A 144,179-nucleotide genomic window follows, 5' to 3' on the forward strand; every position below is an offset into this window, starting at 1 on the left:
TCATTGTTCTTTTCTAGAAAAGGTTCAGGTGGATATCTGTTTGCAGTCTGGAAGAGTTTTATTATAGAGTGAAGGTTGCTCTGTCTGAGCCTTGAACTCTTCCAACAGAGCGCAGCTCTATCAGCAGAGTTCAGAAAGGTTTCAGAGCCGTCAGAAGGCTTTTCTGTGGCCTCTAACTACATTTGCTAAGTAATGAAGGTCACATTTTGTGTCCTCTCTGTGAAAAGGCATTGAGTTTTATCTCTGAATTGCAAATATGAACGACTGTGGAATTGAGGTCACTCTGAGTGTCAATAACCATATGCTGCATTTTTAAAATGAATATGTGATTTTCTTTCTTTAATTTTCTTTTTGGTAGTTTGGTTCATTTAGCAGGCTTTTATTATATATTCTGGATTTGGCAGATGTGAACAATATATAATATAACTGCTTGGTATTATCAACAGACTCCTCTATGTTAGCTATGGTAATGGCCATGTAACAATTAATAGTTATTATTTTATAGAATTATAAAGCAGTGATTTACACAGTCCAGCTACTGAAAGGGTTCATTTTCCACAGTCTCTCCTCTGGTTCTTCATCTTCCATTCTGGGTTTATGTTTATACATTTTTATGTTTTCATCCAAGGCAACTTAGAAGTAAGCATATAACAATGCAGTTTTTAAAGTTAACAATAAGCAACTCAGAAGGAAGAGCAATAGTCAGGCTCTGTCAGAGGTGACACAGTAGAGATAGTGTTTGGTTCACTTGGAGGTTTCATTAAGCAATTGTATGAAGAACACGATCTTAAAGGGGACCTATAATTCAGAACTCATCTTTTGCATGTTGTTTTACTTCCATTTGGTCTCCACTGCTTCTAAAACCAGGAAATAATAAAAATAAAAAAAAAACATCCAGCAATAAACAGATTTTTTCTTTTGGAGTCCAGAAAATTGGCCATTTCAAAACCTCCTAAATTTAACATTACAAATCAGTTGACATTGCCCTCGCATAGCAACCCTAGCCAAGCCGAGCCTGTTACCAAGCAACTCCAGCAAAGCCCAGACAATCTCTTAGCAACCCATGCTGAGCTTTAGCATGTTTGGTCAGCTGGTTTTACCACTGTATGCACCGTACAATGGCTGTTGAAAAAGACAAGTGTTTTGTTGTTGACTTACCATCCAGAAATATCTTGCTGCTTTCTTGTTGATTCTACAATTCTTGGACCGAATCATTTACATTCATTGCCAATGCGGAAGGATTACCTGAATGTTTGCTCTGTAGAGAGAAGTTGTCAATTAACAAAACGAGTACCGTACTTTCCGGACTATAGAGCGCACCTTACTATAAGCCGCCCCTACAAATGTTTTTTTTTTTTTTTTTTTTTTTTTTAAAAAGGGAAACATACATAAGCCGCACCGGGTTATAAGCCGCATGGTTCAAAGCGTGGGTGAAAAGTAACGGCTTATAGTCCGAAAAATAAGGTAAAGTGGAAAGACGTTTCCAGGGAAGGCGCTACATTTGCTGCCGCGTCAAGATTAAAGTTGCATCTTACAAGCCCGATGTTGAGAAACTGTCCAGTGATGTCCGTAAACAGACGCCACATTAAACACGTAAGAACACAATCCTGCCATAAGCACTTGTATTTAGTAACAAAGTTGTTGTTTTTATAAATTGATTAGTGATTTTTGTCAGTATATATTTAGAATGACACTTAGAGATGTTATTGTGTTTTGTTGCTCAGGTCTGAGGATGGTTGCGTGTCAAAAGAGAAGAGGATGATGCTATGTCTTACCATTACACTGACTTGCTTGGCATTTGCACAGAATAAAACTTAAACTGTATTAATTTAATTTTATATACTTTACCTTTTCAAAAGGCTGCTGCTTTACTTTTATAACTGCAGGTTGTTGACCAGATAAGGGGCATGTTAAGCACATTCTGTTTTGTTTTTTCAGTCACACACTTTACAGTGATTATTTACAAAGAGCGATCGTCGTTATGCAAACTGCATCTGGGAGCAGATTTTCTGAGTTCCAAAAAGAAACAAAAATGACCCTTTCCCTGTTGATCATCATAATAAAAATGACATCAAAAATCTGATTTCTTTATTGCATTTCTTTAATTTTATCAATGCAGCAAAACATAAAACATTAATATTGTAGTGGAAGGTAAACTTAAAGCACCATCGTACAACAGAGTCACGTGATGCGTCATTCCGACCAGGACGCACAGCAGAGGAAATAAACATTTAATCATGAATGCTGATTTTATATACACTTAGTCATTTTCATAATAGGCCAAAATAGCTAATATAAACACTTAAAGCCTGTTTTGCCTTCATTATAAACCTTATATAAGGCTTTAAAGTTTTTGCTGCTCCAGACAAATTTGTTTTTTTGGTTTTATGGCTCTTTCAACATTTTGGGTTGCCGACCCCTGACCTATCCTAACCTGTTCAAGGAAGTATCATAATAGGTCACCTTTAAATATTTAACATTCAGAGATTTATTATATTTAAGCAATACTAATAGTTGCTTAAACTGCCATCAATCTGCAGTCCATCACAAGGCAAAAAACAGGATGAAGAAAACATGCACACAGACACCAACTCTGCTAGAAGACATGCATGACACCACACATAGAACATGCAAACTTCTCACAGAAAGACACCAGGCCGACGTGTGAATCTTGTTAACTTGCTGCAAGGCAATTTCACTCCAACTGCGCTACATGCCGTCCCAATACTGAAAATGAATAATTAAATTAATAATGTGTTGAACTAGTTAAAATGGAAGTAAAAAAACATTCACACTATTACCAATGATATTTCTGGTAAAGAGTTGTCTTGAAATTTAGCTTCTGTTGCTGTAACATACACAGGACATACAAACACACACACACACGAGTCAAATAGCTTTTTTGTCAAACTTAAATGCCTCGCGTCATCAAATAAATGTTATTGAAAGTCAAAGATAAACTGAGTAAATACAAAATAAATAATGTTTTCAAATAAAGTTATTTGAAAATGACATTTATTGGTTGTGCAAGCCGTTTTATTTTCACATATTTTCTATGCTCTCTGTTTCATGTTTATTTTTCATGGCACAGTGTTTGTTAGGCTATTTTTCCCATTTAAATCTCTGGAATGCTTCATTGGAGCAAGTGCCTGTAATTCGATTCTTTCACATTTTAACCAACTTCTTCACATTAATGAAAAAAAAATACATACATTTGAATCTTTAAATTTAAACAAGTCCTTTGATTTGAAGCATTTAATTGTGGCAAAACAGCACAAACATAAATAGTGTAGCACTTCAGCTCATTGTATAGTACGGGTGACGTCCGTCAATCCGTCCCTCCTTCGGTCCCTCCTTCGGTCCCTCCATCCATCCATCCATCCATCCATCCATCCATCCATCCATCCATCCATTTTCTTATACCCTTGTCTGCAGTGAGGTCAGGAGGGTGCTGGTGATAGTCCGAAACAATTTAAAGAAAATTTGTGAGTTTAGAAAAAATACATCCACATTATTAATGAAGTGAAAGGCTTAGTTAATCTTAGTGTAATATACAAAATGCCTGTTTTGGCAGCTTAATGTATCGATCTACCAATTACAAAGCAAAGCCCAGAAGGAAAGGAAGAAACTGAATACTCAGCAGTATGGTGTGTTTTGAGTCTATCAGTTAAATTAACAGGCTTTTCACACAGCAGATAACATCAGCCAGGCTAGCGGTCGCTGAAACATTGGAGCCTGATGACTCTAAAGATGTTCATTCCATTACAGCAAATACACAGACCCAGTCATATATCTCTCTATGATGATCCAATTAAAGTAATGTTGTCCCGTGTAATGCTCTGCTACCACTGTACAAGAAAACAACACAATAAAACCAAAATAATGTCGTGTCTGAGAAACAAATCTTTTTACTTGGCTCTGAACCTGCATCACCTCAGCCAACCGTTTATCGACTGCCGGCTCATATGCAGCTTCAAGGCCAATTTAAACACAAAACCTGGCAGTCAAAAGTAAACACCAGCTTGTTCTATTTGCAAAGCAAATACTTCATGAATAATCAAACATTGGGCAGGTGTGCTTTTTGCTCAGGAAAAACCAACAGTTGGACTTTCAGAGTTAGTAAATCGTCTCCAAATAAGGATTGTCCTCACTATTTAAATGATTTAACTCTAGTATGTTTACATCACTTCTGTGTTTATAAAAATGAGTCGTTAAGAAGCAATCTGTACTCAGATTTGTATCTTCATTGGCTCTATTCAAATTTCTAAGAACAAATAGGCGATGGGTTAAAGAAGGTGGAGGGGCGAGTAAATGTGAACATTTGTCATGTGTTTATCCAAAACTGTAATAAACAAATTACCAGCTAAATCTTTTCTCTAAAACACAATTTGAAAAATATAAACAAATGAAGAGACCTGCAAATTTCATATTTGTGTATTTTTATTAATTTATTTAAATCTTCTTCCAGCAGGTTTATTTTTTAAGTTATAATTAATGAGTTAAATTGCAAGGTGTACATTTTTAAGTTACTATATTGGTTCATTTTTCCCCTGTGTACCTTTGTCAAGTTTTTATTACTTTTGAGGACCACTAAATCAGCCCAGTTACAACCAGTAATTTGAGAACCTTGGATCTAAATCATTTTATTGGAGCTCTGGCTAGATTCAGGTTCAGGTTTACTTGACTCCAAAGGGAAAATAAATGTTACAGCATAAAAAAAGAAGAAAACAGGCATAAAAACCAAAAGAAATGTAAACTAAGGGACAATACAGTGTTACAAAACAACATGAACAAGATGCTCAGAGTCTGTGTCTTGACAGAAGGTGAAACTTTACTCCAGTCTCAGATGTTATTCTAGAAATGACACGTAGTCACTATGGAGATGTTCCAGTAAACATCTCCATAGTGTGATGCTATGACACCACCAGCTTTCAGATGATGGCTTGAACGGTGTTTAGTGAGTTATTGAAAGTCTGAAATATTGTCTTATAACCTAGTTCTGCAGTTGCTCAAAACCTTATATCAAATCTTTCAGCTGTGCTGGTTGGTCTTCATGATGTTTATTTTTTATTAATTAATTTCCTAATAAAACTCTGTTGGCTTAATACAGCAGCTGGATTTATACTGAGGTTAAATTACATATTACTCTGTTCACTTATTAGGGGACATGTAGAGGCAAGTAGTTGCACAGAAATGTGGTTATGTGTATAAGAGTGAAAAGAGCTGAATGCAACGCATGGATTGATGATGAATGGTTGGATGACATTTCTTGCATAATGAATTTATATAATAATATTGTGCTGTTTACAGTCTCCTCATTGATGCACGCTCAATACAGTTCTGCTGATGCAACACCAACCCAATCGCCGTCTCTCTATAGCTGCTCAGATTTTCCTTCTTTTTTCGCTAATGGCTATCTGCTGTGATTTGTTCCCCTTCTCTCAGAGCGCCACCTCCACTTCCCCTGAAAATCTTCTGTCACTTATTTTGTAATCCAGCCCAGGAGCATTCTTGGTCTGGCTCCATATGGCAGGGAGCTGAGGCAGCAGCTGGCCCTTTTATCATCACACAGAACCTGGCCAGATTACACACTAACACACTTCAGAGAATTAGAACTAAAACGAAGCACGCAAAAGCGAAAAAGCATTATCACCTACACTCCTGCAAAACGCCGGCCAGATTACACAATGCACCACAAACATCAGGGCAGAATTTACATGGAGGATGACACAAAGCGGAGCACAAACACAGGAATCGTGTGGATGCACACAGCCGGATTTCTGGCACTCTGGAATGTGTGCACATTTCAACCCAAAAAAAGGACAGACTTCATGCATGTTCAGACTCTGCCTGTATGATTTTCTCTACTTCTGTCACTTTCCCTGTGCATCAAAGGTTTCGTTTTTGCATTTTGTCGACGACGCTGCCACTTCAGAAGTAGAGAGCCTGTGCTTGCCCCATCTGTCATTTTCAGCCACTCCACATTTTGTTCAAAGAAAGTGATGAAGTGCTCCTCGTTTCTTGGATGGAAGTTACTTTCTATGACCCCTCGCAGGCTTTGAGATGCAAGGCACGTTGAAAACTTGCAGCTGTTTAGTCATCATGTGACTCACAAATGCGTGTCTCTTTGCTTATGCCATCTGAAGATGAATGAAAACCTGCCAACCTTATTTAAGATTCTCACCAACCCTGAAAGACTTCAGAAAGTTTATGATATTCCAGGGCTTTAATGCCTTAAAACACATATTTTTGTCTGTTTTTGGGATTAAGGACGTCAGACACTGACACTCTTCTGTCATGAATAAAACGCCACAATGAGAAGATACATCTACAAAACAGAACATTGATCTGACATGTTTTATCTCAGATATAACAGAGCTAGCTGTGTCTTTTTTAAAAAGAAAAACATGCTGTGTTTCACAAGATAAATAGAGCTATCTATCATGCATCTAAATATGTAGTTTCTAAGAGGTGTTAAAATTGAGATTTTTGTGTTTGTTCTGGGCGAAAATAGCAGTGCGTACTACAGTCTAATGATAGGTGAGACAAAATGACTTTATTAATGCACTTTAGAAAGCCACAGAAAAAAAAGAATTGTTCCAAAACTGTATTATAAAAATCAATCTGGGCTTATACATAATATTTGAATCTAATGATGGTCCCAAAATATGCAACTGTTTCCATACAGAAACGGTTTGATTGGTAAAAGGTTGTCTGTGTAAGAAAACCCAGCTCATTCTGAGCGACAGTGGAAATGAAAACTCCCCTTTTTACGCTTGTTTTTCTACTAGTTTAGGATTCTGCAAGGTCAAGTTGGAACTTCAAGTGTCCCTCTTCACATCAACGCTCTTCAGTTCTTTCTAGTTTCCACTGCGGTGTGGTGCAGAAGTGCAGCTCTTACTGTTTTCATGGAAACAGTGCCACCTGTGATTTCCAGGTATTTCCAAAGCTCACTGCAAGTACTCATTTTTTTCTGGACAACTTTATTAATTTATTTTTTACTCCTCTGTTAGAAATCTTATAAGGGATGAAATAATGTTCTTTCTACTTTCAGATTATGGTTCTCCTGTTTTGTAAGAAAATTCTATCACTCTGCAATACTTTGGTAAAGAGAAACCTTTTCACAGGCCACCAATTATTATTTAACCAGCTAAGCAGGACGTTTTTCTAAATAATGGAAGTTTTCTGCTGGTTTCTTGGCTTTCTATGTTTTTTTTTTAGCTGTTTATCACCTAAAACATCTTTTGTGCACTAATTTGCTCTTATTTCTGGTTGCATGCAAATTGCTTGGGTTGCTGCCAACATCTGATGTGAATTGTACATCAGTCGCTCCATCAGAACTATTTTAACCTAGAAAAACTTTGATGTGCTCAATCAAGCAACCCATTATACATATAACCTTCCTCAATGGTAGCATAAAATATTTAATCCACTGCTGAATTTGCAATCAATCCCTTTGTGACGGCTGTGCTCCACTCCTGACACATTGGCTGCTCTGTGTAACAGATGGGGCCAAAGCTGAATCATCCAACCGTCTAATTTATTATCAATTACTTGATTTCTGCCTTGTTGTGGTCAGATACATTGATACAGTGAGGACTGACAGTGAAAGCTCCATTGTGCACATAATCGATACATCTCAGCTAGAGGCTAAATTGGCACAAGCTGGAGCTAAGGATATATGGCACCATCAAAAGGGCAGCTCATTAATCAGGTCCAGTAATCTACTCTATTATCCATTGGTTGGCTGCTGACTGGCCAGAGACAAATCCTTATCTGCACTTTGTAATGACCATGAGAGAGGGACACTGGCCACTGTGAGTCACTTTTATACCAATGACATGAATCTGTGCTCCAAGTATGAGAAAAGTTACCCAGCATGAGCTCAATACAATGTTTTGTTTCCTCAAACTGGCATTATTTTTAGAGATTGTGATGATATATCTGACTACATTGGCTTTCATGGAAAAGATTCAGCATTCCCCATGAATTCTGCACTAATTTTTCAATTACAGAAGGAGAAAATAATTTTATAGATAAGACCTTAAGGATCATCCACAGTTAGTTATCGGAGTCAGATCAGATGTAGTCTGAAAAACCATCAGTGTTTTTCTGGACATGTACAAACGACAAGTCAAACTAGTCTGCATTTCTTGGTTTTTCTCATTTTATTAATTTCAAAACTCCATTTGTCATCTTCAGATTACAATGTCTTAGCTGTAAAGTTAGAGTAGCAGACATCTGTACATTTGCACAGTTAATATTAATAGTTCAATAGTAAAACTGTTTAGATCACCATAAGTTACTAATATTTGTTAAAGAATTTAGGATTGGTCACATTATCACATCTATTAGAAGAAAATAAGCTAAATCAAATCTTTTTGAATTTTTAAAATACAAATAGCAGACATCCCAGGAATCAATAAAAGTTAATACACTAGGGTTCTTTACTGTCATTGTGTTGCCCTCCCACTACAAATGTGTACAAAACTTTGTCAATATTTATTTGCAATTGCTGTGTTTCAATTTAAAAAGAAACATAATTTAAGTCACACATGAATAAGTTTTTTCACATAATAAGCCAATAAGAAACATGCTTCTCCATCATCCCCCAACTGCTTCTTCTTTTTCGTGATTTGTGTCAGTGGCAAAATCTGGTTGTTGACCTTATGACTCGTGATGCAAATTTTTTTTTTTTACAGTTTTGCAAAATAAATCAATTTCAATATGGTAAAAAAAAACCCCACCTCATCCATGTGGCAAAACCTTTCATCAAAAAATTAGAGTTTTTTTTTTTAACTGCCACGTTGCCATTAATTTTGAAATATCAAATTATGCAATTATATGGTCAGAAGAAACGCAGCTAAAAAGAGAAGCCATCTGCTTTTCTTTAACAGGGTTCACAGGTGTTAGATGTTTAAGGTTGGAGTTCTGTTAATGGATCATTTATTAAAGATGAAGCATTTACATTAATGAGGAGTCTGACTGAGACACGGCTGGAGAACCTTTTTCAGTCAGACTGAAAAAGATGCTGTTTAGGGTCTGGTAGAGACTCAGGGTGTCTGGAGTCACGACTGCATCCATTCTTTAGGACTTTTATCTGACTTGCTGCACAATTTTATGCAAATAAATATAAAAGTATAAAATCCTGTAAATAAAGGTGTTTTTTTTGTTTTCTTTTTAAATGCAGTTACAGAAATCTGTTTTCACAGATCACTTTTATAAAGACCATGTCTTTATAAAAACATAAAGACATGGTCACCATATGGTTTTATATTTATATCTAGGTCAGTTATCATTCTTTATAAAAAAGACTTTAAAGGTTTTAGTGTTTCATTGCCGAAACACTGAATGGATACATTTATTGCAGAGTTTCTCCATTTTCTCGTGAAAGATGCAGGAATAAAATTTAAGCAGCATTTGCGGAATATTCTTTGTCAATCAATATGGAAATGATCGCTTTGCTCATCCTTCATGAAGAAAATGACACATGGGAAATAAGGAAGGGGAGAAATAAGGGGAAAAAAGAAAAAGGAGAGGTAAAATTGCATAAATTCATTTTCTACCTGTTCCCTGTGCCTGAGTCTTTCATATTCCTGCTTAATGTGGTTTTGGGGAGACAAGGATCTAAAGTTGGTAAATACAAAAGAGACTTTCCAATTATAAACCCTATGCCATCTGTGGTGAGGGCCAATTATTTTGCACGCATTATTTGAAAGAATTTCCTCTGCCCCAAGGTTCCCATCATTTCAGTCCTCCAGCCATCTACTGCTGCCTGTGAGAACTCTAATGTTTCTTCAAAGATTTATTTGATATTCAAACATTCAACATTCTGCTTTTTGAATTTCTGCCCAGATCACCTGCCATTTTGAAAGATTTCTTTAAAGATGCCCTCATCTGACATCATCACTATTGTTTTAAGTATAAAACTAACCACCAGTTCAGTGGAGATTCTACTTGCTAAATATTTTTTAAGAGAAGTTTTAAGAAACTGTCCAAGGCCATTAATAATCCAACTGATAAATACAGTAGCAGTCATGCTCATGGACGTTCCTCTCCCAGTTTAAAACATGAAGTTGACTTTGACTCTCATTTGACATCCGTACATCCACTTACAGTAAACATGCAACATAATTATGTTGACTTCTTCAGTTTTCAGAATCAGTCTCAGCACTGAACCTGCTTTATCAGCACTGACCTGATCCTGTCCCTGGACAATAGTGAATGTGCTGTTTTATTTTAGCTTGACCTTTGTGCCCTTCAGGGTTTGGTTGGTCCTTCAGTGGCTCACTGCCTATTTATCTAGTAGATCTTTATCAGTGGAATTTGGTGATTTTTCCTCCTATACTGCTTTAAATAGTCATGCAGTTCCTCAAGGATTAATCTTGGGTCCAGTTTATTCATGCTTTACATGCTTCCCTTGGGTAATCTGTTCTGTAAACACAGTTTCATGTTGCTGTTATGCAGATCACACTCAGATAAACATACCTTGTATACCCAAAACCAATCTAATGTTCCCTTCATTCTCAATTGTGTTAAATTAGTAAAATGCTCGATGGTCAATATCTGTCTTCAGTTTGAGATGATTACTTTTGGCCCTCCAATTCTTGGAAGCTAGAAAAAGTTAATTCTGACTCAGTGTCAGACAGATTACAGTCAGGATGTCATTTAAACATGAATGTTTGCTTTTAACTGTTGGAGTTTGGCAACAAGTACACTGGATTTCTTCTTATAATAGAAAGAGGTTCTAAAGTTCATCCTCAAGGATTCTTTTGTTCTTGTTCTAGACATTTTGGAAGGTAGATAAGAAAACGATAATGCTTTAAAGATGTACTTGAGCAACACCGGTTTAGAAATGTTCCAACCTTACTTTACCCATGATAGGTTGAGCCGGTTCTTCAAAATGGATGCACAACTCCTACAGAGTTTCAGCATTTCCACCTCGTTTTCTAAACATGCCTCTTCTTCTGTCTGTGTGTGAGAGTGCAACCCTTATTGCTGTCTGCTTCATCCGCCCTGTGAGGGTTTATATCACACACATGCACCTGTCACTTCGAAGCCTCACTGCTGCATTTCCCAGCTGTTCCGTCAAACCTGTTGACAGCTGGAGCGCAAACGTAGCCAAACACCCACGCTGTGAGAGGAAGAAAGTTGCCTTGAAACTTTCAAACCTGGATTGAAGAATGCCCTGTTGGACCATCTCTGTTGTCACAACTCATAGCTGTCTTTGGTGATGCTCTGACAAGCTATTGTTTTACTTTTCAAGAGTTTACAAGAGTTGGGATGATCGGAATTTCAACGCTGCAAATGTCATCGTTGTCTGTATGTCACCACTTCTTTCTCCATGTCACTACCTGCGTTTCTGTTAACCATAAAAATGCACAAATCGAAATTCTGAAAATAAATTTTATTAAATTAAGCAGATATTCAAAGACACCAATTAAAAAAAACTTGTGTTTTTCAATAAAAAGTTTAAGTTGTTTGTTGACGTTGTTGAAATGGATGCATTTTGCAAAACTTAAAAGGAAACACTTTTTTTGCACTGAACGAATCACCTGATCAACAGCCGGATGTTACTGTTGGTGAAAATGATGAAGAAGATGTGAGGAGGAGGAGGATGGTTTGTTTTGGGGGTTTGGACAATGTGCGGCCGACTCCACCGCCTCTTCTGTCTCCCACCTGTCTTGGCTTTGATTAGAAAAAAACTCCAAGCACCAAGGACACACAGCTTCTCTTCTCCCTGGGCTGCCAGGCTCAGAGCCGTTCAGCCATTCCTCCTGGGCAGCAACATCTCAAGAACCAAGAAAGGTAAAGTACTTCTCTCTGTGATTAATAGGTTTGATCACTTACCAAACCTATTAATCCACTGTTCTTCCTTCAGGTCTCGTTTACCTCGAAGAAGAAAAACTTTATGTGTTATTGTGACAGAGTGGGTTTACTAAGTTTTGCTTAGGACTTAATTTTCTGGTTTATTATTGTGACTGTTTGGTTTCTGAATGACCAAATTTGCCTTTGTAACTCCTGGATTTAGTCTCTGATTGATGAGCTTCACAAGTTTAAATGTATTTTTTCCCATCATGTCAGACCTGTGGTTCATTCATTCTGTCTTTCATGCTTGTTAATGGTTTACCCTGCATTTAGACCCCTCCACCATTAACCTCTGCCTGACACATGACTTTTATACAACATAGAAATTTTGACATGAACGTGTAACTTTTTTATTTTAATGAGCTTAAAACTCCAAAAGTCAGCTTGAATTTCAGATTGTTTGACTGCTGTCAAAGCATTTGGCCTCATTGATGTTGTATTATTTGACTAGAATGAATAAAAGATCATTGCTCCAGCTAAAAAGACTTTATTCTCTTTGATTCAGAACATTGTGTATGTCTATTAAGCTACAAGGACAAAGTACTGGTTGGAGGACTAGATGGAGAAAGCACTGAGTGATCTTTTCCTTCATGTTTTTATTCCACCAGTTTGTTCCAACTTTCTATGACATTTAGACTTTAAAATAGGGGAATCTTGTTGGCCTCGTCTTTGGATTAAAAGCTTCCTCGAGACTTGTATTTGCATATTTTAATAGTGTGAAAAATGTAATGTGCTTGAGACCAGAATTCTTATTCAGTGCCTTAAAACATATATAAAACATTTATATAAAACAATATTTTGGCAGGATTATACAAATGGCCCTGGAGATGCAACTAATCTGTGAAGACAGACTTCTCCATGATAGACTTCTAACCCAGCTGCCTGGGTGTGTTTCGTTAGTAGGTGTATTCTGTTTAGTATTTAGTTCAGACTGCATTGTCCTAATGACATATAAAGATGAGGAAAAATATTTCAGCCCTGACAGAATTAACCAATTGTGGAAAGAAATATATTCTTAGAGTGTTTTCACACCTGGAAGTCTGGAAGACTTGATTCGACTTGGGACAAGAATTGTAACATTTGTTAAAAAAATAATAATAATCACATCTTTCTGTACACCTTACTTTGTATTCAAGTTTGTATAACTGAATTTGATAGAAAAAAAATTCTGTTCAACCATGTTCAAAAGTTAGGAAATACATCATGGAATTTTGAATGAATTTAAATGAACGCTACTTGTTTTACCAAGAAGGGAAGTCAAGCTACCTGCTCACAATTAGATATTACTAAATACTACTGTAGTGGTGAATATAGTTAAGGTTGGGTGAATTATTTTGTGCATCAGAATAAGATAAACTATAAATATCTACAATTCCTATAAATGTATCCAGATCATGTTGTTAAAATTCATTGCAGTATGTTATATAATCATTTCTTCCTGGAAAAGATTGATTTAAATAATTAAAAGCCTCCATAATGTGACATTTATACCTTTGAAGAGTGCAGAAAACTTCTGATTAAAGCTATAAAATGTCAAAGGCAAGATAAGAATATTAATGAGTATTTTAGCTGTGTCACCTTTTGGTCGTTGGAGGTCATCTGAATGAAACCGTTTGAAAATGCCTTCATCTTTCAATCCCAGGTAAATGCACGGCTCTCAAGCAGATAAATAGGCAGCGCCATCTGCCAAACTCATTAAGGCTGCACTGTTTATTTAGATGCTGATGAAAGTATTACGGCAGCAGACGGGAGATGATAAATTAGGAAATGGGTGGAAAAGTGGATGGCTGTGCTCTGTTTATATAGCAGAGAGACGGAGGGTTTGGTGAGGATCTTTAGAGCGCAACAAAATACAGACAAACACGTTCGGCTCGCTGGGTGTGATCGTCGGCGCTGAGAGCGGATGATGAGGCATCGGAAAGAGACAAACTGCGAAGACAGAGATGGACAAACACAGGCAGAGAGATAAAAATCCACAAACAGAGAAAGATCAAAGTATTAGAGTGGTGGGAATGGAAATACAGCATGTTTATAAGTCGGAAAATTGGAAAAGGGTTGGTGGAAAGTGAATTAGCATTTAGAGCAAAACAGCAGTGAGTAACAGAACTGCAGAAAAACAAGCTGGATTAGATTATTCTGTCAAATAAGGAAGAATGAACTAATTTACATGAAACTAAAAGGTTCAGACCCTTTTAGAGGTTAGTTATCCAGCTGGTTTGAGATACAGCTTGAAAGTTGCATTGATGCTCTTATCCAATGTTTCTTTTTCCTTTAGTTTAAATCTGAGTGGTTGTGTTTGTACTTTTATGTGCATTGTTCTCCGCTTGTTGCATTGTTGAAAAGATGCAGCCTCTTGGTCACGAAATCAAATTTGAATAAAAGATTTCAGGGATTTTATTCTGGATAAACAAATAAGAGAAAGATAAAGAATCATATTCAGTTTTACTGGCTAGTTAATCATTTTTATGCATTTGCTTCTTAATGTTTAGACAGATTTACTGGTCTCTAGAGCTGAGAAATATTACTATTTGCTCCAAAGCACTTTAAAAATTTCCGACTATGTCATAAATTACAGGGAAAACGTAAATAACTTTGTGTTCTCTCATTCAGCCTTACATCAGCAGCAACACGCACCGCTTTTTATCACCTTAGGAACATAAGATGAGACGAGAGGTTCTCATCTATGCAGTTGTACCTTAAAGCATTGGTTACTTCAATGTTCTTCTCTCTGGGTTGGAAAACAGGTTTTATAAGTCTGCAGTTGGCAGAAACTGCATCTGGTCGCATTCTAACCCAAACAGAGAAATATGAACACATTAGTTCAGCACTGAGATTTCTTCTCTGGTTTCCTTGTCAGGCTGGAGCAGATTGGAAGGTGTTGCTGCTCACCAACAAGTGGCTCAGCTCTTTCATATCTCTGACCTTCTGCACCTGTATGTCCTCCCCTGTGCTCTCCAATCTCAGGCCACTGGTTTTTTAAAGATCCCTAAAGCTAGAAAAATACTCTACTAGTGCACATGCTTTTTCTTTTCTCCACTTTTGTGCAACAATATATTAGGCCGGCTCTCTGACGGCTTTTAAAGCTAATTAAAGACCCACTTGTTTACTATAACTTACGTGTCTTAAGTCTGCTGTATGTTTATTTAGTTTTATTTTAACTGTTTTATTTCATCTTCCAGTGACTGGAATAAATAAATAAACTGAAAAATAGCTTAAAAAACATTTTACATGCTCTTGTCATTGTCTCAATTAATTGGCTTTTCTATTTAGATGGTATTTGCCAAGTGTTTAATCAACAAAGCATCAAGTAACTGGACTTATAAATATGTGAAGGACAATTTTGTGAAGAATGAAACATTATTTTATGTTTTTGTTCTCCCTTTGATGAAATGGGGTAACCAATCTCTAGCTCTTCCTAGTTTATAATCAGGTCTTCAAAATGGACTAAATATGGAGCAAAACTGAACCAATAAGTAGCACTAGTTTATTTATAGGATTAAAAGTAAAAAAAAAAAGAAAGGAAAAAATATTCTTCCCTGACTGAGACTTGCGATGGTTTTTGCCCTGCAGAACCTCCAGGCTAAAACAGGAGATTTGTTGAATGAAACCTAAAACCAAACAGCTTCTACAACAGTTTTATTGTGATATTTATTAACATAAAGAAGAAACAGAATTACCTGCAAAAAAGCCAGGGGTTTAAGATCTCATGTGGATTTTTTTTTCATCCTTGTGTTGTTTCTAAAGCGTTTTTTTAGTTGCAGATTTTCAAGCATGGAGGTGATGACACATGGGCCTTGGGAGACATTTAGTAAGAAAATATATCAGCTGTTGAAAAAAGAAGACGATGACTTCAACATGCAAGGAAAATGAATCAAGCTAACAATGCCAACCATTTTGGGGTGGAACACACTGCTCTGAGGGACTTAAGAACCAGCATCTTTTGGCATTTCTGCCCAGATCAAGTCTACTGATCAAATAAAAAGAAAAGGAATTGTGCCAAGAGTATAAATAACGACCTTGGTACAGACTACATGCAGACAAGCTGCTTTTTATTTTACTCTCCTACGTAAGCGGCTTGGGAAGAATGGAGATTACCTCATATGACCATCAGGTAGCGATTGGGATTTTTTTCTTCTTTAAGCGCTGCAGCCAAAGCTGTCAGGGTAAATAAATAAACACCAGGAGTGTTAATGTGATGTAGGAGATGTAATTACCGTGGGACCAGAGATGACACATTAACAGATGGCACTGGTTCAGAAACAGCTCGGGGAATATAACAACCTAATCTCTTTTCACTGCCAGTAATGCCACGAGTCTGAGGGAATTCTCCCAGCGAATAATTATTTTAACAGAAATCCGGAGTGGGCTCCGCTATTGGCAGTTCAGTACGCTCCCAGAACAGCAAAATGTTGGCTTTGGACGGTGCACGCACCATCGAATAGAGTGGCATGGATTTCATAAACACGTTCAGCTGGAACGCTGCTCTTCAGTCTTCTAGTCTCACAGTTTGTGTTTTGATTTTTTTTTTTTTTTTACCCAGGGCTGTTCAGGTGTTGAACTACAGCTGGTCCTGAAAATGATTCTAAAAATGGGCTTCCACGCCCAGATCCACCGGCTCATTTTCTGTTCTGAACTCGCATTTGTCTTGTTTTCTGTTCAGACTGCTGCACCTCGACTCTGAAATGAGTTTCTTTTGTTACGACTCGTCTCCAGAGTTCTGGCTCATTTAAACACAAGCTGAAGACATTCAAACATGCTTTCCTTAAGCTCTTTTTAAAAAGATATATATATATATATATATATATATATATATATTGTATCTGTATTTAGTTTCTTTTTTTTTGTTTGTTTTATCATGTTTGAAATGTTATAGAAACATCCTGTCATGGAATAGTTGAAAGGAGAACCCAAATGCAGAGAGGAAATAGGAGGCAAGCAAGTGAAAATAAACAGTTTTACTTTAAAAAAAAAGTAAATTCAATAACTTAAAAACTGGAAAGGTGGAAGTAATGGGATGAAGCATTCATTTTGCGCAGCTTGATTACTGGAGTAAAAGTAAATACTCCAGTAAATAATAGCAGCGATACAACTTCTAATTTTTAATAAATGTCTCCTGTAGATTTTCACTTTTTATATTTCAAGAGCGAAAATTTAATTTCCATTCTTAGGTTTTAAAATAAACCAAACCATAAGACGTTTAGAAAGAGGATGGATACGATTTATTCTGTAGAATGTTATTTGTGGAAATTGATGTAAAATAATTACAATTTCCAACCAAATGAGAATTTTTTTTTTTCACATTTTTATCAAATTCAAAACTAACCATGTTATTGTTATCATATCCTGTTTTATGTTCCCAAAATAATACTGGTTGACCTGAGATTGGGTTTAGGGCAAACTGTCATGACTTGAATTATTGTCATATACTATACTTCCCATTCCCTTAGAAATTTATAATACACTATTTAAAGTTGCCCAGTTTTCCAGTAGTTTATTCTCTATGTTTCCAACAATATGTAATTCTACCTTTTTGTATCTCTTGTTTGGTTTTCTGCTAACAGCTTCAAAACATTTGAATCACTTTGTTTCTCTATAAGGGTTATGTAAGTGTGAACAGAGCATTGACTCATCCATCATATTGTTCTGTAATTTTTTTAAGTGGTCTCAACTGATTGTACTTCAGGTTTTCTGAAGGTTTCTCAAAGTTTTCCCCTTATTCAATACAAAATCACTAAAACTTGAGCTTCTACCTTGATTTTAAATGAATTCCATGGTTCAACATTAGGCTCATTATTTTACCCTGTTATTTTGATATCAACTATATGCTTTTTGAAGTTTTGAAGGATTTTGGTTCTTTGTTTTTCTCATGTTTTGTTTTGTGCCAGACCATTTCGAAGAACTTTCAGGAATTTAATTTATATTTGCTAAATCATTGAAACATACAAAAGGTAGCGGTTCAATAGACTATAGTACTTTGATACCATAAAATTGAATCCTGACAAATATTTAAGGTGAAAACCTGAACCTGAAAGATGAAGCATCTCCAATGAACTATCAAGTGTTTTCAAAGTTTCCTTTAAAGAAGGTATTCAGATACTGTTCTTAAACAAGCCCACAAATCTATTCATGAACACGTCCTAAAAAAAGAGACACAAGAAAGTCAGTCTGCTTGGAAGAAAAATATGGAAAAGTTTAAGTTGGTTAAAATCTTTGCACAGTGCTGTAGCTTTACACTTCCCGATATATTTAAAGCATGTGGAAGTTTTTATTTCTTCCTGTGTTAGATGAATTTCCCCCCTTGAACTCTCCTGAGTTTAGCCCTCATGATTGATTGCTGTGCTGTACAGACACAGCCACAAAAGCTGAGCATTTATATGGGAAGCATCTTATGAGAACAGTAAAGTGGAACCATAAAACAATTCTGCCTCCGTTCCATCGCTCTACCCCAGGTCCCAGTCATGCCTTATATTATTCTTCTCAGTCTTGCAATGTGCGGCGGTAATTTCTCTGGTGAATTACCACTTCTTGACCTTTCATGGCATTAAGAAAGGGCACTTTCACACATAAACTGTGTGTGGAGACTTCCTCCAGCCTCTTTAACGGCAAACCAAGGAAAGCAAACACAGCGAGGATGTTTCTTCAGTGTAGTTTTTATTGGAAATAATTGTGATTAACACATTATTTTGACATGGGTGTTCTTACTATCAGTCTACCAACAGCAAAGAATAGTAATATAAGGCTCATTTTTTCACATTTATAGTGCTCATGGCTCAAATAGTGATCTGAAAGCACTAAGCAGAATGAAAGGGACACCTATTTTTTTCCAAATGAAGGCTCATGATGACTAGCAGAAAATGTAAATGTTTTGAGCACCATGCTTAGCTCTAATACACTGAACTTACCGAACTGTAAAAATGTCCAAAACCCCATTCAGTACAGGAATATCATCAATTCATGGTGTAGCTCATACAGGTCTATGTACAATGCTTTGCTCATGCACTGAAAAAAAGAATGTAGCTCCAATTTAAAGTAAATTGTTAATTTGTTACATGCAATAGAATTATGTTTTTAAAATGAATTTATTTGAGTTTATTTAACTAACATGACAATTTGATAGATGTAATATGTTTACTTGGACAAACTTAATTTTGAGACTTGAGTCTGACTGTTGTTTAAAACAATGTTTTTACAGCAACGTCCACTTGTAAAATGCCCAATCTTTGGGTGTTTGTATCTTTTTTGCTCTCTCTTGTGTTTCTATTTAGATTATTTTGTTAATTTGTGTCTCATTTTTCCAGGTTTCTTAGTTCACTCGTGTGAATTTGGATTTCTTTCTCTTGGATCTGCCTTTGTCTTCTGGTTAACGATTCATTTTGTGTCATAGTTCAGCTCCCTTTGTTAATGAGCTTCCCTTTGTTCCTCTTGCCTTATTAACAGTAGTTTTCAGTGTTCAGAATTGTTAGATTTTTTTCCCCCTGATCATTTGTCTTATTTTAAATTTCAATATTTAAGTTCTTTCATTTCATTCACTGCTGGATTCTTCCATTAAACATTCTTTTTTTCCCCCTTGGGCTTTACTAAATTCATCTTCAGTTTTATGATTTGGCTGTGAAATAAACTAAAGATTCTGATAAAGTCGGTAAAAAACCAAAGCATGGTAAAAACATTTCTCAAAATTTAATGAGCGCTAATGGAAACCACAAGCTCGTTGCTAACCGGATTACAAGGTAACTGACAGTAGATGGTTGAATCTTTCCTGGCAAGTTCACTTACGGAAAGACTAAGTACATATTTGATGTTTGCTCTTTGATGCAGTTACCCTCCAGGCACCAAATCAAACACTTCACAGCCATCGGATCCATGCTCTCTATCCCTCATTTACATTCATTTTACCGTTCCGCAGACATATGTTCAATTTCCTGTTTGTCATTTTTTTCTCTTTTCACTGACTGATGTGTCTTCATTGTTCAGTTGCAACTGATTTGGCCTCTTCAACCTCTGACACACGATGAACAAACCCTCATTTCTGAACCAGTGAAGCATCACACTAATCCCCTCTAAAGCCTTGAATCTGGTAGTCTTGCATATTAAAGCAGGAGGAAGGAGGGAGGGGAATATTCTGACCATTTAAAATGTAGAGTGTTGGAGCCTTTATCTCTTTTATCTTACGTAGCAACAAAAGAGCATCCCATTCCTCTCTCATTCTCTCCGTTCATAGGAGGCTAAGCTTACAAAGTCTGTTTCTGTGTGAATTGTGGAATGATGTGTTTCAGGGACTGAGGCTTCAAAATCTTTCCCTCTTATGTCAAAGCGTCAATCTGCAAGACACTTGCGGGGGTAGGGAAAAAAAATCAGAAAGGTAATTTGGAGAGCATCAAAGCTCAAGGAAATGCTAGTATCATTATCCTCTGATAGCAGAGCGCTGATTGACTCCTTCTTGCTGAAAGCCATTAGCAGAGCTGATTCAGAGAGGACTGGGCCATGACTTTACTGATAAGCAATTACCGAGGTGTCATTCTGTCCCGACGAAGTGAGCCGTGAAATCTGCTCCTCCAGGTCACATAAACACAAAGTTTTAATCAACGCTCACCAAGGAAGAGCAACAAAAATACAGCAAGATGCTTGGAAAACGGAATGTCACGGGAAATGTTTGTATTATATCCAGTTTTTTGGTTCAGCTGGACCAATTTTTAAATGTGTCCCTGTTTTCTAATTCCAAAAGACACAAATATAATGTTTTTAAGTATGTTCATACCCCTTAAATATTTTCACTATTGCTGACTTTAGAACCAGAAACTACAATGTATGTTTTAGAGGCATTAATCCATCCATCCATAGTCTGCTATTGACCGATTACTTTGATTCAGGTGTTGAATCATAGTTCCCCTGACTTTCAGGCCTGCTACCCAAGGTTAAGTTAAATTTTGACTAAAGTTTTCAGCATTTTAGCAATCTATGCACTCACCATTGTCAGAAGAAACCCCAGCAAGAGGCAGAAAATAATTTCTTTGTGTTCAGAGTAAGGTCTATGGCACACTAGTGATTTTGATCCTGTAGGAAATATGGAAATGTGTAAACACCATGATAAGTGAGAAATAGGTTGGTTTGATCCATTAAAGCCTGAAGCTCTGTGTGTCTGAATGCATTAATGTGTCACTGCAGGGTGTGATTATGCATTTCACTGACAGTTTGTTCCTTTTATTGATTGTTGTCACATCGGCCATGTGAAGCAGACAGCTTCTCTGTTTGAATGTTTAATTTATTCTTCAATCGTTTCCTCAGAAAACACATGCATAGACTGAGAACACAGCTTCTCATGTGATCCTCAAATTTATCCTGCAAGGCTCTTTATTAAAACTGCCACAAGTTTGAGAGAATCACATCTTACTGGAAAATGGCTCTGGTATATTTTCAAAATAAAAGCAGCGCCACACAAAGCAAATTTATACAATGACACCAATCCAGGAAATAATGGAATGTTTTTTTCCCCCAAAGCTTGCAATGACGAATTGATTAGCCTAACCAACATCACTCTCAGTATAGAATAACATGTCTTGATGGAATCTTGAAGACCGAAACATATTTTTTATAATTCAGACTTTTTTTTTCTTTGCAGTTTGATCAAATTAAAACTATTTACCTGCAAAACTATGATAACTGCACATTTCTTTTCAGTTTATCCTTGCCAACCAGACAAAAGTAGAAGCTGTCTGTCCTTCTTTAGAGCAACCAATGCTGTTAGACCTGATGGATTCATATTAGAACTAGTCTTTCACTTCCACCTGTAACCAGATAATTTTGGGGGCGGTGGAAAAATAGTAAAAAAGATTTAATAAGGATGATGTTTAAGCTGATAAGCTCTTTACAGCATCTGCATTTCATTTTGCACAATATTCAAATCGGTGAAGCATCAGCTCATGAACTGAAGCAGCCAAAACGTTGCTGTAACTGCAATGCGGTATACTCATAAGGTTGATGTAAACCATGTAAGCTCTTGACTTTTGGCAATGAAATTGACATTCAGGGTAATGTGATTTTACACTTTTGGGTAAACTAAACTTTTTTTAGCTTTATATCATGTTATGTTACTATTCTTATCAAGACATACCTGGAGTGTTGCTTTGGGCGTCAGATAGAGCATGAACTAGTTAAAGAGACAGAGACCAATTTACAGGCGTCAAATAGCAAAACCTAATTTCTTTTGAGTCATCTTTGACACATACAAATTTTTTTGCAACAACTGAAGGCAGGGGCGCCGCCAGGAATCTTGGACCCCATGACAAAAATTTTAATTGGGGCCCCCCCTTCGCAGCTAATCTTACAATTTCAGTCTATCTGACCTATCAAAAGCGTCACAATTTTAAAGGCTTTTAAAATTGTGACGCTTTCTTTGGTTCAATACCGATACTAGCACAATATTTACGGCTTGTGAATTTTACATGAAACAGTCTGCATACAGTATGCAAGTAGGTTGCTTAAATTTTTTCTGTTAGTTTTAGATTACTGAAAGGTCTCTCCCCACGAGCAACAGTCATAGGCAACGTGCAAAATATACATGAAGCAGTCTAAACTTTTCAAAAAATGCTATATAGTTGCATTTTATTCAATTTGCAGTACATAGCTTTAATGAAAAATATGTTTTCTCCATATTTGTTAAAGCTGACACCATGTCATGCCAGTTTGTTATGAAACAGATAATCTGGGAAAACAATCAATCTCCTCCACTTCCTCCCTGAACTACTATTACTGGCCAAAGTAATGCAATGTTCTGGCCAAAAACAACCAATCAAAACCAGGAGAAGAGTCTTAGTGCTGTCAATCAACCTCATTCACTCACTACTAAATGTGCTGATGGTGGAAAAACAACTTATCGTTATCGCTAGCTGCAGCACAGCCCAGAGGAGGGGAGGGAGGATGAGCTGCCACATGTGATTATGATTGATGGCGCTAAAACCCTCCTGCCTCTGATTGGTTGTTTCTAGATAGTACTGGGAGAAAGCAGATTAAATAATTTTTTCACAGATTATCTCTATACCATACTGTCACAGCATAATGACAGTTTTAACAAATATGTAAAAAATATATATATATTTTTTTATAAAAGTTACATAGCCTACTGCAGCTTTAATTTCACTTAAGAGAGGGCAGGTCAGGAGGGACGTAGGTTAGAGCTGCTGCTGACTGACTCATCTGTTAAGTGTGGTAAAAGGTACAGGGGCAAGTTAAATATATGAATATCTTGGTAATTTTTTTTCTTCGTTCATTAAATGCTAGTGAAATGGAGGCAAACAGTAGTCTGTAGCTAAGCTAACTATGCTAAATGGTTGATAATCTCACACAGTCTACCCACCTCTCTTGGAGAAAAACTGGGTTACAAATTGACACTCTTGCCTTTTTCTCTCTCTTATCTCTCTACTTTTTTTTTTGATAACCTGACATTATAATTTTTCTTGGCAGCATAGTAACCGCCACAGTTATTCTTGTCTTCCACTGACTGCTGCTGAACACCGTCACCGTCAAGCGCTCCAAGCAGGAACGAACCATTTCACGCAGATCCAGGGGGTTCAGGACAAACACACAGTGTTGTATAAAGTACTGAAATCTCAGAGTCAAGTAAAAGTATAAGTACCTCTCCAAAATATGACTTTGGTAAAAGTCGAAGTCACTGACTGAAATGTTACTTGAGTTAAAGTCTTAAAGTATCTGAAACTTCTTGTACTTAAGTATGGAAATTACTGTAAAAATGGATGTACTCAAGTAATGTAATGAAAAGTACAAGTAAAAAGTGAAACAAGGCAAATGCAGTTTGAATGACATTTTTTATATTTTGGTAAACTTGTCAAATACACTTAAAATAATGTACACAACCAAGTGCAGGCAAAATTAAACCTGCTAATAGATATACCTGCAGGCATCATTTAGTTAAGAAAATTAGGTGCTTTACCTATAGCACAAGGTTAACTTAACCTGCTTTACAACTGAACCAGCTTCTTAGAATACCCTCCAGGACAGAAAATACAAAGTTTTTGTAAGCCTCAAGTTTTCCCTTCAAGTAAGGTCAGTGCTGAAAATGAGAAAAATAAATAGTACAGAAAATGCGGCCAACATGAAGAAAAAGAGCTGTTACGATTACTCTACTTCACAAATCAGTGAATCAGTCAATGCTACAGTCAGTAGGTGGTGCACACAACTGGTCATTATGCAAAAGAAAAAAAGAATTGGGAGGGAAATGCAGCTTATTGGCATCTGTAAACCTGGTTTTGAACTTGCATGCCTTTCCTATATTCGTTAAATTTAGTCTAAATTGCTATCGCTATGGCTTCTGTCCCCCTTGAACAGAGGAGTCTAGGTAGCCTGCTACAGTCAACATTAAGCCTAAGCTAAATACACCACGTGTGGAACTGAAACAATGCCAAACAAAGTTCATTTATGGTCAAGATTTCACAATACAGTAGTGCCTAGTGACCAAGCTATAGTTACTGAAACAGGAGGATTATAACCATTTCATAAGACGTTACCTCGATGTGTTTCTTCAAGTTGGACGGGGAGTTTTTGTAAGATAGAATTTCCACATCTTCGGGCAGGAATAACATAAACTGCATGCGGTACGACGAATCTTTAACACCCACGAAAGAGTGTATTGTGTTTAAATAAGGCCATGGGCTCTCATCACCAGCTGGTGGTTCCCCTGGAGCCGTGTCCGACGTAGTTGCAGTCGTTGTGGTCTCCGTCTCCTCCTCCATGTGGCTGCTGCTGATTGCAAGACTTGCTTTGTGTTTAATGGGAGAAGCGAAACAGGTGTATCCTATTGGAGGTGATGAACAAGCCCAGGCAAGCAGGCTACGGACTTTGTTCGGTAGCCTACTTGCTACTTGCTAATCAGTAGGTGGGGTCAAAACACTTGCGTTTCTCTCTCTCGCTTTTTTGTAACGAGTAACTAAACCACACATTGAAAATGTATCGGAGTAAAAGTACGCAATTAAGTTCGGAAATATAGTGAAGTAAAAGTGAAAGTCATCAAAAATTTTCATACTCCAGGAAAGTATGAAGTACTCCAAAATATACTTAAGTAAAGTAGTGAAGTATTTTTACTTCGTTACTTTACAACACTGCAAACACAGATGTGTGCTTTTTGGTCTGGGAGTGGCAACATTTGATTTTTACTGCTAAAAACTATTTTAGAAAACAGAATATGATTAATTTTGTAATTGACAGGGCCACAATTTTTTTTTATTTCTTGAAAGAAAGAAAAATTGTGGAGGGCCCCCTGTCGGTCAGGGGCCCTTGGAATTGTTTATCGTTGAAATAGATACATCCAGCAATATTGTTGTGAAAGAAGTTGAGCCACTGAGGGCGAGGCGAAACAAGGAGAGGAAGGTGCCATTCAAAATTTGGTTTGAAAAAAACAAACATTGTTTTGATGACAATGCTGAAAACCAACACGATTCACTGGTCTCTGAAAAAGATACCATCGCTACAACTCAGGAGACAGTGGAGAAGAAACAGAGCTCTAAGTGCAAATGTGTCAAGAAGACACCGGTGATGTGGGAGAATTTTCCTGCTTCGCACATCTGCGTGACTCTTAAGCCATCCACTCAAAGTGTTGAAAGGCAGGATAGTTTTGTTCCTGAAAAAACAAGGAGGCAGATTCCTCAGAAAAGAAGACTTTTATCAAGCAAACTGTGATTGCTACTAGTCAGCTGGTCACCGAAAAAAGAACTGATCACTAAAACACAGGAGACAGTGGATGAAAAAGGGAAGAAATGGCCACTTGAGGTGAAGAGGAAGAAGAAGAAGCAGCTACCACTACAAGTCTGGCTGGAGCTACACGCCTCCATTGATCAAAAATATTTCTGTTGAAATGACTGAAAGGCAAGACACTTCACTGGTCACCATAACAGAAGCCATCCCTAAAATACATGAGACAGTGGCTTAGTCAGAGAAGAAATAATCAATTCAGGATGTCAAGAAGACCTCAGAAGAAGATTTCCCTCCGACATCAGTTTGTATGATTTCACAATCATCCACTGAAAATGTCGATGGAAAACGTGATAGTTCTCTTCTGATCTGGCAGACTCGTTTTCTGGCAGAGAAGATAGGAAAACTATCTTCTCTAGTCCTCAACTGGTCACTGAAAGTGAAGCCTTGTCTAAAACACCAGAGACAGAGGATGAGCCGGGGGAGAAATCTGTTGTTAAGTGTGGTCAAAGGTACAGGTAAAAAATGTTGGTAGATTTTTTTTCCTTCGTTCTTTAAATGCTAGTGAAATGGAGGGAAACCGTTTGTAGCTAAGCTACCATGCTAAATGGTTGACAATCTCACACAGTCAACCCACATCTCTTGGAGAAAAACTGGGCTACAAATTGACACTCTTGTTTTTTCTCTTTCTCTCCTTTTGAAAACCTAACTTCATTATTTTTCCTGGCAGCATAGTAACTGCCACAGTCGTTCTTGTCTTCTACTGACTGCTGCTGAACACCGTAACCGCTAAGCAGGAAGGAACCATTTCAAGCAGATTCAAGGGGGGGTTCAGTGTAAATTTGAACGTGTGTTTTTTTGGTCTGGGAGTGGTAACATTTATTTTTTACTGATAAAAACAATTAAAAAAATACAATATAATTAATTTTGTAATTGACAAGGCCCCCATTTTTTCTATTTCTATGAAGAAAAAACCCCAAAAAAACTATTTTGTGGAGGGTCCCCCTGACCGACAGGGGGTGAGGACAAGTTTGGATTTGCCCTAACTTTTACCCCTTTACGGCGCCCCTGACTGAAGGTAACACTTGATTGTGCTATTAAATGGCACTATGTGCCCGGTAAAGACATAGTACTGCCCCGTCAAACTGTTTTACTTCCATATTTGACAGTTATCTTTGCAGGGTCACAATTTGCAGAGACCAACAACCTAATAATCATGTTTTTGTACTGTGGAAGGAAGTTTCCACGCTGAGATTTGAACCCAGGGCAATTCTTGTTGCAAGGCAACAGTGCTACCAACTGTGCCATATGCCGACTTAATAATTATAAACTTGATCACATACTATTAATAATAATAATTATAAAATTTACCCATTTACTAATTCATTTGTTTGTTAAAACCGAAACAAAGTTTTTGACTTAAGTCATGAGCACTTTCAGTGTTTTATTTTGAAAGTCTGATCCGGGTCTGACGTCACTCATAATATTGACGTAGCTTTTAGAGCAGCCGCTCCTCCGTCAGTCGGAGTGAAAGTTGTCTCCGGCTGGAGCGGAGCTCCGTCAGGATTCCGGCAGCTTGTTTAGTTCTTCCTCCCCGGACAGAGAGAGCGAAATGCGGCGGAAGGAGAAGAGGCTGCTGCAGGTCACCGGGCTGCTGCTCGCCGCGGCTCTTTTCTTCCCCAACGTCGGCCTATGGTCTTTGTACCGGGACCGCGTGCTGGACAGCGGCTCCGCGGGCTCAGCGGACGGACCGAGCCGGATCTCAGCGCTGCTTCAGGTAAGGCGGCGGTTTTCTGTTAAAATGACCATAATAACAAACTGGCTGAGAAAATCCACACATGTGCGACTGAAAGCAAATAGAAACCACAGCTGAGTTTTTTAACCGAGCACCTTTACGCTGATAGACTAGAGCTAAGAAATGCAGAATTAGGACCTTGGAAAGTTCTCGGTACAGTTTCAGCACGTTGGAGAGCGCAAGGAGTTTCACAGAAAACCAGCATGTCCAGACACGAATATTCAGCAGGATTTGCTTCTGTAAATTGAGAAATAATAAAAGCACAACTTCAGTCATCATTCATTTTAAGCAGGATTCCCAGATCCAGACGGGATTAGATCAGGTTCCCTCCAGGGTTCGAGCTTGAACATTTCTAACTAGCATTTCTAATCAGTCAGTTAGCATTTCCAACTGATTGATTGATTGTCAATTAGTCAGATCTATTTACCATTTTGCATACATTCAAATGTAACAAAAATCACTTTTACAGAAGGTAAAGCAAAGGAACAAGCATACTAACAATGAGGAATCAACAAATAGAGAAAAAAAATAAACAAATAAAAAAACTGAACTTGATACATAACACAATTTTAGTAGATAAATAGAATGAAATGCCATATATAATACAAAAAGATAAGAACCATTTAGAAACATTTAGATGCTAGAATTCTCTGAAAAAATGAACTTTCACCAAAGGAATGAAATACAACCAGACGAAGGCAAGCTTACTTAAAATCAGACAAATGTTTTTTGAAACCAGAGTAGAAAGATGTTTATGCTTTTAAAATCATCAACACTCTCAGCTGTCTTCAGAAAAGCTTTCTCCAATCAATAGTGCCTCCTTTCTCTCAGGACCGAAGTCTGTAGAGTAAAAGCAGATCTGAAAAAGAGGTTCGACTAAAACTAATATGTCAATATTAAATAAATGCATCATAAATCAATTCTAAAACATCCAGGTGGAGATGTGCTATTAATTATAACCAGCTCAGCAGATCACAGGCTATGAAAACTACATTAACTATAGCAGTCAGATGTCATCTGCAGCATCTTCTTGTGCAAAACTGACTGTCAGCATGTAATACCAGACATGCACTCTAAGAACAAACCAGACATACTGTTAGAAAAAGTCTAAACAGAGCAAAATAAACCAACAGTTTTGATGATTTCAATCTTTGTTTTAAGTAAAAATAAAACTTGAGAACGTCTGTTTAGAGCTCAGCTTCTTCTTTGTTACGATAAACCATAAAATTACGTCAAGTCTTCATTTGTCTTTTCCTTTGTGTTTTGTTTGCTTAAGATGAGAAAAGGGCAAAGAGAGAAATGTTTTGTCAGACTGATGAAGGAGGGTGTGATTGTGGGACAAAAGTGACAGGCTGTTTGGATGATGTTGGGAAGATTTGCCTTCCGTCTGAGCTGCTTCTCTGCCTCCTGTTGCTTCACTGAAGCAGATAAAAGTCTATACCGTAATCCCATTCTGGTTCTCCCACATACAGTCTAGTTAGAGACATTTTAGCTGGTTTTCTCTTCAGCTGCTGCTGAAACAGGTTTGAATAAAACACAAACAGGATGAGCTCTCTCACTGACGTGTTAGATAAAGCAGAATTTAAAAAGACTCACAGACACTAAGAAAGAAAAAATCTTAAAATAGGACTTTTATTCAGGTTTGTTCTGATTGTTGCAGAGTATAGATTGCAGTAGTTTGAATTAGCGAGAACAAACGATCTTTTCAGCTTTGACTAACGGTTTATAAACTATTTTCTCCATTCACATCACAAAGAACACGATCATAATCATCCACTCATCTTTGGCCTCCTGTTGATTTTAAAGTCCAATAATCAAGTTAGAGGCAGAAGTTTGAATTGAATGTTGATGTTAGCTAATCGATTATATACTTACCTAAACATTTAATCTAGTTATGATGAAAGTTCTAGAAGGGATTATATATTGGCACCTTTAAGCAGGATGGAAATTTTCCGTGCTTATATCTACGTTTGGAGTTGAGAGTTTCAGATCTCGGAACTACAACTGTCAAGCATGGTGGTGGCAGCATAGTGCTGAGGTGCTGTTGTATATGCACAAAGTGAGGGGAAGGTTGAAGGAGGGAGATACATTTTAACCTCTTTCATTTCAACTCAGATCAAAAACTTTGGACACAGAAAACGGTCCAAAGCAACATTCTGACACATTTTGCAATCAATTACATTTTAATATCAATTCAGTTCTTTAATTAATCATAAGGGAAATAGATAATTATTTCCCTTATGAATTAATATAATAAATTAATAATAAGGGAAATAATTATCCCTTGCCATGGCTCTCTGAAAGTCCAGGAAACGACCCAAATCAAATGAACTTTAATTTGAACATTTAAAGATGAATGTGCTGGCCACTTTATTAGGTACACAGTGTTATGTTGGACTCTCCCTTTGCCCTCAGAACCACTTTTATTGCTTATGGCATAAATTCAAAAAATATGTTGAAAACATTTGCAGTAGCAGATATTCTGCATAAACTGGTTTAAAAAGTTGTAGTGGCTTTTCTATCATATGTAACCAGTCTCCCTTTTTTCTCTGACCTTTGACACCAACAAGGCATTTCAGGCAACACACCTGCTCCTCACCTGGTTTTCTTTATCTCTGGAAACCAGGGAGGGATGGTTGTGTTTGAAAATCCCGACAGACCAACAGTGTTTGAAACACTCACACCATGTTGGTCCTTCTGACACCAACAACCCTGTCATGTTCAAAGTCACTTATATCCTCTTTTTCTCTCCATTCTGAGGTCACGACCTCTAGACGCCTGAATGTACTCAGTTGCTGCCATGTGATTGGTAAGATGTACAATTTGTGCTAACAAGCAATTAAATTGGTGTACTGTAAGATATGTGAATATTTGAGCCTAATTATGCAATTATAAAAATTCACACTAAATTAAAATGTTTGTATTTTGTGTCATTTCAGCCTGGAAAAGCAATGGTTAAAAAAAAAAAAAAAAATAGCAAAAGTCCCAAACAAATACGACATGATGCCCATGAAGGAAACTTCTGACAGGAATCTCTTATTTTTAACATATTATATGTGGCAGTTTTTTGGCATGTCCATCTCTTACTTCACACATAACGTTTCAGGTAGTATTTCACATTTCTGCACATGAAAACTGCTTAGCAGTGGGGTTTAATAATAAATATGTCCTAAATGAAAATTATAGGGCATTTGTGCATTTTATTTGTGTTTTTATTGGATGCGGCGCTGCTCTAGATTATTACATCTCCCTAACCTTTTATAAGCAGTAAACCTTGATATCATTCAGTGTTGATATTCTCCAGTACCAGAAGAGATCCTGCTTGTTTTAGCCAGAGGCGTGTTTATTGCATTTGTTTGCGCAGACTTTCAGTCAAGGCAACTCAGTGGATACTTGTTTATGGACATGTGGCTGTCAGAGGAGACAATCTAAATCACAAAACAATGTCACACAATAATTATTTTAGGCTGTCTAATGGATTTAGTAACGGGTTGTAACTTTGCGGTGTTCCCACTGATGATGGGAAAGAGAATTTTTCTGTGAAAGTTTCTCCAAATCTGAGCTTTCTTGTTTCAGATAAGAGGCATCAAAACCTCCCGCGTGCTTTGTGTTTTTTGCATGTTTTCTAAAACTCATAGGTTTTAATCCATCACTTTCTGGGAGAGAGGTTGAAGTTTTCACAAGTTGCAGTCTCTGTTGGGTCCTCTGTCCACTCTGCAGCTCAGCAGGATTCTGCATAATGGCTCGTTTTTGGAAATAATGGCCCTTACAGTGGAGTTACTGCACTGCTTTTCTCTGCAGGGTTTTCTGCAGCCTGGAGCTAGGAAGAGAACGGGAATCTTTGTGAGGTTTACACACATTTTGACGGGTTTGTGCAGCTGTGAGCTGGGTTTAGAGGTTCTGATCTGTAGCCAGCCAGAAAATACTAAAAAAGTTCTCACTGTCGCTCTGAGTCTGGTAAAGATGGGAAGTGTTTTGCAACATGTTAGCTGTTTTGTCAACTTGAAGTGACTCTGTCTGCATATTCAGGGCTGAGAACTTGTGAAAACAGCCCACAGAAATGTTAGGCAATGCTCGGCCTCAAAGCAAAAGATTTAAAAACATCATATGTCATCTTTCAGAATTTGCATTCAGCTTTGATGTGAGTGTGTTTGGACAAAACAAACTGGATAACTTAACTTATGATCATAATCTTTAAAGGATCTGCCCTGCTGCTCATAAATCACAGGGAAAGAAAAAGTAGCCAAATGTTATTGATTGTGATGTTTTATAAGCTTGGTGTTCCAACTTTAGAATTTTCATTTCTAAATGTCCCTCAGAGGTTACATTCCATATTTATGCTTTTTGAAGCTATCAACAACATTCTGGGCTAAATTTGACTGGATATTTGGCATTTCTCCTTGGGAGAATTGTTGGAGATCCTTGAAATCGGATTGTTTCCTGAAATGGACACAACTTTTAAGTACTGGCCACAAATTTACTTAAAGTCAGCCTGACTTTTAAATGCTAAAACTAAATCCAACTTCCATCAGTCCTCTTTTTCATTATTAGATCCATTTCATGCTGGGTACAAGTGACACTGATAAGAAAGAATTCCCTTAACCTGATGCTGCCACCACCATCTTTGACAGTCTCATCTCAAGTCATCCATGCTGATATTTTGTCATTGTCATCAAACAGAGTTTAGTAAGAGTCTTGTGAATAACCAGGTTCTAGACCCCAGTTGCAGTAAATCACGAAAATTGACTAGAAAGTTATTGCCATTGGTGTTGACAAGTAAAAAATATTCTAGAACATTCAGTACCAATGGTAAAAAATACATATTTTTTACTTGCAGTTGAACTAAGAAACTATATCTTTGGCATTCTTTATATTTAAAAACTTTTTCAGCATAAATTACATTAAATGTAACATTTCTTGTTTATGCAATTTATAATTTACATCGAATATACTTGCTGCAGATTTTCTGGTATATAAATTTGAAATAAATACTAAATCATTTGGAGTAAATGTCATACAAACTATGTTGTTTATGAATGTCATTCTTAGGATGAGGACTACATTTAAAGTTGGAGTCGCAGCTGCTGCTCACACTCAGCTAGGATATTGATTCATTCCCTGGACTGAGGTAGAAATGGGTATTTTTGTGCACACAAGTTTTTGCATTCCTGGACAAAGCAAAAGGATGCTCTCAGCTCCCAGCAAAATTGACTTGTCTGTGAAGTGTCGGAAAGTGGAGGAAGACAGGAGCAGAAGGTGAGATAAAAACAGGAAAAGCAAGTAATTGTCTCCCTGGGGTTCTGTGATCTAACGAAAAACAGAAAAGAAGAAGAAGACGGAGGGGGAAAAAAAAATCTCCTCTGAGTCCAGCCTTCTGAAGGCTTTCACTTTTAGCATGGAAAAAAGAGAACAGACAGGTGGTGTTGACCCACGGTGGTCGAACTCTTTGGTCCGCAGAGAACAAATGCTCAGATCTGTTTTTTATCAAATGCACGGTTTTGCTCTTTTCCCCCTGCCAAACAAGACTTGGTAAAATGTAGACATCTCTCTTTCTTTCTTTAGCTTGTGTCGTTTTCTTACTTTAGATCCATCCAGCCAGGCATCAAATCCTTCTGCTGCTCTAACACCTAAGGCAATGTTTCTCACTCCTGGACCTTGGTGCCCACAGTCCTTCATGTTTGAGATGGATTCTTCTCCAGCACACCTGATTCAAATGATTGCTCTACCTCCAGCTTGCTACCATGTGCTGCAGAAGGCAGAAGTGTGGCAGGCAGAAAGGAAACATGTAAAACATGTAAGAGATGGAAGCCCAGAGGACTGTGGCAGAGAAACACCCATCTAAAGTGTTCAGAGGCTAAAGTAGATACTTTGACATTGATGAGATCCGGGTCTGCCCTGGGCCGTCCTCCCAGAGAGATGCTGGTCAGATGTTCAAACCACCACAGCTGATTCCTTTGGATGTGGAGAAGCAGAACTTCTACTCCAAACTACTGATGATGGAGCGCTTCAACTCTTAAGGCAGAGCTCATTCTGGTTCTGTTTGTCGTGATCTATGATTCTTGACCAAATATCAAGGTTGGAAAGTAAATAGTTATAGAAGTGCTTGATTTGGGGCCATGTTCACCACACACTGGAGTGAAGCTCTCATTTTTGCAGATGAACTTCTGATTTATCTAATTGTTACTTCTATACGAATGATACTATACTTGAGAAGGAGAATCTTAGAGGAAACATTCCACCTGTTTCCATGTTACAACCATGACGTTAGAGTTGCTTTGGTTGAGGCTTTGCAACGACAAAACATTCAATTTGATCAAATTTACCAATGTTCACAATAAAAATACAGGTCACAAATGATAAAATACAACATGTGGATAGCAATAGATCCTCAAGTTACTTTCTAGAACTTTTTTAAACTAACAGTTTAATTACAGAACTTTCAGATTACTTTCAAGAACCTACAGGGTTCATTCTAGAAGATATACATTACAGTACAGAACTTTCTGGAGCTCAATGATTACTTCCTGGGAGCTTGTGGGAAGATTTACATTATTTAGCAGAGTCTATATCTTTTTCAAAAGTTGGAGGTTATTTTCCAAGACTTATTTCATAGAACCAACTGGCCACATTTCACAACTTATATTTTTTTTCATGAACCGTACACTTACTTTCTGGACCTTACATATTTTCATTTCTACAGTTACAATACAAATGAAACAACACATTCCAGTTCATAAGTAACCTATCAGTTAAGGAGAAGTATGGCCTGTATAATGTTTTGCTCACATTATACTATAACAATTCTACTGGTGTACATTGTTATAGTACAATGTATAATGTACTAGGACAAGACAGATATAAAGGCAGCCAGAAAAGTGATAGCATTTACATAAATTATTTAATTTAACCATAGCAAAAGAAAAAAAAAACTTTCAACATTTTTCCCTCCTTTTTAAAGTTGGTCAGGTGGTGCAGCAAAAAGTTTAAAAAGGACAAATTTGACCTGTGAGGGTCGCTGCCATTTGTCACCGATCACATCGTCTTCTCGTATTTCCCTGTCTCTGTTAAGCTGGAACACGTCAAAAGAAGAAAGGGAAAAAAAGTTAACGTATCAAAGCAAAATGTGGCAAGTCTTTGCTGAAAAGGTGCTGTTGGAGATGTTAACGTGGCATTTCCACTCATTGTACAGGGAGTTCTTTTTATTTCTGGGCACTGAAGACCTTTACAAATCTGTTCCTGTGCGACAGGTTAGGGCTGGCTCAGGGATGGAGCCTCTTTTGGGAAGCCTCATGTATTACAGTAATTTGAAATTAATATTAGAAGTGACAAAGAAGAGGTTCTTCTTACGTATATTTTTTAAAGGTTTTGTTGGCTCTAGTGGCCTTTATTTGAAAGTAGTTTGACAGAAAAATCAGAGAGGGGGAAGACATGCGGCAAATGTCACCAGGCCGAGAATCAAACCTACAACCATCGCTACAAGGACTAAGGCCTCAACGTGGGTCATTCTTTGCCCCTGCGCCACCACAGCACCCCAAATATAGTCTTCCCATACCGGGAGTCGAACCAGGGCCGCCTGGGTGAAAACCAGGAATCCTAACCGCTAGACCATATGGGATTTATGTATTAGTAACTGTATTTTTAAGGTTAATAATAAACCTGTTGAGTCAGAATTTTTTTCTAAATTAAAGTTAAATGTTCCTATATGTTTATTCTACAATTGTTATTTGCTTGTAAATGTAACTTATAATAGAGGTTAATTTGTTTCTCATTTTATCCTAGGAGAGTAAAGTTGCTGTGAAGTTGACATTTGGATGGGGCCTCTTCCAGCAACCAATAAAGTGAAAATTTTGACCTTTTAAGTTACTGGTGGATAATCTTTATGGGTGAATACATATTCAAAATGTACTTTTAAAATTTCTTGGAGCTTTAAAATTGATATTTTTGTATCTTGCAGTTTTAAGACATTAACTAACATACAGGAGTTTTTCTCAGGAAAAACTTTGGAATGCAGCAGTTCTGCAGCTTCATTGTATATTAAGAAAAACAACTTTATGTTGGCAGGAAAATGTATTTTCCATATAAAGGCCTCAATTTTGGAATAAATCCTGGATCCTTCACTGACTGAGGTGGAAATACATTTTAAAACAGAAAATATTCCATTTTACCTTCCATAATAAGACATAAGACTGATTTTAGAAAGCAAAGGTGTAAACAAAGATGAGTTTATAATTAATTTATGAAGCTGTAAAGAAAGGAATTGAGCTAAATAAGTCCAAAAACTTTGCTAAAAAGTATACATTTAATCCCTTAAGTGTCCCCATGAAAACACTTGCATTATGCAATAAGGCCATGAGAGCACTGGCATCATCATGACAGTTAAAGGGTCTTCAAAATGAAAAAAAAGGAAAGTTGAAAGAGTTGGTCTTTACGTTTAAAAAATATAAAATATTTGAATTAAAAAGTGAAGATAAAGTTTCCTCCATACAGAAGTCTTATTCTGAGTTTGAACTTTTACAGATTTATTTTCACTTTTTTTGTGTTATTGTTTTGTCCACTTTACTATGGTTCTTATTATTCAAGTTGAATCTTTTTGGAATTTCGGATTTGCTCATACGTTTTTCATTTTCTTCTCACCCTTTCAAATTCCTTTGTTTTACAGATTTAAACATTTGACCCTCTTATGCCAACGGGGTAGAGCATCAAATGACACATTTCAATGTATTATTTAAATATTGAAAAGTTGAAGTTCTAGCTCTTTGCACACAGTATTTGTTGTTCTCACCGTACTGCAGAGGCTTGCTCCATTAAATTGGTCTTTTTATGCTGGCATTGAGAAAACTTGGCAATATATGTGCCCATAATTTAATAACCCTTAAAACTTTCAGCCTTAAGCTTCACCTTAAATCTAAACTGAACAGAGCAGAATTCAGCGGAACTGGAAAAAAAGTAAAACAAAGTGAATACACGGGTCTATGTGGTAGGAAAGAAATGGATGTTCCAGCAGAAAGCTGGGTTAATGCGGTGTCCGGCTTCATTTCTTGCATATTAGTGTTGAGTTATTAAGACAGCTTTTCTGGGAGTTATATTCCCTTGGCTGTTTGTTCTCTGCAAGGTCCTCTACAACTGCTGGCTACTCACTTATGTGACTGTATGTGTGAGAGGGGGGTTGTGGAGGGGGTACGTTGGGCCAGATGGGGAAAAAAAGACTCTGTTTTAATCACCAGCATCTTTTCTCTCATGCTGTTTTTCACAGCCTCGGCCCACTCGCGCAAAGCATAGAGACTTGTGCAAAAAACAGTATAAAAATAAGAGTTACTCTGAAGCTTTCAGAATCAGCTATAGTCTTTTATTCTCTGTGTTCTGTTGCTCAAGGTCTGGTTGGAGTGGAAAGCCTCAGTGGAATAAAACATCCACAGCGGCTGAAATTTTAATTAGAAGCAAATGTGTTGGCGTAGCATCACTTCCATTCATTTGGAAAATACACAGATGGACTCACACTCTACTTGACCCACCGAAAGCAGCAAAAAAAAAAAAGTTGATCTAAAATAGATTCCTATCTGTATTCGTGTTCTGGCAATGGAACAATAAAGAAGTTTATTAAGTAAGTTTATTTTGTTTCCTGGATGAGGATAAGGACCAACAAGTCTGAAGTCATCGTCGCCCCCGTCAGAAAGGAAGTTTTCAGCTTTGGGTTTTTAGAGATCTACTGCTGATATAATTGGGAGATTGATAGAATCTGCTCTAAAAGCTGAAAAGCGGTAAGTTATACAGATAAGGCTTCCCAGGGAAGTGTTTTTAATATAACACCTCCCTGGTGTTAATATAATTGTTTGCCTCCTTCAATCGTCCCACCGTTACGTTCATTACAAGACAGATGTCCTGAATGTTGACATTTACCATGTTAACCAAATCCTCTATAGTCAATCTGGATTCATTGTTTTTTTGTTTTTTTTTTTGCTTGTTTTCTAAATACTGCACCATCTGATCTAAAGATAAATCTGCCGGGATGTCCACTGGAAGATTTCTCACTGTCCTTCATGTTTTCCACTTGTATATAATCTCTCTCTGTAAGATGATGTACTTTAAGGTGCATTCATCCTAGCCTTACTAAGTCCACTTTGACCTAACTGTAGTTCGTTTTCCTTGACTGTATTGTTTGCTTCAGTTGGTGTTAAATTTTGGTATGCCTAAAAACCCAGGTCATGGTTCGGTCAAAGTCAACTCTGCTGCAATTCAAATAGATATTTTAATGCCAAGCAGATCAGAAACCCCTCCAAAAGCAAGAAAAGACAAGATTGGTAAATACAACCAAAACAAATGTGCAATTAGCGCTAGCTGGAGGAATGACCTTTGCCAAAGACAAAAGAGAAAATGTACAACCATTAAATTCTCATGCATTTTTGTTTGCGTTTCAGAAAGAAGAAAGTTGAAGTAAGTGTCTTCTTCAGAAGTTTCCATGTTGTTTCCTTCAGTGGTTCTTGGTGCAGCATCACCACAAGTGAAGGAAGGAAAAAGGTTTTTCAAAGGGTTTGGTTCATTTGACACACTGCAGTGTAAACCAAACCGCACCAGCTTAACATGTAATAAATGTTGAGATTTAGGATAGAATGTGTTGCTTCTTTAAACTCTATGCTGAAGGTTTTCAGACCTTCACCAGGAGCAAACCAGGGGAAATATCCTGCTTTTATGGTAGCACCTGGCTGCTGCTGTCGCTCTTAAACATATGGAAGCAGTAACAATATACTTTCTGTTCCAGCTGTCATGAAAGCTTTCTGTTGCTCTGGACTGTTTGTCTCTTCTGGCCTAGAAAAACCTCCATGATGAGATGGAGAGTTCTCCTGGGAAGACCTGTTAATGCCAAGGCTGACGAAGGTAATAGCAGCAGCAGGAAGGGAAGATGAAAGTCTACTTTATCTATTGATATAAATCCTTTCCTGCATTTAACCTGAGAGTCAAGAGTACCCAGAGAAAACCCATGCATACACAGGGAGAACATGCAAACTCCATGCAGAAAGACCCCAGGCCGGGAATTGAACCCAGGACCTTCTTGCTGCAAGGCAACAGTGCTACCAACTGCACCACTGTGCAGCCCACCTTTCCTGCATTTGAGTTGTAATCATGATTTTTTTTTTTTTTTTTAACAAAGGCAGTCCCTGCTGTAGTACTGTTCTTTAAAGAAGTGTGAAACTGATTTCTTTGGCTTCTGGATGAAAGTTATATGAATAATAATAATAAAAAACATTAGGAATTAAATGGGAAGAGAACTAAAGTTAGGACAGACTATGATGCCTCAGACCAAACGGAAACAAGAATGACTTTTTCCATCAACTGCTAATGGAGCTACTTGCAAAAAAAAAAAAGATCATTTTGAAAATCTTAGTCAATAAAAGATTGTTGTCAGCAAGTACGCAATGCACCAAGCATCTGAAAAGCTAATTTCTTTTGCTATAATGGCCTCATTATTGCAGTTCAGAAGAGATATCAGAGGACTCATCCAGTTTCAAAAGCACAAATTTGAAGAAGAGAACTGATTCATCTGAATTAGAAAAATCTGTGTCAGCTTTACACAAATCGGCCAACAGCAGCTTCACACCTTGAGGCCAGTCTGCAAAAAGAAAACAAGAAATTTAACAACCAAAATGTTTCATTGGGTCCCAAAATGTCCCTAGTTTGTTAGAAATGTGGCGCAGGCCAGACATAAAGAAGGGAAAGTTTATTCTCAAATGTCACAGACTATCAACTATGCAGAATAAAAATTAATCAATGCAAGAAAAGCTGCTCATTTTGATTGTTTTGTTGAAATATTAACTTCCACTGGTTCCAGTGACAAGAATTTTCGAAAATGTCCTTGGCTGTGAACACAATCTGTCTTTTCAATTATTTCGAAGACATAAAACTGAATAAAGGTTCAGATGGGTCTACTCCGAAGTTTATCTTGCACTTAATGAATTTGTGCATTTCATTTTCTTGTGACAGTTTGTATTTCTCAAATTGAGAAACATGGGATAGGTAGTCAGCTTTAAAAGTTTTTAACTTGAGACATCTCTTCTCCAGTCCAGGCAGGCATTGATCTCCTTGATGGTTTTTCTTCTTTCTTTTCATTAAATGAATACATTGGTCCATGCGTTCCTTTCTGTCTCTCTCAGCACATTTCTCATACTCCTCTACTTTTACCCTGAGATGCTTCTAAAAGATTTCAAAATATTTATGAAACAAAAACAAGCTTAAGGTGTTGATTTGATCTCTACATTTGTTGAATATTGTTAGAATTGTGCTTTGAAAACATTTTTTAAGACTGGCATTGGTGAGTCAATGCGGCACCATAGGGAGGTTGCATAATGGCGGCATCATAGACAGGTGGTCTAACATGTTTGGCTGCAAGTTGTGGTGACATTTAATTTTTTCTCACTTGCTTTTTGGATTTTATCTCATATAAAATTATGATTATAATGTACGCAACTTAATAGGTTTTGATTTTGTTACTTAAACACTTACAAAATACTGCAATTTCTCTAACGGTGTTGATTTTGTAAACAATAGAGGCCAGGCATGGAGTTGATCAGTGTGTTGCAGCTTTGTTACACCACCATGCTTGGAGATACACAGCTCAATACCCAATGATTAGGGGATGTTGGAAGAAGTTGCTCTCTCAGGAAGTTTTGATCACTCTCTTCATTCAAGGAGTTTCTCTTGACCAGAATTGGTAAATCGGCCTCTCTTGGATGAGACACAAGCAATCAGAGAGAGGATTCTTTCAGAGAAAATAACTTTGTGCTTGTTCTCCGCTATCCACTGTTTGACTGCCCTTGATGTTTTTCTTAAACAGAACTGGCTTTTCTAAAATTCTTTGTCTCTCTGTGTGTAGAGAGGCACTCACACCCAACGCTGTGCAAGCTCTGAGTCTGTGGAATCACAATTATGTAGCGGATGGGCTCTGGATGAGGCAGTTCTGGAGCCTGCTGGGCTCTCTTTGACTGGAGTTGACCTTTCACCCCAAAGATTACAGTGATTCTGAAAACTGCTCTGTAAGCAACACTCCATTTGAAAGACTGTTTTGATAGAAAGCAATAATGCTTGTATGCTTTTCTTTGAAGGTAAACAACAAAGCAGTGAATAAAGCCTGGCTTGAGCCTTTTCAGAAGGACTATTTCATAGTTAATCACATGACTATAAAGATATTCTACTTGTGCAAGAATAGGGTTTTTTTGGCTATGAATAACTATAAATAATTGGATAGTTATTATTTTTTGAACATATTTTAGGCTCTAGTAGTAAAGTGGAGAGAATGTAGGGTGAAGAGTTGATACCAACACATATGTTTATTATTTAAGTAGAATAAATCATCAAACGTTTTACCTTTAGGTGTTTTTTTTTTTCTTTGAATGATTTTGTTTAAACTGAGGACAGAATACAGTTAACATATATTGGTATCACCAAACTATTTTCCTTAATAACATTTTTACATGTTAAACAGAAACAACAGGGAATCAAAACAAATTGTATGCACTGATTTCTAAATAAACCAAACAAAATATGATCTGAGAGCAAATTAAAACAAAACCTTTTTTTACTGTAAAGTTGAGAAACTACGATGCAATCATGCCATCCCCAACGAGATGCTGCCCTGAATGAGAGTAGGCTGTTAAAATAAAGCAGTTTTCCTTGGGGATCAATAAAGTATATTCTGGTTCCTATTTTTTTTTTTATTTCTTTGTCTTTGAGCATTTTGTGATGAATGAATCTACAATTGATCAATTTGCACAATCATCAAAAAGCATCTCTCAGTTAATATATAATTTCTCTTGAGTATAAAATGTTAACCTAAAATGTGGAACGCACCACTGACTAAATGATTTATTGTTCTATGGAGTGTCTCCCTCCTTGGCTGATTGGTCTTTCTCCTGGAGCCATTGTGAGGCAGAACAGAAGCAAACAGAGAAAAATTGCAGAACAGCTGCTGCAGACACTTTACACGGTCCCACGGCTCGCCAGCGCCGTTTGTTTGACTGTGCAGCGCTATCAGCCAGCAGCCCGGTTAACAGTATTCCACACAGTCAGCCGTGTTTCTTGTATTAACAACGTTCCTCTAATTGCGTCCTCCCATGGAGCTAATTAATTTACCATTGTGCTGTGATCCTATAACATCTCGAGCCACCGAAAGTCATTTCTAAAGCAGGCGGGAGAGAATTTCATAAACGGCTGCTTGTGCATTTTAATGCACGGCGGAGAATAAAGGCTCGTGGTGATGAGTGTGTGTTCACCATAGAGATGAGAGTGAATGTCATTTTGCTGTGTGTCAAACAAATAAAGAGCAAGATTTCTTTGCCTTTCCTTTGTGTAAACCCACAGCTGTCAGTAGCATAAAAAATAATGGAGGGTTCTGGATGGCAGCTAGAACAGAAAGCTGATGAGGATTTAAAGGGTGTCTGCAGATGTGCCTGCTTTGTTTAAAGAACTTTTCAATATCTGAAAAAGATAATGTAACCTGAAATAAAAAATTTATTTCAGTCTATATCTTGGTGATTTTTTTTTCTTGTTTCTGCTCCTGTAGGGGTTCAGCCAGAAGGTGGTTCAGGTAGGAGCTGACGGTGTGCGGCGAGTCGACTGGCACGACTATGAAGCGATAAGGAGAGACGCGGCTCGGATCGGTAGGGCCAAACTCATTGCTGAATCTGTTCAGGCCACACAGACATTCACTGCTTTTCTATTTTTCCCCGACTTCTTTCCTTAATTTCCTCCAAGTGGATTTTCTACCACATAACCAGCATGAATCAATATGGCTTGTAGCGCCCTGAGTTCATAATTAAACACACTTAATCTTCAACAATAAGCATTGATTTTGCCCCTGGCGTTGAGTTAGAAACAAGTGAAAGGATTTAATTGGCTTTTGTGTAGTTTTGGGAGAAACTTTGGATGGAAAATTACCTGGATTTTGAAGAAAAAGGTCTAAGACTAAAATATTGCACAGTGCTTCCTTTAAATAAGTCAGTACTCAGGAATTTGTTTGACAAAAGGCAGATGTAGAAAAACTAGCCAATTCTGCTAGGGGAAAATCTTTCATGTTTTTGATGTTTTTTAAGAAAAAAATGTAATCAGCAGGCTCCTACAGAGATATGAAAGTAGCTGAGGAGAAAATTTGAACATTTTGATGTTATGTTAAAACAATGGAACATCTAAAACTCAAGAGATGCAGACATTGAACAAACAATTCAAGTATCTTATTCTGTAATTCCTGCCAAGTTCAAGAATAATTCACGACTCAGTATTCAGCTCCAAATTATTCACAGAAAATTTGCCTATCCAGTTTTGTTATGTTCAAAAGAAAAGGCAAATAGCTTGGTTGTTTTGCAAATGCTGACATTTCTACAACAACCAATCCAGGAACATCTTTCATTTTTCTTCGCACTGATTGGCTGTAGCTCCAAAAAAGGACATATGAAAGACTCAGAATGTTGCCTTCTGTGGGTAGGAATATTTGGAGTTCATAACTGTTCAAATAGGTAGTTGTTATATTTCTATCTCAACTATTTGAGGTATCAATTAAGATATTTGCAGGCTGTTGTGACGCTAATCCTCTTGATTACAGAGGATCCACTGTATACACATTCACAAAAAAAGAAAGAAAATAGTTCTAAAATATTTTCATCATAAATGGCTGTTATTTTGACTACAAATTGCTGTTAAAAATTAAACAATGACTAAATGTAACTTTTTTCAGAATTCTGTTTAACTAAGAGACACAGGTTGGAACCAGAGGTGGATAATAACTTGTACTTGAGTAACTTCAAAAAAAAGAAAAAAGTTTTTAGTGTAGTGTTACTTATATTGTGTTACCAAATGATTCATATGTCAGAGTTAATTTGCTCACATTAAGCGTGAATTTCTTTGCTTTATGTCTGGCACTGATGATAATTGAACTGATAATGACTCAGACAATTTCAAAGGAAACAAAAAAAGATCACAAAATGATGGAAAAAATCTTACTTCTTAAAATTAAATTGTAAACCAATTAGACTTCTAATAAAGAAAATGTAAAGGGGATATAAAATAAATATTTTGTATAAGAGCAACATACTGAAAAGAAAACATAAAATCCTGAGGAAAATGGTTATTTTAACGCACTATGAGGGTCAAAAGGGGCAAAAGAAAAAAAAAGCTGGAATTTTGAGGTTCATTTAACATATTTACAACAAAAAACCTGCAATTTTGCACGACAAAAAGCATAATTAAAATGTTGTTTTCTTTACTCCTCCTCCATGTCCACCTATTTTCTTTTATCTACAATGATCCTAGTACTGTCATTGTACAGTACTAGTCATTGTACTAGTCATTACTGTCATTGTACTGTCAGTACAATGACAGTAATGGAAATTTATAAAACTTTAAAGCAAAAACGTGTCCTGCAGGTAACGGTGAACAGGGGAAGCCGTTCCCTCTGACAGAAACTGACCGGGTCGACCAGGCCTACCGGGAAAACGGCTTCAACATTTATGTCAGCAACCGGATCTCTCTGAACCGCTCCCTGCCTGACATCCGCCACGAAAAGTGAGTGCCTTACCAATAAAAACGTGAAGAGTATGAGTGGGTGTGCATCAAAGTAACAGAATCACTGAAATACCTCCTGTTGTTTGTTTTTTGTTCCCATTCTAATTATGTTTTTTACAGAGGAATATTTCTAACAGGTTCACCTTCGTAATGACAGCCGCTCATCTGGAGGTCGTTTGGTAATGTGTTTATGCATAGATAAACTAAAAATGTTTCCATCACAAAGACAAAATTATCTAGACTCTTGTGTGAAGGTTCTGTCTTTGAATGCTGCTGTAGGACAATTTTCAGTTTTTCTTGTGAGACCTTTCCTCTGACAGTTCACCTCACATCATCTTTCATTTGAAAGCAACTATAGCTGCTTCCATGCCACTGGTTTTCCCAAAAGGATGTTTTCTTTTTTAATTTGTGTTCATGAAAGCAGAGGTTCCTTGACCTGAGCTCCCCTGCAATAATCTGTTAGTGCTGACAGATACATTAGAAAAAGAAAATCAATGCTGCAACTCAAACAGATCAAGGTGTAGATGAATGATGTGTTTTTGTTGCTAATGAAAATGCAATCTGTTACAATAGTTGTTATTATTACTGCTGCAGCATTGAAAGCAAATGCTGAACACAACTTGAAAGTATTTTTGTTCCAAATTGGCCTTCTGGTCCAGGCAGGAGATGCAACAGGTTACAGATTTTCAAGATCACATCCAGAGACAAAACCTAAGCTTTCAATTCGTGGACTGGATGATGTGGCCTAAAGTTCATCTACAGTATATCGTAATACACAATGTTAATTCATGCGGGTATAAAAAGTGAGGCAGCCTCTAACCTGTCTTCCAACAGCAGGACTAAAGCAACCAAATTTGCTTTTGTTGCTCCACATACTCCAGCAGTAGATGCTGTAGTTTCTAAGTTAAGTTAAGTAAGCAGCAGGTTGGATGCTCAATTATAAACTGGCAAATATATATGCAAAAAAAAAAAAAAAACAGAAACCCTTTTTTAAAGGGGACATATTTTTCCAGATTCACATTAGCACATCTTTGTACTTCCATCTGTGTGCTCTACTGCTTCTAAAATTAGCCGAAATGCTTAAAAAATAAGACACATGAAGTACATGTTTTTTCGTGTTTGGAAACTGAGCCTGTTTTAAAAACCTCAGTAATGTAACATCAACTTGAAACCCCAGCAAAGCCCATCCCATCTTCTAGCAACCCAAGCTGAGCTCCAGCATGCTGGTTTTACCATTGTACAATGGCTGCTGGAAAAGACAAATGTTCTGTTGTCAACTTACTATCCTGAAACTTGCTGCATTCTTGTTGGCTGCGCAGGAGGCTCCACTTCTGCTTTTCGAAGATGTTCGGTTGTATAATTTTGCATCTGTTTGCAGCCATTTCCACATATGAGTGTAAACATGGAGATGGAGGAGTGGCCAGCAGCAGCTTATTAGAATCTAAAGCGACAAGATGCCCTAAAGCAGCTCCTTCTGAAAGAAGCTGCAGACATTCAGAACTGTGCAGTATAAAATCTCATTTTTTGAGAATGATTTTAGGCAAAAAAAGCATAATAAACATTTTTTGCATATCCCATATATGTATCTTAACCTGTTCAAGGAAGCATCACAGATCACCTTTAAGACAAATATAAATCTCTCTAATCAGTAGTCAAACCACATGGGGAAATTGCTTGAGTGTCAAATACTTCTAAAGTGTCAAATATAAGTAAATATAAATATTACTATTAGTATCACGGCATTTATAACATGTGAAATTACTAGTAATTTAAATATGACCAAAATATAAAATAAATTCAATAAATAAATTAAAATAAACAAGTATGTGCATGAAATGTTAAGTTTAATGTCTTTCAGAGTTGGACATTGCATAGCCTGATGGCTACAGGCATAAATGAAAGTATCACTTTTTAGGTTTAAAGTAAATGGTGTAGATTGTGCAAGGGAGCTTAGATAAATACCATGTATCGTCGTGACAACTGTTTCAAATAAACTCTTGCGATCTGCCAAAAAATAGCACTGCATATTTAGAATAATAGCTGTATTACACAGCTGAGCAAATTACATATGACCAAATTATTCTATCTTTGACAGTGATTTTACGGTCCATCCTCTTTTTGTCAGGTTTTCAGGTAAACTGTGGCATCCATTAAACCTGAACTGTTTTGATGGAGAGGAGCAGACTTTGTGCTAAAATGTCTGTTCTTCATCGCCTCTCCTTGATTTAGAGCTGTTTTCCTTTATAAACAAGTCGTCTGTCTATTAATCAAACACCTCCGACATGGAAAACTCTGTAACACTTGAACGGTGTCGCCACCCCCCCTCAGCTCACCTGGCAAACAATCTGTGCGCTTCATAAATTTCCGCATGTTCAGAAGGGGAAGAGTGATGTGTTTAGATGCATGAAGAGAAGGTGAGCTTCCAGCAAATTATGTTTGAATTGGCAGTGGTTGCCATGGAAATGTATGCCCAAATGATCTTTATTTTATGCACTGGAGGTTACATAAACTGCAATTCATCAGATGTATTTGGATTTGTTGTTTGCTCAGTAACAGTGTTGGCTCAAGTGTGAACCAGGCATTTCTACTAATGTTTGGTTCACACAGGAAGATATTTTGCCGATTTTTGACCTGATCTTTTCCTTCTGACGCTCCGATTACTGTGATGTCTCTAGAGATTATCTTAGAAGATGTTCATTCTGTGTGGGGTTTATAAGAGCGATCTAGTCTAGAAAGAATGCTACGACCTCTAAGTCTTGGCCTGGTATTCCAGCCTGTGAGGACAAACGATTCAACAGTCTGTTGAATGTTGAAGCTAATCAGAAAGCGAGAAGGCGGAAACACAGAGGGGAATCCAAAACCGAAAAGATAAAACTGCCACAGTGCACCAGAATGTCTGGTGGACATCAAAGATATATTTTTGTTTTTTTTCTTTGTTAAAAATCTCCACTGTTTCTTCCTCGTCTGCCATGTTTGTTTACTCTGAAGTCATGTTTGATATCTAGAGGTTTTGAGAGATGTCCCATCTAACATCTAAATGTTCTCGAGTGAAATCTGTTTTGAAAGTGATGTGTCTGTAGTTTGACTGCACACAAATAATCCAGTAATATGTATGAATTTTTATCATTGTTTGGTCTCTCAGGTTTTGAACTGACAAATCTGAAATCTTGCCATGTGAACCAGACATTGACCTGATCTGTCCAAACAAGCCTGAATTGGTAACTGTTTTTTTTTTTCATTTTCTGTTTTGAGCTTTAACATTTATCATCCTAAGTAAGACTAAGATTGAGCTTTGGGGTTTTCTGTCAGTTCTCTCAGCATTGTGAAGTTTGCTCTTGCATGAATTTGCTAGGAGAAGATTTGGCATCTTAAATGTTTTCCTGTTGGTAATAATCTCTCTCTCTAAAGAATGGAGGTTTAAAAATAGCAATGACCTTTTAGCAAATTGATGGGAAACAAAATTTGCTTGTTCGTTGCTGATATTTGTCTGCCTTGGTATTGTGTTAAACACTTGAATGCTCCAGAGAAACAATAAAAGCTAATGCATAGATAATCTCTAAATTGTCTTCAGTTTCGTTGCAGAGCCACAATCTGGTCTATTCCCCTCTTTATTCACTCGCAGCCTATAAAAACTGACACCCTGCAGTATTGTTAGTAACTATGCTGGCCAGATGTTAGTCATTTTCTCCATGAGCACCTCTCTTTGTTTTTAGTTGTGCTTTTCAAATGAACATCTATAGCTTCCTTTGCTGACCTGCCTGTTTTCAGCCTGCGTTTGCTCCTTCCTGTCACTACCTGCTTCGTCAACTGATAAGGACCGCATTGTTTATAATTACTTGAACAAACATGAATTCTCACTGACAACCATGCAAAATGTTCCTTTTTCCGTATCAGACGTAGCAACCACAGTCCTGTTTTATCGCGGCTCTCATGGCATTATAAAAAACGAACACGTTTTAAATAAAAACATCTGCTGTCGCCTTCCACCTTTCACACATCCGTATCTCACCTGGCTTGCCCTGCGGGTGCCGTCTGCTTCGCTGCGATTAGCTCATTGTTGGTGACTCAGAGGCAATCAGACACAAACCTGCACCTGGCACATCTGAGTTCTGCAAACTGGTGATTTTTACTGGAAGCACTCTCTAACCGTTACCTCCGTCTGCCCGTGGAATTGGACGAGGTTTGTTAAGTAAACCACCCAGTCAGCTGTCCATCACTGCAGCTCTTGGTGTTTGTATGTGAATGAACATTCTGGCTGATATTCAACACCTGTATTTATCGACTGACACAGCTCACTAGACACTTTCTCCGGTGGGACATAACTCACCTCCTGTGATTAACACCTCTGCAGGGGTTGAGCCACCTGCTGGGGTAATTTATGAGGAGATCGCTGTCTCTCATCGTTTGGAGCACATGTTGGGGCTGATAACCTCTGTACATGCTGCTAGTAATGAAATTAAAGCTGTCTGTGTCATAATACGTTTGCAGCATCACTAAGATCTTTTTGTGCAGCACTCAGAAGGCCTTTGGTTTGCTAATTGTTGTCGTCTCTGTTTAATTAGTGCATGTGTTTAATTTTTTACAGACTGTTTACATTTTAGAACTGCTGTTAATAAACTCCAAACATAAAGCTCAAAGCCCCCTAAAAGTCACCAAAATCTAACCTAGAAATATTTCGAATTGACTATCATGAACAACTGAGGCATTTTTCTAAGTTGTTGGTTATTGTCAGATATTTGATTGACTTTCTGATCTATAATGAAAGAAGATCCCAAGTCACACATGCATTTGTTCTTAATGTGATGTGAGACTAAAACTGGTCACTATTCTAGACCTGGGCAGCTGTTATGGATAATTTTGACTAGGCATGCCAAAATGTATTTCCCCTTAGAAGAAAGAAAATGATAAATGATGATGAGGTGATAAGGTCTTGCTAGTATGCATACCCACGTAAGTGTTCATCTGTTGTAATATTTCAACTGTTTATTTCAACAATGGCCTAATTATTTTCTCTTTCTTTAGTCACCATTTGAAAGTGTAATTTATCAAAACATCTGGTGATATATTACCTCTGTCATTACCATGTGTATTTGTAAAACCATGACAATAACTAGAGAAATATAAAAAACTTATTCTGTAAGAAACAAAAGAAAAAGAATCTGGGTCCTTTTTGAATGGGTTATTTTTAATAGGAGACATTGTTTCTCTAACTTATTGTCCTATTCTAGACATGCCATTCACTTGCAAAGCAAATAAATGATAATATCCGTTTCTGAACTGTTTCTTTACCAGTTATGTCCAAACAGAATCATTGCAGGCATATATATGGTGCATGTGTTCTGCACAAATAAACATGTTCAGTTATTCGCTCTGTTAGCTGCGGATAGAAACACAGGATAGAATTCTCAGTTATTGCTAGCGGTCTTAAAATATTTTTTGCATATTTAAATGAATGTTATGTGGAATAAATCCATATTTTTAAAAAATAAATTATTTTGGTGATCGACTGGTTTCCTTGCAAGAACTATTTTCTCTGAAATGGGTTGCATAAAGTTTTCTTAGAAGATTGCATCTGGATCCCAGCCTGGTGAGTAGAGCTGCTGTGAACAAGCCAAGCACACCCATTTAAACTCTGAATAATACATCACCTTTGTGACCCCAGATCTGACGGAGAGCCGGCTGAGCAGCAAAATAACCTTTGCTGGATGTCTGTAGAAAAAGAAAAAAAACACTAAAATGCGTATTTTTATTTTGTTTGTGTCTGCAGTTGCAAACAGACGCTGTATGCAGAGAAGCTGCCCAACACCAGCATCATCATCCCGTTTCATAACGAGGGCTGGTCGTCTCTGCTGAGGACCGTTCACAGCGTCATCAACCGTTCTCCTCCAGAGCTGATCGCAGAAATCATCCTGGTTGATGACTTCAGTGACAAAGGTACATTCTCAAGTGTATTTTATTATGATTTTGTAGGCTATGCACTATCTAATGAATTATTGTGAAGTGAAAGATGCAACTTTTTAGAAATGGGCTGCAGGATTTGCAGTTGGTTGCTGTTGCCTTGGACCAGGAAGGTCTTGCATGTTGAGTTTACATGTTGTCCTTGTTTGTTATTGGGTTCTTTTTACAACCAAAAAAAACAAACTGTTATGTCAGTTGGTCTCTCTAAGTTGCCCATAGTAGTGATTGTGTGTGTGTGTGTGTGTGTGTGCGTGTGTGTGTGTGTGTGTGTTCATGGGTTTTTGTCCTGTGTGTCTCTGCTTTTTCTCTGTTTTCCCTCCTCACACTCATTGACTGAGGGAGCTAGGCACCCGGCCCCTGTGAGACCTTGCAAGGATGGACTATGGATGAATTGATAGTTCTCACAATTATGTTCAAATGAAAATCTGAAAAGGCTATTAGATAGATAGATAGATAGCATTTATTGTCATTGAACAGAATTCAATGAAATTTCCATTGCAGCTCCCGTGCAAAAGGTCAAATATATACAGTATAAATAAGCAAACACACAATAATAATAATACCAATATATACAGTTGTGTTCGAAATAATAGCAGTGCCTTTAGAAAAATGAGTAAATGTCAAAATTCTTCAAAGAAATTGTACTTTAATGAACACAGATACATTGGGGACACAGTACATTCTATTCCAAAGCAAAACAATTGCGCAAAGTCATCAAAACTTAAATGATAATAATAATATTTCAAATAAAGTAAGAAATGGCATGTTCAAAAGAATAGCAGTGTTGCCATCTTTCCTTGGAAACTCAAAAATGTACTGTACAAACAAAGAAATTCTTGATAAGTGAACCTAGCTGAGTATCCTAAACTAATATTTTGTTGCAAAACCACGGTTTCCGATGACTGCTACACATCTGTGGTGCATGGAGTCAACCAACTTCTGGCATCGTTCCACAGGTATTGCAGCCCAGGATAATTGCACTGTATTCCACAATTCCTCAGCGTTTCTTGGTTTTGCCTCATGCACTGCACTTTTTATGTCAGCCCACAAGTTTTCGATGGGATTAAGGTCCGGGGATTGTGCTGGCCACTCCATCAGTTGAATCTTGTTCATCTGGAACCATGCTTTTGCTCGCTTGCTGGTGTGTTTGGGGTCATTATCCTGTTGAAAGGTCCACCTCAAAGGCATTTCCTCCTCAGCATATGGCAGCATGACCTCTTCCAGGATCCTGATGTACTGGAACTGATCCATGATCCCTTGTATGCGGTGAATCGGACCAACACCATAGTATGAAAAACATCCCCATATCATGATGCTTGCACCACCATGCTTAATGGTCTTCAGTGAGTACTGTGGCTTGAATTCTGTGTTTGCAGGGCGTCTGACATACTGCCTGTGACCCTTAGACCCAAAAAGAACAATCTTGCTTTCATCTGTCCACAAGATATTATGCCATTTCTTTTCAGGCCAGTCAATGTGCTCTTTGGCAAATTGTAAACGCTTCTGCACATGTCTTTTTCTCAGCAGTGGGACTTTGCGGGGGCTTCTTGCTGGAAGGTTAACCTCAGTAAGACGTCTTCTGATTGTCACAGTACTCACTGTCAACTGAAGGTCTTGCTTGATCCTCTTGGATCCCATCATTGGCTGAGTCTTCGCCAGTTTGGCTATTCTTCTGTCCATTCGAGGGGTTGTCTTTCTTTTTCTTCCTCGTTTTTCAGTTTTTTGCTCCCATTTCAGGGCATTTGAGATCATTTTAGCTGAACAGCCAATGATTTTCTGCACCTCTTTGTATGTTTTCCCTTCTTTAATCAATTTTTTTATTAGGAAACGCTCATCTTCAGAACAGTGTCTGGAACGACCCATTTTCATTGTTTTTTCAGGAGAAATGCACAGCCAGCATGCCAGTTGTCTTGATCCTTAAATACGGATCACCTGTTAACACCCTTTTTTCCCAGAATACCCTCCCTAATTGATGCCCTCTCTAATTGGACTCACCACTGCTATTTTTTTGAACACACCCTTTTCAGTTAATCATTCAATTTCACAGAATCCACAGTATGCATGGCTGTCCTGTTGGGTTTGTTGGTTTTCTATACCTTTATTTTACCCCCCAGAAACTTATCTGGGGTATAGAGTTTGAAATGTTAATAAAACCAGTGATTTTCTTGCTGCTGTTGAGGCACTGCTATTATTTCGAACACAACTGTACAACTAAATTAACTAAAGGCACTCAACCACACCAAAGAAGTAGCAGCAGGTCCAATTATGGCAAAGTACAGATAATGTGACAGTGCAAAGTGCAGAACAGTGTGGCTGTGTGGGGGTGGGGGATATGTATGTGTGACTGCGAGGTTATGATATGTGTGGGGGGGGGGGGGGGGCGGCAGGGAGTAATGGCTCTGACGGCTGTGGGGAAGAAACTGTTTCTCAGTCTATTTGTTGTAGTCCGTATATTCCTGTACCGCTTGCCTGATGGCAGCGGCACAAACAGTCTGTGGCCTGGGTGGCTGGAATCCATCGCTATGGATCCAGCTCTCTTCTTGACCCGGTCTGTGTAAATGGAGTCCAGGTCTGGGAGGGGGCATCCCACAATGCCTTGTGCTGTTCTCACCACCCGTGTCAGTTGTTTCCTCTCCAGTGCTGTGCAGCTACCATACCACACAGTCATGTTGAGGCAGAGGATGCTCTCAATCATTGCCCTGTAAAAGTTCACGAGCAGCTGTGAGGAAAGTCCAGCCCGTCTCAGTTTCCTGAGGAAGAAGAGCCTTTGTTGTGCTTTCTTCACCAGGTGGGAGGTGTTTGTGTTCCAGGAGAGGTCAGACGTGATGTGGAGGCCCAGGAACTTGATGTTGTCCACACGTTCCACCACTTCTCCATTTATGAGAAGGGGAGTGTGAGCCGTCCTCCTGGACCTTCTGTAATCCACAATGACCTCCTTGGTCTTCCCTGTGTTCAGCACCAAGTTGTTGGCTGAACACCACTGAGTGAGCTGCAGAATCTCCTCTCTGTAGTGGGTCTCGTTGTTGTCTGAAATGAGACCCACTACTGTTGTGTCGTCCGCGTACTTCACGACTGTGTTGGTGGGGTGGATGGCCACGCAGTCGTGTGTAAACAGGGTGAAGAGAGCTGGGCTGAGCACACAGCCCTGCGGCGTGCCTGTGTTGAGGACCAGTGGGGACGATGTTGATCCACTTATTCTCACCACCTGAGGCCTGTTGGTGAGGAAGTCTCTGATCCAGTGGCACAGTGAAGCGGGCAGCCCCACCTCGAGTAGCTTCAGCACCAGCTTGTCTGGGATGACGGTGTTAAATGCTGAGCTGAAGTCTACAAATAGCATCCTGACGTAGGTGTTGGGATGCTGCAGATGGGTAAGGGCTGTGTGCAGAGTGATGGAGACAGCATCCTCTGTTGACCGGTTCGCTCTGTAGGCGAACTGAAGGCTGTCCAGGTTTGCGGGGATGAAGTCTCTGATGTACCTCAGAAGAATCCTCTCAAAGCACTTCATGATCACCGGGGTCAGAGCGACGGGCCGGTAATCGTTCAGGCTGGTGATGGACCTCTTCTTCGGTACAGGGATGATGGTGGAAGACTTGAGGCACTCAGGAACCATGGCGAGCTGCAGGGACAGATTGAAAATGTCCAGAAACACTCCTGCCAGCTGGTCGGCGCAGGTTTTCAGCGTCTGGCCTGACACCTTGTCCGGTCCTGGAGCTTTGTGGGTGTTGATCCTCCTCAGGGTGGACGTCACCTGATGCTTCTGCAGGACTAGAGGCTGGTGCTGCTCTTCCAGTTGGGGTAGATGTACGGCTTCTCTGCTGCCCGCCGTGTCAAAGCGGGCAAAGAAACTGTTTAAGGTGTCAGGCAGGGTGGGGTCGCGGCTGGTCAACTGAGTGCTGTGTTTGTAGTCCGTCATGGTTCTAATGCCTCTCCACATCTATGCATCTGTATGAATCTTTTGAGAAAATACTTTGTAGCACCACCTTTTATAGCAATTACAATGGCAAGCTTTTTGTGGTGTGTTTCTCTCAGGCTTGCATATCTAGAGACTGAAATGTTTGCCCCGTCTTCTTTTGAAGTCAGATTGACTCCATATTGAGTCCAAAGTCCAACTTTGGACTCATAACTTTTTAAGTCTTGCCACAGATCCCCAGTTTTTAGGATTTAGGCTTGTACCTTGAATAATTCTAAGATATGGAAAGAGAACCTCAGACATTAGTCTCAAGACTTTCAGAACCTCTAATAGTTTTATTTTCAGCTAGATTACGTTACATTAATCAGGTCTTAGCATGTATGAACCTCAAAAGTGAAAAATTTGCTATATCAATGTAATTCTTACAAATGTATGCTAAAATATTTTGAATCTGTTCAATTACTTTACATAGACAAGTTTCTGTCAGGTTTTTGTTTTCACATTTGTTACTTCTAAGCATGGAATTCCACTCAGTTGTTTTCTTGGTCATGTTTTATTTATTATTTGATTGTCATATCTTTTCAGATCATTGACCAATATGTTGATGATGTTATCCTTTTTTATTACTTTTAATGAAATATGTGAATGTTTCGGTTTTACGGAATTTGAATAGTGTAAAATCTTATTTCCTGGACAATTTTCTTCAATTTATGCAGGAGGAAACCAAAGTTCTATTTTGTGCTCTGAATGTCTTGGTGCAGCAGAATGTTTGACAACTAGACTTTCTTTCTGCATACATTAAACCCACCGTTAAAATTTGGAGTTACTTTTGATGGTGATTTATCACAGTTGTCATTGCTACCTGTAATTTGATCTGCCCTTATGTCAGTACAACCTTCCTAGATCATCCACAGCTTGTTTAAAATGCAGCCGCTAGAGTTCTAAGTGCTCCCAAGATATACCATTACTGATTGTTACGGATTCGACTTCTGTCTCATACAGATTATGATATATACGGCTGTCCTGTGATGCACCTCCATACATTTATAATCTGTTCAGTCATATGTCTTTACCAAGTCCCTGAGTTTGGCAGATCAGGGCTTATCTGTCCCTCAATCAAGGCTAAAATTTAAAAGTGGCAGAGCCTCCATCGGTTGTAGCTGCCGTCGAGAAAATACAATTGAAGTTTTGGTTGTACCTTGACAAAATGTGAAAAATTCAAAAGGTGAGTAGTTTTGCAAAGACCAATAGTAAATTTGCCCTTTAAACTGACTCAGTGTTGAAATATTGTGCCTTTACAGAATAAACCAATATGTCCGATTAACACCTCCTTGAATTAAAGGCAGATTTTCTCAGTTATTATTCCTTACAGCACTAAATGAAGTGTTTTACACCTTGTTAATTACCGCTTACCGCCACCGTCTCTTACTGAAGGACATGTTTAGTGCCCGTCCTGTCGACTGTAATGAAATGTTCCACTGCCTAAGGCTCATTTAGAGGTTAACAAACATCAAGGGCTTTGAGACAAAACCATCCCACTGCCAAGTGAAGCAGAAACAAAATGCTGGCAAACGTATGCTGCAATTGAATCTGTTTATGACTTTTCATGAATACTTTGGTTCATTTTGGCATGATAGCATCATACACCTGGGGCAGATTTGTTGGCTTTACATCAATTTTTCACCACATTCCGAAGGTGCTCTGGTGGATTAAGACTTAGTGACTATGGAGGCTGTTGCACAACAGTGAACTCATTGTTCTGCTGAGGAAACCAGTCTGAGATAAATTGTGCTCTGTGGCATGATGCATCTTCCTGCTAGAAGTGGGAATCAAAAGAAAGTTACACATAACAGGATGGATATTGTCAGCCAATGTGGTACAAACAAACAACCATGGTAACCACTGATAACATGAAATTGTAAATTTAGAATTCTGTATTAATGGCTTAGGTCATTAAACGTTTTTAAAAAATCTTCATGCTTCCATGCATCAGTTGGAATGAGTCTTGTTCAGATCAGATTATCAGTGATGAACACATAAGAAAGTTTCAGTTTATTTTAGTGCTGCCCTACTACTCTAGTTTCTGTTACTCTACAGTGTTCAGTTGTGATGGAGAGTGAAGTTTCTTCCCTTTCAGAATCAACTGACTACTGCTTTATATATTCCAGCTATTTAAACATTGGGGATGTCTGTTTGGATTCAAGGTTTCCCTGTTGCTGGGTTGACAGCAACCTTCATGTCTCATGGCATGATTGAACCTTTCAGCCTTCTGCTGAAAGACGAGTTTCAGTGAATCTGAAAGTGAAGAATACATCTTTATTTTTTAAAGCATGTCTGCCTTGTGGCAGATTTTGATCCAGAACCTATACTCTTCTCTCCATATCCCACAAGCATCATGAGATTGTTTTTTATCTTTTTCATACTTCTTGTTACCACACTTCTTTTCTATCTGCCTATCAGTATGTGTTGCTATCTTTCAATCAAACATGATTGCAAATTAAATGTTAAAACATGAACAGCATCACATCTAATGCACATAAAGAATAGAGAAATATCATCTCAAATATAAGTTTGGGTGAGAATTTAATAAACTTTTTATCACAGGAGTGATGGACCTATTAGTTATTTTTTTATTTTAATTATTTGAACTGCTAATTTTCAGTGGAATAATACATAATTCAACATAAATCAATCCTTTAAATATGAATTGTTAATTTTTCTTTATCCACAAAGGGGCATAATTATACACTAAGGCTCATTTATGTCTGAGTCTTGGGTTTCATTTGTGTTTCTTCTTTTATTACCCCCTTGTTTTATATTTACTTTCTTAGCTCTTGACATATGGTTCATTACTTGGTGTTAGTTGATTTATTCATTACTTCTCTCTCTGGGCTTTTGTATTTTACTCGCTTTGTTAGCTTTTTTCTTTTTTTCTTTGAGTTTTAACTTTTCTGTTTATCATTCACCTTTCCTCAGTCTGTCTTTTTATTTTTATTTTTTATCCCTTCCACAGCTGTTTACCATTACCTAATTCCCCTCTGCTTGCACACTACCTCAGCTGTTCCCATTTGGCTCTGATTAGACCTTTAGGTGGCTTTGATATTTCCATTTCCCCAATGCTTCATTACCATAGCAACAGAACAAAGAGCAAGGCAGAGCAGCTGATTAGAACTACAAAAACGTGTCACTGTGGTTCTAACTATGGCAGAACTACAACATGGTGGAACTGTCAGTTACTACAGAGGAGGAATGAACTGGCCTTTAGAATTACTTGTGATTTGGGCATTTTATAACTGATTTTATCCAACCATTGTTACACATGGGATTAGTGTGGCCATTTAAAACGAAGCTTACTGAAAATTTCAAAATAAAAGCCTTGACAATTTTTATATGAGATTATTGCTCTTTTGAGCATTATAGAAACGATTTAACCCAATCACTGTTACTCACGGGATTAGTTTGGACATTTAAAATGAAGCTTACTTAAAATTTCAAAATAAAAGCCTTAATACTCCCCTCTGGTTAGTTAATAATATTAGCCTGTATTATCTTTCTCTCTTAGGTTAGTGCGCTGCCATGCATAGCAAGGCAGTACATTAACATTAGCACAAACATTAGCATTTCACTGCCCCCTCCAGTGCACCGCTGTAGGCAATGCAATAATGTTACCTTGCATTATATTTTTCTCTCAGGTCAGGGCACTGTCTTGCGCAGTGAAAATGCATTAGCATTAGCCTTTTCCCTAAAATAAGCTTTTAGCTATTTTTCTTACATATTAGCCATGTTTACGACACTGAATGTAGGAAGTCAATCTAAGACAACATTCTAATGATACCCCACATGCTACTGGCAGCATTTAGTCTTACATTAGTAAGATGTACCATTCAGTATTCAGTATTTTAACATACTGAATGGTGCAAGTCCAGGTCCATCAACATGATTGTTACTCTTCACATGCTATTGATTACATTGCAGCTCTCTTTAGCATTGATGCTATATTTTAGCGTCAGAACGCTGGGTTCAAACCAACGGGCACACATTGGCAGGCCCCGGTTAAATTTCTTCAGGAATTTTCTAGTTGTTCCTCTTATTATTATCCTCTTCTTTCATCAGCTGTCCTCAGTTTTGTCTGCACATGGGTCCAATCGTATTTGCAACATGACATAATATGTCCATACAAACCAACTATAGTTTAGCAAAATGTCTAAACTATCGTTGAATTGATAAGGCAATTCTAGAAGTTTAATATTGGAACACTGTTGATTGAAAGTGAAATTGAAGAATTTTGAGGTACTCCTGCATGCCATTATAGTGTCAACAGCATACATAACAGTTGACACGGAGATGTTAGGTTTAAAAGTCTTACTTTAAGTCTGTCATCTTTCGGTATTGTTGAGGAGGACCCAAATAGCTGCAGGACAATAACAGACACATAGTGGAGTGTGGACTGATGGATTTAAAAACCTAAGAAAAAACTCATGTGAAACACAGAAGAACAACAGTAGAATCCAGGAAGGAACAATGAAAACCAGTAGGGGAAGAGTGTAGAATGACAGGGAATGCAAGTGAGCAAATCATGGGATTTATAATATTCATGTCGCTCCCACAGTGACATGAATACCTATGGAAGAGCAGAGCACAGAAAAATGAACTGAATATGATAAATAGTTTTGTAGAATATACAAAACACAAATTAAAATCAAATCTCAAAAAGGACAGAGTTCTCCAAGTATGCTTGTTATTGTGGCCAAACAGCTCACTCTTCATTTTTGTTTATGTTAACACCTGACTGGGCTACGTACTGCTTTAGATTCCTTAGCATTAAAAAGGATTACAAAATGGTAACGTTTTTCACACCATTGGTTTAAGGGGGAGCAAATATTTCTTATTGGCTTCTGATTCTCAGTTCATGTTTTGCTCTTTCCATTCTCACCCTTTTGCCACATCTGACCAGCAGTCACCTCAAATATAGAGCCAACACTTCAACTGTGATGCTGAGTGACAGACAGCTTGCATGTTATGTGATCAGAGCTGAAAACACTTTTTATGTTTTCCTGGTTTAGCTTGGTTTTCCTACCTTGTGGTTGTGGCTTTTGTTTTTTGCATTACTTTAACTTTTGCTTTCATCACACTTTATGCTGTAAAAATGTTTTTGGACAAATCAAATTGTCTGAAAAGATGCTGAGGTGGAAGAATACATTTCTGGCTTCATAGCAGTAGAGCAATTCCTCATCTTCTTCATCTTCTCTCTACTGTGTGGAAGAAAAAGTTTATCCGCGCAGTTTAGCATTTGCTTTTGAGTATGAGTGATGAATTATGCTGGTGGAGCCCAAGTCATTTCATGGATTTATGACTAGACAGGATAGCAAAAGTTGCTATAACTTCACATATATGGGTGGGAAGAAAAACTGAAAAATGATTTCATTGTGTCTGCATTAGTAAAGAAAATCTAACCATGTGTAAAGAGCAAATGGATTTCAAAGTACTTAAAATCCTGAACTAAGCATGATATTAGTGCCAAAAGCTCAAAATTCTTAGTACAACCTCTTGCTTTGATTTCCTATCCGTTTTCCTGTAAGTTCATGTATCCATCCATCCATCTCTGATCACGTAGGTAAGGTCCAGCACTGAAATAAAAGAAAAATTGCTCTCCCTGTCACAACTTTCTTTTGGTGAACCCCAAAGCATCCCCTGGCCAGAAGGAAGGTTTAGCACTTCCAGGGTTCAGCCCCTGCTACTCCTCCCAGTGGGAGATGCCTCAAAACCTCAAAACGAAGCTATCCAGTAGATATCCAAATCAAATACCTTTTAACTACCTCAGCTGGGTCTTGAAACATTCCAGCATCAACTGACCGATAAACTGCCTTTCAGCGAAGCTGTGTCTTTACATAGATCAAAGGTACAATCTCTTTACTGCAGTGGGAGCCTAGCTTCATCTATCCATCTCCTTCTGACTTCTCACACTTATGGGGAATGTGTAGATTTTGAGCAGGCTGGTTAGTATAGAATGAATCAGGACTATCAGTGGGGTTCTGGTATGCAACCTAGTTTGATTTAATAAATAAATCGAGATTGTGGGACAAAGGGTAGTAAGATAGTGAGTTCAGATCATGCGACATGTTTAACAACCATATGGTTCCACTTTTTGTCCAGAATTGTCTTTTGTAAAATCTATTTTGACAGTAAATATAAGGCTATTTTTTAATTCCATTGGGATTCTCCTTTTCAGCTATTTTGAATGTAAATGGGGCTTCTAGGTAAGCCCTGAGTGGACAGCAGTTTTGAATAGTGAAGTTCACTTTCTCAAGAATGGGTGTTTTGTCCACTTTAGATCTTCCCACTGGCTTAATACCCCTAAATCAAATCAATTAGTCATTACCAGGAAGATGGTAAAGGAGGTAATTTAGCCATTAATTCAGCTGTGTCAAATAAATTTGGAATATAAAACATGCAGGGCACCAGTTTTGAAAGAACGGACACCCTTGGTTTTTACTCTGGATGATGTTCTTAATCAGTGCACAATCCTCTGAAGACCTTAAAATGCTTTCTGACAGCAAAGTGCCTGGGGTAGAAAACATTCACCCAAGGATAGGATGACATGTGACGTAGCGGTTTATACAGTGTCACCCATTCACAGTTCAGCATTCATGTGTTCAGCTGTTTGCGTTTTTTCTTTAGAACATAACTCTAATGCATTTATGGAAAATTAGCCGATTTCTTTTATGGAGCATATCTAAGATATTCAAAAGAAATAGAGCTTGGGAAGCTGAAGTACCTATGTGCAATGCTACTTGACATATGCTATTGTGAGCTTCTGTAGTAATGCTAAGAAGGTTTATGCTCCTTCTATTAATGCATCTTAAGGTATATTTGGCATTGGAACCGTAAAGTGGGGAGTTACAAGTGTTTTGAAAAGAAATTTCAAGTTTTGCTAGATTTCAGGAGGTCCTGAGGGAATCCGTAGATGGCATGGACCCCCTTCTCACTCTGCCTGCTTCTCCTGCCTGCTCATGTCAACAGAGGCTTATAGTTTACAAAAAAAAGGGAATTTTCACACAGATATGCTGGAAACGACAAGTGTTTTGTTGTTGACTTACCATCTAGAAACCACTAGCTACGCTGTTGTTGGTTGTACAGGAGACTCCGCTGTTGCTTTTCAAAGATGTACGGTTATATAATTGTGCATCTGTTTGCAGACATTTTCATGCGTGAGTGTAAACGTTGAGTTTGGGAGTGTATCCAGCAGCAGCTTATTTGGATTTCAAGTGACAAACAGTCCTAAAACAGTTCATTCTGAAAGTTCAAAATAGGCAGAACCAAGAAGATTAAAGTTGGATTATACAAGGATAATTTTATGCAAAACATGTTCTGTATAGACCAACCCTAACCTGTTCAATGAAGCATAATGGGTCACCTTCAATGTCACATAGCATCCAGACAACACCTACAGGATGACAGTTTGGGTCCCTTTTTTTACAGTCAAGACTTGAAAGTGTATTCCTGCTGTTGGGAGATCATAATTTACAACTTTTTTAATTGATCTTATTCAACTATGTTTTCATCAAAAGATGATAAGCCAGATATATTTACTTACAAAACCACATGTAGCATTTTACCACACATGAATATTCACAAGGTAATGTTCCAGCTCGTTAAGTAACTCATAAAAAAAGCGTTTATAGATGCAACAGCAGGTGAAAGTCTTGCCGGGTGAAACCCTCACACCTGGCAGCCTGCCAGCAGGACCACCTGCAACTCTGCTGGCGCATTAGATCAAGTCGAGGCAGAAAACTTTGCTCAGGTTTTAATGATGTAGGCAAAAGAATTATTCATTCATCTCCCCTGGTCGAGGCACAGCAGGGATTCAAAGCGGAGAAGTTGAGAGGAGATGCCAGGTAAGTCTGGCTGCCATTGTGCTGAATCAAGTCACAAATTCTCTGCAAGATTAATATTGCAAAAGAAAAAAAAAACAGTTAAATTTTTACAATATATATATTTAACACCAGTGACAGTGGGTCTCCATAATAAATCCCAATGAAAGCTAATTTAGGTTCGGTTACCATTAGAAAAGCTTCATAAACCATTGAGGTTGCTTTTGCTCAAATTATTATCATTTTTCAGAAAAATTGACTGAAATAGTAGATTTAAGTTTTTCTATTTGCTTTACATGATGCAGATCCTCCTGTTTGTCAAGATCTTCAAGATGACTCCAACTTTTAATTGTTGTAGTGCAAAAAAGAATAATTTATTTCACAGTAAAGGTTCTTAGATCTCAAAGAGATCCTTGTGACTAAAAATATGAATTTAAAATCCTTGCTTTAAATTTTGAACTAATTTTGTGTGACTAAGTTTATAATAAATTTACTCATTAGAATTAGTGGCTCTTGGGTTACTGTACTATTATGAAGCACTTAGTGATTTTTATTTATTTATTTTTATACTAGAAGGGATTCTTGAAATATCCTAACATGTAGGCAGCCATCTTCTCCATGTGGTACGTCTGAAATACCCAGACAGGACAAGTACACAACATCCAAGTATGCTTGGTCTAGATTAAAGTGCAAATATCTTAGTATATTTGAAATAAGACAAGTCACTTTTCAGTTCGATATGAGCTTATTTTAAGTAAATAATTCCTTAATATTGATTATATTTTCACTTAAAATATGGGAAAAATGTTTTGTTAACATTAAGAATATATTTGCTTGAAACAAAATCCTGTCTTGCTGAAAAGTTACTTGTAAATAATTTTTTTCTCATTTCTTTCTTTGAGTACTAAGATAATTGCACTAGAAATTAGACAAAAATGCTTAGTAAGATTTTTTGTTTTTGCATTGCTAAGAAAAAGCATACTAATCAGGTTAAAGTAATTTTTTTTTTTGGTTTGTAAATTATGTTTGCTTTTTTAACAATATTGTTAATTAGTGGACAATTAAAATAATTGTGCAACGTGGTTCACTGCCAATAAAAACTTTCTGAATCTGTACCTAAAACACAATTACAGCAACTGAAGGTGAATGAAATTCTGCATGTTCTGAGCTCAGAGTCTGTTTAGGAGACTAAAAATATCATGGATTGTAGATTTTTCTCATATGTCCTTATTAATTGTGCCAAATACATAAAGCTGCCGCTTTGTCTCCTTTTTGGACATAAGAATTCTTATGTTTGCCCACAGCCTGGAAAACAAAACTGCTTCTCCTGTTATTTCATTTGCCTCATGTGTAAATACTTCTGTTGCATTTGTCAATCACACAGAATGCTCATTCAGGAGTGAAAAAAGATGTGTCATGTAATCAGAGCCAGAAACAAAGCCCATATTTATTCAGCAGGACAGCTGCACTATCAGCTCCTGTGTGAAGGAAACCTGCCATCTGCAGATTGATTGTCCAATTACTTTCCCACTTTCTGCTTCCCGATGGGATCAGTTGAGCAAATGGCTGCCATACTTCATTTCAAATAAGAGTGTGGGATGGATGTATGCAAAGGAACTTTTGATGTATTTCCAGTCTGGATGTAAAGGCAGTTTTGTGGGCACACAGAATGGCTCCCAGCAGGAACCAGTCTCAAACCACTGTAGCGCTCCGTGCAGGAGGTCTGCTGCTACGTGTGCGGAAATATATCAGGAAAAGATTTTTATGGTTTTGTGGAGGAAAATAACTGACTTCTCATACCGCAGGTGTACAGTCAAGGCAATGAATGCAGCAGTGAGGAAATAATCCCCCCTTTTTCAGGCTGAAATTCAATCAGTCAGTTGGAATGACCACATCAAGAGGAGAAAAGCTTTTCTTGAACAAGGCTTTTCTTCTTACGCCACAATTCAAGATAAGAATGACACTAATGGAGTCTGAGCTCTGACAGATTTTTGCCATATCTGAAAGACATATATCCCTCGAGTTGCTGCATTTATTCATCAGTTTGAAATAAAAAAAATGGCCTATAGTGTCCTGTATCTGTCAAAAAAAAAAAAACTTTTTTATGAGTCATTTCTGTTTGAGAATATTTAGACGTTTTGTACTGTGTTTTTAAATTTAATTTAATTATAATGTACAACCAGAGACAAGGTGTAGCTTGGGTACAAAAGTGTTTTGTTGGAGAAACAGAACAAAAACAAAACTCTCACAGTGGCATGAAGAAACATCTGAACATTCAGAACTAAAAGATAAAAATCAAACACCATAGTGTAGATTACTGTCTAATGTCTGAACAAATTTGCCCCCAATCCGAAGGTCAACTGAATATTCTTATCTCACATAATTGAAATATTGATACTAATGATTTTTTTTCTTTTAAAGAACTTTGATGTGGAGACATGAAAAAGAAGTCAGATTTTTCCGGACACAGACTTCCGATTATCTAATAATATTTGAAGAATCATCATCATAGTGGCTTTTAAATTGGGGATAATACTGTCTATTTTAGCTATTATAAATTGTCTTGGATTTCTTTCTCACTGGAGAGTCCTAGTACTTTGAAGTTTTACTTATTTCTTTGGAATGTAACACAAGGGTAATTTTCTAAGATCAGTGCAGTTTGGACTCTATGTTGGGTTAAGAGCAGGAAGCTAGCAGCTCTTATTGTTTTGAAGAAAATTGCTTTTAGTCAATGGAAAACCTCTAAACCCCAGAAAGTACGTTTTCAGACATCTTTTCTGTCATATGTTTTCTGTAGTGAACATTTTCAGATATCAACATCATTCAGAGTCTGAAACGGCTTCCTATAAACAATTCTGTTCAGCATATCTATCCTGTTTAAGAAGCTGCTGTGTGTTTTTCTTAGTCAGTGGCACATTTATTCATTTAGTTTTGGCATAATTTAACCTTTCCTGGAACATTAGGGCACAGGGTGAAAAATTGATCTGCCAGGCAGGAGTTGAACTCCTTTCATAACTGCTTGTTCCGGTTTTCTGTTGCTTTTAGTAAATTAGAGATAACTACACTGAACATACAGACTTTTTTGACAAGTGAAAGGTAAAATAACAATGATCATCTCTTCATAATGGGTTCTGGTTCTTGTTGGTAGGTATCAGGCCACTTCCAAACATCAAAGTTGATGTTTGGAAATGGAAAACAATTTGTGTGAGTTGACAAAGGCCATAAAACTCCTGCTCTTTTGGGTTGACATGTATACCAACACGTTAGTTTTCAAAGCATAAACAGTTGCATAGCATTTAACAGTTGTTAAATACAAAAAATGCCACTAGAAAAAAATTTTTTTGCCATCATTTTAGCGGCCCCTTTCACGTGATGCCCCTATGTATCGCATACAGTGCATACCCACTTTTTGTGCCACCGGTTCTGCGTCCGCAGTGACCAGTATCTCTCAAAGGCTTTCCAACAATGGAAAATGTGATAACTGGTGATGGGAATAGGCAGCAAAATGTTCTCTGATACAAGTGGAGAACAAAGGCTGGGTGTTGTTTGCTCTCAAGAACAATGTGTCAAAACAGAAGGCGCTTCTTGGTTGTGTCTGGTAAAGCATATCCACAGATCAGCAAAAATGTGCAAATAATGGGCATATGATCACCAGAACTTGACCATGGAAGTGGAAGAAGGTGGTTGGGTCTGATGAATTATAATTTGCTCTACATCACAAGGGCGGCCAAATATGTGTGTGTTGTTTAACTAGAGAAACCTTCGATCCTGCTACTTCGGTGTTACGTTGATGCCCACCCAAACATTATTCCAGGAGGCATTGAGAAATGGACAGTGTTTCCTATTTCTCTGGACTCTCTCAGAGAGATAACGTAGGATGTTACAACACAGGAAAAGCTCAGGAATGGTTTAAGGAGCAAAGCAATGAGTTCAAAGTGTTGACTTGGTCTCTCGGATCTCCCCAGCATTTGTAGGTTGTGCTACACAACAAAATGTGATCCACAGAGCCCTGACTTTGGAACAGGCTGAAATGAAACTATCTGTTGGTTCCAAAAACCCAACCACTCAGGTCAGAATAGTTTTGGCAACCAAAGAGGTACATGTACATGTTCTGGTAAATCTATCTATCTATTGATTGATTGATCTAAGATTTGTGTGACAAACATTTTTTTTGTCAAGAATATATATATACATATACAAAAAAAAATGTTTGATGACTTTTTGACCAGTTGAGAACAGACCTCATGTCTTCATTGAATAAACAGTGTGTTTAAGTTTCAGGACCTATTTTCTAAATAATTTAGCTCCACTGGCTGCCTGAGAGGGCTGCTGTCAGCACCGCAGAGCTACTTTGAAGCTTCTTATCAACACATGCAGCCTCACCATCAGAATGATGGAGTGGTGGGGAGAGGAAGCCTCGGCGATGGGGGAGATAGGGAATGATTTGTTAGACAGGCGAAGGGAAAGGAAGAGAGGGAGCGAGGCGGCAGTGCAGAAACACTGAACAAAGTTCGACATGTTTATTCATTCTGGTCGGTGTGTGCGTTTCTGCTCCTGACTGAGAACGAAGGGAGATAATGAGGTAATGGTGCTCAGCGAAGTGTGACGGAGAGACGGCGGATATGAAGCGGGAGACAAACGACGGAGGACAAAAGCAGCTAATTGAGAGTTGCCATTTAGAGATGTAGAGCCATCAGTGGTAAGGTGTGTGTTTGCGTGCGGGGGCGTGTGTGTGTGTGTGTGTATTCAGACATCTTCTTGGAGAGCACAAAACAGTATGAGTCAAACTCACTGTCAGAATACAACATGAACTGCATCAACTGTAGCTCCAGTGAAATATTTACAGACCGGTGTAGTGTAAAGCTTCATTTAAAAACCATTTAGCACATTCAACGTTTTTAGAGACACTCTGATGTGTGATGCAGCTCTTTCAATGTTCTTGACACTGTGATTCAAGGACGTTATTTTTACTTTATTAAAGCAAATAAAATGACACACACATTAGGCAAAAATGTTCCTCAAGGCAGACATACTGGAAAACACTTTCACATTGTTTTGTTTTCTTTCTTTTGATGCTTGGTGTTATATTCTCTGAACTCATCAATACTATCTGAATTTGAGACACTTACCACTGGAATGACAGATACACTCACAAACAAAAACATTTGAGCTCCAGGAAGAATAGTTTGTTTTTATCACAATTTGGTGCTCATGCTTTGAAAACATGCAGTCAAAATCGGAAAATCTAAGGGTGTTTGATATTGAATAGTTATGCCATGATAATATCAATTCAAACTTTAAAATAAAGAATATTCAAAACCAAATACCATGTTTGAGACTGCAGCAAACAGACAGAAATTCTCATTGTATTTATGTTATTTCCAGGCACAAGACTCCTGGTACCCAACATGTCTCCATGCTCGCAGGTCCTTTATGTTAAAAGTTGCATCAAATTTCTGCATTTTCTAAGGACTTTTTACTGCTATCCACTTCACTGACACATTTAAACTTTTAGCAGAGTCTCTGTTTTATGCTCAGTCATGATTGCTGGTTTTAGTCTTTAACAAAGATCTTATTAATAACAAAATAGAATTTAACTATTATAAAAACAATAATGATGATAAACTGGTTCACTTTGCAAATGAGCAGAAATAAAATTGAAATACACTTATATACTACCAAAATCTGAATACATAAACTACAACAAAAACATTATGAATTAACCTTGTTCCTATAATACAAAACACATTGTTGTTTTCTGTTAAACCTGATCTCTGGCAAGACCAGAGCGGTGAAGGAGAGTGCGGGCAGTCTGCTGGAAAATACATTGATTTCGATACAGTTTTTTTTTTGTTTGTTTTTTTTTTGGATAAAAGAGAAAAGCTCCAGTGCAGTCATGTTATCAGAAGGCAGGGTTGGCAGATTGCTGATTTCCACAGCCAGCTCTGTTCCATCAATGTCAAATTCATGTCCAGTACTCAGTGTGCAGTCTGTCACACTGGCTGTGCAATTCACCACCATTCAGTTTTTGGAAACTGAGCAGTTCTCCAAACTCACATCGCCTGGTTTTGAAATCTCTTCTTCAAGGTTTCGATGGTTTTAACAATAAGCACATTCAAAATGTAATTGCTACAGTTTCCATTGCATCTGCCGTGGGCTCGCTTTGGTGCTTCTTGGTCTCTTTTCTCTTCTCAGCTTTAGCAAAGGCTGAGTAGCAGAAAACTCACTGTCTTTGCATCATATCAGTGATGCCCTGCCTTCAAGAGCAACATCAGTCTGTACTTTGCGTGGATCACATGGTTTAGAAAGTCTTAGCAAAACGGTGTGCAAAAGCAAATGCAGTATAACCCAAACTGTTCTGCAAAGTTTGGGTTTTAACCTTCAGGTGGGGCAGCAGCCAACAATTGATCAAACCTCAGGACAACGCCATCAAAATAGATTTTTAAAATACCACACCGAGTTCTAAAGTAATTATTTAGATTATAAAATTCAGTGATTTGCTCTATCACTAATGAAGCTAATTATGTATAGAAGAAAATAGACATTTAGAAGGTGTTTTCCCTCTCACAAACCAGATATTTATAGACTTCATAAAAAATCAAAACATGCATTTCTATTGGTTAATGTACAACCCAATGGTTGCAAAAACTAATCTTTGTCAATCAATTCATATTTTCTATGAAAATATAGCCCAGTTTCTCCACTATTTGGCATGACCGTATGGAATTGTTTTTTGTCGTTCTTCTAAACTTAAAAGTATAAATCTTGTGAACCAGCACATTTAAAGCTGATTTGTTTACATACCAACATTATCAGCTACGTGGGCTAGCTAATATATTATCTAAAGTATACAGACATTTACATGATTGATGATTTTCCACCTCACATCATAATGAGCCACAGGCAGCAGATGTCTGTTATTCAATCAACTCTGTCTTCATAGAATATACGACATTTAAATCAGATGTAATGACACCGAAAACTAATGTAGCTTCACTTTCAAGCCAAATTTAAACTCTTGACTGAAATTAAAACGGCTGAAATGTCCATATCTTTTACTGAGTCTTTATAAAATTGGAGATACAGTTCATAAATTTAGGACAAAGTCTGGTTAGAGCAGCAAAAAAAAAAAATAAAACAAATTAAAACACTTGTTCCTGAACTGTTTGGCCTCTACCCAAAAGGTTAAAGCCTTCATGTTATCAGATGCACTTTTTTCTTCTTTATTTATTTTTGGTAATGTTTGATTTATATATATCTTTAAACTTGCTGATATGATGTTCAGCTCACATATCTGTTAGTAGGCAGGCATCTGTGCTGATATCCAGAGGTTAGACAACACAACCACTCGTGAATAGCTGGAATCTATACTTGAGATTCCCTCTAAAAATACTTACCACTGCCTATTTTAGTAGTTTAGAATAGGCAGCACTACCACAGAAGCTATAACATCCATGGTCTTCTGTGTCTCTGAGGGATCCTGTAAGTCAACTCCAAGGAAAATGAATGGATTAGTTGCCAATAGTGTCAAGTGGGATTGCCTGTCATATCAGGCCTTTCCTTTTTATTTATTTTCTCTAGATAATGTTTTTTGTATGACCTGATAGGTTATTCTTATCAAGATGCACTAAAGGTTTTCAATGACTTTAAAAGATAAATAGTTTGTAAAACATCCAAAAAATGCATGAAGATGTTTGAATTTAACCCTGTGTCCAGAATCTGAGTCAAGTGAACAACGACTTTGGACTCAGGAGGAAAATTAAGAGAGTAATGGAGCCCTCAAGGACGAGGGAATAGTTTGGGAGAATAAATGAGTAGCTCTGGTTATTGGTGATGTGCCAGAGTCTGGGGATTAATTCACTGCATACGACGTTGGATCCAAGACTAATTGAATTTTGGTGAAATGCCTCAGGCTAGCTGCGGCCAGAGGGAGTTCTCTTGAACACCTATTTCAGTGAATTCAAATACATTAGAAAATTCTGTCAAATTTTTCAATTGAGACCCGAATGTAAGTGTAAAGAATTCAAAATGTGAATTTTGCATAAAGTTTAAGCTCGACAGTCCAGTAGACTCTGTATCCCAGGACCAGCTTTCTTAAAACAATGAAACTCTACTGTGTTATAAGTGAGGATTTTGCAGCGTTAGAATGTCTTGGTGACTCGTTCATAAGGATAATAAGCAGAATGAGGTCCCGGTTATTAGCGGCTAAAATTATTACTGGGTGGAATTGAGAGTTTCGATGCTGCTCCTCTGTATCAAAAGAAGTCAGCAGAAGTGATCCAGGCGCTTGATGATGACTTCCATTTGTGTATTTGTATCTTCTAGCTTTGATACGGCCTAGGATCCCCCAAGAGCAGCTGGATGGAGAGAAAGTAGTGGAAAACAATGGATGAATAGATGGATGGATGGATAATATGATGTCCTTTGGGTCATTCCAAAATCTTTTCAAAGCTCTGAAGTGACCTCGGCATCCTCATCCCTCCTCCTTTCTCCCCGACACGTTTTAATAAAGACTAATGTGTTTGCCGACATCAGCTCACTCTCATTACATTGATTAATGGCCTCCTTGCATTTGGTAAACAGTATGAGCTGTATTCCAATTCATTCAGGGAAATTAACCAATCATAATTAAATGCCTCGATCGTATTCCCTCACCTCTCCATGAACAGAGCCTTTTCACACAAGGGCCAAATGTGCTCTGATTAATTTTTCCTCGTTTTCTGTCGCTACCAGGATGATGTAAGCCTCTCTTTGTAAGGCGTTGCGTTCATAAAGACACACAGCCCTCCGTGTAATGGTCTGTTTTTAATGGGAGTGCGGGAGCGCACGCAGAGGACAGTGTTCCTTGGCGTATGAGGCTGACCTCTGGGACACCCTCTGTCCTTGCTGCAAAGTCATATTTCACAGCGTTTTGCAGGTCAGACGGTGATGAAGAAAGTAAAGATGCTCTCAGTAAACAGAGCTGACCTTCAGTAGGTTCAGATGGAATCTGCAGAAAAGGGAGAAAAGGCTGTAATTTGAAATCACTCCAAAAAGGATGAAAGGATTTGATTTGGGATTAGCTTGGGATGCACTCATAACCAAGCAGTCTTTTTTTTTTACAACAGTATGCTTTCAGAATGAAAGGATTAGCTCAAAAAGGCAGCAGATGTTTGTAAAACTGAATTTAATGCTGCATTGCCTTCCATCTTGGCAGAAAGTTGTGCCAGAAGCAGAGTGGTTAGACCTGTTGAAACAGCAAGAGTCAGATTTTCTTGGGTGCCTGGAGACACTTGAGTCATTGTGGTGTTTGTATTTTTTAAATCTGTTTTGTGAAATCTGAGAAAAGTTTTCAATTCATAACTAGTTATGTCCAATTTCAATCCAGTACAGTTCAGTCAATGTTTTCAAGGAGAAGTAGAAATAATTTACCAAAAACTGTCATATTAACTAAGGGTGGTATGTGGATAAGTTTTCATTATTTCCATCAATTTTCCATCCATCTATCTACTTCTTTACAGTCTGTAGTTTTTACAAATAGCATTATGAAAGCTGTAGAAATAACCTCCCTACTCCTTTCATCATTTCCACTCATAAAAGCCTAAAAGGATTAAACTCCTTCTGATTTCTTTTACTGCAGGTCAGTAAACAATTCTGATTTCCGTTTTGCAGTGCAGAAAGGCAGCACAGATAGGTCTGTACTTGGCGGGGAAGCAAATAAAAGTTTTTCAAAGATAAATTGAAAAGGTCAACATTTCAGACAGGCTGCATTGTGGCTGTTTGTAAAGAAGCTGTCAAAGTAATATGTCATGTTTTGACTGCTTTAAACAACTGAGAGCTCAGAGAGCCAACGTTCTTATTATCCTTCAGCATTCAATCCAAAGAGAATAAAAAATGAAAAAACGGAATCATCCCTCTTACCTGTAAGAATAAGCATTATATATATACTGTATACACTGATATTGAGTGTACTGCCGAGGCTCAGTGTTCAATATTGCATTAATATTAGTTAATAGCAGTTTAACCTGGTTAATATATGCAGCTCAGATTGACAGATACATTAGGGCTTCGTCTGCAGCAATGAGGGGGTTGGTCTGGTCTTTAGTGGGGAAGAAAGAGTCGAGCTGAAAGCAAATAATGGGTGTATAAAATACAAGTTTTTTAAAGCAATTACTGTAGGCAGAAAAATGGAAAGAAGTATTGACCCCATCTACATAACTCCCCTTTCTTCTGTGCAGAGCACCTGAAGGTGGCCCTGGAGGATTACATGACGAGAGTACCCAAGGTTCACATCCTGAGGACAAAGAAGAGGGAGGGTCTGATCAGGACTCGGCTGCTGGGAGCCACTGCCGCTAAAGGAGAGGTCATCACCTTCCTGGACTCTCACTGTGAGGCCAACGTCAACTGGCTGCCGCCTCTGCTGGGTGAGGAACACGCAAAGGAATTCAAAAATACCAAAAATGTCTCCCACTTTTTTTTCAGAAAATAATTCATAAATAATAGATAATGAGATTTTAGTCTGCTTAGTTCTGTCTATTTTGAGGTCCTTTCAGAATGAGCTGTTATTGGGCCTCTGCCACTTTAAATCCAAATAAACTGCTGCTGGCCACGCCCCCTCAACTCAGCGTTTACACTTGCATGTTTGTTTGCAAACAAAATTGCAATTATACAATGATGCACCTTTGAAAAGCAGAAGTGGAGCCTCCTGCACAACCAACAAGAATGCAACAAGTGGTTTCTGGATGGTAAGTCAACAACAAAAAACTTGGTGAAACATACTGGAGCTCAGTTTTCTTAACATTTGAGAGGTTTTCAAAACATTTTCCAGACACCAAAAATCATAAACTTAGTGACAAAAGCTGATGTCCTTTTTTAAGCACCTGAGCTATTTTTAGAAGCAGTAGACACCCAAGTGGAAGTAAAAAAAAATGTGTAAAATGTGAGTTTTGCGTCCCCTTTAGATTTTATATACTTCAAAAACATGTTATGAATATAGATATTTATGAAGCATCTTCAAAGGAGACAATCATGGTTTGGCATGATGATTAGCATTGTTCCCGCTTTATATCCACCTTGCAGCTTGTAACTGCAAGGCACAACCGCAAATATCCATTTTATCTCAGTGTCCCAAATGTGTTTGGAAATCTTCCCATCATGCACATTTTTCAAAGTGACTCACTTAAACTACTTGTAAGTTTGTGTCTTTAGATATCAATGGAGGTCTGTTTCTCCTCCTTCCAAAAACTTCTGTTTCATTTATTATCTTATGGGTAGGGAGCATTTTATGTTAAACGTGTCTGAAACAGTTTCTAGAAGGTTATTTGTTTTCTGATATCCTTTTCTGTAAGTATTTTGTCCCTAAACTTACAAATGTTTAGGCTTTTATATATGACATTTTTTGTTTGCAAACAGTACCTATTTAATAATCTCAGAAAAATGTATGTAAGTAAACATGATATGTTTATTACCTAACATTTGATGACATTTACAGAACAAAATCTAAGAACAAATGAGGCCATAAATCACAAAAGATTCTCGTCTCTTTCTTGTGTTTCCACAGTGTTAGACATTGGTACTTTAACTTTGAATAGATACATGGTCTGTCGCTACTGCTGAGTAGAACGGAGGCAAGACATAATAAAGCAAACAAATTTTGACAAGACTGTTTTATAAAGAGTAACAATATGCCTAAATATACCCAAATTTACAGCAAAATAAATTCATTAATTTTGGTACTTTTAATTGCAAAGTATACACTGCTGGCTTTTTTGGTTCTAAAGGACACTAGCTTTAGAAAATTATACATATTAACCTTTCATAGGTTGTCATATATTGATTTAAAGCAAATGTAAAAGGTTGGCCTAATCCTCTAAAAATACCAATTTCCATATAGTTTTCATTGTGCCCAACTCTGCCAGGGCACTAGGCTGATTTTGGTAATTCCATCAGAAGTACACTTTCAGTTCTCAAGTCAGCAACCCAATTTGACACATCAGAAATTTTATCAGGTCATAAAAAACTTGCATAGAATTATAAAATGTTGTGATTTTCCTAAAATTTCATTATTCCTGATGTGTTGATCATGCTTTGAAACTCCTTTCTTGAATGTTGAACCAATCAAGTTGCCCACCAAATGACACAGAGACGTTTACAGGCACATCACCCCCACTGAGAGGCTGAGTGTCTCTTCACCTGCCTCATGGATTTGCTCACAAACACATTCTCACTTTCTCAATGACCCTTTTTGCCATTAAGGACGAGTGTTCAGCTCAGCACGACTTCAACTCATTTTACAGCAGAACGTTTAACCCGGGTTACCGCCCCATCAAACTCTTTCCAAATCAAGTTGGGATCGGTTGAAAGTATGTCACTTGGATTGTGGTAATGTAGCTACAGTATTCTGGAAACTGTCTGGTAAAAATGTTACTCAAGTGCTCAGTAATGGATCAAAACATCAGTCAGAAGTATTTTTTCCCAAAAACAAGTTACTCAAGTAAAGGTAAATGAGTAAATGTAACTAGTTGAAACAAAAGTGCATTAACTGAAAGAGAAAACATCATAGTTGACTTCTTAGTCAGCTAAGATGGGAGAAAGTAAACCTCACAGAAAACACTCTGAATGCTCTTCTTGGGAAAAAAAGGAAATAATCCAGTTCCTTCAAATATTTGTCAAATGACTTATTTGCATATTATTCAGTATATTCCCCTCCTGTCATTTTTAAGACACAATCAAATGTGTCCCTCTGTGCTTTTTAGACCGGATTGCCCAGAACCGGAAGACCATTGTGTGTCCCATGATAGACGTCATCGACCACGACCACTTTGGGTACGACACACAGGCGGGGGACGCCATGCGGGGGGCCTTTGATTGGGAGATGTACTACAAACGGATCCCCATTCCTCCAGAGATGAAGAGGGATGACTCCACTGAGCCTTTTGAGTGAGTAACAGCAATCTCCAGAAATGTGGTGGAGTTGTACCAAAAACATAAATATACCATAAACAATGGATTAATATCTCCGGATTGAGTTTCCATTTGATTGGCCTTACACTAAAAAAATACTTAATTTGATAGATTTCACTCTACAGTTTTGTTGAGTATTTTGAGGTTGAATTTAAAAAGGTGATGCAACTGAAACAATGTAAATTTATTTAATTAGCGCATATTTTCACAGAAAGAAACATTTTTGAAAGGTGAAAACAAGAAATTATTCTGTTGATTTGACAGAAATCAACTTAAAAAGAGCAAATGCAGAATGAAACAATGAACTTTGCCTCATCTGCTTACATTGAGAGCAGTGGTGCACTATAGACATAACAAAAATAAATTACAGTTTAAATTTTAATCTTTTGAATACCAGAATATAATGAAAAGACAAAATTACTAAATACACATCGGCACATGGAAACAATAAAGCAATATTGGAAAGAAGAGTTAAAATTGCTCAACTATAATTTAAGAAAAGTTATACAGAAAACAACTAAGAGGTATTGCTGTTAAAAACATTTTCAAAAACTGTTGACTAATGTGGTTTATTCAGATTCTTTCCACACAAGTTTTTGCATTTTCCTTCATCATTTTTAATAGTAATTAAGCGTTTGATAAATATTGTTTGGGCTGCATGTTAATAGTATAAACATCCTACCATTAGTATGGTAAGGTTCTTGTTGCCTATACACGAATAATAAATCATCACCCAGAAGTTATGCTATGACTATTTGTATTGTGCATTAAAGGTTTTTATCTCCTTAGCTCTTCTTACTAAAACAAGAAATTAAAAATATAACGTTGTACAGACTCTGGTGCTCAAAAGATGCCCATGAATATCTGCAGTATCTGCTGTGTTGCTTTGATTGTGTTCATGTAAAAACTGCAAAGACCTGTCGGTTTTGCACAGTGGGGATGTTTTCAGCTTAGTGGTCCTGTGGTGTGAAGAAAGCCCCGGAGGTTTTCTCTTGGCTGACTGTACAAAATCTTCCTCGTTTGCCTTTAATTGATCCTCCTCTGGGACAAATTTGGCAAGAAAAGACCACCTTTAGGGATGTTGCCTCCGATCTTCTATTTAATCAAAGACGAGTAGTTATAGCAACGTTGAGCACATTTATAAGCAGCTTAGTGCGTTCCTTGCACTGGATAATACAGTTGTTGATGGGTAGACAAGACAGATCCGTTTGTTTAATAATGCGTTTGCCAGAAGGAGATTTCATTGAAGGCTGACACAAACAAGTGTTTGTGCGTTCACTTGCTGCCCTAATTCTTTGCCTCAGGTGTGCAGCAGCAACAGTCAGGTTCAGCAGACGCTAACAAGCCCTCCACTCCACAGCTCAGAGAGTCTATAGCGAGCTAACGGGTGGTGTTCTCTGTACACCGTTATGTGTTAGGACGTAGTGTCGCGATAAATACACAATCTCCTTAGAACCATCTCCAGGTTTAAGCAAAGCAAATAAAGGAGACCCTCCAAGTACTGTAGTAATTTATAGTTAACTTAGTTACAACTTATTAAAACCTAGTTTGTGCACTGAATAGTCTCTAATTGCTTGAACAACCATTTTGTTGATATTGAAAAGATGTTTAAGGAATATTTAGTTATTGGATCCTTGTTTTGCTAGAAGCAAAACAAGAACTATTATATACTTAAAACATATTTATACTTCATATAGCAAGTAGGTCTATACAGTTAAGCCTCAAATTAGTTCTACTCCTTGCAGATTTAGTAACGTTGTTTTTATTCAACCAAAAAGTGTGTTTTTGCTGGGAAATGAGATCGATATTTAAAATGCACATAACCCAAAATGACGTACAGTATAAACTCAACAGGCTCATATGCTGCAGTTCTTATCCAAGACTCAGAAAATATACCTTTCATAGGCCAGCAGCAACTCCCATCTTCAAAGCAATGCGTAGCTGTTGCTGCTTTACTTCATCTTCCAGGTCTCCAGTGATGGCAGGTGGACTGTTCGCTGTGGACAGGAAGTGGTTCTGGGAGCTGGGAGGATACGACACCGGCCTGGAGATCTGGGGAGGAGAACAGTATGAGATCTCCTTCAAGGTAAAAAAGATAAATGTCTGCAACTGCACATAGATATGTACACATGTTTGAAAAAAAAACCCTAGGGTAAGCTCTTTTGCTGTCAGATAAATCAGACAAAATCTTTCTGGTTTTAGGTCGACTAAAATAAGCTAACACTGCAAACACACAACATCTAGACAAATATTTCTGTCTAGTTTCTACTGCAAATATCCTGGCACATTTGAAATAAGACAAAACTAGCTTACAAATCACTTTTCAGCAATATACTACCTTGTTTTAAGTAAATTATTCCTTAATATTAATGTTAAAAAAGTACTAGCTGCACTGGCAGATTATTTCACATATAAAAATACATTTTTCTCATGACATAAGTGAAATATCCTCTCTGTGGAACAAATACTTTTTCATTAATATTATAAAAGTATTGACCAAGTCTGTCCTGCTGAAAAGTTACTTGTGAGTTAAGTTTGTCTTATTTCAAGTGTACTAAGATATTTCCACTACAAACTAGACAGGAAATACTTTGTGGAATTTTGTGCTTTTACAGCATATAAAAAGTTCTGAGTAAGCATTAAGGTAAAAGGATAAAATCAATTTCAGTCTCTTTGGGTCATAAGCTGAATGGTTTGGAAGCCACTCATTTGACTTATTGTCAAACTGACTGTTAGTGATTGTCTGCCATTTTTTTTATTATTCACCACAGTCTAGATAAAGTTAATCATCATGCTGCTAAAATCAAATGATGGTCACAATTTTCCCTAAAAATGTTGAGTAAGCAAAAATACCAACTTGTGTTTTAAATATAATTGGGTCTTTCTCTCACCCCCCCAAATGTCTCTTAATTTTGGCCAAATAGCATAAAATTTGAAATGACACATTGCTCTAGAAGTGTTTTCATAATTAAATGTCTGTACTGGCATTGGTTATCAGTTAAAATTAGATGGGAAATATCTGTATTACACACATATAATTCAAATAAGTCTGCCTTGGAGCTAAGCGTTCTGTAAGAAATTAAAATCCCTTCTATTTGTAGCTTTGAGTGTGAAATGAATGACAAACCTCCTCCTGACCCAGCGACGGGCACAGCCAGAAAGGCTCTGATGTTTTTAACTCTCATCTGAAGCTTTTCATCTTATTTAAGTAATTAGTGAGATAATATCCCACACCAAGGTTATTATTTCAGCCAGGATTATCATGGTAAGAAATTATTCTATCAGCACATGCCTTGCTGTGCCTCCTAGGTCTACTTTATGTGCTCAGATATTCAATTTGGTTTCGTCTCTATTAAGATCCCCATTAGCTGATACGCCACAGACAGCCAGTCTCCTGAGGTGAGGAGATTAACAGGCTCTCATACTAATCCTTACAAGCAAACTGCTGCTCCCACCGACAAACCAGGCCCTGCTTGTGTTTATAACACAATCGTTTAGTTGGTTAAGCTGGAGTTCCATACTGGAAACACTGGTGTGGGAGCGCTCAGTGTCTCCAGCTCACACAGCGAGCTAATGTCTGAACACATTACAGCCTTACATGCATAGTAGAGGGATAAGACATTTTCCCGATTCACACATTTCACACACACACACACTCTTCAGCCGCCCTTCAGACACGATTTATTAAACTAACATTAAAGAGCCAAAAATATGTTTATTTAGAGCCGAGGTGAATGAGAACGAAAAGCTTCTAAAAGCTCAATTTAACAACCAGATGACCTCAGCAATTATGTAAAAGCTCAAAATTCAAGGTCTTTTTTATTTGTATTGCGGTGCAAACCTTCTGAGTTCAGGGTTTCTATTCAACCTGGAAAAGGGTTGAAAAGTATGGAATCTAATCCACAGTACTCTATGTTTCATTGTCTGTCTGTTGTCCACCCAGCTGTCCATTTATTTATTTCCTTCTTTCCTACTTTCTCCCTCATCCTATTTATGCATGGATTATTTTTCATTTTTTCTTATTTTCATTCTGTCTTTCTTTCCTTAGTTAGTTCTTCTTTCCCTCCTTCAATTGACTTCCTCCCTCCCTTTGTTCTATACATTGCTTTTTTTAGTCTTACCCCTCTATTCTCTATTCACATAATTTTACTCATTTCATCCCTAATTCATTTTTAACTTCTTTCTTTACTTTCTTATCTGTTTTAACTATTTTACTTTATTTTCTTTCATTCCTTCCTTTAATTCTTACATATGATTTCCTTCCTTCCTTTGATCCTTCCTTCCTTCTTTCCTTCCTTCCGACTCTCTCTCCATGTTCTCTTTGCCCTCCAGGTTCTTTAGCTTGCATTTAGCTTTTGTTGTGAAAGACAAAGCCCATTTTTCCAGTTTGCCTGCTTTGGTTAAGTCGTCTTTTCTTTCTCGTCTTTATTTTCTCCTCCTGGTTTATTTTCAGCATCAGGAGCCAAGCGGGAGAAGAATGATTCTTTTCTTTACGTTGAATGAGGATTAAAGTCAGAAAGCGTAATTCACTGTCTGCTATGTCACATAATGAGTCACAAAAAACAAAACAAGAACAATTTCTAAAAGGGTGAATTGTTTTTGCGTTATTGTGATTTAAAAAGAATACCTTTCAAATTCTTCAACCTTTGTTGAAGAATTTGTAAGATATTTTAAGAATTTTATTCTTAACAGATTCTGCAGCTTTTGCTTGTGTTTTGCAAACTACCTGCCTTCTTTTGTTGCCTTGAAGTTGTGTCTCATCAGTGGAGATTTTCAAACCAGTCAGATAAAACCTTAGCATCAATTTCACACCTTCTTTTAGCTTCTTTCAGTCAACACATCTACATGTGTTTTTGTAGGTGTGGATGTGTGGTGGCCGGATGGAGGACATCCCTTGCTCCAGGGTGGGACACATCTACCGGAAATATGTTCCCTATAAGATTCCCGGCGGGATCAGCTTGGCAAAGGTAGTGCAGCACGTTTTATGATAAAATGTTCATTTTATAGAAATTAGGTCTGAGGGCAGAGACTAACTGTACTAAGTGGGGAGATAAGATGCTAGAGACTGCATAAAATGTCATGATTTAAGTAAAAAGAGTTACTTTTGGCAAAAAAAAGATATTCTTTTAGGAAGGTGAAGATATAGATTATACAGGATATATTAATGTTGTTCTCATAATAATCTTCCATTATTTTCCTTTAATGGGAATCAAAATTTGTTTCAGCAGATCAAAACTTTCCAAAGAAAAAAAGAACAAACATGTACAGGAAATAAGCTTTAAAATTCTGTTTGTTTAATCATCACATGTCCAGTTTTTAGTGACTTTCTTCTTAAATTAAGCCTGTTTTTATTAATGCAGGGTTTCTTTAAATACATAAGCTGTGCTCCTAAACCACTTTCCTTCAATTATTCCTTGAATTTGGTTCATTAAACAGAAGTAAAATGTTAGTCTGTTGGAATATAGGAAATTAAATTCATCCAGGACAAAAATAAACAGAGTTCAAAACCTTAGTTTACAATACAGATACAAATCCGCATATGCAGCTGTTGAGCTTGGAAATGTGAATATTGCCTGAGAGTTTTTGTGTTCTAGGTGCAAAAGCTTCCAAAAAGTTGATTTGACATAAATACACAAACAACATCTGAGCTTCTCCACAGAGATAAAGGAATCCATGAACCAAACTGGACAAACTTTTGTGCTTTTGCCTGCAATTAAGCAAGCAGATTTAAAACAGGCTGTAGAGGAGTTGCAGAGGAGTTAGATAAAGAATGCAGGGCGGTTTGCATTCTTCTCTCTCTCGCTCCTGGTGGTCTTTCGTTAGTGAGATCTTCTCTCTGGGCCTACGCAGGTGCAGCGATGAAGAATGTGCTTCAGTTCCTTTGTTTTTAAAGCACCGCCACAGAATGGATAATTCTCCTAAAGAGCTAAATCATCTGATATTCAGCTGAGCGCCATTCATTATGTATGCCCTTCGCCTCTCAGGCTGGAACTGAGCGCAGAATGCAGCTGAAGGTTCAGCTCTGTTGTTTTATTCCAACCAACGGCGTTAGCAGACGGCCTTTCTAACATGAAATTGCGAGGTCACTATTTGTAATGCAGAAAACTTTGGCCTTGTGTTGTTGTTTCTCACAACTTTAAATGATTTTCTCTTTATTAAAGGCTCACTTTGGTTCAATGCTGACGGCTTTCAGTATCATAAGATTCAATAAAGTAAAACATGCTAGTAGGATTTTAAAAAATCAATGAACTGTTGTGTTTATATGATGATATGACTGTAATATAGTGATTCGATGGATTGCAGAATCTCAAACGGGTGGCGGAGGTGTGGATGGACGAATACGCCGAGTACGTCTACCAGCATCGGCCCGAGTACCGCCACCTGTCGGCCGGAGACATGACGGCACAGAAGGAGCTGCGGAGCCGACTGAGCTGCAAAAACTTCAGGTGGTTCATGAGCGAGGTGGCCTGGGACCTGCCGAGACATTACCCACCGGTGGAGCCCCCCGCCGCTGCATGGGGGGAGGTAAAGGCAAAAATGTCTTTTAAAGTTGCATCACTGCATCCATATTGGGAGTCCATAATGACTCAATGCCATAAAAAAGACATTAAGTAAATAATTGTACTAACATTTATGAAATGATTTATATTTCACATCATAGTTTCAAATTAACTGTGATTAAAATTTTAAGAAAGATGAATTAACAAAAACCAGAAGAGCAACTTTTAAAGGGAAGTGTAGCTGACATAGATGCAATTTTTGATGATTAAATGGGCAGTATTATGTTTTTTCCAGGCACTTAATGTCATTTCATAGAAAAATCAAGTAACTACTTTGCATTAATTTACTATATCTATCAAATAGGACTTAAAAGAAATTTTACTTTGTAATTTAACGCCTTGAAATTGGGTCTCTGTTTCTTTAAAAACTCCTGCTCTTTCTGAAACTCTGTCTTCAGTCATCACAACGTCACTCCTCTTATTAACCCTTTAACAGCACCAACACCAAGGAGCTGCTGAAGAAGGCACAGCAGAGACTGTACTTTCTGAGAATACTCAAGAAGAACCGTCTCCCCTCAGACCTGCTGCAGGCCTTCTATCACTGCTCCATAGAGAGTGTGCTCACGTACGGTCTGTGTGTCTGGTACGGCAGCAGCACATCTGTGGACAAGAAGGCGCTCCAGAGGGTTGTTAGGGCAGCAGAGAGAACCATAGGCTGCCCCCTCCCCACTATGGAACAGATTTACACTTCCAGGCTCCACAAGAAAGTTTTGGACATTTTAAATGACTCTTCACACCCTGACCATGGGCTCTTCCAGCTGCTGCCATCAGGCAAGAGATACAGAGCAATAAAAACCAGGACAAATCGCCTAAAAAACAGTTTTTTCCCGATGGCAATCATGGCACTAAATTCAAAGGCATGAGAACTTCTGCTCTTGAGACCACTTTGTTAAAAATGTAAATTCTGTTGCGACACCTCCAGGCGCTGCAACCATCTTCTGATGTCTAAGTTTAGTTCTCATTTTGCACTATTCATTTCTTTATCTTGGTATATTACGTATATACACATAACCTGCATCTTAACTCGAGTCGAGCAAATCTCAATCTTGTTGTAATCTGTTGATGACAATGACAAATAAATCTTATCTTATCTTATCTTATCTTATCTTATCTCATCTTATCTTATCAACATTGTTGCCAGTGTTGCACTGAGACATAGCTGAACTGATGTGCAGTTCCATCAGATGTTTGCTAATTGTTGCTGGCTAGTCTGAAGGAGTTGAGTGGTGGAGTTACGGGGGAGGGCTGCTCTGTGGGGCTGAAGCTCAGAAGTTTGGAAACTGAAACACAGAGGAGGAGCTCCATCCTTGAAGGCGGAGCTATGGCCAACCATGCTTTTTGCACAGCTGAATATTTGCCATGGAGATTAAATACATTCTCAAACATGCATGAATGAATCAAGGCAACGCCACAGGTCGGTTTATGATGAAGGAATAAGATTATAACATTAAAATTCAAAAAGTGAATTTTACATACTAATTCCCCTTTAAAATTAGGACAATTTATTCCAATCTAAAATGTTTACGGTCACAAACAGAATGACATCACACTATAGCACATCATTAACCCCTTCAGCGTACTGAAGGGGTTTGATTATTATCAAACACTTTATGAATGTGAAGAAAAATTTGATCTTCTTTTCTGGATTAAACATAAAGCCAATCAAGGAAAGCACTAAAGGGAGAAATATGATTTCTGCTTTTAATTTTCTTCAGAAGTGGTTTATAAAGGGTTCTTTAAATATTCACAAAGCAAACCTGATATTTAAACATCTACATAGCTAACTACCCAACATAAATCATTGTGATAAAAGTTATCCAATGAACCCCAGAAGCTCAGAAATGTAATATAAACCCCAAAGCCTGGAGGGGGGATCTCTGCTGACCATGTTCTGTGTTTAATCTCCTTCTTCAATCATTTCCCTGCATAATAAGGCGGCCACTGCTTTCACTGTTCCAGAAGAAATACCTACTGCTGTTTAGTTTGAGTGTTAGTAAAATTCAAGCTTTTAATTACATGGGAAATATAGTGATGACATTTGTTTGCAATAACATGAATTTCTGACCTCTCACCCACAAGCTGTGGCTCCGATCAGGGACTCTGAGCTGCACAGCCAGGAGCCAAAAGAAAGCCCAGACCCCTCACATGTAAAATGAATGAAAACTAAACTTCAAAACAGCAGAAGGAGGGCTTATTCCACATTTTATGTATTTCTAGAAAAGTCAGACAAGTAAGTAAAAAGACTGTCATTCAGTACAAATCAAATTCTATATTTGTCTCTTTGTTTGTGTTTAGATAAGAAATGTGGGAAGTGGGATGTGTATGGAGATCAAACACTTTGTCTCTGGGAGTCCCATCCGCCTGGAGAACTGTGTGAAAAGTCGAGGGGAAATCAGCTGGAGCCACGGACAGGTAGCTGTCATTTATATGTGGATATTTATTTGAAGAAACATTTACACCATCTTGGATATAATGTGTGTTGATAGCTTTTAAATTTGAAGTTGAATGACTTAAAAACTGTCTGCTTATGCAAATCCAAGAAAGAATCTTTAGTGACATGTCAGTGTCACTTAATATAATTAATACAGTACAATGTAAGTTTCTTGCTCTTTTAGAGGACTAGCTTGCATTATTTCACCATTATCAATATATTACTTGAAAATGGTTTCAGTACAACAGCATTATTGTTTATCGCATTAAGTACAGGGGTCATTTATTGTCCAGCAAAATTTGGAGCACCAACCACAGACAAGGTGCTGCTGATGTCGGCTGTATGTGTGAAAAGTTGGGGGCTTATTGCTTGAACTGATGTTGTCGATATGCATTGCTATTTAGAAGTCACATGAACTTTATGTTGGTGGTCAGATTTAGAAACTTTTTTCCTACAAACAACTTAGATGTCATTTAGACCTAAATTCAGTGAGTAAATGCTCAACGGCTTCAGTGTTTCTGTTTTTGTACAGGTGTTGACGTTTGGTTGGAGGGAAGACATCCGGGTGGGTGAACCCAATCACACGAGGAAGGTCTGCTTTGATGCCGTCTCACACAACAGCCCTGTTACTCTGTACGACTGTCATGGCATGAAGGGGAATCAGCTTTGGCGCTACAGAAAGGTACAGAGCTCCAAAACTGCTCTTGATTTTCTATAAAGAACCAAAACTGAATCCAGATGTTGGAGTATCGGCTTTGATGCTAAATTTAACTGCTGAAACTTACATTCCTACTGGCTGTAGTTTGAGAAGAAGGAACACAACAGAGTATTTTAAGGTTGTTTCCTGTTCTCCAGGATAAGAGTCTCTACCATCCTATCAGTAACAGCTGCATCGACAGCAGTACCACCGAGCGCCGAGTGTTCATGAACACGTGTGACCCCTCCTCTCTGAGCCAGCAGTGGCTGTTTGAGCGAACCAATGCCACCGTACTGGAGCACTTCAACCGGGGCACCGACTGAGGTCAGGGGGCAGCGAGACGAGGATCTTCCTAGGAAAAGATCATGAAACTGTGATCGCCTTTGTTCAAGTGAGTGTCAAGACAAAAAAAAAAATAAAAATGTATCCACAAGTCATAAAATCTATACAATTTGTATGAAAGTTGATATCTTTAAATCTCTGTCTGTTTAGAGGATTCCTTCCTGCTTGCACAAACTTGGCCAATTAAAACATTTTTTTGGCATCAAGTGTCTCAAATCATAATTAAAAAAGCAATATTCAATATCAGATGTAAGTATAAGTGATATTGATGTCGGATTTTTATTTTGCTCTTATGGGCGCTACCGATATTCAGCTATATTACATATATTTCTCTACCCTTTTCACACTGTAAAACACAACCTCCTAAAATTCAGCTAAATATCCACAATCACTATCACTGTCACAAACAAAAACCACCATCAGTTATTATTATAGACTCAATTTCACTCACTGGAGTGATACGGATATGTAAACAAATGACAATCAACTCAACAAACTGATGATGTATCGTGCATCAATTTTAATTTGGCTGCGATTAAACGCACAATGGTCTGAAGTAGGAAATTAGAAGTGACAGAATGCAGATAACTGATTGTAACAGTGAGACCAGGCTGTTCACACACACACACACACACACACACCACTAGTAGACATAAAGGGGCAAAAGTCCCATAGTCCAATAAGGCTTTAAATAAATACCAACAAATTTACACCACTTAAATAAAACTGGAAATAAATATAGTGGATAAACAAAATGTATGGCTAATGTGTAATAATTTTAAACCACAATGGTTTAAATAGGTTAAATCAGGTGAGTTAATATAAGTTTTGACTATTATTATTTTATATTTATATCGCTACAGGCTATCAGGTAAAAAAATAAACGGTCACTAATGCTATATAGAAATGTTGGCCGGATAGCAGATTTAGCCCCGCCCACTGAGTGTGTTGGGTAAGGCTGACGGATTAAAGAAATCCAATATGTGCTGCTGGACAAGAATATTTTCTATTAATGACTTCACCTTATTTATTTAAGACAAACCATTTAGTTACCTGGGACATTTTTAGAGAAAATAAGTTTCTTTCCTAGATTTTCTCCAGTTTCAGCAGCTGTTCTCCCCTAGATAAAAAAAATGTTTATGCACACATTGTAAGATTAATATAAATACTTGGAGAATCAATTCTTAATGTCTTTTTAATTTGGTAAGTAGGACATTTTTGAAAGTTTGTTTCAATATGAGAGATAGAGAAAAAACACCTATCTTTGTTCCTTGTCTGTTTTCAAGATAAGACTGGAAGTTCAGAAGTTCCAAGACAGAAGTTTGCTGCTTCCCGATCATTTCCCGTGGTACAGCAGAGATCCAGCGCCCCGGCTGACAGCTGAAGTGTTGTTCAGACCAAACGCCTCGACACCCAGAATCCAATCATGCAGCTCAAGCTTGTGATGTGGAAGGAGGTAAAAGAGAGACACGCTTCCCTGAACACCAGCTACTCCTCACTCACTCTATCTTCTGCCCACTGAAATTCACTTGCCAAGAAATAAAGATAAAAATTGATTTAAAAAATAAAATAAAATATCTGAATTGTACTCTGTCCTTCTCCAGGGTGGGAGGACCGCAGTGAGATCTGTTTGACCTGCAGGAAACCTGAAAAGCTTTCAGAGACTTTCAAAGACGGCAAATATTTGCTGAGAGACGCGCTCCTTTCATTGACAGGGTGCATCTGTCTGCACACACTGGTGGATTTGAGGGGTGATTTGTTCTTTTGCATTCCTTGGTCTTGTATTTTTCTATTGCTGGCATGTTTGTCATTTATGGTGCTAATAGCTTGTGAAAGCAGAAACTGAAAAAATTGATTCATTCCTGCCCAGTGAATCATACTATCCTTTTTTTTTTAAAAAGGAGCAACATCTTGTTTATATTCATCTTTACAGTACAAATGTAGTTTTTTTTTCTAATATGCAATAAAGAAACCAAATCACAGAAGTTGACTTTGCTGCTCTTTGTGTGTGTGTTGTTATGCTTCACTGCCTGCAAATTATAAACTGTGGGCTTTAATTACATCAAATCCTTAGTGAGATAAAAAAGAATTGACAAATACAAGTTGCAACATTTCAAAAAGGGTTTGAAGTCATTTCAGCGTAATAAAAGCTTAGTTGGCCCTGAAACACAACCGACTGGAGATCAAAGTTTAAAGCAGTTTTAAGTATAAGATAAAAATAAAGACAAAGATAGAAAAGAACAAATGAAGAAGAAAGGCAAGGAAAAAAATCAGGCAGGTTGACAACTTATATTGAAACACAAGTTTTCCATTTAAAACAACAGTACACCTCTTCAAAAGTTTCATGACATGGATCACAATGTCATGAATTGTTACTGTCAAGGACTTCATGATGGTTTAGTTCATAGCACTGTTACCATTTTAAAGAAGACCTATTATGCTTCTTCTTAAAGTAGGATAGGTCTGTTGGTTATAAAACATGTTCATTACTTTGTTTGCACAAACATCCCCCAACACAATGTCAGACTTTATACACAAAAATGATGAAAATGGTGTCAAACTGATTGTACAACCAAACGTCTTTGACACGGAGTCACATCCAGAAGCAGGAGAAGAAGAACCTCCAGCACAACCGAGAAGAATTCAGAAAGTGGTTTCTGGAGGATAAGTCAACAACAAAACACATGTCTTTTTCAGCAGCCATTGTACAGTACATACAGCAGTTAAACCAGTTGACCAAACATGCTGGAACTCTGATTGGGTTGCTAGGTGGTGGGCAATGCCTGCTGATTGTGACTTCATAATTGGGAGGTTTTTGAATCAGTTTGTTTTTCACTAACTTCCATAAAGAACATTAACTTTACCAGAAAATGACTGGATGATTTGTCTTAGTTCTTAGACAGTTTCTAGAAGCAGTAGAGACCCAAATGAAATTACAAAAATGCGCAGAAAGTGAATTTAGTGAGGAGCAAACTATTGCTGTGCTTTGTGTTGTTATTTTCACGGGATGTTGCCGTTAGAAGAGGTAGGTGTAGATACAAAAACACTCAAAAAAAATCTGCTGGACTTTACAGGAGTCATAAAGGCAAACAGCTGAATTTTCCCACACAGGAAGGAAGCCGATGGATTTCAGAATAAGCTTCGTGTTCAAGCCAGCGGGTTAGTGAGATGAGCATGTGGGCTGAAGGCAGAAGCACTGCCAAGATTCTTGCTCTGGAGCTTCATATCATGGCTGAACTTAAAAAAATACATATATATGGCATGAAAAACATTCATGCAAAGATGCAATATTATACCAAATGCAACAAATGGAAAGTATAAGAAGCAGTTAAAACATAAAAAAACATTATCAAGCACCACATCAAATGACAAAATGAGCAGCAAACTGCAACTGGAGGGGCTGCAGTCATTACATTCATTGCCATCTGCCTCTTTACAAATTTATTTGTTTGTTTTGTGTTAATCAAATTTTCAAGCATGTTAAGATTACTGTGTCTTTTGCATTCCTTGTTCATGTGTGATTTTATACTTCTATCATGTTCAAAATAAATTAAAAAAAACCTACGATTTGAATCCTCAAAAGAAATCAAAGATACAAACAGAAAATATTGCTTTTATTCATATGAGAAACAAATGTATCAAAATCAACTTGATTCTATTTGAGAAAGTAATCCCTTAAATATGACCACTCTTAGTAGCAGCATCTATCAACTATTCACAATAAATGGTAACGAGTCTTTTACATCTCTATGGTTACATTTTGCAGAATTGCTGTAACTCAGTAACATTCAAGGGTTTTTGACCATAAACAACCTGCTTAAGATCATGACAGAATCTGACTTCTGATCAACACCTTCAGGCAGCCAGCTCTTCACAAAACTATAATCAGGCTGTGGTGTAAACATCCCTGCATCGTGTCTGAGTTCTCAGCTCAACACCTGTGGATACGTTCAGTAAACTGGTAAAATAGAGGCCAAGAAAAGTCATCATATCTCCTCAGCATCTCCACAGCCAGCTGACATGTTCCCGGGAGGAAAGGCAGATTCTTGGTCCAAAGTTCATTTGCCAATTTTCTTTTCTTATTGACAAAGAGTGAGTCATCGCCCTGAGTGGCAATCGCAGTAGAACTTATTGACTGTCTAATTCCAACAAGAGCAAACACAACAAGGAAGAAAAATAATTTGTTCAAACTTAGTCACATCTAAGGTACATGCAAATAAAATGATGTTATTTCTCTGGAACCCCATGTCATGTCCACACTGTTCATCCAAACACTGTCGCTGTTCACTCAGACTGTAGAATTGAGCAGCTCATGGTTTAGTAGCTCTGCTCCATACGCTGTGGTTTGTTCGTTTTGTAGACGGATGTTCATAATTCATAACTGAGGTGTAACATGTTTGGACATTTTTTGTGATGCTATGTAGTTGGAAGGATTTTTGCTCTTGCTTTCTTAGTTTCAGACTATTTTTATGATGCGTAACCGTGACAACAAAGTATTGTTTTTACAAATATGAACAGCTGATTAGCATCTCAAAAGCTCAACTAAAACCTGAACAGTGTCCCCAAATCTCAGAAGAGTTCAAAAAGAGGCTTCATGGATGCAGAGGGAGGAAGTTCAAGACATTTCTTTGATTGATTCCATCAATTGAAATCAATTTTTTAACAAATAACATATATGGGATCTTTGGGGATCTATACTGATTAAAAAAGATCTTTTTTAATAAAAATCTGACTACTTTGCTTCAATTAAATATTGCATGTTCATGAAAACGTAAAAAAAAATAATATTAATAATTGGACTTCTGTGGACCATGATTCTTGAGACTATGTTCAAGTTCTACATTGATAATGGCAAAATAAAGCGAGTTCACCCTCTCAAAGGAAAATAAACTTTCATTTTGAACACTCCTCACTGGAACTAGAAGACATTTTAAATATTCAAAATAAATGACAACAACCAAAAACAATAAATAAAACGGAAATAAAGACCACACACAACCAAAACCATAACCAAAATGAGTATGATGTCTCTGCAAACAAAACTGTCCTTCAACAAATATTAATCATCAGAATTGAACTTATCAAGCTCAGATTTATTCATCATGTGATTCATTCTTTCATTTGTCTTTCTGACACGGACTTTAAAAGCTCACCAAAGATTGTAAACATATGTTCAGTCCTAATTTTCCTAATAATATCAGACTGAAAAAATGTAACATATAAAAAGGCTGAAGAAACGTAACGTAAAAAAAAAAATCATAACTTTAGGCCTTTATGTTAGGATCCTTGAGCTTCTGTATTTTGTATTTAGTGACGTTACCAGCTGCAGCATCTCAAACACACTGCTTTATTGTGTAAGATCATGAACAAATTCTTCCAGGAAAGTAATGTTGGAAGGTTATGGAAGGATTCCAAAAACTATGACCAAGGACAGTTCTATCAAATCATTTTTACTTGTGAACCTTGATATGCCCCACCTCTGCCGCCCCCGGCCAGCCTGATTGAACACACCTGCCTAAAATCACCTCCACCTCCTGTGAACTGATTCACTGTGTTCATAGTTTGTCTTTGTCTCTAGCAGCAAGCAGTGCAGCTACTCCTCCAGTCTATTGCCTTTAGTATTTTTGATCCTTCTGTCCTTTTTGACACAACCTCTGCCCACTGATTCTCATACTTTTACCTTCTTTTACCTTTTGTGAAGTAAACTCTTTGACTCTGGAAAATGTCTGAGTTGTGCGATAGAGACCAGCCTGCCAAATTCATTGTTACAGCACAAAGGATATATGAATATTAAGAAAGTTCTAAAAAAAAAAGAAGAAAGTTCCACTCATTGTGCAAGAATTTAGCAATTGGAAATGATTTTGGTTATACTGACTTTATTCTTACTTGCATTATTTTCAGTCTAAAACACATGTAGGTGTTTTAAAAACACTTTTTAATCATTGCATTTCTTTTAATTCTCTTGGATTAATGTGATGGGATGGCAAAAGTTTTACTACTTTTGCATTTAAATTTACATTAACTTACTTGAGTTACTGTTTGAATAATATAAAAATGTTACCCTGCCCCCTAACTCTGTCATACACAGTCAGAATCTGAAATGAAAAGTAGACTAATCACTAACTCTGGACCTGTGTCACTATTTTATTTTATCAGTATATTAGTAGTAGAAAAATGTCAGGTGTCATTTAACTTCATTGTCTACTACATCCACCTCTCCATTTGAACCCATTAGTGTATCATCCAGCAAACTGAGCTCATCTCTTTGTCATGATGTGTGAATATCAGAAAGTATGAAATGAAAAGTTGAAAGCTGGATGCAAAAACTGAAAAAGAAAGCACTAATTGAATTCTGAAACCACCAAAGAGCATTGACATGTTCTTTCTTTAGTGTCAACTCGTGACGTTTTTATGTGCAAATTTGTTCACAGGAAGAAAAAAAAAAGTCAAGTTGAAAAGAATGTTATCTTTTTTGTTAACCAGGCTAATGGAAGTATTAGCTTCATGTTAGAGCTACAACCAAAAGAGTCTGAGCGCTACTTTCAATTCCCTTTACCAACGAGCTTTTTTTTTTCTTTTCAGTGTGACTAATGTCCAGACTTTGATTTACTGAGTCCAGGGAGCCAGAAGAAATGTGAAAGACCTTCTTAACTCGCTTCTGAATAATTACACCTTGCCTACATCCTCAAAGGGCTTCTCTGCTATAAATGGCTCCCTGGTCTCATACAAATGGAAGATCATGGCTGCTGCATGATGCAGTGCCAGGCTCAGGTCATCCGGGAGCTGGTGGACATTTTCGGGTCAAATCCCCATAGTCACCCGTGTCTTTAAAAGGAAATTATCAGAGCAGTTCCTAAAGGATCCGGCAGATGATATACCACGCTTTCTTTGTATTAAATCAAGTTAAATTGAAAAGTAAAATATGTCTTCATTTAAAAGTTTACACACCTAGCTAGAAGTCAAGTGAAGAAACTGTCTTCCCTCTTCTGCTGTAATTGTTGCAGACAGAAATGATTGACTTAAACATTTCCATTGAATCTAATCCAAGAGCAAACTGCCAACAGTGACTGCCTTGGTTTACTCTGGTAAGTAGCTGATACTTGGGTTTTTCTCAGCTATTGTGGTTTTTGACAATAGTCTGAAATAGTTGGACAATGTTTCCAGTTGTAAGATTTTGTGTTTTGCTCCTCCTTTTTTTCTTGAACAAGAGTTCCTCGGGTTGCCTAAATGTAGTTTCGAAGATTTTGAAAATGGATAGTATTAAGGAGGAAATTTATTAGGTTAGCTTAAATTTTGAAAAAAGCATGGCTCTCTTTTCCTCCTGTTAGCCCGGATCGCAAGCGGATGCCGTCACGGCTGGAAAAAACAGACGGCGAGGCTCGATGACGTCACAGAGATACAGAGTTTAATTCAATAGAAAACACCGTATGAATTTAACAAGAAAACTTCAGAGTACAAAAATACATTCTTTACCTGAGACAAAAGAATTAAAAAGAACAAAGGATCCTTTGGAGACAGCTGTTGCTTAAAAGCATAACAGGACAGTTGTCTGAATTTTATTGTTGCGCATTCCCTTTTCTAGGGAAGGCGTTTCTCTTTGTTAATATATGCAAATAGGGCGTACCTCTGTTTTGACCAACCAAGAGCGACCTTGGAAAAAAACTTAGACCTTCCCCTGAGTTTTAATGACAAATATCAAGAGTCATTTTAGTTATTAAAGTTATAAGTTATTTTCACAAAACCTATCTTGCTCCTCTGCAGTCAGCTTCTCCAAAGATTTGACCCTTTGCTTTATCACAAACCATAATGAGATAGAAGTCTTTTTAACCTGTAAAACATAACATTCAAATCATTCTCTTTTGATTCCGATATTGTCATAGTTAGTACATTTTCAAATACATTCGATTTACTAGATTAGTACTTGTAGCTTGGGTAATATACTTTAATCTAACACACTATTACTACCAATATTAAAAGGTATATCAGAAATTAAACCTTAAGTGTTCCCAAAATTCCTAAGTTGTGATCAACTCCAGATGCAGCTCTGAGCTCCTGGGAAACCCCTGACCTCTGACCTGTGAGCCGGGGAAGATATTCTTTATGGCCTACTAATTTAAAGCCTTTCAAGAGCATAGTGTTTTATTGCTGCTCTAAGTTACAACCCTGCCAGGAGAATGTTTATCTCTGATCGTTTAGCTTGCCTCAGTTTGTCCAAATAGGAATGTTGATCTACTTAAACACACATGGCATTAGCTTAACTATATTAAACAATCAAAAATAGCCATATTTCCTTAACAATAGGAACTGCTTTATGTGTCCATTTCAATGTACATGACTTGACCTGAGTTTTGACCCAAGTCTGAGTTCAAAATTCATTTTGGTTTTGCCCACAATTTAAGCCAGAAGATAAATGAAAATACTATTTAGATAGATAAGTTAAGAACAGTTTGTACTAAGTCATATTTATCACAATGACTTGCTTTGCTATATTTTACTCTGTGGACAAAACCAGTCCAGAATTTGTGTGATCAGTCAAGGAGACAAAAGCCTTTTCTCCATTGTTAATGTCTGGCTCAGTTCAAGTAAAGTTGGGTGTGTTTCCATAGAAAGTGTGTTCCTCACTATCTGGGTGGAAATATGGGCAGGAACGTGGCGGGAACATGGGAACGTGGGAACATGGGAACGTGGGAACGTGGGCGAGCCATGAAAGAGCAGGAAACGCTCCTGGAGAAGGGACTCCCCACATATCTATGTATATATAGTACATTTCTAATGATTTAAAATGCATTACTGAGTTGACATGTGTAACATCATGTGAGAAAATAGATTGGCAACATAACAATCAATGTTTCCCACCACTGAAGGAGGAGTTCCAGACAGCAAATATCTGATGAGTAATGCAGAATCAAAGCGGTTTCCTATTTTCAATTAATCTACAGAATGGCACGACATGCAAAGAGAAAATATTAAAACATAAAAGGATGTGTATCATCAATATGGCTGTGTGAGGAAATGTTGGCAGAGAACGATCTGGGTGTTCTGTATTTAGGATCCATGTTTGTGTGAAACCTGGATTTAAACACAAATTTATTCCTCTCTATTTGAAATTTGCTTGTTTTGTCTTATGATGTTGTAACGAATACAGAAAAGATAGTAAGTAATATGTAGCACAACTGAAAACCAAATCTTGATCAATTCAATTCAATTTTACAACTTGTGATCAGTTTTGTTCCAAAAACTCAACATTAGTTGTTCACCACAAATTGTCATGTTCTGTGTTTTCTGTGTGTTAATTTCGAGTTTTCTGTGTCTCTGTGTCTCCGTGTTGTCCTGTTCTCCCCTCAATTACTCCCAGGTGTTTCTCGTTCCCTAATTACCCCGTGTGTATTTAGTGTCACCTGTGTCTCTGCGTCTCTGTCGGGTACTTATCTAGCTGTCGTGTCACTTGGCGTCTAGTCCATTCGTATGCCTTGTTGCTACCTGCGTTGAGCCCTGGATTCCGCTCAGCAGTGCTGCCTCGGCTTTTGGACTGTGTTGGATTTTTGTTTGTAACTCTGTGCATTAAAACCACCATTTTTACTCCGTACCTGGGTCTACAGCGTCTGCCTCACCACCACACCCCGCACTTCATGACACAAATCAACAATGTTTGTTGCTGGCAATGTTGCTCAATTAAAAAAATAAAAATAAATATATATTTATCCTGCAGTGAATGGTAGAGTTCACAAAATAAATAATCATGGTGAATTTTTAAGAAATGCTATGATATCTATAAAGCTATAGTATTTACATGAGAGAAGAGCAAGAATCAAAAGCCCCAGTAAAGAAGTTCAATGACATGGTGATGTGAAGCTGGAGATAAAAACAGCAATTTCCTATCAATATTGTCTGAAAATATTGATAACCCCAAACAGAAGATATATTGTTGGATATTCTGTAATTCAAAGAATATTTTGCTCACTTAATCCTGTCTTAGAAATCCAACAAACATGGCAAGTTAAATGGCATCATAATATTCTTCTGTTAAAAACAGCGCCACATATGAATTTCAAAAATGTTGAATGCAATGAAAATGTAGCACAAACTTTTGTGTTGAAGCTTTGAATTATCTCAGCATAGTTTTGAGTGAAACAGAAAAATAAGGCCAACCATCAGAAGAAAAAAAAACAAAAAAAAAAAAACAGCCACTTTAAAATATTCACCCAGGCAGGTTGGAGCTGAGACGAATGCTTCTGACTGTTTCTAAAAAAAAAAAAAAAGACAAATCGGAATTGAAAGCCAGATCGTTCAAAAGAAAACACTTTTTCTTCCCGCACTCCAGAGATGGCGTATCATTTTAATTTAATTCCATCTTGTTTAAAGTCTCATCTCATGGCATGCAGTGTTCTCACTCTCAAATTTGAATCATTTACCTGAAAGCTCCAGGGGTTTCTCTGAAAGAATGATGAAAACTGAAGAAAAACACCTTCCACTTGGCCTGTTATATATCCACGCTTCGTGACATTCCCTTGCTCTTAAACAGGTACTATGATCAAGTGGTGTAATTTGCTCTCTCCATATCCATTTACACTCAAAACTGCCTTGCCTTTCTGCTAAAGTATCACATTTTATACTGTTATTTAATACTCTCCATTTCACTGGAAAAGAGGTGCTTGTTAGCAAATTCAAATTTTAATTTTAATTTTAATTTGTGTACCTTCTGAAAAGCCTGTATGATGATCTTGGATTGTCTTGTTTGGAAAATCCAGAGTAAAACCGCCTGAAGTTCAGGGACAGACGAAGGTGTAAGGTTTTGTCCTTATTTTAGACGTGGACCAGCAGGACTTGGTCCAACTTTGGAGGAAGAAAGTTTCTCATCCACCTTGAGAGGACGTGATGGAGAGGAAACTCCAATGTCTGTTGCTATCAGACCTGAGATTATAATGCAGTTTTCTACCTTGGCAGAAATACTTGGAGGTCTGCTACAGCTTATCCAATCATACTAATTGTCTTTTGCTGACTGGGAAAAGGCTTAGCTCCATGTCCACCAGGATGGAACATGGAGCTAAGCTGGACTAAAGGCCAAAATGACAAAATCAGTTTCTGTTCTTGTGGCTGCGTAATGAAAATTATGTCATTTTGTTCTCAGCCGTGTGTTCCGAACCTTCTTGTCACAACACCTCTGGGGAAATTTTCACACCCGTTTCAATGTTAATCTATTGTGTGATTGGTCTAAACTTCATGGGTGTGTTTATTTATTAGGAAAACAGCCCTGTTCAATTTTCACGAGCCTCTGTTCTGTGCAAGGTAGGAGGGTTCATCAGATAGTCAGGACACTGGTTTTCCAGTCAGAGAGCAGATGTTGTCAATCAGGCTTGTGTACGCTCACACTGTTCTCCTACAAGCTCAAAATTGACGGTTTGCTGCAGCTACGCAATTGGCAGAGAAATAACCTAGTCTTCCTTACCCGCCATTATCAGCAGTCATATATGACAGTGCGAAGACTTTCCTCTTGGCTCTGATTGGTGGTTTCTGAGCTGGAGATGTGTATTTCTGCAGATGGTAGTAGAACCACAGGAAGGAGGCAGAGGAGTTTCACTGTTTTCATATACTATCTGCCTCTTATTATACTGTCATGACAGTTTAACAAATAAGTAAAAAAATACATTTGTATAAAAGTTACTTACTACAACTTTAAATCTTAAACAAGAAAACAAAGAACCCTCCAGCGTTGGATTATTTCTGCTTTACATACTCAGTTTCAAACAGTCTGAGAGTTACGGATCATCGAAATGCACAGCAGACCGCAGAACAGATTGATTCTCTTTATTTTCTCTTGCTCTATGGTTGACTACATGAAGAATTGGGCAGGGCACTGAAAACAAAATTACATCAATTCATTTAGCTTTAAACCATGTCTCCCTCTGTAGATAAAAAAAAATCCCCTGTAGAATCACTAAGCTACATAGTGCAGTGGTAAAAAAACAAAACAAATAAAATTAGTAAGTTATTTTATCAATTTGAATTCTAACTAATAAAATTAGAAAAGAGCAAATTAAAATTAGAATTTTAATTTACTCTCTTAAACAAATAACCAGCTCTTTTCCTTGAAGGGTTTGAATTTGTCTCCTGTGTTAAAAGACATGATGTTTTCTGATAATCCAGCAATAAATTGGAAAAAAACATTTTAAACTCAGGAACTGTTGGTTTATTTCTCAACTTTGAAGATTCAGAAAGCAAAAGTCATTATTTTTACCTGGACCCTGTTTACTGTGAAATATGAAATAAATAAAAAAAAAAAAATACATGAAATTAAAATCTTTTTATTCATGCTCATGGAAACAAATCGTGTGTAATTTTTATCTTTTATAACTTTAAACTGAATTTCACAGTAAAGCATTTCAGGTGAAGGTTTCTTGTTGTGTGTTTTTTTCAGACTGGATGAATTTGTCTCTGGATGAAAAACCTCATTATTCTCCACCTCATCCAGCTGCTGCTTTCCTGGCCAAGAATACATGAACATTTTGTAGATATGTTTGTTAGTAAATATATTTGTAATGAAAATTTGTTAACATTTGTAATTTTAACATAAAATCTACACCAGATATGCACTTTTACAAGATTAAAACAAATAAATCCGTAAATTATGTGAGCTAATATGAGATTACAAAGAGAACAATGTATTGAATATGCTTGCTGAAGTGTATCTAAAACTTTCTGTGATTGGTAACTATAATTTTTGGTATATATATTTTAATGGAGAAATTTTTCTTCTTCCTACATATTTTCTGCTGTAGCCTCTTACTCAAAAAGCCGTCTCTGTTTAGTCTGTAGGTCAGTGATGTCTGGACTCTTCCCAGCTCCAAGCTTAGATGTTGGCATATTTTTGGGAAATGATTTACTGGGCCAGTCTTCAAAACAAAATATGCAATGATATTTAATAATTTAGTTTTTTAACCAAACTTATTATATATTCACAGTATTTCACTGGCTTTTCTAAATGTGCTGGAGCAAATTTTAAGATAACGTTTTGCATCATTTTTTCTGTAGTGGAGTCTTTTGCAGCAAGTGTATATTGAAGTGTGTTATACCTTACTTATCCTTTTCTTTACATTTTGTTATTTTAATATGTTTTCATTTAATGCTGTTTTTAAAGCACTTTTTTTTCTGTGAACAGTAAGTAAAACGTAATTCCAGGTTTTTCTAAAGCTCTTTGCCCTTGATTTTTTTTTCTTCTTTTCTTCTGGATTATTGTCCCAACAGTGGATACTGGAACATTCAAAAGACTAAAAATACTTCTGCAGTCAGTGCTCTCCATATATTTGGCAACAATAAGTTTCCCAAGGCCTTCAGAGCGCTCTTTGCTTTTACCCCTCATGCCGTTCTTCTTGGTAATGAAAAAGCTTTTTACAGGCCATCAGTTGGAATTGATTTCAGCTCATTTCTAGGCTTTCTATGCTTTTGTGCAGCTTCTTCTCTTCATTTGTTTATTTTTTCCCCCTTGTTGTTCCACTTTATAACAAATAGTGTTATAAATGGAGCACTAGTTTGTTATTCCTTTGTATGTGTCGATTACTAGGATTCTTACTGACTACTGGTTTTAGTTTTATAGCCCCACTGGAAATATATTTATTGCAAAACATGTTAATGCATTCAGACCCTATTTTGCACCTATAATTTTTTTTAGGAGTGATTGATTTTTCAAACCACACAGAAACACAAGGTTGCCCTCCAGAAACGTGTTCCACAGCAGAGTGAATGTGTCACACGGAACAGACCAAAGAGTGAAAAGCCTCTCTAATGTTCCTGCTTCGCTTCTGTTCAGTGCCTCACAAACCATTTGACTTGTCAGAGTAATTTCCTTCACTTGAAATTAGCTGCTTCTAATACAATTTTAATTCAGTTATTACAAGCACAGAAACGCCTCAAGTGTTGCCCCTACTGAGTCCCTGACTGGGCTTATAAAAATGTATCCACCAGATGCACTTCAGCTTCTTGCCAATGAATTTTAATTTGGTAGAAATTGGTTCTCTTCATTAGCACGACATTAACCAAACCAGGAATGGAACGGGACCCTTCCTCTCTACACTCTGGCATCACTTTTGTGTGACACTTGACGATACTCATGGGGTCCTGTGATGTTGGTGACCACATTTACACTAAATGACTGTTAAGTTGTCATTTTGTTGTTTGGCTCTTTTGTAGTTTAATTTCATTCTAGCTTCATTTATTTTGTGTTACTTTTTTAGTTTGGTTAGATCTGTCTTGTTCCTGTTTTCCTTTTGTTCAGTTTATCTTAATTTTCTAGCTATGCTTATTTCTTATAGTTCTCTGTTACTTTAGTTGTCTTAGGTTTCTTTAGTCTGGTTATTGTTTAGTGTTAGAATTATTTCGTGTTCCCTGTGCTACTCTCTCTCTCTCTTCCTTTCCTCAGCCTGCTCCCTCTGCTCACACCTGCAATCAGTTAGTTCATCAACCCAAGTCTTTTATTCAGCATATAACCTCCCCAATATTTAATCCTCTCTTTCTCATTCACTACTCGCTGGATCCTTTCATCTACTAACTTCACATCCCTGCATTTCTACCTGTTTTCTCCTCATTGATTTCATCTCTGGGTTTCTGGTTTTTGTTCCATCTTGGCTTCTTTTGGATTTTGTTTGTATTCTGCCTTGGTTCTTTGTAAGTTCTTTTTATACATCATTTTCATTAAACCTTTTTCATTATTCACTCCATGTTTCCTCTGTTCTGCAGTTGGGTCCTCAAACAATCTACCAACAAATCACCACGACAATGAGTTTAGAAAAGAAGTTGGTACAATTTCCTCATTATATCCTCAGAGGAAAAGTAGATGAAGAAGATTATCATTATAATCTACTTCAGGAAAGAATCAGTGACAAATGAAAGTTACATTTCCCAAGGATAAAATACCAAGATTCGACATGCACTTGTTTCAGAGGGCATCTAAAGAGTTACAATAAGGGAAACCAAAAACAAGATTTATATAATGATAATCTAACAGAACTGTAAGAATCTGTTAAATCATGTTGACAAATATTAAAAAAGAACATGGAGTACATGAAATGTTCTGCTTTCACTCAGAAATATTTGATAGCAGCAGTAGTCCTCCTGAATTTAAGATGAATTTTTGCATTACTGATTCTTTTTGGAAACGTCAACATTGTCAAAGACAAATGCACACTATGAAACAGCAAGAGATCCTTCATTTCTTGAGTACGTTCTGTTCAATCTTAAACTTTTACACTTGTGTATTTTTTACACAGAAAAACCCTCCATGTTTTCTATTCCAGATCAGTTTGCCCTTTTCTGTATTTACCTCCCGAAAATACAATAAAGGAATACTTTTTAAATCCATAGCTAACCTAAACAAAGACATTAAGAGAATGGTTTAATTAGCCCATTCGTTCAAACCCAATCACCGTTTATCCACAGTTAGTGTCAGCTGGCGTCTTTACTGCATGTAGATCACATTTCTAGTTTTTAAGAATGAAGCATTGCCTCGTTAGTGAGATTTTGCTCAGTGGAAACCAATCATGGATGTTTTAGCTTATTTCTAAGTTAGATCTAAAGTGTCCAAGTTGTACTAAAAATATTGCTACATTTGCTCTAAAAGTTCAAGTTTGGTGATGTTTTAAATTGAGTTTCAGAAGGAGGATGTCAATGTTTTGACAACATAAGGAGGAGTAATTAAATACTTTAAGACTTGTGAATCACACTTGTTATCTCTGCTCCTAGTCTTTTTCTGTGGGCTAATCGGCACCACAGAGAGTGCAGCATTATAATAGCATAAGTTTAGCTTATAAATCCTTCTGAATTACTGACACTTTCTTACACAAACACCATTTTTTTCCATCCTGCATGGCATGCAGAAGCCATCCTTTCAGTGCAGCACCTGTTTCCTCTTGATGAACTGGTGTTGGAATCAAGTGATCAAAGAGGCAGTATCTGTATTAACCACAATTAATAAAGAGGCAGTATCTGTATTAACCACAATTAATAAAGAGGCAGTATCTGTATTAACCACAATTAATAAAGAGGCAGTATCTGTATTAACCACAGTTAATAAAGAGGCAGTATCTGTATTAGTCCCAGTTAATAATTTGTTAAACTAATGCATCCATTTCATTCTGCCGTGATATTTTTGGCATCAAGGACATCTCAGTTATTAGGAGGGATTTCCAAAAGAAAATAGACAAAATGTGTTGGTTCATCAAAGGAACACTGTTGCACTCATGAAGGTCAAACATGAGTTTGCCCTAGAGCTACACAATATCTGTAAACATACGATTAGGTTAATCTCTCTCTTCTCTGCTGTCTTTGCAAATATAGACAGAGAGAAACATTTTCATATAGTTGAAGGTCTTCAGATCATGGTTTAATTTAAAAAACAAACTGCTTTAGTTGCTGTTTGAGCAAGGAAAAAGCCTATTTGGAAGGCATCCATTGGTAGACCTGAGGTCCATTTCCAGCAACACACAGATGATTGTGCACACAGAGTTTATTTGGAGTGATGAACTTACCTAACATGCATATTTTTGGATTTTGTCAGATAGCCAGATCACGCATGAGGAGAACATGCTACTCCTTGTCGATAGGACTTCAGTTAGGATTTGAACCCAGCCCCTTGGCACCACTTTGGAATCCAAAACATAATTTGCTAATATTTATTCATTTTTGACATTGTGTTACCACAGCATGCACACGATTTTAGCAGAAAAGAAAGAAGCAGCTTTCACTTCAAGTACAAGGATTGCAGACCAGTGGGGTAACATGTTTAAACTGCTGTTCAATTATTCCAGTCTCCTCGTACACTAAAACATTCAGTAGCTCAGCTGCAACCCTAGCTGCATGAGTCTTACAGCAAAACTCTTTTAACTATAATGTACCAGAATAACACAAAGCATGCATATACTTACATTTTCATTTAACGTGGAGATATGTGCATTCATAATTTTAATTTTATTGAGTTTAAACGTGCCGCATTGCTTTGACAGCTTCCACTCGACTGTTCTCAACCATGTCCCTCCTTCCACACTGATGATTATTGTGCATAAACAACAGACCACAGTTGAGTGAAAACACAACCTACCAGTAAACTGTAAAAGTCTCTGAGTGCAGAGAAGAAAATGTCAAATGAAAATAACAGTGGAAGAAAACATCCCCAGCTGGTGTTGATTTTTTTTTCCCCTTTATGGCCCTCAAAATGATCCTAAAATGAAATCTGTGATTAATTTAATTTTAAGAGCTGTTTGAACAAGGAAAAGGGAGCAATTCTATTTCGGTGACATTTAAGAGTCAATGCAATAAAGTGCAAGATAGAGCTGTCAGTCATCCTTTATTATTTTATACCACCCACTCCCAATGTGGTGTCACCTGCTAATAAAAATGCGCAGTGGTTACCCTGGCAACCTAGGCAAAAAAGTTGGAGAAAAGTCAGATTTATTTTTTTAATGCAGCTTGAAAATTCATCCATTCATTTTCTTACACCCTTGTCCCTTAGAGGGGTCAGGAGGAGTGCTGGTGTCTATCTCCAGCTAGCGCTCCAGGTGAAAGGCGGGGTCACCCTGGACAGGTCACCAGTCTGTCGCAGGGCAACACAGAGACAGACAGGAAAAACAACCATGAACACACACACGCTCACACCTAGGGAGAATTTAGAGAGACCAATTAACCTGACAGTCATGTTTTAGGACTGTGGGAGGAAGCCAGAAAACCCGGAGAGAACCCACCATACACAGGGAGAACATGCAAAATCCATGCAGAAAGACCCCGGGCTGGGAATCAAACCTGGGACCTTTTTGCTGCAAGGCAACAGTGCTACTAACTATAGCACTGTTGCTACAGTTGCAAGTGGCAAGTCAGTTTTCAAGTTGTGCATCCCTAACTTGAAAATTCATTGAATAAAAATAAAGTGAAACACAGTTGGAGCATTTTACACATTGTTTATAGTCCTTGTTAAATTATATATCAACTTGTGAGGAGTGTGTGTCAGGTGGCATCTTTAAATATATATATATATATATATCATTACATTAACAGTATTTCAAATCATGCTTTGTCAATGTTTATGTCAGAAAAGTCAGTTTTACAGTGGAAGAAATGTGCTAAAAGTGAAGTTGAACCAGCTATTGCAGTTATAAATCTCAATATTCATTTTCTTTCTAACTTTAACAGTCTCTAAGATCTTTGTGAAGGAATTTTGTCCTTATTTTACCTCCAACCTTGCCTCAGCGGACAGAGATCTGAAGCCATTAATTTCTACACAGCTCCCTTAACGTTGCACCACATCATTTCACTTTCTGGTTTATAGAGATTATCATAAAAATGGCCAAATCTCATATGTATAACATCTTTGAATTGTCTATTATCTGCTAAAAATTTCACATTACGCCCTATCTGCAGTTAGTGTGGATCTGATTCCTGTCTAGGTCAGATAATTATTGTCAAACAAGACAGATTATTATCACAGGTCAAAATAACTTAAGAGAAATTATGCTGGAAATTATGCATTCATATAAACACATTCCTTACAGTAAACAATAACATGATTTCTGAAATTTTCTGAAGAGTTGTGAAGTATTATATTTGTTTCTTTGTTTCAGTTGAACACTACTGCAACATTAGAGAAACATTACAATGCAGTAAAGTCATTTTAGGCACATTACCCAGGTGAACTGTGGCGGAACAGAAAATGTAAAATCTGTCCTTGAAAACCAAAAGTTTTATTTCCACCTAACTTTGGAAAGAAACTGGCACAGAGGAGCGTTCTCCCTTTTTAATACAGTAAGAAAGTGTTGCAGAAGCTTATCACGACTGAGAAAAAAAAAACTGCAGCAGAACATTCCCTCAGGGATGGTGCGGATGATCCTGCTCTCTACTTGATATTTCATGAAGCCTGCTGTAGTAGAATGGATGCTGCCTGTTTGCATGTCTTCAGGCCATGTAAAGGAGAAAATGCCAGAAAGGTCAGAGGGATTATTTATTGGTCTGGTAGGGATCTTGCCAGGTTATCTTTGTTAGTATCTCCTAACTCAACAGCCAAAAAACACATAAAACATTAAAATATGCCAAAACGTGTGGGGGAATAAAAAGCTTCATTTCTAAATATTCTAGATTGATTCTGATCTCTGTGGCTTTAGTCTCCTCATGGAGAATCCAGATGCTTTCCCAGCAATCACTGTAACACCCAAGGCTGTCCTCCAAGCGGGTCATTTCTGAAACACATCGAAAGGACGATATCTGAGAAAAAGCCCTCAAACCACCAGCGCTGGTCCTCTTTTAACACAAAGTATCAGAACTCACAAGACATGGCAAAAATAGAGCTGCAGCTTTTTGTCCAGAACAGAGGAATTATAACCTTTACATATTCCATGCAAGAGTCCTATATTTTTTCATTTCAAAACGACCAGGGAAGATAGAACTGTAGAGGATTGTGTGTGAAATTGTTATAAGCAATTACTGACAGAGCTATATTGAAAATACATACACAAATGAATAAATAATAATTACTTTTAGACATTTTTGGTTTGGTCTTTAAAACTGAGACAAATTTAATCTGAATGAGTTTCAGGTTTGCATAGTGGTTTGTTTTCAGTTCAATCATTCTGAGTTGTTCTGATTCTACTCATCAGTCTGTTAGGATGTTCACTGAAGCAGCTTTTCAACTTTAGCCAGATGAGTTTGAAAAACCAAATCAATGGAGCAAAACAAGTCAGAAAGGTCAAATAACTTGAATTGTGTGTTCAAAGCAACGTAGAAACTCTGCAGTTTGTCTAACAAAAACTCTTTGGTTGATGAGTATAGAAGCTTTTCAAACCACACAACGTATTTGACCTTGAGTGGTTTTGAAAAAAAAAAGGATAAAAACTGCATAAAAGAATGCTGTCAGCCAATAGCTGAAATCTGAAGGCACAGGCTCAATAAACAAAACACTCAGAGGAGTAAATTCAACATCTGTCCTCCATGAATCCCTCAACGTTCTCAGAGGTGTCCCAAAAAGCTTTTTAGATTTGTCGGACATGGATTTTTTTCATTTAGATATTTTTTTCTAAGGGCTTAAAAATTTAGAACATTTTTGTTTGTTTCTCCTCTACCTTCAGTGGTGCTACATTAAAAAAAAAAAAAAATCTTCCTTGCAATGCCACATAATTCTTTGCACTCGTGATTCACAGTTTGGCAGATTTGGACAGTGTCAGGATCTGTGTTTTCTGTGTTCATTTAGAGTTTTTTGTGTCCTTGCGTCTCTTCGTTGTCCTGTCCTCCCCTTGATTGTTCCCAGGTGTGTCTCGTCTCTGTGATTACCCTCCTGTGTATTTAACTCCACCTGTGTTCCTTGTTCCTCGTCGGGTCCTCGTCTATGTTTCGTCAGTGTTTCCTTGTGCCTGCTTCTTGTTGCTGGACTTATTTATAATTAAATTCATCATCATATTCATCTTACCTGGGTCTACAGCGTCTGCCTCACCAACCCGCACCACACCACATGACAGTAGGACCCGACCAGAAAGTACGGTGAGGCACGCTGGTTTTATTTTACACCATGGACCCAGAGGAGCTAAAGGAACTCACGGATACCATCAGCGAGTATAAGGAGGCGATGGCCAAGCCGTACGCTGCCATCCGACGGCTCGGTTTCGCCATCCGCTTGGGGCTCCTGTTGGACTACTGGGTTCCTCGCTTTCCGCACCCGGGGTTGGTGGAGTTGCAGAGGGAGGCAGAGTGGGAGCGTATGGCGGCTCTAGCCGTCATGGCTGGCGAACCTCTGCCTCCCAAGCCGCACAGTCTCTCCGCCAGCCCGGATCCAGCTCCAGCTCCGGGACCAGCACCCCCAACCGGTGCAGCCGGCGCACCCGAGGCCTCAGCCGGCGTTCCAGCCGGCGCACCGCAGGCCGAATCAGCCGGCGTTCCAGCCGGCGCACCGCAGGCCGAATCAGCCGGCGTTCCAGCCGGCGCACCCGAGGCCTCAGCCGGCGTTCCAGCCGGCGCACCGCAGGCCGAATCAGCCGGCGTTCCAGCCGGCGCACCGCAGGCCGAATCAGCCGGTGTTCCAGCCGGCGCACCCCAGGCCGAATCAGCCGGTGTTCCAGCCGGCGCACCCCAGGCCGCCCGGAGACAGCGACGTGAGCCGCCGGTGGACCCGGCCCCTCGTCGCCTTCCGGAGCTGTCACCTCCGCTGCCGGTTCCCAGGCTCCGCTGCGGCTCGCCCCCGCAGCCGGTTCCCAGGCTTCGCTGCGGCTCGCCCCCGCAGCCGGTTCCCAGGCTTCGCTGCGGCTCGCCCCCGCAGCCGGCCCCGAGGCTCCGCTCCGGCTCACCTCCAGCCGGCGCACCCGAGGCCGAATCAGCCGGCGTTCCAGCCGGCGCACCTTCCGAGACTCCCAGTGTTCCTTCCGAGACTCCCAGCGTTCCTTCCGAGACTCCCTGCGTTCCGACCCTGACCTCCAGCGTTCCTCCCGAGACCCTGACCTCCAGCGTTCCACCCGAGACCCTGACCTCCAGCGTTCCACCCGAGACCCTGACCTCCAGCGTTCCACCCGAGACCCTGACCTCCAGCGTTCCACCCGAGACCCTGACCTCCAGCGTTCCACCCGAGACCCTGACCTCCAGCGTTCCACCCGAGACCCTGACCTTCTGCGTTCCACCCGAGACCCTGACCTTCTGCGTTCCACCCGAGACCCTGACCTTCTGCGTTCCACCCGAGACCCTGACCTTCTGCGTTCCACCCGAGACCCTGACCCCCAGTGTTCCACCCGAGACCCTGACCCCCAGTGTTCCACCCGAGACCCTGACCCCCAGTGTTCCACCCGAGACCCTGACCCCCAGTGTTCCACCTGAGACCCAGACCCCATGTGTTCCGATTGAGACCCCCTGTGCTCTGACCGAGACCCCGACTCTCTGTGCTCCACCAGAGAGCCTGCCTCGGGGGGCTCGTCGTCGCCGTCTGTGGGCGGCCCCAGGGACTCATCATTCCCGCCTCCAGCGCCGCCGACGGCTGCCGGACCGCCTCCGTGGTTCCCGCCTCCAGCGCCGCGGACGGCCGCCGGACCGCCTCCGTGGTTCCCGCCTCCGTGGTTCCCGCCTCCAGCGCCGCGGACGGCCGCCGGACCGCCTCCGTGGTTCCCGCCTCCAGCGCCGCGGACGGCCGCCGGACCGCCTCCGTGGTTCCCGCCTCCAGCGCCGCGGACGGCCGCCGGACCGCCTCCGTGGTTCCCGCCTCCAGCGCCGCGGACGGCCGCCGGACCGCCTCCGTGGTTCCCGCCGCCGCGGACGACCGCCGGACCACTTCCGTGGTTCCCGCCTCCTTTGCCTCCGCCCACCCTGTGGGTAGTTTTTTGTTGTTTTTGGACTCTTGGCCCTCCCTGTGTTTCCGCCCACGATGGTGGGTAGTTTTTTGTTTTTCTGGACTCTGGCCCCCCATCCGGCGCCCCTCCGCCCACCCTTGTTGTGGTTTTTTTTTTTGGGCGTCTGGTAGCCGCCCTTGAGGGGGGGGTACTGTCAGGATCTGTGTTTTCTGTGTTCATTTAGAGTTTTTTGTGTCCTTGCGTCTCTTCGTTGTCCTGTCCTCCCCTTGATTGTTCCCAGGTGTGTCTCGTCTCTGTGATTACCCTCCTGTGTATTTAACTCCACCTGTGTTCCTTGTTCCTCGTCGGGTCCTCGTCTATGTTTCGTCAGTGTTTCCTTGTGCCTGCTTCTTGTTGCTGGACTTATTTATAATTAAATTCATCATCATATTCATCTTACCTGGGTCTACAGCGTCTGCCTCACCAACCCGCACCACACCACATGACAGACAGGTCTGAATCCAAATAAACTATGACGTTCTATAAAACATCAATTTAAGTTAGTAGAAACAAGGCAAAACCCATGAATAAGAATAAATGTGAAGGAGGCAAGAGGAGCAATGAAGCTGCAAAGAAGGATTTTGAAGCGAACGAGTTCAAGCAGCTGGGGTCACCCAACAGCAACAACAAGACGTGAGAGAGAAAGCAAGGAGGGTGAAGTGAGTGAAGATGCTTGGCAGAAGGAATGAAAACAAAAGGTTAGCAGTTGGGTTTTGAAAGTTTAGTCGGCATTTTCAATGGGAAGGAGGAACTTTGGGCCCAAGACATGCTGTAAAAACAAATCCCTTTTGGCTTGACGACATTGAGATTTACCATTTTGAGTTGGAAAGTGTTGCTGGTAGAAAGACGTTTGGCTTTCCATGGTTGGATGAATGGAGTTCATAACTATTTCAAGTGATTTCTAAGATTTGTCAACATGACTTCTCCACCGTTAGTCTTCCTTACACACTGCCTACATACGTCACAGCTCACTGACAGACGGTCATTGTGTTGATTCCATTACAAGACAAGTCCCAGTGAAAGGTACAGAGTAACAGTTGCGGCCGACTGTATGCAGGGATTTTGGACAGCTCGACATTCTCACCAACAAAACAATCGATGACAGACCATGAAGACACAATCAGTAAAACTCTGCCCTTTTTCCTTGTTTGCTAAAATCTTCCATACAGGTTTCACATTTTCATGAGATGCCGTTTTATCAGGCCCATTTCTTCCTCTCTCCTTGTCATCGTGTTGCTCCTCTTCCTTTTGTCTGCCTCGTTGCACAAGCTTTGATTTAGAGCACGGTGAATTGAAACTGGTCCCACTCTCATCATCTATTTGCTTTCAGTGTGAAACAAAGAGCCATTTACCAGAATTTTCTGCAGGTGTGCAGGGAGCTTTTATTAATTTTATATCAATTAACTTTGACTGATGAAAAGAAAAAATGATGAATGGTAAGATTTAATCAACTGAGGACACTTCCACACTTTCTCTTTCCCACACACGCGCACGCACACACACACACACACACACACACTGTTGTGCATAATGTCTGACTAAATAAGATGAACCAAAGACTTTAGTCATAAGTCTGAAATACAGAACCTGCTAAGATTTTCTTTTCAGGGCTAAGATTTTCTTTTCAGGGCTAGCGGCAAGATAAGACTTATCAGCATTTGATTAATGCACACATTATTAAACCTTTCAGCTGATTGGCCAAGTCTGTCTCACAATTTAAATGCTAGAGTTTGTGAAAGTGGCACAAAAACGATTCAAGGCCTTTTTCTTCCATTGTTTTCTTCTGCAGCTCCTGGAGGTGGTGGGAGGTTGGGAATGGGATGAGCTGAGTTATTGCTGGTCTTGTTTACAAGCGAGAGGCAAATCAAAGTGTAGCAGGTTATACTATATTCACATAATCTTAAAAAAGGAATTATTGACATCACATTGAGTTATCTGTTGGACAAACAAAAGATTTTGATGCTTTTAAAGGACAAAAATCTTCTAAATAGAAGAAAAACAGCATAGGCAATTACTTTAACTCAAGATGGTTGAACTAACGATTATAAACTAAAAATCAATTAAAGATTAACCAAGAATCACGTAATTTGTGAATCAGTTAATGCCTGCTCACTACTGATAAACTAAAAATAAGACAAAGTTAATCAATAGACTTCTTACTGTGTCAATTGAAAGATAATAATCATTAAAACGGCAATCAAGCTAAAGTAATTAAAACCATTTTCTGTTTTAATCTCGCCTTAATCCCTTTAACTGCCACCCAAAAACACTTAGATGCAAGGTCATGAGGACACTGTCAATCAATCAATCACTCAAATAATATTTGATTGATTGACCGCAAAGGGTTAACCAAGATAGGAAGACAAAAAGCCAGACTGAAAAAAGAGAAGCAACTTCAAAAGATGCCTTACTTTGGTGTGACATTTATATTTGCTCAACCTTGCTTATGGAACCGGATTCTGTTCCTCAAATGTACGGTTCCAGATCTGTGATCTCTCCTGGTAAAACAGCCAGCAGCTGTCTTCTAGGGTCAATCTGGAGTATTTGTCCTTCGACTTTTGAACATCTTCTTAAGGAGGCATTGGTGCAGATCTGACACTTGGAATGTGCTGGAGGACATCTGGAGTTGTGTTGAAAAGTTACAGAGTCTTTATGTATATATGATTTTCCCTTCCAACAACCCACTGCTGAATAACTATGATAAGATGGATGGATGTAAGTTAAAACCAAACCAACACTACAGCAAGTTGTTTGCTTTTAATTAGTACAGGATAATAACTTTCCCATCCATTTACTCAAGATTAAATTTCATTCAATAGCATAAAAACTTTAACACAAATATATTAGTGTAATTTATCAATGTTTGACATATTTGGTAAAAGCAAATCTTGCAAAACTTCTATAAAGTTGTTAAAACTTGATCTTTAATGTATTCAATTTCCTCACGCCACCGTATGCAATCCATCTTTAAAACAATAGAGCCAATAAAAAGTGCATTCATTCATTGTGCTGTAGAAATAACCCAGCAGAGGAAATCTGATTGGCTCATCAAAATGCACAGTGAATGCCCACTCTGAAAAGAAGAGCCACATTAATCAAGCGACAGTCCCCAAATGAGACATACAAGGCCCTCTGCCCCCACCGCCTCGTCTCCTCACTGCTGCCGTCTGCGTTCAGACGTCTTTTCAGCACAAATCTGAATGAGGACGGAGTGCGAGTGTGAATATGTCATTAAATTTGAACTGACCAGCTCAACGGAGCATAAGAATCTTTTCATCTATCACTTTAACCATTTACTTAATAGGTTTGTGATTAAGGTGCCATAAAAGCAAATGGAGAAGTCTTCTTCCTGGACATTCACAGATCCGTTTTTCATGTGTTTCTGAAGTTACATTTCCACTTTTGAGTAAAACCTAACCACAGCTCGTATGTGAGAAGTAGAGAAGGTCAGCTAGTTAAATTAGTTACTGTTCAAGTTTATTAGGCCCGAGCAGCGAGAGCGCTGCGAAGGCCTATTGTTATCATACTGTTTCTTATTATATTACGATTCTGCCCCCATAAAGAGGGGTTTCTTTGGGGGGATTTATCACATTCAAAAACTCACCAAACTTGGCGGACGCATCAAGCCTGTGTGACATTTACATCTTTTAAGGTTGTCGCAAAAATCACAAAAGAAACGACTCAACGACGCCACCTAGCAATTTTCAAAAAAAACCTCCGCATTGACCTTACTTCATCGTAGAGACATGAAATTTGGTACATTTGTAGAGCTCCCCTAGAAAAAATACAGAAAATACAATTAATGTCAGTGCAAGTCAAACAGGAAGTCGGCCATTTTGGATTGAAGTTCTGATTTTGCGGTTTTAATTCAGTATATTTTTGTGAACTCTGCTTTAATTCAACAATTAAATGTACGTATGTGGCCACATTATGTGGTCCAGATTCTGTTAGTACTGGTACCTGTTTGCATATCAAAGCATACAAATGAAGATATCTATGTTACTTTTACTGAAGTGAAAGTGTTTTCGTGTATGGATAGGTTTACCGACTGAGAAAGTGGGTATTTGGATACTTTCAATATTCCAAAAATAAAATGCGATGTTTCAGTAACTGAGCTGCCATTACGTCTCTAGAGGATAATAAAGGAAAGTACTCTAATCAATTTGCCATTAACTTTAACTCCTTCACATCATACCTCTCTGAAAAAAGGAAACCAGGCGTCTCAGGGCTGAATGTTATAAAAGCAGTTAGTGATGCCATATTGCAAAGTTTAAAAAGTATTTGCATTTAGATAAGAAAATACAGAAAAAGCTTGCCTTGCAAAATATCCTTGTTACGGTGGACAGAGCCTGAGTTTAGTCATCAGCCTTTCAACTATCAAAGAGACCTTATGCTTCTCTCTCCTGTCTATCTCAATTTTATTGCTGACAACGCTGACCGCTGACAAAGTCTTTCATTTTTGCCAGCTTAAAGCCTTCATTTACCAAAGCAAATCTTAATACCAATACTTTTTTATAGGAAAGGGATCATTTTTGCGCGTCACGGAAAGTCCAAATTCAAACATCTCCCTCCTATAATGTAATTACAGCAACGCAAACAAAAGCTTTCCATTTCATCCTGCAGCCTGAGACTTTCAATGCATTTGAAAAAGATGAGAACAAAGGTGCTCTAAAATCACATGGCTGGGATGATGACTGTAAACTGTAGTTGTCAGTATATAATATATAAAAAAAATCTTTAACAGTTTCCCTCTACTTCTTGCTGCAAATAAATATTTACAGCAACCATTTTGCTGTGATTATACACCTTTCATTATTACTTACCATAAGAGAAATGAGGCATGCTCTTATTAACCATGGATGTGTTTCATTTATGCCAAGTATGTTTCTGTCTGATTTCATTACTTTTTAAATTCTCATATCTATATTATTTTTTATGACATGTTCACATGTCACTTTGGCAACCAACAAATGATTGTGGAGTTACATAATAAGAAAAATAATGTTAAAAGGGACACTGTAGTGTCTCTAAAGTGACATCTGAAGATTCCCCAGTGGCAAAATCTAACAGAATTTGTGCCAGTTATTTCTTCTCAACCATGACTTGGTCTTCTCAGCCAGTTTTACAAATATCTCTGCATATTTTTTTTCAGTAGAGGCTGATGGAAATAGGTGCAGGAGTACAAAAGAAATTGAAATTGAGAGTAGTACCCTAATGAGAAATATCAAATATTTGTGATATAACATAATGGAAGCACTTGGGAACAACAGAAACTCTACACTAAGAGGTAAGCCACATAAAAGCCACGTAAAATAATAGCAGGCAAGTAGATGCTGCGATGCATGTTGAGCAAGTTCATGCACCTCAAAACTTTATGGTCTTCTGATTAGCTCAATAAATTGCATGCACAGCATTATATGTGTTTCCATAACAAGTGGTCTCAAAACTTTGTCAGTATTTAACTAATGTAAAAAAAACACAATTTCACAATTACAGTGTTTTGATTAAATAAAAAACGCAATTAAAGTCACAGATGAATAAACTTGTCTATGTGATAAGTCATTAAAAAACATGATGCGACAATTTCCTCCTACCACTTCCTGTTGTCTTGTTCATCTTTTCTGCCAATAGTATCAAAATGTCTCCATTGTTTTTGCAGTTTACACTAATTTTGATGCAACAGAGAAACCACCTCATCATAGTGCAAAAACATTTTGTAAAAAAACTTGAGTATTTTCTAAATTGCCCTGCTTCCATAAAACAAGTTTATTTCGTAATCGCAATTTGCGCATTTTTGTGATTAATTTAAAGACATCTATATAGGGGGGTTCTCATGGCCTACTGCTGCATCCAAGCCTTAAATTACCCAGATCAATGCAAAAGTTTTGATGCAGGGATATAAACATGCTATCACTGCATTTTAGAGCAGTGAAGTTCCACAGACTGACAAATGACACCTCTGTCTAAATGTACAGACATTTACAAGTTTGGTTTTGCCTTTAAGTGAGAGAAGGAGACTTACCTGATTACATTGTGTCAAGTAAATCTATTGAACTACTAAAATACAACATTTTAGTAGCTGGAATTAATTATTAGTTCTTTGGAAAGTGTTATGTTCTCACAGTAGTGGGGATATTTTAAGTGTGGTCTGAATCAGGCCAGCACAAATTATACAAAACATGGTCCAGCAATTCATGGTGGCGTTTGGTGTGGAAGAACTTGATTGGCCTGTCCAGAGCTGGCAAATATGCAATCTTGCATCTCTGTTGAAAGTTTTTGACTTGTTGATTCCCTGCAATAAGGAATAAGTGCAGTGATGAAAGCAAAAAAATGTCCACGCCCAGTAAAGTGTTCTAAAAGAGAGGTCGGTGGATGAGTCTGTGATTAATTCTGGAATTTAAAATATAGATACATTTATGAAATACTTGTAAAACCATAGAGATTATCTGAGATTCACCAATGAGAATGGCCTCAACCACCTCCAAGGCTGGCGGATGAAAAACACACCACCGCTGATGTCTGGGGTGTGGAAGCCTAACTCCTCAATCCTAATGCTGGTCGAAGCATCATCTGATGTGTACAGACACATTCTGCTATATTCATCTCGCACAGGTCAGAGGTGAAGCGGGCCGGTGGCCTTAATTGGAGGTAAACTATAGAGCAGCATGTCAGGACTCGAAATAAAACACTTCAACTTCAATGAGCTCAGCTGCTCCATAGCCAGTACACACCTTGTTTTGTGCTGAATGCCTTCTGTCAGGTTATTGATTCCCATTTCTCCTCCAGGAGCGCCCCTGTGATGCTTATTAACCCTGTGGATTTAACCACACTGAAGCAAGCCGGCGTCAGACCTCCACAGGTACAAAACGCTTTGCTGCTCTCTATCAGTCAGACCGAAGCAGCAAGAAGAGGCTGAGCAGTCAAGTTCTTTCTTCTTTCGTGTGTGAAGGAAACGCAGCAGGCTGTCAGCAGCAAAGCAACGAAAGTCAGCCAATTACGCTACCCGCTCGACCTGGAACAAAATCAGTGAAGAAAAAAAAAGATTGTTTTCCAAGACAAGTTTTGTAAGATCACACAAACATTTTGTAAACATATTTTGTTGGCCTTTTCAGTCCTTTCTGTGGTAGCTTTGAAGAATGAAAACAATATGTTGAAGAACTTGGTATTACCATTTCATATTTTATGTGAAGTTACATGAATAAATGTGACTTTCATTGTATTTGAATGAAAAACCTAAAACTCACTAACTAGATCCGAGGTTAGCAACCTTTACTTTCCTACGAGACTTTTTTTACTTCAATCCAGTTAAAAGAAAAACTTGTTCAGAGCCACAAAAGATGCATAATGCTTTGAAAAGAAATAGCTTTGTATTAGCTACTTGTAGGACATTTGTTTTAGATTTTACAAATTAAAGACTAAAAAGTTTGCGTTTTTTTTAAACATTTTTAGGCTGAAATATTTTCTTCAAGGTGGTGTTATTCATTTTTTGTAGGAAAACATGTAAAGAAGAACATATTCATGCACCTATTGATACAATTATTAGCCTCAGTGGAGGTTGCAGATCTCTGATCTAGATAAATTGTGCACAAGTTACTAGTTTCAAATACATATTTCTATCAATGTAAGAATTGATTAGAGGTATTCTAAAACCTTAAATTCAGTTTTTCTGAAAAAGCACAAATGTTGCCTATTGAAAAGTATATCCATGTAATATTCAGTATTTGCACTCAGAACTGGACATGATTATCCTTTTGGAAAACTCTTTAGTCTCAAAGCCTTAATCTCTTGTCTGATGTCTTTAGTTGTGGTGATAGGTAGTTTGTAAAGTGCACCAGTCCCTCATGCAGTAAAGCACCATGACACCATAGTGCCACCTTTATATTTCATAGCTCATCTCTTTCTTGCCATTCGATCATGACCATTGACCTTCCCAGAAACATGTGAGGCAACTAAAGTGTGGTCTGAGACGCTTTAAATGATGTTCTGGGTGAATCATTGATGTGCTCTTGGAGTACAGTTGGTAGGTCAGAGTCTATTTTTTCCTCCAATTGTGAAAATGGTTCTAATTGTGGTTCACTGGAGTCTAAAAGCCCTAGAGATGGATTTGAAAGCTTTTCCAGACTAATAAATGTCAACTGCTTTGTTTCTCAACAGCTGTTCATTTTATTTTTTGATTGGGGCCTGATGGTTATTTTATTTTATTTTATTTATTTTTAGCTCTGTAGCTTCTTCTTGGGAGCTTTCTTGAGTATACAAGTCTGACAGTAATCAGACATTGCTTAGGCTTAGGCCAGTGAAACTGAATCAAAAAACAATTGTTAATAATCACACAATAAAGAATACATATAAACAGTGTAATCATTGTCATAAAAGCCTGCTTTTATGGCAAAGCCTTTATGTGAGAGTGGTCAGACAGGAAGATTACCCTCTCTCAGTACCCAGGAAGATGGGTAATGAGAGAGGAGGAAGACATGTGGCGAAGGTCATCAGGCTGGACTCAAACATGTGATAGACGCGTTGAGGACTAAGGCCTCCATACACGGATTGAGTTTTACCCCTGCACCACCACAGCATCTCATAAATACCTGTTTTGAATTAACTCACGGGTAGAATATCTATTTGTATGGAGATGATGTGTAACAAATCCAACCTTCAGGAAACCTGCAAAATGCCACGCTAAAAACAGACGAAGCTGTAAGAAAGTATGAGTAATACACACTGACTAAAACCACAGAAGTAGAAAGGGCAAGAAAACAACAGCTGACAGTTTATACAGTATGTAGCAACAACACAGTGATAATAGTTGTCTTAGCAAAATCTGGAATGTTATTTGATAATGCTTCCTCCTCTCCTTTGATGTTTTATATCCTCATATCATATTGATTTCTACTTTGCCATGAGATGGATCTAGTTGCTAGGCAATGCAGCAGAACTCCTGGGCAATTGTGTCAGTGAACTAAACTCAACTATCTTTAGCCTAATTGAAGTATGGATATTTGTATATCTAAAATATTTCCCTGTAATGATGGAATATGATGATAACACTTTTGCAGGATCGATTGACGTTATGCTCAGAAACCAGCAACCTTCAACACAAAAACTTTGAATTTATCATCCACAATATTAGAGGTAAAACACTTGAAAATTAAATCAAATTTTCCTCCAAAGATTGAGATGCTTTAGAAATCTCTGTCAACCACTCAAACATTCAGTCCACTAAGAATCTTCCATTACTGTCTTTAAACCCAGAGACTTCAAGTGCTAATAGTAATAGCATCAAACCATTTGAATTGGCAACAGTTAAAGACATGACTATGCAACACAGTGGCATGCATAATCTCTGGCTTTCTTTGACAAAACATATACAGTGCAAAATATTCCCATAAGCGATGCAAGAAGAACAAGGCAGGACGTTTTCAAAGGACCACGAGTGTCTCCTGAGATTCAACACCTGAGCTCACTCCCAGAGAAACTTCTAGACAATCCTACATACCCAGAAATGTATGCATTGTGAATACCTGTGGGACTTATCTTGTCAAATATAATTTCATTAACTATATTGAGAACAGAGGGGCAGCTCCACAAAAACATTCATACTTTCTTTGCAGATTCAGCTGTTTGAAGACCAAATTTGTTTTGCATTGTCTCATACTTTCTATACTTATACATGTGGGGAAAAATAGCAGATTAGTTTGGCTCTCCAAAGACTTCTGAAGTTAATGCATTTTATGCATAAAACAGGTGAGATAATATGCAATTTTTCAGTGTCCTGAACAAAAAGGGACTGAAAATTGTTTCTCACAAAACAGATATTTTAGCAATAATGAGCGAGAACTCAATGAGATTTGGACTGTTGACCTTTCATGCTAAGTACTGCAACATAATGCAGCTTCTACTGCAAACAAATCAAAATATCAATCTTTAAGCCCATTGTCCAACTCACAGTTGCCTTTGTAGATTGCTCTCCTCCCAGGTACTCAATGGTGAACAGACAATAAAACTTCAGCTTACAGTTGCCCTGTTGTTTTCTGAAGTCTGTAAATTGAAGGTGATTCTGCCAGTAGGGCTCTATTCTGGCTCATTCTTTGCTGGAGGCTCCAGACATCTGTTATGACAAAAGTAAGAAACATGCACCATGGTGAACTGATGCATCATATCCCAGGGTTTCAGAGGTCAGACCTAAAAACAGAAACCCTCTGGCGGGCTCACAGATGTTACCTCATTACAGATAAAATGGGTCATCATAAGTCATGACCATTACAGTTTCCCTGTCTTTTAAACCATGAACCAAGCAGGAAGGAATGTCATACACCTGCAGCTGAACTGTTTCTCCAAAGGAAAACAAATGCAAAAAATGTACACATACATATGTGGTCATATTCAAAAATGAGATTAATTAAAGCTATAAAAATCTGACTATCTTTAAGCAGGTATTAAACACACCTTTCATTGAACTCACATGTCTGCCCATCCATCCATCCACCCATCTTTCTGCAGCTTGTCACGTCTGCGCTATTTAGCATTTTTTAAGCTGAATTTTCTCTGCTCGTCAGCATATTCATCCATGTTTTGGCATAATGATGTGTGGAAACACTGAGTAAACAGATGGACTACGGAGAATTGAATTCTGCTGCAAGTGGGATTCTATAAATAGTGACAAATTCATTTGTTCACTGGTGCAAGAGGTTGGAACTTATGGGAATGTACAGCATGAATTTTTAGAATCATAATTGGGAATGAAAATGGAAAGGACATGAGAGGTGCTCATAAAATATTTGGAATAAAGAATTATTCCTTAACACCAGGTAGAACGAGGAAAGAACCTGACAGTATCTACTGTCAGGCTTACGATGTCTATTGTCAATGTTTTACAGTAGACATCATAAGCCTTAGACTCAACAGGACTGAGTTTAGGAAATTATTCCTAAATATGGCAAATTTCCATCAAACTGCTGTGAGGACTTTTTGTACAAAGAACCCAGAAATGTTATACAAGTTATCATACAAGTTGAAAGCAATACTACTGAAAACTAAGGACATTTATGTAAACTTTTAACTGAATAAAGTAGCAAAACATATCCGAATATTTTAAGTGCCATGTATCAAACCTTCCATATGTCGGCCTAACTGACCTAAAGAATGAAATATTTAGTCTAATTAAATATCATGCAACAAGAAACAAAGTCATGCTTTTTGTCAATGTATGTTAGCACCATGTTTCAGATGCAAATCCAAACAGCAGGAATATTCCTGGCTACTATAATAACAGCTGTAATCTCCTTCATTTATTACGTCTTTCTCAATGTGTTTGTTTTCCTATTCACTCTACTTTCTGATAATCCGGCCAATTATCAGAAAGTAGGTAACATTAGCTTTACCTCCCCCGGTAAAGCTATAATGTTTCAAAGTGGAATGGAAATACAGACGTAATGACTTCCACATTAGGAGTCACACATGACTTCCACGTGTGATGAATTGCTGAGACGTCAACTTCTAATCAAACTGCACCAGACAGAATTCTGACTGAATCCCAGAAGAGACCCAGGTTGACTTCCATAGAGTGACATTTCATTCTCACCACAACCATTGTTGTATTGTTCTGGGTCCAGAAACATGTCGACTTCATTGCTGCTAGTAATTAACAAATATATGTTTTAAATATGAGGACAACAATCTGAATTGCATTTATTAACAAATAGCAGAGATTAATATTAATTGAAGACAGTCATATTTTGTTCTATACTCAGTAAGGAAATATTGTGTGAGGTGTGATTCAGTATAACAGGTTTGTTAACAGATGATGAATCAATCATCATTAGTTGGATACCACTTAGTGTAAAACTCAAAAGGTAATTTAGCAAAACATGGTGCTACCTGGAATAAAGGGAAGAGAAGCAATCATGTGGATTTCAGTCAGGCAATTTTAAAGGGATCAGTTGGATTTATCGGGGTCATCAGGACCTGCAAACCAGGCGGGGAAGAGAGTCCCCTCCCATCACACTATCATCCTGTGGAACATAAATGGCCGATGTTTGACACCCTTGACAGATTTGAAGTGAGATAACAGCATTCTAAACATTTCAGTTCCAAAAACAAACATTGTTGTAATTGGATATTATCAGTCCCTTTCTAACATTTTTAATAGTATCTTTCACATGAAAAAAAAAGTCACTTCTCTTAGTGAATTGCTGACAATTACTTTAACTTAAAAATATTGGTACCAGATACAATCCTAAGGGTTTTGAACAGCTGATATTATTGTGTCTAGCCTTAAATCAACATCTGTGACTCAGAGCATTTTAAATGAATCAGACTGTGGAGAAGAGGAAATGTAATTTTGATAAATGGGCTTTGTGTATGTTTGTTCTTTTTCATTGCTTCCTTAATTCTCAGAGTTCGCGCTTCACATCTCCTGCACTCTCTTAAATAAATAACTTTTTTTTCCCTTTTCCTTGTTTGTTTCATCAAAATTCCCAGAGAGAATGAGCCAAGAGGAAATTTTCCAATTTTAACTGCACATACTGTGAATCATGCACTCCCAGCTGCTTCTTTTGTCCGCTGAGACGGCGTCTGCTGAGACGCTAAAAATGTGAAAACTATCACACAGAGAAACGCGTGGCTCTGCTCTGAATATCTTTCTCTGCTGCACATCAGGGAGACTGTATGGAAGATTTGAGAGACCTTCTAATCTGGTATGGATAAAGCTTCTGTGCCCACTGGTGAAAACCATGCTAAAAAAAAATGCATGCAACTCGATCCCGCACTTGTGCACTAAATTATCACCAGAAAAATAACTGGTGAACTGAGTGAACTTCCGTAGAAATGTTGGTGATGCTTAATGTTTGCTTTTGTTGAGGCACCCCCTCCCACCCCCTCCTTCCTCCCCTGGTGGCTAAAAAGCATCTGTGTGCAGGGATAAGATAGCAACGAGGTGCAAACGTCAGCATCGCTTAAGGAATTATTTCACTTTCATCCTTATTCGAAAAGGCAGCCTGAGGACGGCAACAGCCCACATGCTCACCAACGAGCTCAGTGAGACCCTGCAGCAAGCCTGCAGTCCCTAAAACAGGAAACCACAACTCAACAAATAAATTTTGAATCTGCTACTACAGAGGGAAAAAAACGGCATATTTACATACTTCGTATACCGAAATATCACCCATCAGCTCAAATGTATTCACTTATGAAACTGCATCGAACTTACATGCTTTTAGTTCAGTTTTGCTGTCTTCATTCAAAATGATTTTTCAAAACTTTCACTGTTTAAAACAGAAAAAATACCATATCACAGACATTATGTTTAGGAGTCACAATCCAGCATCAAGAAATAGAGGAAGTTTTTCGTTTAGCTTTTTTCTAGTCCAAAAATTCAAACAAACAGGGCAACTCAGGCAACTAAAATGAAATTTAAGGTGACATGCCCTACTTTTTATTTATTTATTTTTTTTTATGTTTTGAATGTTGTCATTTAAAAAAAATATATTTAAAAAATCTTTTTAGACATTCTGATATGGTGGAATCATAAATATTACATGTTTTGATTGTCAAACGTTGATCTGAATGGAGGCCAGAGACACATTTGACCTTTACAGCCCTAATAGTGACCCAATGACTGTTGCTGTAATCATTGTTAATAAACAAGAAGAAGTCCAACTGCTTTCTATTGAAGTACTAAAGAACCAGGATAACTGAGAATCTACCCTGATGTATCAAGTCATTGTAATTCACTTTACTTTATTCGGGTGGAGGATCTTTAACTGAAGGTTTGTTTATCTGGACACACAAACATATTTACTGTTTGAATCAACTTTAATAAAAGTTCTAACAGATATTCTTGCAACTTCTCCTGTCATTCCAATCACTAAAACTGGGTTGGATCAGATTCCAACTCCCTTGCATTTGTTTGCTCTGTTGTCATTCATTGAACAAAGTGTGAGTCATTTCTGTCTGTTTTGTTGGCGTCACTCTGGAAACAATTGATAATGAAGGTTGTTTTGTTGTGATAATGGCCCAATTAACTCATTTCTAAATGTCAGTTTGTTTTGTCTGGGAAGGACAGCTTTTTTTTTATGATATTGTTTTTTATTATTTTATTATCTCAAGGAAACTGACTCAGTTTTGTCAATATTATAACTGTGTTTTAAGGTTATACGTTTTCAACTGAAATACCTCAACATAAGACTGTATTTGTCCACACATTTAATTATAATTATTTCAACACAATTAGGGTTGTTTTGACTAGATAAAATCTCGTTTTCTAATTGTCTCCGGGTAATGAAGCTTGTTTTGTCGTGATGACACTTTAACTCTTTTAAAGTTTGTTCTGTCATAATATACCATTATTTTGAGATGACTGTCCTGGATTTAGTGTGACAGTGGTTTATTTTTCTTATGTCAAGATAGCATCTTGGTTTGTCATAAAGTCATAAGCTCAACATGATGGAGCCTGTTTTATAGGAATAATTATAATAAGTTTATGTTTATTAATATTATTATTTTTTTCCTGTGATAACTAAATTAACAGTGTGGTCTTAATAGCTACTTATGTACTCTACTCTTGAGATAATAGAACTTGTTTTGCCACGATAATATTTGGTTACCTAAACTAAATATAATTATCTTAGTATCTGTGAGTCGTTATTGTGACAGGGGTCTGTTCGGCTCATCTTGTGAAAATATGTAATTATGTCTAAATGACTGAACTAGCTGTTCTGTGATCTTAAAGAAACAAAGTTTACATCATTTTCTTGAGTAAACAAGCTTTGTTTTCTTGACAGAACAATCAGAAGCATGGCCGTATCAGTGTTTCAGAGTACTGCAGTCCTTCTGGTACAGCACTCATATTCTGTGCACACATTTTGTTAAACAAAATTAAGACGTTATAATAAAACAATCTACACTGAGCAACTGGAACATCTCCTCACCCCAGATGATGTAACTATCCCAGTCCTTGTATGACCCCATCAAACTCCACATGCGCTGATAATTCTGTCCAATGTGTGTGTGAAGTGTCCTGTGTTTCTGCTGACCTTCACTCACTGCTTTGACTGACTGTGTGCTGATAATGCCAACACATTTTCTCTCTGGTTTCCAGATGTGCCAGCGCTTTGTATTATCTGTCCTTGCAGATGTTTTTTTGTTTTGAGACTTTGATTTTAAGATAATTAAAAAAAATAAAACCAATTAGATGAAGATGCCCTTAGTAAATACAAAAGGGAAATTTCAGAGGATTTCCTCTATTTTATCCGTCCAGCTATTGTACCTGTTTGTCCTTACAGGGACAAAGTCGGGCTGGTGCCTGTTCAGACATTTGTAATCTGCCAACCAGCCTTGGTAAATCATGACTTTACTTTGATTTAGCTTACAATATTGGAAAGGACAGTTCAGTTTCAGTGCTCACACTACAACTGCAGAATCAATAAATCTGTTCTGGCAACATGATGTTAACTAAATACCCTGAAAAGCAGCACAACACTTCAATCCCAAGGTATTCAAGAAATACTTGACCGATATCAGCCTGGAAAGAGTTACACAGCAAATTCTAACTATTTAGGGCTTGAATTACAGAAAGTCAAGATGTAAGTCTGCAAAGTTGAAAGCAATCACTTTTGGGTTCCTAAACAATGCAAGCTTAGAAGTTAACTGAGATGATTCATATTACCAGTTATCATAAACACTTCATGGCTTTGGTTGATACCCAGGGCAGCCAAGTTATTAGTTGCAGGGAGTGATAAAATTTTAACACTGAGCCAGGCTGGATTTATATGTATATATATATATATATATATATATATATATATATATATATATATATATATATATATATATATATATATATATATATATATATATATATATATATATGTTAATTTAAGCTTAATAAATGGAATAACAACTTAAAACCATATTTTATTTTACTTAGGTTATCATTGTCTGATATTAAGATTAATTTGATGATCTGAAACACAAAAAGCAAAACTAAAGAGACCTGAAAGACGCTAAATACTTTCTAAACTCGCTCAAATGTATCCACCAATCACGGCTCTCCTGCTTTTATTTATGAGTTGATTTTGTGAATGTCTTGTGTTGCTATTCCAACAGGATGCAAGACACATACTGGAAGGCAGATAAACCAGACAGAGCACTGAGAGGAACGCCGGCGGAAAAACGTGATGTAGGTCAAGGGCTCTTATGAGCCTTTCCTTTCTCCAAGAGCTGCTGAAGGATAAAAATAAACAACATAATGAGCAGCTTCATTAGGTAGATGTGACAAGTAATGAAAACTTAATGAAGATATAAATTTAACAAAAACTGTAATTTACATTAAATTACCAAGAAGTCTAATTATCCTGAATGAGGGGCACACAACTCAAACTTTTATGCTAATTGTAGAAAAGCAGGTTGTTGCAAATCACTCTGCAGCAGCAGCAGCAGCAGCAGCAGCAACACCTGCTGTGGGGAGCAGTAAATATGCAAAGCAGCAACAGACCATTTTCATCTCTGAGGTATTTTAGCAATGCATTCTGAAGCCATTTGACAAAATATATTATGAAACATTTGAATTTGAAATATATATATATATATATATATATATATATATATATATATATATATATATATATATACAGTACAGACCAAAGGTTTGGACACACCTTTTAATTCAATGAGTTTCCTTTATTTTCATGACTATTGACATTGTAGATTCACACTGAAGGCATCAAAACTATGAATAACATGTGGAAATATGCACTAAACAAAAAAGTGTAAAACAACTGAAAATACCCCTTATATTCTAGTTTCTTCAATGTAGCAACCTTTTGCTGTGATTACTGCTTTGCACACACTCTGCATTTTCTTGATGAGCTTCAAGAGGTCGTCACCTGAAATGGTTTTCACTTCATAGGTCAACTTGCCCTGTCAGGTTAATAAGTGGGATTTATTGCCTTATAAATAGTCATGAAAATAAAGAAAACCCATTGAATTAGAAGGTGTGTCCAAACTTTTGGTCTGTACTGTTTATATATACAGTGATGGTATAGTTACTTTGAAAAAGTAACTTTAATTGGATTACTGATTACTCCTTGAAAAGTAACTCAGTTAGATTACTGACTACTTGATTTGAAAAGTAACGAAGTTATTGTTGTGATCTGTGTTTTCCTGTGTTTATTTAGAGTTTCTCTGTGTCCCTGAGTCTCCGTGTTGTCCTCTCTACCCCTTGATTGCTCCCTGGTGTGTCTCGTTTCCTTGATTACCCTCTCTGTATTTAACCCCACCTGTGTTCCTTCTTCCTCGTTGGGTCCTTGTAAATGCATCTAGTCAGTGTTGTTTGTCCATTCATTGCCTCCAGTTGCTACCTGTGCTGAGCCTTGGCTTTCTGCTCTGCTGTGCTGCCTGGTTGTTGGACTTTTTGTGGTCTATTCTCAACAATAAACCTTCATTTTCATTTGAACCTGGGTCTACAGCGTTTGCCTCACCGCCTTCCACACCGCACTTTATGACAGTTACATTAAAAGTAACTTTTTTTAGTTACTTTCAGCAGCTGCTAACAACAACTCTATGACAATTACATTGATCTTTGTCAATACTTAATTGTAAGCTATTTTATAATGGTAACATCAACAATGTATCTCCATTTATAAGGTTGAACTGAAGAAAAGATTTTTTAATGGTTACAGTACAAAAAAAAAGGTAAGGAATTTGTGCATGTTTTGTGTGGTCCACTATTGTCTGTAAACCTCTAAGAAGGATTTTCACCCCCCGGCCTCCAGGTTGTGCGTTACGGCCCTGCGTTTGGCGTCACCTCCTGCGGCTCCACAGTTCAGATGGCTGCTGCACAGATTTATGACACTTATCTTAATATTAATAATTATAATGGCATTTAGTTGCACAACTTTATGGACTCGTTCATTCATGGCTGTTTTCACGTTTATTGCGCTTCTCATATTAGTCTCGATGTTTCCAATGTTCTGGATAGCTCGACATAAGTCACAGGTAATATATTAACTTGACATTAACAAAGACACAGCAGGACGGATCATCTGGGAAATGATGGACAGGGAGAGCCTGACTAAAACTAATTGGAGGTCAGACACATTCAGACACATTCTGGGGTTTCTGTCTGCTTATTTCCAAGCCCAAATGAGCAACTTCACGTTCAAAAACGAGCCCAAAAAGCTCAACCTGCGACTCATTAAATTTGCTAGCGACTTAAAAAAGAAAAAAAGCCCACAGCCACTTATAATAATCGGACTTGGCGACAGAAACTCAAAGTAGTTCCTGTTTTTCTACCAACAAAATGCGCATCTCCCTCTTCCCTCCATTGTTTACGTTTCTGTCGCTGCTGATACTGTCGCATAGAAACGGCGATCAGTCGACAAGACGCCTAGAGGAAATAAATTCCAAAAGAAAACAGTAACGCAAAATGATTTTGATAAGTAATTGTAGTCTGACTACTGGATATGAAATAGCAAAGTGTTAGATTACTTGTTACTGAAAAAAGTGGTCAGTAACGCCATACTGACCACTTTTTTCAGTGGCATATACACTGTGTGTATATATATATATATATATATATATATATATATTTGGTGCTGTTTGCACCTCCAAGTCTGCATAAATGTTAGTTTCCATTACTGACACAGCATGCATGAAGGGGGATGTTTGCCTCTGCTGCACGGGCTGAGGGGATTGTGACAGCCCTGCTTCAAATTTTGATTTAGCACCAAATTACCAGATTGCTGTACCATGAGCAGCTGACAAATGTCTTCAGTCAGACAAGCGTGTGCTTCGTGTGAAAGATAGTTTTTAATTTTGTGAGTTCCAAACTTTTCATTCTGATTTTTTTTATCTGTGGATGAATATTGCAGAGGCACAGCTGAAATTGTTCTCCAGTGCTTGCTGCAATACCAGAACATGGTATTGCAGTCTGGGGAGTTTTGCAGGCGACAGCATCATTTAGTCAGAGAAGCGGATGCCGTTATGTTTCACTGTCCATTAAATAATCAGTATCAAGAGGGATTTCAACAGCTTTCTAGACTCAGTGTTTTGAAAATAAATGAATTGAGACATTATTACATGAATTAACTTTTGTTTAAAACAACTTTCTTTGAAGAATTAACAGTTTTAACATCTTTTGGATGAAATAGTATTTTTATTTGGTTTCAGAAAACCTCTATAGATGCAAATATCCTAGAGGAGGATCAGATACTGAAATGTACATAAACGGTCCAGTAAAGTGGAAAAGCAGACAAAAACAGGCAAGAAGATAAGAAGGTTCTAGAGAAAAAGCAATCAGGAACACAGATGTGACTTTAGTTCATAATGTGGATAAATGTACTCAGAACAAAGGTTGCATTATTTTCATACAAGTTCAGTGTGACCACAGTAGATCATTTATTTAATGCTTTTTCATATATTTGCCATGCTGGCTATGTTGTGCTAATGTTTTTCTCTTTATGTTCAACTTGTTCTTTCAAACACATATTGAAACCTTTGGAAGATTCCTCTCACCCGCCCACAGAAATGTAATGCTTAGTTTCACTTCCAAAACAGAACATTCTCAGTTAGACAGCGATATTAACACATTATGTGACATTATACACTGATGCACGTTTCAGTGCATAATTTTGCTGAATAATTAAATCAGTAAATGTGTTTTGATCGTAACATATTGTGAGCAGTGGGGAAACAGATTCCTGTCCAAGGACGACCTTGGCATGCTCCAAGGTGAAACCCGGCCTTCCAACTGGAAGCGCAGCCACCCTGCCACCGAGCTGAAGCTGCCCTGCCACTGCCAGCTCTGCTGCTGCGGCACGTCTGTCTGCTGGAGAAAAAAAGTGCTTACAGCCTCTTTTATCAGATCTGATTCTGACCAGGTTCTGCAAAGATTTAATGCCAACTAAACATGTACAAAAGCATATATTTTACACAATGGTGTAAGTTATTAAACAGGTTAAGCCGAAGAGAAAACCATGATTCATCAGTTTCTAGAACCACCTTTTGCAGCCTTTCCTCTCAGTAATGGGTTTTTGTCTGACTTAAAAAGCTTTTCACAATGTTGTGGAAGAATTTGGGGTCTACTGCATATTGTTGTTTCAGTTCATTGAGAGTTGCACACCTTTCCTTTCTGCACAGCTGTTTTAAATCCAGGCCTGGGGTCTTTCGGCATGTTCTTCCTGTGTATGCGTGGGTTCTCTCCGGGGACTTTGGCTTCCGCCCACAGTGCAAAAACATGAGTTAGGTTAAACAGAGGAGAACATATTTGACTGGGTAACTGCAAGGTGCACAGTTTCCTCTCTCCTCCCCTCCTCAAACATGGAGTTGCGCAATATAGCCAAGCATCTCTATTTTGGTCCACTTGTCAGAAAAAAATATTGTTCCAAAAGTCTTATGTTTCATTCAGATCCAATTCCAAACCTAAACATGCTGCCAGAGAAGGATTTTTCTCCTTCTAACGAGTAGATCTTGAGTCGTTTTTCTAACTGTCTTTTAAGGATCTTTAACATGATGTGTCAAAAATTCAGAGATGTAGTTCTTTTTACTATTTCACTGCGTATTAAGATAACATCCTCTTCATGGAGAGTCTGATCCTCCTTCAAATGTTTTCCATTTGTGAATAATTGCTGTCATTTTAGATTAATATACTTTAAATTGATAGGATATGGCATTATAATCATTCCCAGATTGATGGGCAGCAACAGTTGCTTTTCAAAGTCTTTGCTAATGTATTTTCTCCTTGGTGAACCGGCAACTTCTGTTCTTAAATTCTATGAAAGCAACATCGGGGAACCTCATTTTTGAGATAAAGAAATTTCATTTTGGCTTAATATCAGTTTAATAATGAGCAACAATCTGAAATTTGTTAAATAGCGTGTTTTTACAGCTAATTTTCATAAATTTATGACATACAAAGTATAACCGAAACAAAGACTCCACACTTAAAAATACAGCAAAAGTTGAGAGAAAAGCCTGGAAATCTGAGACTAACCAAGTATAATATTTTGAATTAAAAAACACAGTGATAAAAAAGTATTTTGTAGCTATAGAGGTAAAAGTTCTGACAGAGAAGTTAAAATAATAATAATAAAAATAAAGGTTGTTTCTAAAAACAAACTTTTCCACAAATTTTTTAATATATGTCATGTGTCATTATTACGTATAACTTAATTTGTGGACAGTATTGCTGTGATTTCTATGTATGGAAGGATAACATGGGTTGTTGCCCACATCTACTTTAAACTTCATATAATATAAATATATATTTCAAAGAAAAACATCAACAAGTTACATAAATTACAATAATAATTTATTTATTTTGGTTGGATATGATGCTCCTGAGAAAATTCAACTTCAAGATTTTGAAACCCATCCTATAGTTTTAAGTCAAGTCAATTTTATTTGAATATCACATTTCAGCAACAAGGCAGTTAAGAGTTTTACATCATAAAAACAACATATTGTCATCAGTTATGAAACAAGCAACCAACTTCACATTTTTCAAATGTTATCAAAATCATCAAGGAAATATGTCAAGTATATTGACAAAGTTTCACTTTCTACATCAAAGGTCACTCTAATCAGGTGGGTTTTAAGTCTTGATTTAAATGAATTCAGTGTTTCAGCTGATTTCTGGAAGTTTGTTCCAGATTTGCGGCTCAAAGAAGCTGAATGCTGCTTCGCCATGTTTGGTTCTGGTTCTGGGTAGAATGCACCAAGACAACCACAACATCTGCAAAGGGCACAGATGAGAACAGAGACTGTGCTGGTGGATTCCAGGATGAACCTTGAGCCTCGAATGAGGACATGAATTGTTCTTTGGGTTTTCAAGGACCTCTTACTGCTGTAGCATCCTGTCAAAATTCCCAAAGGACGCTGTCAGAAGCCTACACTAGAACAAGAAACACAAAACAACGGATTATTGAAACATGAATAACCCAACTAGTACGACTCCATCATCACCTCTACGTGGGCAAAGATCTGGTTCACTGATCCACAGCCAGGATCAAAGCCACGCTGCTCTTTCTGAATCCCCTCTTGACAATCAGTTTGGAGCCCCCATTTTAACCAAGTAATCTTTCCTAGGGAGGCTTGGATGTGTGATCCCTCAATAGTTAGAAGACACTCTGTGGTCCGTGGAGAGAGTGCTAATTTATATCTGTTTCAAATGCCAAAGAAAGAACGCAGTGTGTTGCATTGTTCTGAAACTATGCAGAAAAGCTGTGGAAAGCTTACAAGGTTTTCCCCCCGTTACCCAGTGAGCTGCTCTCAGTAGAAAGCTGTGATATTTGTGTCATCCACATTCCATACTCCTGTGTACAGACGGTTCACAGAACCCACGCTTTGAGCTCGGTTTCAAGCAGAAACTGCTGACAGGGAAGAGAAGAGAGTAAAAGCCTTTTTGCGCTTCTTCCCACATCAGCCGAAGTTTTCTCCATCTCTGATAAGGTGAGGAATACAGACGACATTGTTCAATTCTTGCACAAACTTTCTCGCTGGAGCAGAAGAGTTTCCAGTCAGGGGGTTTACAAAACAATGGAAAAAAAAAGAGTGAAGAGTTAAAGAAGGCCAAACAGTCCAAAAACAAAAGAAACTACAACTAAAGAGGAGAGACTGACCGCTGCAGCATGCAGCTTCTGCTAGTCTGCTTCAGTCACTGCTAATGAGGAGAACTGCCTGACAGACCCTGCAGCTACTCCACCAGAGCACTAACACACTGCCCCACCACCATAAATATTCAACATCCTGTCTTCATTTGTATTATGCTGACCCCACCGGCACCCTCTGCCTCACAGCAGTGAGAACATGCAAGACTGTATGTGGAGAAGGTTAAAATCTGAATTTGCTTGTGTGTTGTGATTGTCTTCCTTAAGGTAAACAGACTCCGAGTGGAGATACAGAACAGAACCGCCAAGAAAAGAACAGCTAAGTTTCACTCACATTCATACGATAAATGAAATACAGGTCGAATTTTTACAGTTGATCTTCACCCAATTGTAAAGATTAAGTAGGATGTATCACTTATAACAAGACATTTTTCTTATGTTGAAAGTGAAATAATCTACTAATGGAACTAATACTTTTCATCATTATTAAGGAATAATTGACTAAACAAAATCATCTGTCTTGCTGTAAAGTTACCTGTATGTTTGTTTTGTCTTGTTTAAAGTGTACTAATATATTTGCACTAGAAAGTACATCAAAAGACTGGGCAAGATTTGAAGGATTTGCAGTGTAGTCATATATTCCATGTCTGATTACACTAAAATGTGAAATGCATGATGTGAAAAAGGTTTTAAAAATGGCAAAATGTTCACATGTTGACAACATGCCGGAAAATCTTTCACACCTTTTCCACATGTTCCATACTAAACAACACAAAGTATTATCATAGTTAGCTGATTTTTTTTTCATTTTCATTTGTACTTATGTTTTTACCGGCTTTTATGTCACAATTTCATTGTTTCATTCTTTGTATGATTTAAGTTTGATTTTTATTGTACAGCGCTTTGTGATTTTATGTCTGTGAAAACTGCTTTACGAATAAACTTTACTTACTTCCTCATTTGTTTATATTCATTTAAGTTTTGCCATATTCCATTCAGTGTCCTGTATTAATTATTGTTCTAAAGGTCTTGCTGAATCAGTTTATTCCTTTGTGTTTTTCTATTTTTTATTTTTCTATTTTTGTGTTGTACATTGTGCAGATTGGATTTAGCTTTACTAGATCAGTATTGTTCTGTAATTTCTTTCCTCAGTACCACTTCTGTGTTAACCATCCACCTTTTCTCAGAGTGCCAGCTCTTTGACAGCTGTTCCCAACCAGCTGACTGGTATTTAAGCCCATTGGATCTTATTGTTTTTTCCAGGTTTCTCTTGTTATCCTGTGTGCCTGTTTGGTCTCTGTCTGAATTTATGTCCTTTATTTTCATCAATCTTTGCTGCAGGTTTTCTTTGAAAATTATTATCTAAGAACTCTGTTTACCATCTACCCATCTTTGCATTGGATGCCTTCACAACCTACAAACTGTGGTTGAGTTTCCATTATTAGTGTGTGGAAAATGTTGTCAGTATTCTGATAATGTTGAATAAAAAAGCTAACTATTTTTCTAAATGTCAAATTTGACATTTATATGGTCAATGGAAACACAGTTCACTATAATATCATTTCTACATGTTCTACAGTTGTATATATTGCTTTATGATATAAAAAGTTATAACTAATCACATTAAATTCTGAGATCTTTGGAGTCCAAATTGCTGGTTTTGGACTCAAATTTTGGTACAAACATCACACAGTGATGCTGCTAAAACAGGTTCTCATTAGCTAATGAAAATTCTCAAATATGAACATATTTCTTTTAAAAGGTTGCTGGTAGGAGGAACTGATCCGACAGCCTCCCTGTGAGAGCAGAAGGTTGCTTTTGTTTAGAGTTGCTGAATGCTCTCTGAACCGGTGATGGAGAAGCTTTCAGAGCAGCAGACAGAAAGTAATAAAGGGGAGGCCGATATTTTCTGCTGTGGCTTTTGACACAAATAAAACCTGCAGTCTTTCTGCTCCTCACTCCTCTGCTACCAGTCAAATTAGATGAAAACCAACTGCAGGCTCTAATCGAAAAATTGATTTTGCTCATGACAAACTAGGTGATTTAATATCTTTTAGCACATTAATTACCATTAATTTTCATGTATTTACATAATCATCACCTCATCTGGGAGTATTTGTCTGCTTGAATAATTTTAAATCACATGTAGACTTGGCATATTTATTCTTTTTTTTTTTAATGACAAACAGTGTTTGTGCATCATTTTTCACCACAAATATAATTTTGGCTTTTTAATGACGAGAAAAATAAATTCATGTTGCACCTATTGCAGCTGCAAAATAGTAACATGTACTAAAAACATACTTCAGGAAAAATCATACAATCAGCTGTCGTCTATAAAATAAAAGATTGACTAATTGGTCATGCCAGATAAATTATCCGGAGTGTTTTATTTTATGCTGCTATGACACAAAACACTCCAGTATTTCATCCTCCGAGAGAAGCACGATGAACAAATGTAGTTGTCTGAATGTTTATGAAGTGAATTAAGTAATTTATCTGCGTCACAAAGTTGTTACATGTGTCCAATAATGTTCTTTTAATGGTGATGTCACTCTGTTGATCTCATCACTCTCCCACTCCCCTCTTCTGTCTGCTGACCCTTGTATCCGTCAACTAAAGAAAGGGCTCGTGTTCTCCATTCCATTTCTTTCCCCTGTTGTAACCTCCCACAGGATCAATATCCAATTCGGCTCTCTTTTTTTCTGAAGAAATATTTCTTAACCCTGCTCCTTTTATATCACTGATTTAATGGTTTAGCCGCTCTTTGATACTGCTTTCCCATCTCAGCTTGGCTGGTACTGCTTAAATCCTCCTTGATATCTTCCATAAGACCTTAGATGACCTCTGCTGCATGTGACATCACACCCTTTCAGTTGAAAGAAGAAAAGATTAATGGAGGATTTCTTAGGAATCATGGGAGGTTTCATTGCTTTTTACTTACCCAGAAAGTTTTACTGGTAGAGATCCTTGTTGTAGGAAGCAAAGTTCTTGGAGGAATTTAGAGGTTTTAAGATGGTGTCAAACCCAATTTATGCTTGTTCTCACAAATGGTGCTGTACAACAAAAAACTGTTTACTGATTTTGGATTTTCATAGGACTGGACAATAAATCAATAACATATACATGTATGTTGCGATAGGCACATGGTTAATGTCAATATCTACTACATCTGAGAGGATATTCAACACCATTGAACTGCAATGCAGAAGTCCAGTTTTTAATCCTGGTACAACAAAACAATAACCTTTAAATCATTTAGACGGATAAGATGAAATATTTAATCTGTGAAGCAGTTATCGATTTAGTCCCAATGAATAAATTGTACCGTTTGGCACAACGTTTATCTTGTGATTTATATTTCATAAGGATGAAGAAGCCCCTTGAACTTTAACAAAAACCATTTTAGAAATTTATCAGATCTGTTTAAGACTTAATAAATTTGTTGAAATCAAGCTGATATTTTTTCTTCTTCATTATTCATATGTAGCAGCACATCACAACTCCAGGGTTTGGTAAGAAATGCAAATTGTGTGTTAGCAGAGGCAGACAGAGACGTACAGGTATCATGTAGAGGAGGAGTTTTCATATAAAAGCTGTGGGAACACACACACACACACACACACACACCCGCACACGCCCCCAGAAAAACAAACACCACCAGAGCATTTGGCCCTGCAGCCATGAAGACCTGCGAATGTGCATGTACACCCTGTGGCTTTGATGAATAAATCATGAAAGCTGAGTTTATGCTGCCTTATATTTGATTTAAAATATTTATAGCCTCTTCTATTGTAAAGACAAGAAGGTGCCACAGGAGAGTTAAGTCAAGGAGACTTACGGGTATCATCCATATGATCCCTTTTTTTCTCTTCATCCTGTTTCATCCACTCTCCATCTCTTTGCCTGGCATAATTAATCTCTTCAGACTGATGTTTACATACTCTGATAGCCTGAGGAAAGGTCTTGGGGAACAGTTAAGTTCCTTGCCACCTCACAAGCTGTAAAGAGTCTTAAAGATGAGTTTAACTCACAACTACAAGTTAGAAGGATAGTTCATATCTTTTTCATCTGTATACTGTACAAACTTTCAAAAAGTTCCAGGAGTTAGTCCTGCACACAGCTTCTAAAATCTTTTGTTAAGGAATGTGTTATTCTCTGGAGCTCAGGGAATGCAACATGATGTAGTGATACAATGTCGCCTGTGCAATAAGTCCAGTCATGAAGTTTTCTTGATACATCATATTCCAGTCAACAGCTAGAGATGTTTCAACAATGTAAAAGAATCTCAGAATGACAGCAACGCAGTGAAAATCACAGAGTGAAGTCAATGAATAATGAAGTTCTTAGATTTGTAATTTTCTGCAGTCAGTAGCTACAGGTCCCTAAACATCAGTTTGTGGCCTTCAGCTTAGCTCAATTCCAATGCATAGAGAGCTTTGTGGGATGTATCTTCATGGTCAATCAGCTTCATTCAAGTATTACATCACAAAGTATAATACAAAGTGACAAATGATGTAATGTAAAGCACATAGGTGTCTAGAGCAACATAGAGTGATGAAGGCTGCCTCTTTCTGGCAATTCAGTTGAATGACTTTTTGTTTGCCACTGGAGCAGAGAATGGCACTATGCTGTGGCCACTGTTAAGTTTGGTATACACTGTTTTTCAGGAGTTAGACTCAATTCTCGGTGTACTTTACCGTCTAAAGAGAAGGAAGCATATGAACACAATGGGTTTATACTTTTTGAGCAGTTGGCAGGGTGGCACTGACTCTGTGTGACCCAATGATGATGACCCAAGCTATGCAGAACCCCCCCCACCCCCGCGCTTCCCCATTTTGCGACCGTGACATTGTCCACGCTCCTCTCTGAGCATCGTGCTAATAATATTTTGGACAATTCCATACCCCTGACTTTGTGGGAACAGTCTGAAGATGGCGTCTTAATTTCCAACATGACTTTGCATCCGTGGACAAAGCAAGAAGGGCATGAATCAGAAATTTGGTGTAGAAGTGTGAACTGGTCAGCACAGAGCTCTGACCTCAAAGTGGCAGATCAGCTTTAGAATGATGTGGAGCTGACTCTGATGGGGAAGAGTGGTCAGATGCCCAAAGAAATACTCCTCTCAACTTTGGACAGAGAACGCTTTCTGCTGTCAATCAAATCGCTTACACATTGCACACATTGCTTTCATGATGTAAAGCACTTTGAACTGCCTTGTTACTGAAATGTGCAATAAATATAAACAAGTCCGTCAAGACTTTACTTAATATCAGTGTAGGATTAAGAATACAGTGATACATCCCATAATGAGATCATGTAAAACAAGAACATTTTTCAAAAATATAGGACATATTAGTTAGATAATATTAGCATAATTTTGGTTAAATTTATGTACCAGCAAAAAATAAATATATTATGTTAGGGTTTTCTTTTAGCTGTAATTTACAGTGTTAAGGTCATGCTTTTAAACTTTAATCAGTGTAGCAAAACTTCAACTTGTGAAGGTTATAACAGAACATTAAACCTTATTTTCTTACCATTTTCTACACTTCAAGAGCTGGATGTCAATGTCAATCAACACAGACAGGCTGATCAAAAAAGAATTACTATTTGGCTGACCTGCTCAATTTCCAAGCCACATAGCCTTTGAGACTCCATGGTAGGAACCAAGAGCCCATAGAGATCTGTGCAAAGTTAAAGTTATTGATGTTCGTCTGCTTTTACAGAGCTGCTAGGAACATTGGGTCAATGTTATCACTGAGCAAGTGACTCATAGTAGTAAGTTCAAGACAAATAAAGAAAATAATGCTTTTGAAAATAATGCTGCCTATTATATATTTATCTGATATCTGTGTTATAATTCTGTTAGTGATCACTTATAGCTTTACTTTTATAATTTATCCTCTGCTATAACCATTGATATCTTCACCTGTCTAACTATTTAGATAGATATATCACAATCAGGTCTCTTTTTTACCATCTGCCAAGCTGAAGGGTTTGCTCCATTAAGGAGTTTCGACAGATAAAATGTATTTTATCATAACCACATCTGTCACTATATAACTAAAAGGACAGAACAGGACATGCATGTTATAGATTCATTTTTGTCCTCTATATAAACAGGGATGAAAGCTGATGGAAGCCTGGAAAGAGGCATCGCAGCGGGAAGTCTGCTGGGTGAAATCCCTGTCTGTGATTGCAACAGTGGAGCATTCCCATGAGCGTAGATCATGAGCACCGCATGTGGCAACTCAGTCTGGACTGGCAATGATGAACAGAAGGTGGCCAATAGCTGTCCCTGTCAGACCAACCTGCTGTCTGTCTCAAGAGCACTTTGTCTTCTGTCAGAGAGAAAAGAGCTTTCTCCCAGCATGGATTCTCTAAACTGAGCAGAAAGGAGAGCGAGTGATGGATTCGGTGGCTTGGTGGACAAGTTTTACACTTGGGATAGATTAGCATTAATAGAGGCAACTTTCCTGCTTGTAACGTTTTTAGATTTTTTTATTCATAGATATTTGTTTCCCTTGAACTTTTGCAGATTTTGTAATGTAGCAAATGTCAATATTTTTGGCAGTTATCAGAAATATATGTGATAGACCAATACAACATGACAAAAACACAAAATATTACTAAATATTTTTTAATAAAACCATTTTAAAACATTTGAAATTGACTAACAAGTAACTTGTTAGCAAGGTATAGGTGTGGTGATGTAAATAATTCCTTAATATTTATAAAAATGTTTCAGTTCCCCTGGCAGATTATTTCCCTAAAATTATATTTTTTCCCATGTTACAGGTGAAGTAATCTGCCAGTGGAGCTAATTATTGAAAACAAGCTCCTATCTTGGTCAGAATGAAATTCTAGGTTTCCTCTGTCTTATTTAAAGTGCACTAAGATATTTGCACTTGCAAATACTTGGTTAGATTTTGTGTTTTTGTGGCGTAATCATACTCATTTTCAATTCACAAAAAGATAACCCGAGAAAAGAAAGCTGTTTCCAAAAGTTTGATCCATTTAAAGGAAAAACAGCCTCTAAAAACAAGGTGACCCGTCATGGATGAGAGTAGTCATCCCAAAATCTTAATAGTTTTGCCTCCCTTAGTGGAAACAATTACAGTCAAGTCTTTAAGATAATGAGCAATGAACATTTCACATTACTGTGCAAGACTTTTCATCCACTCTTCAACTTATGATTGTTTATTTTAATATTTTCACTTTGGAGATTTTTTTTGAGAACGTACAGCCTAATTCAGGTTTAGTTTGACACTTCAGTCACAGACTTGTGTTCTTTGGATCATTATCCTGCCACATCATCCAGGCAAAAGTTGAATTAACAAAAGTCTCTTTACCTTATAACAAAAGTCTCTCTAAAAAAACGAGGAATTGATGTAAATCATGCCCTCACTTCAATGTTGCCATCATTTTCTTTTTATGTCACTACACAATTCTATTGAACCTCCTGTTATTTCAGTGAAAGCAAAATAAGAGCTCAGCCAAATTTTAAGCAAGAAAGTTTCAAAAGTAAGCAGTTAAGACTAATCACCCAGTAAAATCAGTTGGTATATGAGAAAGAAATAGGCACCGAGTCATAGTTTCAAATGGATGATTCTGCTTCTTATATTTAAAATCTTTAAAGCCTTTGTTACATTAGTTTTTCTTTTAATGCCAAATAAAATGAAAAACACTGTTGCTGGTATTTTTGGTGGTTTTGTAGTGGAAGCTTCATCAGCCTTACAGATGTTAAAAAAAGTGACTCTGCATCTATATTTTAAAAAATAATTACCTGCTGTAGCCGAGTCCTTAAAGTGAAAAATGTAATTCTAATCCTTTTTGCATGTGATATGCAGCGCAGGGATTAAAGAGGGCTCTGGTTGAAGTGCATGGTGAGTGCCATGTGGAGCACTTCCTTCTCTCAAATGAGCTGCAGAGACTTAAGCCTTTCAAGTGAACTTTGCTCACCATAATCTAATAACTGTAATTTCTAAAACCTTCCCAGCTTTACTTTGCTCGAGTGCAAGTGTGTAATTGGAAAGAAAACTGTGGCTTTGCATCCAAATGAGTTGATTTAAGGAGGAGAATCGCAGTGATGCAGTGTGGTGAATGAGTGTTCTGAATGTGCGTGTATTGATATTACATGAAGTTCCCATGATGCCGTCTGGCTTTGTTTGCAAGTAAAATGGGGAAAACAACTATTTAGTCAGATTTTTTAAAATCTTTGCTCAGGTTCAAACACTGACATTTGGTTTTATTTGTATATTTTTGTAGATACTCATAATCTGGGTCAAAGATCCAAAAATAAGTATTTGATCCCTTACAACACAACCAGATCTCCAGCTCCTACAGACTGCTAATGTACTTTAATTGTAGTTTGTGTGCAGTTTGTGCACGTAAGCATTCTGTGTGAATGTTTTTACCAGCACATGCAAGGCTAGAAGATCTGTCAAAGGAATAAGATGGTAAGCCCAGCAAAAAGCTTTGGAGAGAAATAGACAAACATAGATGTTGAGGACGATAGAGCATATTCCCTGGACTTTGAGATTAATTTATGTGGAATTATGTTTTCTTAATCCTACATTTTCTCTTACTTTTGTTTCTTTTTAATAAATATTTTCCTCAGTGTACGTCTTTAAATATGATTCCACAATTAGTCTACATTAGAAACATCTAATGAAACAATAAACTTTTTAAAGCAACATCAGCTGGAAGATGTAGGAATACGAATCTGCTGTGACTCTGTTTCCAAAATTGCCATGTATGCTGGTGATTTGTAACAATATTGTTTCATTGGTCTAAATGTGAGGAAACGAAGGAGATTTTTGTGGCCCATCAAGTTCTGTAATACCTTTGAGATTTATGTGACATGGAGCATTTTATTTTGGCATCATTCCATCCAATGCCAGCATACTAAAAAGCTAATATACAAAAAATCTAAATGATAAAAGCCTGGACTTTTCGAGCGCATGATAAATATAATAAAAGTTGTGTTACTTTACATTTTACAGTTTTACAGTAAACTTTCCCCTGCAGTTTTCTCATTGCTTACTGTTTGGAAAGTCGATCAAACTGGATAAAAATACATGCAACAAGTGGCAGATCCCCAAAATAAATATTTTGATTTATAAGTATGATGCCAAAGACAACTGATGGAAAAATACGATATCTGGCCAGAAATAAATATACTAATTAAAATACAAAACATCAGATTTGTTTACATCTGAAAATATTCTCTCATCGTTTTTAATAGTTGAGGATGTAAGTTATTTTCAGCATAGCTGTCACTTTAATTTTGTTTTTCATCTAAGTATAACATTTGCTTATTGCATTCAAATGCTGTTTGACATTATCTTCCTTAAGTACTGTGTTATATGCTGCTATGTCTTACTCTCTGAGTTTGTTATTATTCTGTTCTTTCCTAATGTATTGTTTTCCAAGCATGATGGGTTATTTTGACATTTGAAGTTCACAACAGGTCTGTGTTTTTACTTAAATGCAAGAGTGAGAAAACGGCAGGAAACTTTCCAGTTTTAAAACATAAAATTATTTGTTGCAAGCCTTCCTTTTTATTTTCAATAGACAAGCAGAAGTTTTCACACCAAAGATACTTTACTGATTAGGAATTTAAAGGAAACAGTGAAAAACATAAACTGGAGCATTATGTTTTTTACTGGGATGAAACAGAAATATTAAGAATAATAATAAGCTAATATAAAAAAAATAAAATTTCCCAAACTATGGCATTTATACTACATCTGAATACATTTGCTCAAGTGATAAGTCAATAAAATCACTTGTTGCCTTTTAATGATTTATCATTAAAATATCATTAAAGTGGAGGGAGGCTGATGTCGTGCCATCACCCTTCTCTCCCTCCAGTAGTATCCGGTTTGACTCGTGTGATGCGGAAAAAAGTCCATTGCAGTTTTGCAAAACACATTAATTTTGATGCAGCTGAAAAGCCATCTCACCTACACCAAAAGCTTTCTCGAAATTGGCTTGTTTTCATTACGCAAATTTATTTTTGCAATTACAATTTTAAGGTCAATGGCGACACAGCCATTAACTGTTCTCCAATGGCTTCCACAGTCTTCATATCTCAATCCAATAAAGTACCTACTTAGATACGGTTCATGGTCAATAAATGTTCAACTACTTCACCGTATCATGCCAGACAGTAAACACATGTTTTGAATCAATGCTAAGATAAAAGAGGGCCCAACAGAAAACCAGCCATTCATACCAAAAATAAGTGGCCAGTAGCCTTATTTCAAAACTACTTCCACTAACTTTTATCTACTCATGTAATTAAATAAGATATAAAAAATTCTGCTGCAGGACTCCCAGTGATATTCTCTGTGTGTTCATTGCTTCTGTTTACCATAAAACTGTTGGAATAAACAAATGCCTCGGGCTTTGATGGGGTTTAACTTTGGTTCTGTGGATCTCAGTCCTGTGGTTTATAAACCACATTGTTTTGCTTCCTTTTAAGGTGTGATTTCGTATTGAGAGGTTAATGAATCAGACACACCTTTAAAGTGGAATATGGTAATGTATTCAGGAGGCGTTGCGTAGAATATATAACAGGTGAGAAAATGTGAGGTAGAATAATAAGCACTCTTGGTTATTGTAAGCCAAGAAGCTGTAAAAGTTATGAACTTCACACAGGCTGCCAATAATTCTGGAGGGCACAGTTAAAGCACGGTAACATGCTGAATTGAATCTGTGCTTCCATGGATATTATTCATTTGTTCAGCTGGAGTCATTGGCCCCGGCAGGCAGACGGGATAAAGGGGGAGGACGACGGAGTGCAAAAATTTATGACTGTCTGTTAAAAGGAAGCGAAAGACCGAAAAGACCTGCATGTTTTCATTGTGAACACCATTTTAACCACTGTAACGTGCCTGAGTGACACGTCAAATGTCAGGATGGTAAAAAGCCACGGGGCTGATGGACAGAAACGTGGAGGGGAGGGGGAGCAAGCAGTGCATGAAGCAAAACATACGGGGCTGTTTTGCTGAGGGCAGCTCCAGCTGTTCGCTGAGCTCTGAGATGCTGCAGAGCCGTGGGCAGCGATCACACTGATAAACCAGAGAGAGAACCAGAGAACACACTTCAGTGGATTTATAACGTAACACATCGCCTTGTAGCTAAAACAAAGGGTTGGAAACTCAGATCTTCATCCAGAGTTATATTTTGGTACAATATTATCCTCCTTGTTCAGGTCTTCTGTTTTTACTTTTTTGTTACACTTGAAATGCTCAGGATCAAACAATGTTAACATTAAGAGATGACCTGATGAAACCAAAAACAGTTTTCAATAAATGATTTCATCTTTTATCATGTAAAGTTGACTTTTTGAGTTGTCTGTCATGTTATAAGATTATTCCTTCATCAAAAACATACTTGGAGTGTTGCATTGATTCTTTCATGTATGTTTGAGAAATCCTTTAACCTCAACTCATCTGTGCAAAATAGCTACGCCCCCCCACCCCCCTTTACTCATATCCTCAAAACTAGCCAGTAGCAATTAACAAACACTTGGTGGAACTGCACGTCTGCTGAGCTCATTGTGTGAGCTGCTTTTCAGTGAAATGCTGGTAAAAACAAAGCTAAAAAGTTAGTAGAGGAGCGATGTTGTGATGACTTCCTGAAAGAGGCATTTCAGAAAAAGCAAGAGTTTCTTAAAGAGACAGAGATCCAATTCCAAGACATTAAATTGCAAAGTCAAATTTGATTTAAACTATATCAGATACAACTTATATAATATGACCGTGCTATGGTATTTACCTTTTCAAAGCTTCTTCGTGTTGTCATAGTAAAAGTGGACTGAAAACTGTGGGTAATATATTTTTTCAAACAAATAGATTTTTGCACAGGACTGGATTGTCTTGGGAAGCTTTTTCTTCCTTAAAATAATGATTTGAACGCTGGATTTTGCATTTGGGGGCTACTGTTTATCACATTTGTTTGACCTGAAACATCAAGTTTTGACAAAAGACCAAAAAACATTTTCACAGCACTGAGTTTTTCTCTCTTTGTTGTGTGTTTATCACATCACACTGGCTGCGTCTACCTTCTCAGCAGGAGGTAGCAAGAAAATGAGGCAATAAGTAAAAGCCAGTCTCTTCCTTTAAAATCAATCAAAATCACCTTTGTTATAGTTTGTCGCTTTTACATCAACATGTCATTTAATCGAGATCAAACCTGCCTTCCAACCAAGTTTCCGCAGGCACATGACTGTGACATTTTTGCAAAACACTTTTTGATTTTCAGTGGAAATCCATAATTCATTACTCAACTTTGCTTTTATTGTTGTTAAATATGAATGCACCAGTGGGGGGTATATTAAACATGTTTCTGTCCTTTTCTCAGTCCAAACATCAGCTGCAAACAGTCAGTTTGCATTATTGTCAGTTTTGATCAATTTCATGCAAGGCCTGTGGTCACATCAGAAAATATCAAACTGAGGACTCTACAGCTGTGATCTTCATAAGAAGATTGAGAGTCAGCCAAGTGAAGCGCTAAGTCCTCCTTTTTTTTCTCACATTCCTGGTCAGCATGATTTGGCAAACTTTGGGAAAATGTACAGTACTGGGAAAATGTTCTCAGGTATCTTTTTATTTTTCCTCAGCATTTTTGTTATGCTACAGACATCTTGATCAAAAATCTTAAGGTTTTTAGTTTCTTTTGCTGAATTTTTATTATTTTTTTTACTTATGTTTAGGTACTTAAGTGAATAATTTCTGAAGAACATCTGACTTTGGTTTGTGAGCCAATTTCCCTTGAGAAGCCTAGAGAAAGAAATTCAGACTTTGCCTGTCTTTGTTGATGTCTAAAACTTCATCTATTTGCAGATTGTTTTTCTAAAACAGAAAGTTTAGCTACGAGAGCTGAAATACTAGTTGATGTACTATTGACTGGCATTCACAAAGCAGTCAATCCAGGAGCGCCATCCATTTTTCTTGCTGCAGATTAGCTGTACTCCCCAAGAGTAAGGAAGACCATGAATATCACACACATTGATAATGCTAAGACAATTCCCACTGTGCATTAATACAAATTAAGGTACATTTGGTGTTTGAACTGAATTAGTAGGCAGTTAAAAGTGAGTTTAGAGGAAATTTTAAGTATACATGGATTTCAGCTATTTATATGAAGCGGTGGTCCCTAGCCCCTAAAATACTGAGTGTCCACCTTATTGTAATCATACCCACCCGATGTGGTACAACTTTGTGATTTTAGCCTTTTAAAGTAGGAATAAATGTGGAGGCATCCTTATTTATTTATGGGTTAGGGTTATTTATGGCTTAACAAATATGGAGTCTGAGTTTCCATAATAAAAGTGTACAAAACTCTGCTGTCAATATTGTTCTAATGGCGCTATCATCCTCCAACCACTTCCTGTCATCCTCTCCTTTGTGGTTTGCGCCAGTGGCAATATCTGGTTATTGAACATGTGATTTGTTTGATGCGAAAAAGTGTTTCCATTACAGTTTTGGAAAAAAGGCCAATTTCGATACCATCTCACCTTCAAACCAAAACATTTAATAAAAAAATAAGTTGTTTTTAAATATTGCCACATTTCCAAACTTATTTTCAAAATGTCAAATTGAGCAATTATTTGTCAATGGAAATGCAGATGGTGACAGACAAAACTAAAGCCCAGTGTGTGACTGAAAATCTATTGATGTTAAACAGAAATAACATTTCTAAAAGGAAATCTGCTCTCACTTTATGTTGAGTCTTTGCTGTTTTTTGGGGTTTTTTTTTCTTCTTCTTGAGGACAAGACTTTCAAGTACTTTTCCAATGCTGGACATGCTTTTAATTCTAACATTTTTTCTTTCAACTTTGAGATTTGCAGATTGATCATCAAATACAAGAACCAGGCTACAAATTAGTTACAAACTGCCAAAGTTTAAAGATAATTTTATTTTGTAACAAGGCATAGTTGCACACATGTTTTATTAAAGCTATAAAGCTTTTTGTCTGAAAAAAACACATTGAACTTCAAACTAGACTTCAAATTCCCACCACATTGCATCAGTATTTCACCGTCTGCACTACTACTGTGGTTGTTTTCTATCCCATCCTTTCACCTATAATCAACGTCTTGATTTATTATTTTTTTTGTTCTCTTTTAGATAAAGTAAAATCTGTACAATCTGTCTCGGGGTAAACTGGGTTCTAGCAGCTGCTAAACATTTCACATGACACAAGCTTTTAATCGAAGAGGAACGTCTGACAGTCGGAAAAACTGGTTTCTCTTTGTAGGACCAAATCCACAAATTTTACTTTGCAGTATTCCATGTTCGTATAGATCCAGTCCCCCAAAGTTGAGGTTAACACTACAAGTCCAGGCTAACTTGCCATTCAGTCTGGATCCATGTCTGACTCACAACCTTAAGCACTGCTGCTTTTAGAGTTACTGGAAAATGATCATCACTGACACCCTGTTATGCCTTCAACAGCCCTCTGTGTACTACAGAGGAGCATTATGTGAATGTAAAGGAAATGAAACTCATCATTTCCAGATGTTTAGTGGAATTCTAATGTCTAACCTGCCACTTTACCTTTAGTATTGTTTTCTAACGAAACACCTAAGGGTGAACTGATGTGGGTAAAATCA

General features: G+C 37.7%; 1 protein-coding gene and 1 non-coding gene across 2 annotated transcripts; one reads left to right on the forward strand and one right to left on the reverse strand.

The window, feature by feature from the left end:
- The first annotated feature begins 27,079 nt into the window (after positions 1 to 27,079).
- Positions 27,080 to 86,592, forward strand: LOC102219994 (polypeptide N-acetylgalactosaminyltransferase 10-like). Its single transcript, XM_014469255.2, has 14 exons — positions 27,080 to 27,343; positions 41,913 to 42,009; positions 43,768 to 43,906; positions 49,674 to 49,840; positions 71,863 to 72,048; positions 74,380 to 74,563; positions 76,556 to 76,673; positions 79,447 to 79,554; positions 80,891 to 81,112; positions 83,443 to 83,559; positions 84,111 to 84,260; positions 84,434 to 84,666; positions 85,904 to 86,073; positions 86,222 to 86,592. The coding sequence occupies exons 1-12, from the start codon at positions 27,179 to 27,181 to the stop codon at positions 84,596 to 84,598; spliced, it is 1,818 nt and encodes a 605-aa protein (XP_014324741.1). The 5' UTR covers positions 27,080 to 27,178; the 3' UTR covers positions 84,599 to 84,666; positions 85,904 to 86,073; positions 86,222 to 86,592.
- Positions 34,905 to 34,976, reverse strand: trnae-uuc. The gene has a single exon. It is a non-coding gene; the product is annotated as a tRNA-Glu (tRNA).
- Positions 86,593 to 144,179: the final 57,587 nt, after the last annotated feature.

Source organism: Xiphophorus maculatus, chromosome 11 (genome assembly GCF_002775205.1).
Source record: "Xiphophorus maculatus strain JP 163 A chromosome 11, X_maculatus-5.0-male, whole genome shotgun sequence".
NCBI lineage: Eukaryota > Metazoa > Chordata > Actinopteri > Cyprinodontiformes > Poeciliidae > Xiphophorus > Xiphophorus maculatus.

Excerpts from the sequence above, each read along its gene's own strand:
- LOC102219994 (XM_014469255.2), top strand. The coding sequence starts at position 27,179 with ATGCGGCGGAAGGAGAAGAGGCTGCTGCAGGTCACCGGGCTGCTGCTC. Across the intron at positions 76,674-79,446 it reads AGTATGAGATCTCCTTCAAG|GTGTGGATGTGTGGTGGCCG; the intron begins GTAAAAAAGATA and ends GTGTTTTTGTAG. Across the intron at positions 79,555-80,890 it reads GCGGGATCAGCTTGGCAAAG|AATCTCAAACGGGTGGCGGA; the intron begins GTAGTGCAGCAC and ends GATGGATTGCAG.